We start from the raw sequence: 144,179 nt of genomic DNA, 5'->3' as shown, positions 1-144,179 counted from the left end.
ATGCAGTGTGCCAGGAGCCGCCTCCTGGTCTTTAATACATAATGCATAGGGCTAACCCCCGGGTCTTCCTACTATACATAATATCATGCAGTGTGCCAGGAGCCGCCTCCTGGTCTTTCATACATAATGCCTAGCGCTAATCCCCGTGTCTTCCTACTATACATAATATCATACAGTGTGCCAGAAACTGCCTCCTGGTCTTTCATACATAATGCCTAGGGCTAACCCCTGGGTCTTCCTACTATACATAATATCATGCAGTGTGCCAGGAGCCGCCTCCTGGTCTTTCATACATAATGCCTAGGGCTAACCCCTAGGTCTTCCTATTATACATAATATCATGCAGTGTGTCAGGAGCCACCTCCTGGTCTTTCATACATAATGCCTAGGGCTAGCCCCCAGGTCTTCGTACTATACATAAACTAAATGGGTCGGCATTGTGGTAGTAGACCCATACAACCAGTGAGGACACTCACCTCGCACTGCTGAAGACTAGCTGAACACTTCTGGCTGCTAACCGGCAACTCTTGAACTGCTGATCCTTCGGCTCCCCGAACTATCAATACCCAAAATAACACTTAGACTACAATACCCTCAAAAGTCAAACTAGGTCAAACTTAATCAAAGTCAACTTTGGTCAAAGTCAACATCCAGTTGACTTCACTCGCCGAGTTGGTCCACCAACTCGTCGAGTCCCTATTCTTTCAAAATGATACAACCCCCCGACTCTACTCGTCGAGTCTAGCAAGAACTCGACGAGTTCACCTTCAACCATAACATCGGTACCATCTTCAGTCGACTCACCGAGTTCATCCTTGAACTCGTCGAATTCATCTTTATCATATGAATGTGTCCAGTCTATGACTCGCCGGGTTCTATGAACAACTCGTCGAGTCCGTCTTCATGGGTTGGGAGATTGCCTTGGACTCCCCGATTTCATCCTTGAACTCGTCGAGTACGATGATCTTCAAGTCCATAATGAACCCAACTGGCTGAGTCCTCTACCAGCTCAACACACACCCGCTATCAAAAGGGTTTTGGGCAAGAAAACGGCTTGACTCGCCGAGTCCTAAGAGCAACTCGTCGAGTCCACCTAAGTCCAAATCTATTCAGATAATTTCAGTCGGGCACAAAGCATCCAGGACCTAGATCTAACCTTCTAGGGTTGAAATAATACGTAAAGCCTCTGCCTTTACATCCATGTATGGCCCTTTTTGCTCAAAAGGCCATAACAACCTCTTAAACCTTGCGTGGAGAGTTCTAATGGCATAAAGTTTGCACCTTTATGCCCTAACCACTCTTAGGGACCCCAGATCTGAAAGGATCTTTGCTTGGGACATCCTTGTCCCATAGATCAAGCTCCGTGGACCAAAACTCTCATAAAGTGGACATAAATAGATCTAAGAAGCTATAAGTCAAGCTAAAGACTTGATTACCAGAAAATGTTGGAAATGAGATGGTGTTGTTGGATCTACAAGGTCCTCCTTGAACCTTCCATCTCCTTCTTCTTCTTCTGGCCTCCAAGAACACCAAAATACTCAAGAATGGCTCACACACTCACCAAATGATCTAGGGTTTCGTGGGTTAAGTTCTTGACAATGGGGGTAGGGAATGGAACCAAGAGGAGGAGAATAAGATGCTTAAATAGGGTGCCAAGTCCCGAATTTAGGGTTTCCCAAACCCTGACCAAATCGTCGAGTCGGTCCTCCGACTCGTTGAGTAGGTCACTTAACCCACGACCCGGAACGCGCTCCTACTCATCGAGTCACCCCACCTACTCGACGAGTCTCCTTCTGATTTTTTAGGTTTTCCTTTCCTTTCTAGGTCTTCTGAATTCGGGGTGTTACAACTCTCCCCCACTTAAACTAGACTTTGTCCTCGAAGTCCGTTACGGCCCACTACTCCGCAACCTCTCATGACATTCCTAATCGCCGCATACCTTGCCTGATCGGTCCAATCCTCGAAGGACCGCTTTTGTTGGCTTTCCGTCCAGTCTTCCTGAGCGAAATGGTATACCTCGAAGGTATCTTTATGAGAACCACCGAATCACTACAAACCTTGAGTACATCGCCCTTAACCAATCGACAATCCTGCCGGTACACTATGAGTACTTACGCCGGACATCCAAGGGGTTCACCCCTTTTTCCAGCGCGGTCACAGGCCTTCCCAAGGCAACTTCCCTAAGCAATAATCTTCTCTATCTCTGAGTAGAACCAACCCTGTGCTATACTAAATCTCCAGTCACTCCCAGTGCTGGTTCCTTCACTGTCAACTACTGAATGCTTCCTCTTATCACGCCTCAATGCTGAACGCCCAACCCAGCGAATGGATCAGATAATCCTTCGAGTAAAAGATTCGTTCCTGCAACGGTTAGACTCAGACGAGAGCTGTGCAACAGAATCAAATCCTTACCTCTGAGATTATTTAACGCTACTGTGAGAGGCGTCGCACCACTCGGTCAACCAACTGCTCCATACAAGAATTCCCTTATCGCTACCTCTACCCAAAAAACCCGCAATCTCTTATCCGCTTTCCGGATGAACCGAGACCACCCTGGTCCCAACTACTCTGCCGACTATCTAAAAATACCGGATCCTGCCTGGTTTCCAAACTTAATTATGTTGTGGCCTACTCACATCCATGTGGCCTGCCCTGACCTGGTTTAACCTATCTGAAATACCCCGCAAGCGAGATACACCCCTGATACATTCTTACTACTGAATCAGGACCGATGAATGCTACGGGCCACCCCGCAGTCTCACTCTACCATTATACTAACAGCTAACTGACGAGTGCCAAGGGCCACCCCGCAGTCTCACTCTACCATACCTCAATCTTACTGTAATAATGCTACGGGCCACACCGCAGTCTAACTATACCAATATACGAATGCTACGGTCCACACCGCATTCTTACAATGTTGTTACTCTATCTGCTAACTAGTGATCGCTACGGGCCACCCCATAGTCTTACAACACTCCTACACTATCTGCTAACCATTGCTACGGGCCACACCGCAGTCTTGCCACACTTCTCCCGCTATCTGGCCCCTGGTGAATGCTACGGCTAACCCGCAGTCTTCAACACTTCCCACGCTGTCTGGCTACTAGTGAACGCTACGGCCATCCCGCAGTCTTACAACACTTTCCACAATGTCTGGCTACTAGTGAACGCTACGGCCATCCAGCAGTCTTACAACACTTTCCACGCTGGCTACTAACCCGAACACCCCTATAACCGAGCATACAAGCACAATCTAGTACCCCAATTTGTACTCATGTCCTGACTAAAACTCCCAACCGATTCTTATGAAACCTACTATCGGACATCCCGAGAATGCGATCTCACCATTGGCAAGTTTTCCGACCTTCCAATTCACATTATCCTCAATTCATACAGCCGCCTGGGCCGTCTTTCTCCCTGACAAGAGAGTGAAACTTACCCCCATCTTCAAAACCGCTCCTGCTTCTGAGTACAAGATCGTTTCGCCCCCACTTAGCTTCTACTAAGTCTTTACGACACGCGAAAATCTGAGGATTTCCATTCCTTCCTCCCTTACACGATAGGCATGCTAACTACCAACGCCTTAATCTTGCTAGCGATCCGTCACTAGCCCACTCCAAAGGTCGCACAATCACTGAATACTAGATGAACGCTTCCTGAAATCCCGACACTAATGACCTCAAAAGCTTAACCTGATGTCCTTCCCAACCTTAAAGTCGAATTAGCCGATGCTCAGAGCAACTTCTTTAGCGATGGACTGCTTCTCTTGATGTTTCTAAAAGTTATCCCTAGCACAAGAACTGATCTTCGCCGAATCCTGAAGATGGTGGATAATCGTCCTGCTGAACCCTAACCGTAAGTTTTCTCATGATGCTCCGAAACTGATCTCGGCCGTAACCGAGATCACACTGAACCCTTCGAACCAGAAAAGGGAAATGACCTTACACTAGCTACTAATAATTCCTGGTATGCAATTGGCATATGACAATCCGAATACAAGGGAGAGATAACTCATACATACTATCACCTGAGACCGAGGTAAGAACAATCATAATACATATATAATCGAAAATAGCCAATGATACATACCTGCAACATTCTCTGCTACAATCCGGATCTCCCTCGTCTGTCACTGCAAGGCCCTACCCTCTCGCCCATCCGTAATCCTCAAGGTAGTCGGGGCAGACACACTCCCTGCTCCTCCCCTCATTGTCGGGCAGTCGACCTTCTTGTGGCCCACCTGATTGCATTGAAAACATAATGGGCTTGCCCCCTGTGGGCAGTCCCTGCTGACGTGACCATCACTGCCACACTTGTAGCAGCCTGAACCCCTGGAACGACAAACTCCCTCGTGCAGTTTCCCGCACGTGCTGCACTGGCTTCGGCCCTACCGACCTACCAATTGCTGATCTGAAGTCTTGGGTCTCTTCCTAGGACCCTCCAAAGTGTACATATGATCTGACCTCCTCTTTGAAATGTGCTCCAAATTGATCTCCCTCTCCCGCGCCTTGGAAATCATAGAGTCCAGGGTCGGGCATGCTGAGAAGCTGACATGCTCCCAAATATCAGCTCTCAACATGTCATGATAGCGGATTATCCGCATCTCCTCTTCTCCCGCATACTGAGGCACCAACAAGGCCCTCTCCCGGAACTTGGCGGTAATCTCCGCCACTGTCTCTGTCGTCTGCCTCATGTCGAGGAACTCCCTGGCTAGCTGCTGAAGCTCCACAGCCGGCGCAAACTCTGCCCTTAACCGGGCCACAAAGTCTGACCAAGTCATAGCTCAATGGCTGAGGCTCCCAGAGAGTCACCAACCGACTCCCACCAATCTCTGGCTCTGTTTCTTAAACATCCCGCAGCATAATAGACCTTCGACCCCTCGGGACATAAGCTAATTACTGAGCAGACTCCATGTCTGCAATCCATCTCCTAGCAACAATGGGGTCTTTCACCCCGTGGAAGTCTGGCGCACCACATCCCCTGAAGTCCTTGAAGTTTAATGTGTGTCCCCGTCAATCCTGATGCCATATCACTCCTGAACGCCCTGAGACGATCCTCCATCAACTCGCTAATCCCCTCCTTGATCGACCCGAAAATCACCACGGTCGCCTCAAGGATGCCTCTGGTGATCTCCGACGCGATAAACTCGCGTAGACTCTCATCAACTGGTTCAAATCCCGAACCTAAACCTGATCCCGATCCTGATCCTGATCCTCCTGCCCCGTTTCGCGTAATCATCACCATTCTGAACCGAAACACATAATCATCGGGGACGTACGTAACCTCAGGAGTTCTCACATACTACAAGTTCCCTGGTTCTATCTCGGCCCTCCTTGAATCAAGTACAGATCCTCTGCTTTCAGTAGTATGGGCCCCTACTACCTTCCACATCTATCCGTACTTTCCTCAAGAATTCCCTCGACTACACCAAGTCCCTTTCACTGCTACTAACACTGCTCCCAGTACTACTCTCATCCTAGTCTTGCCCTAGGGTATCCTCTAACTCGCTATCTGTCATCAGCTGCATAAGAAGTTCCTGTTATCTCCCCCTAACTAACTCGTGCAAACCATTACATATCACTGAGAATAGATCATTCTTCGAATGAGAGGTCCTACCCTACAACGGTTGGACTCAGACAAGAGCTACGGAATAGGGCTAGACCTAACCTTCTGAAATTAGTTAGTCCTAGCAATATGTAACTTAACATATTCGTTTACTAGTTAATTAGAGATAACTAGAACTCCTAATAGCACAAAGCAAGCAGCATTCGGGCATTAGGAAAACTAACCACATTCTCCAATCAAGATGTTCTATCCTCTAATCAGGAATCTGTACTAGCATGCAATTCATAAAGCTCATATAATCAGGCATAACCTAAACATGCTATCCTACCACTGACTAATCAATACTAGCATGCAGCTCAATTAATGCATATAACAGGCATACAAGGCATCCTTCCTAGATCCTTAGCCCTAAACTAGCATGCTGATCACATAATCATATCATAACATAAACTTGTATGGGTAATTTGGGAGAACTTACTTGAGCTCGGCCGATTGCACGCATCACACCCCTTTCTTTTCAAAGTTTCTTTCTCTTTTCAAAGTTGTGACAACCTGAAACTTCTTCCATTTCTGTTATACGAATTTCGTTAATAAAATTTGAATTTTATTAAGTTTCCGTCAAACTTCTTGGTTAGAAAATCATCTAGTTTTATATAATTAACAATTTTATATGAGTCGGAACCAAATCTTCACGAAATCTCGAAATTTTCCTTCGATCAAAACGTTGGTTTTCGGCATGACTGAGTTTACGGCCGTAAACCCGTGTACGGCCGTACACTCGTTTACGGCCAGCATTAGGTGGACCCCACCACCGACCACGAAAACCCCTATAAATACGAGGCCCTACCCCTCATTTACACTTTTCTGGCCGGACACTCTCTCCTTCTCTCTCTAAAATCTCGACCGTACACCCCAAAAACACCCTCATTCTTCCGAGAATCATCAAAAATCATCATTGGAAGTCATTTCGGAACATCTAGAACACGTTTTTCATCCAATCCATCAACCTTGTTCTTGAGTATACTGTCGTACACCCTTCAAATCTGCAAATCTTCATTGACCGTACACCGGTTCACGGCCATACATGCTTCAAACCTTCAAAGGCCGTAAACTCCCTTCACGGCCGTAAACCCCATTCACGGCCCTACACACTTCCTAAGTGGTGCTTTAGTCTGAAAACCCACTTTCCTCGATTCAATCAAGTCCCGGATTCTGTTAAGAATCACACGCTACAACTCGAGGGTCTTCATTCCAGTTCGTTGATTCAACGTTTGCACACAACTAACTGTGAGTTCATACCCCTATGTCTTTACTGTTTTCAACGTTTTTCAGGGGGGGGGGGGGGAAATACAAGCCAAACGTAAATGATTTTGTGAAACTTATACAAAAAGTATTTCGATAAACTTAAGACGGATGCAATTGATACAATCATACAATTTCTATACTTTTATAAAATATGTAGATATTTTATCCCTTTTGTATTATGCAGAGCATAAGGGAAGTTTTCATCATAATTACAGAGCTTTCAATGTAAAACATGAATTGATTACATGAACGAATATATAAACTATAATAAGTATAGTTTATGGAACAATTAACATATCAATGTACAAATCATAGATTTAATGCAACCAGACATATAAACTATATAATGTGTAGTTTATGAGATATATAGACAACAAGTTAAATTCAATGGATTCATTTTATTCTACATGTAATCGTTAGTATAGCATTTTATGAGTAAGCATTCTTCGCGTACTTATTTAAGTACTAACAAAAGCCCTGAGATTATAATCAGAGTCTCCTGGAGGGAGAACGTGAGTTTGTGTATAGATCTATACGGGATTGACAATCCCGCACCATAACTGCTAGCTACAGTTAAGCCGGCAGGCCTGGGTGACAAAGTCATTTCGATTCCTACACCTGAAGAACGTCGTTCAGGCAATTCAATGGTCAAGTATGGTTATAACAACTCATAAATTTGGTACTAAGAAAATACGATTAATGTATGAATGGTAATAACTTTAATTAGTTTTATTATAAAGTAATATAACTACTATACATATTACAGTTTTCAAAGCTTTCCGAACTTACTATACATACTGGCAATAATCAGTGTTTTTCGTGTAAAAAGAGGTTTCTTATTCAATCAAACAATGCACAACACATTCAATGAGATTCAGTAACAAAATACACATGTTAGAAAATAATGGCTTTTCTTGGAAGCATACAAATACATTTATTGATTCATTAACCGATTTTCCTCTCAAAAACATGCTTATGAACTCACCAGTTTTATGATGATACTCTTTCAAAACTACTTGTATTCTCAGGAAATCAATAGACAGGTACCTCCTGGAGTTCTGAGAAGACGGAGCGTATAGAGTCTCGCCTTTTACCTTTGTCATACTTTTGATGTCTATAAACATGAATCAAACCAATGTAAATATTTTACTTAATTAATGTAATGGTTGTGTTTACTTTGATTAATGTAATGCAATGGTTGTGATACAATACATGAATTCATCCACCCCCGAACGTTTTCGCCGTTCCGGTTTGGGGGTGTGACAGATTGGTATCAGAGCTCTTGTTTATAGTGAACTAAGTATACCGAACCTTACATGGTATACAGCTATAAACACTATGGGGTCGAAGTGCTCTGAATTAGAAGTATAATTTTAAAATGTAAGTATTTTATAAGAAGTATACAAGTATACATACGTACCAGAAACAATAATATAAGTAGAACAAAACAAAAGTATTTGGATGTTGGACACTGTAGTTAAACCTGGATAGTTTTGTAATCATGTCTAGGATCAATATAGCCTGATCAACTATAATTATTTGAGACATGACCAACATGTGTCTGGGAGTGATCATGGTGTTGCAGCAAGCCTAAAACTTACCAAGCTATATACATCAAGATATCGATAGAACAGAGCATACAACTTAAAATACTATAGGAGTATTTAGGCTAGAACCGAATAGAGTATAGAGATTCATTCCAAGTGTTGCTACTCATTTCTTCCTAGCGATAGTTTACTTACATTAGTAACCATTCTCTATTTATCGCTTAGTAGAACACTTTATCTATCAGGCTGAGATATATCTTGTTTCATATCTCTTGATTTAAGATCTAGGGGACTTACCATCCTCTTCTTCCTAATTATTTTTAGAAAAATATGCCTCCCAGAAAGAGACCCAACAGGAAGAACAACGACCCTCCGCCACCACCGCCTCCTCAGTTCGATCATGCCATGTTCCAGGCAGCAGTTACAGCCGCCGTGACTGCAGTAATGGCGCAAATAAACCCCGGTGGGGCCAGCGGATCCGGAGGTGGTACTCATCCCTAGAATCTCGGCGATCAGGGACATCAAAAGAAGTGTCCTATAAGGACTTCATGAACGCGAAACCCAAACCGTTCGACGTCAATGGAGGAGTCATTGCCTTAACCCAATGGTTCGAGAAGATCGAATCCATGTTCAAAATTTACGCTTGTTCGGAGGCAAACAAAGTGAAGTTCGCTGCTTGCACCTTCACCGATAGAGCACTGACCTGGTGGAATGGTCGATTCAAATCCCTAACCCTGCCAATAGCGAATGCCATGGGTTGGGAAAGCTTAAAAGAACTCATGCTGGTTGAGTACTGCCCAAGGGCCGAGATGCAGAAATTAGAGCACAAGCTCTGGAACCTGAAGATGAAGGGTTCTGACATTTCCGCTTACACAACTAGATTCTGCGATCTAGCTCTTCTATGTCCAGGAATGGTCACCCTGGAGAGCAAAAAGATAGAAAGATACATTTGGGGATTGACGCCCCCAACTCAATGGAATGTTTTGGCTGCTAAGCCTTCCACTTTTGACAGCGCCAGGTGTCTGGCGCAGACCCTGATAGATCACGGGGTTGATCTGGATGAAGTAACAACCGCTCCCGAACCACCAAAGGAGAGTAAAATTTTGGAACAAGCGTAAGGGTCAGTCTTCGCAGGAGCCCTCCAAGAAACAACAAACAGTGGCAGTCCACGCTGCTACTACTCCTGCTGCTGTTCCCACTACTCCAACAACTCCCAGCCGTTATGCTGGAAACCTACCTTTGTGCAACAAATTCAACTTCCATCATTTTGGAGTTTGTAGAGAAATACAATGCAACAAATGTGGCAGAAAGGGTCATACAACACTATTCTACAAGACACCGGCTCAACCGACCAACCAGGCCACTAAAGCAGGCGTGGGACAAGCCTATTATGATTGTGGGGAGGTTGGGCACTTCAAAAGAAATTGCCCCAAGGCAACAATAGGTGGTAACACAGGGAGGGTGTTGGCGATGGTCCAGGAGGATGCAGTTGCTGATCCCACAGTTGTTACGGGTACGTTCCTCCTTGACAACTCTTATGCATGCATTCTTTTCGATTCTGGTATGGAGAGGAGTTTTGTTAGTCATGCATTCAAACACCTACTCAAATGTAAATCCCAACCTTTAACCGAAACATTTATCATCGAGATGGCTAACGGAAAGAAAGAGAGCACTAACGACATATTCATAGGTTGTACCCTTACCTTAAACGATCATTCCTTCCCAATCGACCTTATGCCGGTTTCCATAAAAAGCTTTGATGTCATCATTGGTATGCATTGGTTGAGCCCCAATCGTGCCGATATCCTTTGTTATGAAAAAGCCATCCGTCTCAATCTTCCCTCTGGCGAAACTCTCATAGTTTACGGTGATAAACTCAGCTCAAACCTTCGTATCATTTCATGCATCCAAGCCTAGAAATATCTGCGAAAGGAGTGCCATGCATTCCTAGCTCATGTCGTTAACGAAAAGCAGGAAGTTAAGAACCTTGAAAGCATCCCTGAAGTCTGTAACTTTCCTGATGTCTTCCCCGAATATCTTCCAGGAATCCCTCACGAGCGCCAAGTCGAGTTCCATATCGACTTAATCATCGAAGCTACTCCTGTAGCTAAATCCCCATATTGTCTAGCGCCGGCAGAAATGCAAGAGTTATCCAGCCAGCTCAATGAGCTGCTCAGCAAAGGATTCATAAGACCAAGTTCCTCACCCTGGGGAGCCCCGTTCTTATTCATGAAAAAGAAAGATGGATCCTTTCGGATGTGCATTGATTATCGAGAACTGAACAAGCTTACCATCAAGAACCGTTATCCCTTACCTAGAATCGACGACCTCTTCGATCAACTTCAGGGAGCCAGTTACTTCTCAAAAATAGACCTAAGATCAGGGTACCATCAGTTGCGAGTTCATGAGAATGATGTTCCCAAGACAGCATTTTGAACTCATTATGGACACTACAAGTTTGTAGTAATGCCCTTTGGTCTAACCAACGCACCGGCGGTATTCATGGATCTGATAAATCGGGTGTGTTGCCCTTTTTTAGACAAATTTGTAATCGTGTTCATTGACGACATACTTGTCTACTCTCGGAGTGAGGAAGATCATAGACAACACTTGAGGCTAGTGTTAGAAACACTAAGGGCGGAGAAGCTCTATGCAAAGTTTTCAAAGTGTGAATTCTGGATCAGAAAAGTCACCTTCCTTGGTCACGTGGTTAGCGAGGAAGGCATACACGTGGACCCTTCCAAGATCAAAGCGATTGAGAATTGGTCAGCACCGAAGACGCCCACAGAAATCCGTCAATTCTTGGGTCTCGCTGGCTACTATCGCAGATTTATCCAAAAATTTTCTAGAATTGCGAAGTCTTTAACCACCCTGACTTAGAAGGGTGTAACCTTTAGTTGGGGAGAAAAGCAAGACTCTGCGTTTCAAACATTGAAGCAGGCCCTATGCAGCGCACATATCTTGTCTCTGCCCGAAGGGACGGAAGACTTCGTTATCTACTGTGATGCATCCAATCATGGCCTAGGCTGTGTGCTCATGCAGCGAGGAAAGGTTATTGCCTATGCCTCGAGACAGCTGAAAACGCACGAGGTCAATTACACAACTAACGATCTAGAGTTTGGAGCAGTGGTCTTTGCGTTAAAGATTTGGAGACATTATCTCTACGAAACCAAGTGCACTGTCTTCACCGACCATAAGAGCCTACAACATATCTTTGATCAGAAAGCGTTAAACATGAGATAGCGGCGATGGGTAGAGCTACTCAGTGATTACGAGTGCAAAATACGCTATCATCCCGACAAGGCCAATGTAGTAGCCGATGCCTTCAGCCGAAAAGAGTATTCGGGATGTATAGTGAAGGCACTGACTATGACCATCCATTCCCATCTATCCGCTCAAATCAAAGAGGCTCAGTTGGAAGCCTTGAAACCAGTAAACGTGTCGGACGAAGCCTTAAGTGGAATGGAAAAGAACTTATAGATCAAGGGAGACGGAGTTTACTATTTCATGAACCGGATCTGGACCCCGAAGTATGGTGGTTACAGGGAGGTTATCATGAATGAAGCTCACAAGACTAGATACTCCATTCACCCAGGTTCAGATAAGATGTATCTGGATCTCAAACAGCTCTATCGGTGGCCGAACCTGAAAGCATAGATCGCTACCTTCGTGGGCATGTACCTGACTTGCGCCAAGGTGAAGGTGGAATATCAAAAGCCCTCAGGTCTGCTTCAGCAGCCAGAAATACCTGAGTGGAAGTGGTAAAGGATTACAATGGATTTCATTACTAAGTTGCCCAAGTCTCCGAGTGGGCATGACGCCATCTGGGTAATTGTCGATCGACTAACTAAATCTGCCCACTTCCTATCAATCAAAGAAAACTTTAAAATGGAGAGACTGACACGAATATACATTCGAGAGATAGTTCGCCTTCATGGTGTGCCTGTATCCATTATCTCTGATCGGGATAGCAGGTTTACCTCGAGATTTTGGCAGTCACTGCAGACGGCTCTTGGAACTAAGTTGGATGTGAGCACAGCTTACCGTCCACAGACAGATGGGCAGAGTGAGAGAACCATTCAAACATTGGAAGATATGGTGAGAGCATGCGTCATCGACTTTGGCATGTCGTGGGACACTCACTTGCCCTTAGTCGAATTTTCCTACAACAATAGCTACCATACCAGCATCAAGGTTTCGCCGTTCGAAACCCTCTATGGTTGTAAGTGCAGATCCCCTCTGTGCTGGGCTGAGGTAGGTGACACGCAGCTAGTCAAGGGTCAAGTCCCCAATAGCACTCTCACAGGCCCAGAGATCATCCGAGAAACTACTAAAAAGATCGTATAAATCCGGGAAAGACTAAAAGCTTCAAGAGATAGACAAAAGAGCTACGCCGATAAGAGACGAAAACCCTTGGAGTTCCAGGTTGGTGACCGTGTTCTTCTGAAGGTCTCACCCTGGAAAGGCATGATACGCTTCGGAAAGCGTGGAAAGCTGAATCCGAGAAACATAGGACCATTCGAGATCCTCGCTAGGATCGGTCCCGTAGCATACAAACTTCGCCTACCACGAGAACTTAGCAACGTACATCCCGTCTTCCATGTGTCGAACCTAAAGAAGTGTATGTCCGATGAGATACTTGTGATACCCCTCGATGAGATCGAACTAGATGACAGCTTAAACTCCGTAGAGGAACCCGTAGAAACCATGGATCGGGAAGTCAAGCGAACGAAACAAAGTCATATCCCGATAATGAAGGTTCGTTGGAATGCCAAGCGGGGACCTGAATTCACTTGGGAGCGCAAAGATTCAACGAAACAAAAGTACCCTCATCTATTTCCGTGTAACATCCGGATTCCCAGGTATCCTATTTTAAGTATTTTATATTGAGTTTTAGAGGGGGGACTCGGCGAGTAGGCGCCCAGACTCGCCGAGTTGGATCGCGATGTGTTGTCCTGATTTAATGAAGGACTCGACGAGTCCATTTATGGACTCGGCGAGTCCACGCTGTATAATGTAACCCTAATTCCTCGGGTTTGGGACCTATTTAAGGACCCTTATAGCCACCATTTGCGGCTACCAGACCCTTGATAGAAACCCTAATAGTGCTTGAGCGTTTGAGAGAGAGAAGAAGCCATTATTGGACCTTTGTGGGTTGATTTTGCAAGAAGAAGTTGATTCCAGCTTAGAGGAGGCCAAGGAGGTTGCACATCTGTGGTTTTCAAGCAAAGGGCATCATCTTTGAGGTAGCATATCCATCCTCTTTCTGTTTTGTTAAAGAATCCATGGATCTAGGGTTTTCTATACCCTTTATTGGGATGATTTGTTGGAGATATGGTCCCTTATCATGTTTAGGCTTCAGATCTGGACCCATAGTGGTCCAGAGGACCTTATCCATCTTGCTTTATGATGAGATATGAAAGAAATGGACTTAGGATGTTGTATTTGGGGCTAAATCATCAAGTAGAGTCATTTGGACGTTGCATGAGTATCAAGTTCGAACCTTTACGTGTTTATTGAGCTTGGGAAAGTTAGATATATGGATTAGAGGAACAGATCTGACCTCAAAAGGTCATTTGAGTGTGAGCATGGAATGAACTCGCCGAGTCCATGAGCAGACTCGACGAGTCGAGTCGGGTTGCCCCGCGACTCGCGACCTATGACGACCCATGGAGTATAAGGTTGACTCAGCGAGTCAAGGGAGGACCAGGGGCGTAGAGGGCAGGCGTGTACTCGCCGAGTCGCCCTAGTGCACTCGGCGAGTCGGGTCAAAGTTGACCGTTGACTTTCGTTGACCTTAGGGTTCTGGTCAAGGCTGATTCAGGAGAGTTCAGGGAAGGGTAGAATGGCCTTCTACCCAGTCTGTAGAGATGAGATCATGAGAGAGTATTGATCGGGAATGTTATTTGAATAATAGGAGGAGGCTAAGTCGGGACGTTGAGCACGAGAGGTTATCCGACTTCATTGAGGTGAGTTTTCTCACTATACTGTACCTGGAAGGGTACCTAGGTGTGACCGGAAGGTCTTGTATGCTATGATGTATGTGCTATATGCGGTTATGTGATATGTATGTGTTATGTATGCTATGAATGATAAGGACCGGAAGGTCAAGATGATATGTATGTATGCGATATGTATGTTACGTATGGTAAGGACCGGAAGGTCGAGATGATATGGGTCGGAAGGTCAAGAGGGTACGGACCGGAAGGTCTACCGGAATTTGGGACGGAAGTCCCCTGAGACACATGGATCGGAAGATCCTACAGAGTTGTGGCCTGGAAAGGCGTATGTGGGCTATGTGGTATATTGGGGAACTCACTAAGCGTTTATGCTTACAGTTGTTGTGTGATGTGTTTCAGGTACTAGCGAGGATCACGGGAAGGCGCCGGCATGATCCGTACACACTTATGGAGTTTATGATATCGAGATCTTGGGACATGTTTTGTTATGTTATAGTGGACACATTATGTTTTTATGATTATCGTGGGAATGAATGAATGTTTTTAAATGAAAAATTGTTTTGAAAAAATTACGTTGTTACAAGTTGGTATCAGAGCGTTGGTTTGAGGGATTCGGGTGCATCTTCGGATGAATCTGAACTCAAACTGAGGAATTAAGGAAGTTTTTCATAAAATAAACAATTTTTCTAAAAGAGTAAAAGATTTTGAGAAAGGCAGAAGGAAGCAGTGTGTACGATCAGCCAGCGCCCGAACGGTGATTTCCCAAAATACCCTTACATTATGTGTTATGAGACATGTTATGATATGATATGCATGCTGGAGTTGGCTAGGTATTCATATTAGGACTAGAGTGGCCTGATTTTGTGATGCCTTAGCCTAGGAAGGATTTTGCTGCTATGTGATGCTTGAGAGCGAGTAGGTAGCAGTGAGGAGCTGATGAGAGGTCTACCGAAGGGTAGCCTATGCCAGTGAGATATAGAGTACTTGTGATTTGGGATCCAAGGAGGAGGACTTAGGGTGAATACTGATGCGGTGTGGACGGTAGTATAGGGTCCGTACTACTGAAGAAACCAGAGCAGTGCGCACTCTAAGTAAGAATCCATTGGGTACCAAGGAACAAGTAGGGTTGAGTTATCGAGTGCGAGTATGCTCGAGCGAGTCTCTGATATTCTTATGTTGTATTTCAGAGACATCATGGTTGGGACACGCCACAGACCTGAGTCGAGCGGCGTGAGTGACGAGGAGCTCCGTCAGATGATCCACGATGAGGTGGCGGTGGCGATCAGGGCCGAGATTCCGGAGATGTTTAGGTCTATCAAGACCACACTGCTTGAGACTTTCGATGAGCGGTACGCCGCGGTGACTGAGGTTGCTGCTGATGCAGCTACTGTAGCTGTGGCTGCTGCCAGACCTCAGGGAGGTGACTCGTTGTTGCTTCGAGAGTTCAGCAACATGAAGCCACCAGAGTTTGATGGGACGTAGGATCCGATCGCTGCGATGAGATGGATTGCTGATATCGAGGGATGCTTCTACACGTGTTCTTGTGCGGAGCATTTGAGGGTACGGTTCGCACTGAACCAGCTTCGCTTGGGAGCGAAGGACTGGTGGAAGTTCGTGACGGCGAGCTTCACTCTTGCAGAGATTTCAGCAGTGACCTGGGAGAGGTTCACCACCATGTTCAGAGACGAGTATGTTCCCCCGGTGGAGAGGGAACGGTTGGTACAGGAGTTCTTGACCCTCAAGCAGGGTACTGATCCGGTTACTGTGGTTACGAGGAAGTTTCATGAGAGGGCGGTGTTATGCCCTGAGCAGGTGTCTACTGAGCAGGCATGTATGAGCCGGTATTTGGGCGTTTTGAGGAGGGATATACGGGAGTTCATGTCGAACTCGACTTACCAGACATTTGCTGAGCTTCAGGCAAATGCCCGAAAGAGGGAGATTGAGTTGGAGACTCAGGCCAGGGAGGAGGCCGAGTCTCATAGGATAGATCGGCGACCGGCACAGTCTCAGCCGGCAGCCAAGCGGACCAAGTCCGCTGATACGAGATCTGGAGGCCAGAAGGGCCGCACTTGCGGAAAGTGCGGCAAGGGACATGATGGGGTCTGTCGATCGGGTGCTTGCTACAAATGTGGCAAGGAGGGGCATATCGCCAAGGATTGCCCCAAGAGATTTATGGTTTGCTTTCATTGCAACCAAACTGGCCATCGGAAGGCCGAGTCCCCGCAGTTACATCAGGGATCAGCACAGGGTTCTTCCCCTGCTGCTAGGGTTACCAAGGTTCAGCCAGTGAAGGCCGAGGCACCGAAGGCTCGTGGGAGAGCTTTCCAGTTGACAGCGGAGGAGGTCCATGCAGCGCCCGATGTTGTGGCTGGTATGTATTCCTTATTTGTTTATGTTACGTTGAGATATTGTGCTTATATGACGATATGTGTAGGTACTTTTCTTGTGAGTTTTGTACCTGCCTTAGTGTTATTTGACTCGGGTGCGAGTCGATCGTTTGTGTCGATAGCGTTTAGTCGGCACATCAGTAGCAGGTGAGAGGTGTTGAGTCGACCTCTGCGAGTTTCCATAGCTGACGAGCGAGCGGTGTATGCTACGGAGGTGATTAGAGGATGTGTACTCGAGATCTTCGGTGTTGAGTTCCCGATAGATCTGGTCCCGTTAGCGATGGGGGACGTGTGTGTCATAGTGGGCATGGATTGGTTGAGCCGATTTGGGGTTGTGATAGACTGCAAGCGACAGTTGGTGATGATACGAGACCCCAGTGGGGGAGTACCTACGGTGTACGGCGAGGGTACCCGATGTGGGTCAGCGTTCTGTTCGGCTGCAAGAGCGAGACAGAGTTTACAGCAGGGCTGCAGCGGTTTTGTAGCCTATGTGTTGGACACACGAGAGGCCGCTGGGAGGCCGAGTTCGGTGGATGACGTTCTGATAGTGCGCGAGTTCCCGGATGTTTTTCCCAAGGAGCTGTCGGGGGTGCCTCCAGAGAGGCAGGTAGAGTTCCGCATTGATTTGGTTCCGGGGGCAGCACCTATCGCCAAGGCGCCTTATCACCTTGCGCCGCCAGAGATGCTGGAGTTATCCTCGCAGCTTCAAGAGCTGCTGGGGAAGGGGTTTATTCGACCGACTAGCTCGCCATGGGGAGCGCCGATCCTTTTTGTCAAGAAAAAGGATGGTTCACACCGGATGTGTATTGATTACCGGGAGTTGAACAACCTGACGGTCAAGAACCGTTATCCATTACCGAGGATCGACGATTTGTTCGATCAGTTGCAGGGAGCGTCTTGGTTCTCCAAGATTGATCTGACGTCTGGATATCATCAGATGAGAGTGCGTGATGAGGATATCCAGAAGACAGCGTTCAGGACTCGTTATGGGCATTACGAGTTCGTGGTGATGCCTTTCGGGCTCACCAATGCACCAGCAGCGTTCATGGATCTCATGAACAGGGTGTGTAGACCGATGTTGGATCGTTCGGTGATCGTGTTCATCGACGATATGTTGGTGTATTCGAGAACTAGAGAGCAGCACGAGGAGCATCTAAGAGAGATTCTCGAGGTATTGACGACGGAGAGGCTTTATGCCAAATTCTCCAAGTGCGAGTTCTGGTTACGGGAGGTCCAGTTCTTGGGACATCTCGTCAACCAGGATGGGATTTTGGTCGATCCAGCCAAGGTTGAGGCGGTTATGAGTTGGGAGGTGCCGAGATCTCCCACCGAGATCAGGAGTTTTCTAGGACTGGCCGGCTACTATCGGAGATTTATCAGGGATTTCTCCAAGATTGTCGTGCCTCTCACCAGGTTGACCCGGAAGGGTGTTGCTTTTTCATGGGGTCCGGAGCAGCAGACCTTGTTTGAGACACTTCGCCAGAAGTTATGCGAAGCCCCTGTGTTAGCCCTCCCGGAAGGGATGGAGGATTTTTCGGTGTATTGTGACGCATCGATATCGGGGTTGGGTGTTGTGCTTATGCAGAGAGGGCATGTGATAGCGTATGCATCGAGGCAGTTGAAGCCTCATGAGACGAGGTATCCCACCCACGATCTGGAGTTGGGGGCCGTGGTGTTCGCCCTCAAGATCTGGCGTCACTATTTGTATGGGGTTCGGTGTACCATATACACGGACCACAAGAGCTTGAGGTATTTGATGGATCAGCCCAATCTGAACATGCGTCAGAGAAGATGGTTGGATGTGGTAAAGGATTATGATTGTGAGATCCTGTACCACCCGGGCAAAGCTAATGTGGTAGCCGATGCGCTGAGCCGTAGGGTGGAGAGTGCCCCGATTCGAGGCACTTGTATGAGGTTGTCAGTGATGACCCCGGTGTTGGACACCATTCGGGAGGCCCAGGCAGAGGTCGTGATACCAGAGAACCGCAAGAGGGAGCGGGTGATCGGGCAGGTGTCCGAGTTCGTGACGGATAGTCGAGGGCTGATGACCTTTCAGGGTCGGATCTGGGTGTCGTATGCAGGTGGGGTACCATTCTGATGGAGGAGGCGCATAGATCGAGGTTCTCGATCCATCCCGGGGCCACGAAGATGTATTTGGACCTGAAGAAAGATTATTGGTGGCCCTGTATGAAGAGGGATGTCACGTGGTTTATTGAGAGGTGCTTGACCTGTCGCAAGGTTAAGGCCGAGCACCAGCGTCCGCATGGCAAGTTGCAGCCGCTTGAGGTTCCCCAGTGGAAGTGGGAACAGATTTCCATGGATTTCATCACCAAATTGCCAAGGACCGCAAGGGGTGTTGATGCATTTTGGGTGATCGTCGACCGGCTGATGAAGAGCGCGCATTTCCTTGCTATCAGTGAGGGCTCTTCTGCTGAGAAGTTGGTTGAGTTGTATGTGAGAGAGGTGGTATCGCGTCATGGAGTTCCGATCTCGATTGTGTCTGATCGAGATGTACGTTTCACTTCCAGGTTCTGGAAGAAGTTCCACGAGGAGTTGGGTACGAGATTGCATTTCAGTACCGCCTACCACCCACATACGGACGGGCAGAGTGAGTGGACGATTCAGACGCTCGAGGACATGCTTCGAGCATGTGTGTTGGACTTCGGAGGAAGTTGGGACACGTATCTACCATTGGCTGAATTTTCCTACAACAACAGCCACCATTCTAGTATTGGTATGCCTCCTTTCGAGTTGTTGTATGGGAGGAGGTGTCAGACTCCCATTTGTTGGGGAGAGGTAGGGCAGCGTGTGATGGGTAGCACTGAGATAGTGCTTCAGACGACAGAGCAGATACAGCAGGTTAGACAGAGGTTACTGACAGCTCAGAGTCGTCAGAAGAGTTATGCGGATCGGCGACGATCCGAGCTGGAGTTCCAGGTGGAAGACTTCGTACTCCTGAAAGTATCTCCTTGGAAAGGAGTGATCCGATTCAGGAAGAGGGGCAAGCTGGGGCCCCGGTACATCGGTCCATTCAGGGTGACCGCGAGGGTGGGCAAGGTAGCATATCGGTTAGAGCTACCTGCGGAGTTGAGCCAGATTCATGATACCTTCCACGTGTCCCAGTTGAGGAAGTGTATAGCCGATGAGTCGGCGATGGTACCACTGGAGGATATTCAGGTGGATGCGAGCCTGAATTATGCGGAGAGGCCAATCGCGATCCGGGATCGGAAGATCAAGGTTCTGAGGAACAAGGAGGTGTCACTGGTGCAGGTCCAGTGGCAACATCGGAAAGGGTCCGAGCTGACCTGGGAGCCGGAGTTGGAGATGCGGGAGCAGCATCCGGAGTTGTTTGTCGAGCAGGACTTCGAGGGCGAAGTCTGATCCTAGTGGGGGAGAATTGTAGCATCCGGATTCCCAGGTATCCTATTTTAAGTATTTTATATTGAGTTTTAGAGGGGGGACTCGGCGAGTAGGCGCCCAGACTCGCCGAGTTGGATCGCGATGTGTTGGCCTGATTTAATGAAGGACTCGGCGAGTCCACGCTGTTTAATGTAACCCTAATTCCTCGGGTTTGGGACCTATTTAAGGACCCTTATAGCCACCATTTGCGGCTACCAGACCCTTGAGAGAAACCCTAATAGTGCTTGAGCGTTTGAGAGAGAGAAGAAGCCATTATTGGACCTTTGTGGGTTGATTTTGCAAGAAGAAGTTGATTCCAGCTTAGAGGAGGCCAAGGAGGTTGCACATCTGTGGTTTTCAAGCAAAGGGCATCATCTTTGAGGTAGCATATCGATCCTCTTTCTGTTTTGTTAAAGAATCCATGGATCTAGAGTTTTCTATACCCTTTATTGGGATGATTTGTTGGAGATATGGTCCCTTATCATGTTTAGGCTTCAGATCTGGACCCATAGTGGTCTAGAGGACCTTATCCATCTTGCTTTATGATGAGATATGAAAGAAATGGACTTAGGATGTTGTATTTGGGGCTAAATCATCAAGTAGAGTCATTTGGACGTTGCATGAGTATCAAGTTCGAACCTTTACGTGTTTATTGAGCTTGGGAAAGTTAGATATATGGATTAGAGGAACAGATCTGACCTCAGAAGGTCATTTGAGTGTGAGCATGGAATGAACTCGCCGAGTCCATGAGCAGACTCGACGAGTCGAGTCGGGTTGCCCCGCGACTCGCGACCTATGACGACCCATGGAGTATAAGGTTGACTCAGCGAGTCAAGGGAGGACCAGGGGCGTAGAGGGCAGGCGTGTACTCGCCGAGTCGCCCTAGTGCACTCGGCGAGTCGGGTCAAAGTTGACCGTTGACTTTCGTTGACCTTAGGGTTCTGGTCAAGGCTGATTCAGGAGAGTTCAGGGAAGGGTAGAATGGCCTTCTACCCAGTCTGTAGAGCTGAGATCATGAGAGAGTATTGATCGGGAATGTTATTTGAATAATAGGAGGAGGCTAAGTCGGGACGTTGAGCACGAGAGGTTATCCGACTTCATTGAGGTGAGTTTTCTCACTATACTGTACCTGGAAGGGTACCTATGTGTGACCGGAAGGTCTTGTATGCTATGATGTATGTGCTATATGCGGTTATGTGATATGTATGTGTTATGTATGCTATGAATGATAAGGACCGGAAGGTCAAGATGATATGTATGTATGTGCTATGTATGTTACGTATGGTAAGGACCGGAAGGTCGAGATGATATGGGCCGGAAGGTCAAGAGGGTATGGACCGGAAGGTCTACCGGAATTTGGGACGGAAGTCCCCTGAGACACATGGATCGGAAGATCCTATAGAGTTGTGGCCTGGAAAGGCGTATGTGGGCTATGTGGTATATTGGGGAACTCACTAAGCGTTTATGCTTACAGTTGTTGTGTGATGTGTTTCACGTACTAACTAGGATCGCGGGAAGGCACCGGCATGATCCGTACACACTTATGGAGTTTATGATATCGAGATCTTGGGACATGTTTTGTTATGTTACAGTGGACACATTATGTTTTTATGATTATCGTGGGAATGAATGAATGTTTTTAAATGAAAAATTGTTTTGAAAAAATTACGTTGTTACATTCCGAGTCCATGATTTGTATTCGGTGTTTGAATTTCGGGATGAAATTCCCTCTAACGGGGTGATGATGTGACAACCCAAAACTTTTTCCGTTTCTGTTATACGATTTCCGTTAATAAAATTTGAATTTTATTAAGTTTCCCTCAAACTTCTTGGTTTAGAAAATCATCTAGTTTTATATAATTAAAAATTTTATATGAGTCGGAACCAAAACTTCACGAAATCTCGAAATTTTCCTTCGATCAAAACGCCGGTTTTCGGCCTGACTGAGTTTACGGTCGTAAACCCGTGTACGGCCGTACACTCGTTTACGGCCAGCATCGGGTGGACCCCACCACCGACCACGAAAACCCCTATAAATACGAGGCCCTACCCCTCATTTACACTTTTCTGGCCGGACACTCTCTCCTTCTCTCTCTAAAATCTCGACCGTACACCCCAAAAACACCCTCATTCTTCCGAGAATCATCAAAAATCATCATTGGAAGTCATTTCGGAACATCTACAAACATGTTTTTCATCGAATCTAGCAACTTTGTTCTTGAGTGTATGGCCGTACACCCTTCAAATCTGCAAATCTTCATTGACCGTACACCGGTTCACGGCCGTACATGCTTCAAACCTTCAAAGGCCGTAAACCCTTCGAGAGGCAGTTCACAGCCGTAAACTCCCTTCACGGCCGTAAACCCCATTCACGGCCCTACACACTTCCTAAGTGGTGCTTTAGTCTGAAAACCCACTTTCCTCGATTCAATCAAGTCCCGGATTCTGTTAAGTGTCACACGCTACAACTCGAGGGTCTTCATTCCAGTTCGTTGATTCAACGTTTGCACACAACTAACTGTGAGTTCATACCCCTATGTCTTTACTGTTTTCAACGTTTTTCAGGGGGGAATACAATCCAAAAGTAAATGATTTTGTGAAACTTATACAAAAAGGATTTCGATAAACTTAAGACGGATGCAATTGATACAATCATACAATTTCTATACTTTTATAAAATATGTAGATATTTTATCTCTTTTGTATTATGCAGAGCATAAGGGAAGTTTTCATCATAATTACAGAGCTTTCAATGTAAAACATGAATTGATTACATGAATGAATATATAAACTATAATAAGTATAGTTTATGGAACAATTAACATATCAATGTACAAATCTTAGATTCAATGCAACCAGACATATAAACTATATAATGTGTAGTTTATGAGATATATAGACAGCAAGTTAAATTCAATGGATTCATTTTATTCTACATGTAATCATTAGTATAGCATTTTTTGAGTAAGCATTCTTCGCGTACTTATTTAAGTACTAACAAAAGCCCTGAGATTATAACCAGAGTCTCCTGGAGGGAGAATGTGAGTTTGTGTATAGATCCATACGGGATTGACAATCCTGCACCATAACTGCTAGCTACAGTTCAGAGCTTTCCGAACTTACTATACATACTGGCAATAATCAGGGTTTTTCATGTAAAAAGAGGTTTCTTATTCAATCAAACAATGCACAACACATTCAATGAGATTCAGTAACAAAATACACATGTTAGAAAATAATGGATTTTCTTGGAAGCATACAAATACATTTATCAATTCATTAACCGGTTTTCCTCTCAAAAACATGCTTATGAACTCACCAGCTTTATGATGATACTCTTTCAAAACTACTTGTATTCTCAGGAAATCAATAGACAGGTACCTCCTGGAGTTTTGAGAAGACGGAGCGTATAGAGTCTCGTCTTTTACCTTTGTCATACTTTTGATATCTATAAACATGAATCAAACCGATGTAAATATTTTACTTAATTAATGTACTGGTTGTGTTTACTTTAATTACTGTAATGCAATGGTTGTGATACTATACATGAAGTCATCCACCCCCGAACGTTTCCGCCGTTCCGGTTTGGGGGTATGACAAAAGTCCTTTCAAAGTTCTTTTATAAAAATGATTTCCCTTTTGAAAATTTTCATACCAAGTCCCCAGTTTGAGTCCAGACACGCCCGAGAGTGTGCCTGAATCCCTCAAACCAAGGCTCTGATACCAACTTGAAACATCCCAAAATTCAAGGCCAAAAATTTCATTTTTAATATAAGAAAACTTTTAATAACGTTGTTCCAGACATTGAAAACATTTCATTTAAAACCAATATCAGAGTCAAATCCCAAAGATCACATAATGCGGAATAACATGGGTGAATGCGCTGCGATCATCCCGAGCTCCTTTTTCTTGAAACTGAAGATACTTGAAACCAAAACTATAAACCGTAAGCACGAAGCTTAGTGAGTTCCCCAAATACCACATACCATACATATCAACTGGGCCATACATGCCATACATACTGTGAGCCATACATAAAAAACATATCCATAATCAAGTAAGGTGCTATGTGCCAAACATAGTCTTGTTGTTATGCTACGGCCCACACATAGTCTTTCTTGTCAAGCCTGGGGCGACTCCTTGGGTCTTACAGACAAGTGCCAAGGGCCACCCCCTAGTCTTTCATGCAAGCATCAAGAAGACAACTAGCATACATACTACTTTACTTGGCTAATCAGCATACAGTGTGCCAGGAGCCACCTCCTGGTCTTTCATTCATAATAGCATACAGTGTACCAGGATCCACCTCCTGGTCTTTCATACATAATGCCTAGGGCTAACCTATGGGTCTTCCTACTATACATAATATCATGCAGTGTGCCAGGAGCCGCCTCCTGGTCTTTCATACATAATTCCTAGGGCTAACCCCCGGGTCTTCCTACTATACATAATATCATGCAGTGTGCCAAGAGCCGCCTCCTGGTCTTTCATACATAATGCCTAGGGCTAACCCCCGGGTCTTCCTACTATACATAATATCATGCAGTGTGCCAGGAGCCGCCTCCTGGTCTTTCATACATAATTCCTAGGGCTAGCCCCCGGGTCTTCCTACTATACATAAACTAAATGGGCCGGCATTGTGGTCGTAGACCCATACAACCAGTGAGGAGACTCACCTCGCACTGCTGAAGACTAGTTGAACACTTCTGGCTGCTAACCGGCAACTCCTGAACTGCTGATCCTACGGCTCCCCGAACTATCAATACCCAAAATAACACTTAGACTACAATACCCTCAAAAGTCAAACTAGGTCAAACTTGATCAAAGTCAACTTTGGTCAAAGTCAACATCCAATTGACTTGACTCGCCGAGTTGGTCGACCAACTCGTCAGGTCCTTATTCTTTCAAAATGATACAACCCCTACGACTCTACTCGTCGAGTCTAACAAGAACTCGACGAGTTCACCTTCAACCATAACATCGGGACCATCTTCAGCCGACTCGCCGAGTTCATCCTTGAACTCGTCGGGTTCATCTTCATCATATGAATGTGTCCAGTCTATGACTCGCCGAGTTCTATGAACAACTCGTCGAGTCCGTCTTCATGGGTTGGGAGATTTCCTTGGACTTGCCGAGTTCATCCTTGAACTCGTCGAGTACGATGATCTTCAAGTCCATAATGAACCCAACTGGCTGAGTCCTCTACCAGCTCAACACACACCCGCTATCAAAAGGGTTTTGGGCAAGAAAACGGCTTGACTCGCCGAGTCCTAAGAGCAACTCGTCGAGTCCTCCTAAGTCCAAATCTATTCAGACAATTTCAGTCGGGCACAAAGCATCCAGGACCTAGATCTAACCTTCTAGGGTTGAAATAATACGTAAAGCCTCTGCCTTTACATCCATGTATGGCCCTTTTTGCTCAAAAGGCCATAACAACCTCTTAAACCTTGTGTGGGGAGTTCTAATGGCATAAAGCTTGCACTTTTATGCCCTAACCACTCTTAGGGACCCCAGATCTGAAAGGATCTTTGCTTGGGACATCCTTGTCCCATAGATCAAGCTCCGTAGACCAAAACTCTCATAAAATGGACATAAATAGATCTAAGAAGCTATAAGTCAAGATAAAGACTTGATTACCAGAAAATGATGGAAATGAGATGGTGTTGTTGGATCTACAAGGTCCTCCTTGAACCTTCCATCTCCTTCTTCTTCTTCTGGCCTCCAAGAAAAATAACCGCTACTAATTACAGGCAATGCTAGTGGGGAGGCAAAGGGCACATACCTCGCACCCTTGACTGCAGGAGTTCCGATCTCTCCATTCTGACCTTTCAAAGTGGGGCCCCTCCCTGCTGGGATCAGGCTCTACCCTCTCGTCCAATGGTGATCCTCAAAATAGCCGGAGCGGATGCACTCACCGCTCCTCCCTGATCCTCAAACGGTCGACCTCCTTGTCACCCATCTGGTTGCAACAAATATAACGGGCTTGCCGCCTATGGTCAATCCCTGAAAACGTGACCAATCCTGCTACACCGGTAGCAACCCAGATCACTGAACAGAATCCGACAACGACTCACAGCAATCACGGTATACGCGGATTCCGCTCCATGTGGTACATCCATCTGAAGATCTCTCAAAGATTCATCGACGTGCTTAATGGCATCTGACAACCCTTGCTAACCCAGACAATAGCAGAAAACCGACCCGAGATCGAACTTATCACGATACCCAAGGGATACAATTACCCAATATCCACCGGAAGTGGCCGAAATAGCATATCCACAACATCCGAGGGAATCCTGACCACCTCCTCCTGTGATACCTCGACCACCCTAAGAACAAGATGAAACACCTCATTCCAATCCCAATGACAATCTAAACCCTTGGAACGAAAGTTCATCGCGCAGTTCTGCAACCGCTGCATTGGATCCGACCCTGCTGGCCTCTCAAATGCTGATCCCAACCTTTGGGTCTTCGCCCGAGGCCCTCCAATAAATTCACCTGACCTGAACCTCTCTCTTTGAGGTACTCCTAATCAATATTCCATCCTCGATTCTGCGATCCATACCATTTAGGGTCTCGCACCCTAACACCCTCATCGTTTCAATCGCCAGCGGCTGAACTACAGTAGCTGGAGCTACCTCTGCTCTAAGCTGGCTATAAACTATTTCCTAGACATAGTTTCAAATCCCAAAACACAATAAATCGCACAATCAACCCTTGCCGCCTGATACAAGAGATCCAAGGTGAACTCGAAATCCTGGAAATCCTTCCACTAACTGGCTCACCACCGGAGCTGGGACCAAACCCTGGTCCCAACCATGCGTACTCATCCTCGTTCTGCAAAGTAGCTATTCCCACGATCAAGGCATAACCAATAATTCTCCTTCTCATAAGCTTCTCAGATTCTCCAAGACTCTCGCTGATTCGAGTATGGATCCTGTGCTTTCTGTAGTACGGGCCCAATACTACCTTCCACACCTACCCATACTTTCCTCAGTAATCCTCCCAAATCCTCTAAGTCACTTACTCCACCGATATACTAAATGTTTGATAAACAGCACGACGATCTCTACCGTAGCACCTCCTAGGCTCCCCCTAGGTTCCCAACATCACTGAACTGCCCCACTAAGCTCACTGGAGCATATCCTAGGCTTTCCTAGGTTCCCAAACCCGCCCATTCCTCAGCTGCTGAAAGATTCCAAACAAATTCAACCAGCTACCTCATGAATATAGCCACATGCAACAGAGATCAGATAATCCTTCGAGTAAGAAACCCATCCTTAGAACGGTTGGAGTTAGACAAGAGCTGCGCAATAGGGTCAAGTCCATCACTTTGAGATTATCCGGCCTGTGTCCCATGTGACCTAGCATATTCACTTAGTAGCTAGCTCACATTGCTAGAAGTCCCATAAAGCACAAAGCAAGCAGCATTCGGACAACGAAAAACTAACCAACATATTCCAATCAAACAATTCTATATATACATACAATTCACAATCAGGCGACTCCTGTCACTAATCTCATCCTAGGCTCACCTTAGGGAAATCTCCGACCCACAAACTATCATAGAACATTCGGCCCACATGCCACAACCCATGTTGACCACATCCACCTTCGTTGTTGGCTGCCTTATGCATGAAAATTATACACAGAACAGGATCCAATAGACTGTCGAATAATAAACTCTACCCTAGGACCACAACCATATGAGGAACAGGAAATAAGGACAAATCAATTATTCTAAGGCTATAAGATCCTAACCGTATACAATTTTCAAAACATACACATTGCAGTTACAAATACCGATTATCATTCTCATTCCAGCATGACATCCAATATCCTCATGGTTAAAAGCACCATATATCAGGCCAACCTATTGCTGACTACTCAACTCTAGCATGCAAGTCTACCAGCTCATACAACATATACAGGCATCTCCCCTAGCCCTAACTAGCATGTGATTCACAGATTCATATTCAAATCATAACAGATAACAAATGTGGGTATTCTGGGGAAACTTACTTGAGTTCGGCTGCTTGCATGCACCACACCCTTTCTTGTCTTTAGAAAACCTTTTTCTTGAAAACATTTTCTTTTGAAAGTTTTTGCAAACTTTACAGATCCTCAGTTTGAGTTCAGACACACCCAAAGGTATTCCTGAATCCCTCAAACCAAGGCTCTGATACCAACTGGTAACGACCCAAAAATCAAGGGTAAAAATTTCATTTTTAATATAGCTAAAACATTGATACCATTTATTTCAAACAATTCAAATCATCATTAAGTAAGACATTTATCAGAGTTCATCCCAAAATCATTCACTGCAGAAATCATAGATGTGTGCACTGCGATCAATCCGAGCTCTTCCTTTCCAAATCGATGATACCTAAAACCAAAACTGTAAACCATAAGCATAAAGCTTAGTGAGTTCCCCAGAGCATACCCTACACAATCCACATAACCATATAATCCATATCAGCTATAACAGCTACAAAAACCATATCAATCACATATCCATATCAATCACATAGCCATACATATAAACATATACGGATGCCATGGGCTCGTCCCCAGGGTCTTACTCCAGGATGCCATGGGCTCCCCACATGGTCTTACACCTAAGTGCCACGGGCTTTCCCATGGTCTTTAATAGGAAATCCATGGGCTCTCTACGTGGTCTTACATCCGATTGCCATGGGTTGTCCCATGGTCTTTAGTAGGAAAGCCATGGGCTCTCCACATGGTCTTACATCCAGGTGTCATGGGCTCCCCCCCCCCCCCATGGTCTTCCATGCGAGTATCACAAAGACAACTGGCATACCACATACCACATAGTCAATAGCATATCACATAATCACTAGCATAATACATATACATGCATACCAGACATACCAGTACTGAATCTATAATAAACACTACAACTAACTGAATGGGTCGGCCTTGGTACCTTAGACCCGTTGGTATGGTGAGAAGACTCACCTCTCGAATGCTGAACTGATAAGCTGAAGTCAGACATATCCCACACGCTGCTCCTTCTCAACTATCCATAATCATCAGGTGATTAACTTGACACAAACCCATAAATACCCTCAGGTCAACCCTGGAAAAAGTCAAAGTCAACAGTCAAGGTCAACAGTCCATGTTGACCTCGACTCGTCGAGTATAGCCAGCCACTCGTCGAGTTCTTGCTGAACTTGTCAACTCGTCAAGTCACTTGAGTGACTCGTCGAGTTTCCTAATGTTTGCGGTCGTAAACCCTCAACCGCAAACCCCTGGCCGTAAATCCTTTGGCCGTAAACTCCTTGGCCGTAAACCTTTTGGCCGACTCGCCGAGTTGATTAAAGGACTTGGCGAGTCCCTTTAGCCCTTCTCGTTTTCGGTCCTATACAGTGGAAACCAAAGCTCCAAATCACAGATCCAACCACTTATGGTGTAGTTACCACGTAAAGTTGCAAACTTTACGTGTTATGCAAAGCATCCAAGGCTAGAAACACTTAATAAAAGCTTGACAAGGGACATAGAGCATGAAGGGGGCCAAGACTTGATAAAGTTGGCAACTTTAAGTCCCCAAAGGCCCTGAGATATCCAGATCTAAAGCCACATGCTCATAACAAGCTCAAATCCAATAATGATCCCAAACCATGCTAATAATGGCCATAACTTCCTTAGAAGGAAATCTAAGCAATGAAAAGCCAAGGTTTCGACTTTATACCTAAAAGTAGCTGCAACACTTGAGGAAATCCCGGATCTACTACCTTCCATTCAATATAACCTCTTCAAGCTTCAAGTTCCTTCCAAAAGAGAACTAAGAATCACTCTCCAAGCTCACACACACACTTAAAGAGAGAGGTAGGGCATGAACTAGGGTTTCTCTGGACAAAGGGGGAAATAAGGGAGGCTGCAAATGAGACATAAGTCCTTTAAGTAGGGTACCAAGCCCTAAAATTTAGGGTTTCCTTTACAGCGCCTACTCGCCGAGTCGGGGCCTTCCGACTCGTCGAGTAAGGTCGAAATCCCACGATCCTTTAAATGACTCTACTCGTCGAGTTAGGGCTCCCAACTCGTCGAGTCCCGAAACCAAGACCCTAAAAACTTGCATCCATTAAGCAATTCCTGGAACAAGTGTTACAGAGATATTGGAAACCAATGAATTTAGCAACCCTGTATATATATTTTGAAGTTTTTGAAAGAACTTGATTATTTCCCAAATGCATGCATTGCATATAGAATATTGTTAACTATTCCAGTAACGGTGGCATTTACAGAAAGGAGTTTCTCGAAATTGAAGTTTTTGAAATCTTACTTACGTTCCACAATAATCCAAGAAAGACTTAACGGTTTGGCAATGATATCTATCGATAAATAAATCTTAGAGAGTATAGACTACAAAGAGTTGATCAACCAATTTGCTATCAAGAATGCTAGGAGAGCTTCACGGGTTGTCGATTAGCTGTTACGATATGTAATTACTCATTAATATACTATGATTTTGCTATGTTTATTGCTATAAAAGTTTATTGTCGTTTAAAAAAAATCAGTTTATGTAATTTAATTCGTTACACGTTAATACCTAGAGTAAATTACACGAATGGTCCCTATGGTTTGGGGTAATTTGCACGTTTGGTCCCTAACTTATTTTTTTAACTCGTAAGGTCCCTATAGTTTGTTTTGTTGCGTGCTTGGTCCCTGTCTTACCTAAAAAGTCTATTTTTCCCTTGATTTTTTAATTTATTTAAATAAGATGGGGTAGGTAAGATAAGGTGAGGTGAGGTGGAAGTGGTGTTGAGGGTGTGTTTATTTAAATAAATTAAAAATTCAAGGGCAAAATAGTCTTTTTAGGTAAGACGTGGACCAAGTGCGCAACAAAAACAAACAATAAGGACCTTTCGAGTTAAAAAAATAAGTTAAGAACCAAACATGCAAATTACCTCAAACCATAGGGACCATTCGTGTAATTTACTCTAATACCTAATGGCCTTTTTCTCCACCTCATCCAGGGCATTTGAATCCTCAAGACCGACCCTGCTTATGAGGTGTAAATAGCCCCATATTAACGAGTTAGAAGGTTTCCTTACAAATATACTTGGTAATCCATTGACCCTTCAAAGTTTCATGTTTTCCTTTTTGAGGTCTTTTTGTTCTCATTTTGTTTTCTATGTGTGCTTGTATTTTCTTTATACAAATCTATATATGAAGTTGTAGGGAATTTATTTCATACAATTTGACATAACAAATAACATAATTGAAGCTAGTAAAATCTCTTAACTCTTGCCACCGATTCAATTACTGGAGATTTGCATCATTGAAGTTCATTTCATGAAATTTGTAGTATATCATGCAACCCTCTCTATTTTTTACAGTTCTAAATTGTTTTTTAATTTTCTTGTTGTTACAGTATGTTTATGGCTAATGTTCTCATTTCTCTCGAATATCATGTGAGTTTGGTTGTATGGATGGAGATGCATCAATGGCGTCTTCATCAAAACGTCATCTTCTTACATAATCTATAACAACATTGGGCCGATTAGGACGGCCGTAAGACTTCCCTAGTATGTATGTATGTGTGTGTATATATATATATATATATATATATATATATATATATATATATATATATATATATATATATATATATATATAAGAGAGGGGGGGGGGGGTCAATTGAGAAAAAAAAATTGAGAATGAGTGAATTAATATCAGTCACACATTTATTTTGCCGCAAAACACTTTGTCGTATTGACGAAAATAGGCAATGGATACACGTGTGTTTTCAAAGAAAACATGTTTCGTTAAACTATGCTAATAATTAACATAATATATACAAAAACATAGTTTTTTTTCTTTTATTTTTTATTTTTAAGAAGTTATTTTTATCGAAAAATAATCTTAAATATATATATCAATATTCATAAATTTTTAGTGTCTATAAATAGAAATTCATATTGATATAGTTTTAAGATAAACAAAATGTTGTTTTATAGTTTCAGCTATTGTTATTCATAAGTAAATAAAAATACATCAGATTTTTATTGTAATACATTCGTTATTCACTTATGAATAAAACTTATGCTTAATTTTTTTTTACAGTTTAAGTATCATTAATATATGAATATAACACGTAATAAATTTTTTTACCAAAAATATAATTTTTTGCATCATCTTTCGTCACATGTTATATTCATATATGAATATAACGTATATTAGCTTTTGTCACATGTTATATTCATATATGAATAAAACGTGTGTTAGTTTTCTTAATATGTTATATTCATATATAAATAAAACATTTTATCAGTTTGTCGTTATAGTTCATTTGTTATTCGTATATGAATAAGTAGTATGTTAATAAAAGACAAAGTGTTATGAAAATTCGAACTACTTATTCATATATGAATAACAAATGAACTGCAACAAAATTATGATAAATGTGTTATTCACATATGAATATAACTTGTGAGGAAAGTCAATACACGTTTTATTCACGGGAAATTGAGTAATCTAACCACTTTTTTGGTTGTTTTAAATTTGTTTTTTGTTTTGGCAAAATGACCACTTGGTCCGGAATGGGTTGTTCCGGACCCGATTTCAAATTCGGTTAAACGGATAGTAATTCCACCCGGTAATCTGGTTCTCCTATAAATACCATTTAACCCATTTTAGACTACACTTCGACATCCCTTGTTTCAGACTACACTTCGACATCCCATTCCGGACACCTCTACAACTCAAAATGTCTTCTGATAGCAGTGAAGAAATGCAGTTTTTATTTGTAAGTTTCAAATTTGTTTCTAATTGAATGCATTTAATTTTTATTATACGTTAAAAAATATTTAGTTTATGCAATTATATAGGTATTATAGGGTTTGCTGTGAATTTTAATCTTGTTAAAGAAATTATACGATTACATAGACTTACACGTCTATACTACATGATACATCGTAATTAAAAAAACCCTAATTTTTGCTAGTCCGGACGTCCAGATTCCGAAAATCAAGTCTGGAATACAATGAACTGGGTCCGAAATTTTGGTCTGGACTTTATGGTCCGGAATACCGTACCCGATTTTTGGATTCCGGAACATACATACAAAAATCCTAATTTCGGAATACAACAAAAAACCCTAATTCCGGAATACAATCAAAAACCCTAATTCCACTCTGGAACATACATACAAGAATCCCTAACTAATAATGCTTTTGATTGTAGCACGATAGAACATACACAACGATTGTTACTACAACCTGCAGACCTAAACTTGGGCGCAAATGTTGGATTAATGTCTAAGTCCATAACTATAATTGGTAAGACTTGACCCGACCCGGCATGATCCATTTGGGTTGCATGGCATCATGCATTTGGATAGACTATAATGAGAGAAATAACACTTAAGGTTGGTTAATATATTATAAGTTCTAATATATTAATAAGGTTATTTAATTAGTATTGATCAAGAATTAATTTGGAATTAATTAAGTGATCAAAAGGAGACTAATTAAATATATGGGTTGATTGTGTAAATCATTCATTCTTATATATGTGGGCTTATGATCCAAGATTTCTTATGTTGGACTAAGTCCATGGGGTGACCCATGGATACTCCATGGAGGTTAAAATCCATGGAGCATAAGGAATGGGTAAAGTTATGAGTTACATGGTGTAACCCTAATAGCCACCATATAAAAGAATCCCATGGCTCAAGAAATCGTCCACTAATGTGTAAATATGAGGGCTAGACGATTTCAAGGAGTGTTCCATTTCTCTCAAGTCATTCCATGTGCATTTGGTGTTGTGTGAACCATTTGAGGTGTCACACTTGGGGCACTAGGCACTCAAGCTTCAAGGAGACAAGCTACATCAAACAAAGGTATGTATTCTATCCATTTGATTACCCAAGTATCAAGTATTGTATGCTAGATAGGGTAATACCTTGGAAAGTTCATAATTGCATGTATAATAGAGAAAACATAGATCCAAGGTATATAGGGTTGCATGTACACTTAGGAGTGTTAGAATGCGCAAAAACCCATCAGTGGTATCAGAGCCAAGGCTTGTTTTCTTGTTATACTTGCAAAATTAGCTGAAAAATCGAATTGTATTAGTTTAAAAGTTATGCTAATTACTTGGAAAAAAATTTGATGTGAATTATCTTTGTTCATATGAGTTTATTAGATTAATAGAAAAGTTAATTGATTATGTGGTTTCAATCCATTTTAATCTAAGAGTTGATTCTAAAATGTGTTTTTGTAACTTGTCCTCAAGTTATATGAAAAGTCACATTTAAGTTTCATAAAACTCATAAAAAGTTGGCAATGGTTACAAAAATGAAGAGTCTTGTCCTCATTAAATGGTTTTATGACTCCATAACTTGTCCTCAAGTTATGGAGGTTCAAGAGTCACTTCATTAAATGATAAAATGTGTAACCTTAATTAGTTCCATAAGTTACAAAAATAAAGAAAAGTTACATTCTTTTATTAGTTTAAAGTCTTCCATAACTTGTCCTCAAGTTATGGAACTTGAAGAGTTTTTTTTTTTAATTAAAACTACTTTAAACACATAAGTTATGGAATTAATTAGTTTTGAATATTTTCAAAAATTGCCCTCAAGTTTTGGAATTTGTAAAGTTTTCCCCATGAATACTTTAATTCCAAGTTAGCCCTTAGAATTTTAAAAGTTAAAATTCAACCCTTATACTTTATAGTATTATAAGTTAATAATAAATATATGTATAAGAGCAAGTCAATTTTACCGTTAGTAGGCCTCATTCACGAAGCCGGTCTATAAGGGGGGTATAAGGTTACTGCCTATAAAATGGCAGTTTAATGGGTGTCCACTCTCACCCACCGCTTCCTTGACTGGTGGAGGGTCGTTAGCCGAACGGGTAGGACAAGGACTATAATTCTCCCTTCATTAAAAGTATTAATGATAAATACTAAGTAACTAAACTTTTTATAAATTCAATCTTAGTTACTTAGGAAAATGTGAATAAGGTGCTAATCCATTAAATTATACTTTGTACTTTGTTTAAGCTGTTAGTGGAGCGTGTGTGGTTAACCGGCACACTAACCTGGACTTAACAAGGTAGGCAAAGGGTAACTTAATGTTTATCATAGTATTGTTGGAGCGTGTGTGGTTAACCGACACATCGATTGAGGGGTAAATATTAAAGGTACCAAGTATATTTGCATGGTTACTTCACACCTTGTTTTGTGATCCTCGGCATCCCAGTCACAAAACCTGAAGGGCACACTCGAGATTGAAACATGCCATTGAAAAGTTCAATGAATCTCAAAAGAATCTAGGAGTTTCAAAACCAATTAAAACCTAATAATACATTTCGTTTATCTTGGTGGATATTGGTGAATCGTCATTCACCTACCTTCAAATATTTTATAGCTTGGATTACGGCATCCCTCTTCCAAGTTATAAAATAGTTTGTTGGGTCCTAGCCTTAATATATCATATTGGGTGTTATATTAAGGACTTAAATAAACTTTACGTGAATTTCTCCCATTGTTGATGTCTGGTTTAGACAACAATGATCTTCCCAAACCAAGCTTTCCTAATGAATATGACTTCCCGAGTTTGGCTCATGGAAGTCATACTTCTCTTCCTCCACCTCCTCCAATTATTCTCCCTAACCCACAAGTTCAAGGTCACTCAAGCCCTAATGGCAAGCAAGGTCTATGTGTGATCACATCTTAGAGATGAAGTCACATATTGACAAGCCGGGAGAGTTGGGTGTCAAAGTCTTGAGAAAGTTGGATGTTCAATCACTTTCTAAGTCACATAGTGAGTTCCTTTGGGACTACTATGAAACAGACTATGACATGAACCTTAATGATCATATCTATTTGCTTGGTGCTGCTGAATCAGCAATGATTTGGAACGATAGTAAAGCAAATTTGATTAGAAGATCAACTTCCCAAAAACTTTATGGACAGTGACAATGGTGACACTGGAAATCCAGAAAAAGCATTCTCTTCCCAATGGAAAGGGATTGACCATAGTCAACCCGGTTGACCAAATGGTAAAGAGAAAGGCTAAGTCTGAGATAGTCCCATTACCAAAGGGTCCATATGTTTATTTTGCCAAAGGAAGGGGCATTGATTGCAAAGCTGCCAAATTTACCTAAGGATGTTAAAGTCAATAAGTTTGACTCTACATCAGGTAGAGCCCATTATCTAACTCTGTTAAGTTCTATTTTGAGATCCTCATTACATGATGTGACTGGGTCACATGTTGATGTTTTAAGAATCAAAGAATAGAGAGAAATCTTAAAGGAAGTATATGTTGATTCTGATCGCGAAGGTGGATTTCGATCGCATCAGAATTTTGACCAGTTGCTTAAGAAGTTATGATATATTGCTAAGGAATAGATAACAACAATTTTCATGTGGATTGTAAGGATAAGTTTTTCCGCAAAGTTTTAAAATAAAAGAAAATTGTTTAATTTTATTTATTTGAAGTATCCTTACAATGGCATTTATGGAAAATTGTTGCTTATATGATTCCACTAACAGCAATATTGGAAAATGGATTTGATTCTTTCATTTGTGGTAGTGTCTAAATTTACCAAATCAGGAAAGTTCCTCATCACCCAAGTTTCAATTGGACCGAAACTTGGAATCATGCAAGTTGAATAGTATGATGAATAAGAACTTTCAAGCATTGGAAAATCAAGACTAATTACTTGTTCACATGGATGTGTGAGTCAAGTGAAGGACTAAAGGGATCGAGTACACATTCTTGTGCACTGGTCATGTCCACCACAAAGCTCGTTAAGAATATTTGATTTACTAAAGTTTAGTAAATATGGTTATACTTACAAGTTTAAGTATAATTCTGAAACATTGGAAAAGTCTCAATGTATGGCAGAACGAATGGGAATAATCAAATTAGGCAGAAAGATAAAAGTTTCTCAAATCTGAAAAGATGGGAGAGTACTTTAGTATCATGTTTGTGATCATCTTAATGATTTAGAAATCATATCACAATTAGTCCTCTAAAGGTCATCTTAGTGCATTCTTATGACTAAGAAGAGGAGTCATGAATTGTTGAAATGGTTAGATCAGGAAGATGAGTCATACTTCGTTCCAAAACAATTCTTAGAGTCATACTCCAAGATTGTAACTTGAGTGACATATCTTAAAGAAAGATTTAAAACACTTGTCAAATGTAAGAGTAAAAGTGTCCTACTCTTGTACATTTGAAATTGGTAAGTTGTGATGTTTTGGATAAAACAAAGACCAACTAAGGCCAATTGTGTGAAGTGTTTGAATTGATAAAGAATCCGCACTATCCCTTGAATATTTGACAAGAGAGTCTTATATGTCAAGAGGACAGTGGGAGTCTTAAAGGTCTTGAAAGTCTCAAGAACTAATCAAGAGTAAAACCTGAGGTTCTTCACTAGCACACGACTTGAGGTTTATAACCTATCGTGTTGACATACTTCTATTTTTGTGCCCATTCCAGTTAAAGTTGGTTTTGCATATGAGTTCTTAGAGTTCTCAATTGGTTGCATAACAACTTGGAAGCAATGGCAGGCCCTTGTACTGCCAGGTGGCAAGAAATTAAGATTTAATTCAGTCCATATGAGTTTGGATTTGTCACTAACCTTGTCTTGTGATTATGGTTTTGACAGATTCACATGGATAAGAACACATACACCATAAAATCTAAGGGTCATAAGGTTTCTCTCCGATTCATGAAAATGATGGTGAGGAAACACTTCCACCAAGTAGATTTGAAGCAGATGGCAAAAAGTCTAAACAATTGAGACTATGATTACGGCATCCCTTTTCATAGTTCTGAAATTGTTTAGACACACATACATGCTATCAAAGGAAAGGTGTATGATTTTGATAAAGTTTTATCAAAGCATCTCGTATCAGAAATCTAAACTTTGGTAAGAAAGTCAATAAAGTATTGATTTCTAGAAGTTCAGCTGATTTCTGAGTACATGTCAAAGCTAGTGGGAGCATAAGTGTTATGCTAATAATCATCATGTTAGTGGGAGCATGATAATTATTGTTAGTGTTGCAAGTTAGCAATGTTAATTATAGAAAACAAAAGTTTCAATTCGTGAGGCTGCAGGGATTGAAAAAGTTGTTTTGCTATAATTAAGGGAGAGGATATACTTCATTTCAGTTCTAAAGGCATAGATTGAGACCTTAATCATCTTTAGTCAAGAATATATATATGAATTTCATGTTGGATTGGTTCAACTTAAGGAAATTATATATATTGCGTTCTCAAAATTCGATTATGATTACGGCATCCCTCTTCATAGTCAAATTTTGAAAACATGGCAAATAAAAATATTGTAGCAAAAGACTGGTCTAGAATCATGTCTTTATGTGAGACATCATGAATCGTGTACCATTTGCTTTGGGTACAGGATCGATTGCATGTGCTATAATATTTGTCATTTCTAAATTTTTCCAAATGCCCAGAGGCATTAAGAAGGGAAAAGGTCTAGAATTGGATATGACTAAAATGATTAAGCAATTGTCGAGGACAATCTGAGGTTTACCAAAGATTGGTTGCTCAGGGACAGTTGGAAGTATAGTGCTAATTTTGGAAGGACCATATTGACATATTCTGAAAAGAGGCATCTCTTATTCAGAAGTGATAGTCAAAATGAGAATATGGAGTTGTCTCCATAGGTGGAAGTTATCTGTGTAAGATTAGAAAACTTAATGCAAGAAGCATGTCCAAAGCAATGTACTTTGAATATGAGACTTAGTTTCCATGGAGTTGATCTCCATTGGAATACCTTATAATGACTGTTGACAAGTCTTTGTGACTTTGTACATATTCATTACAGGAGGGTCAATGCATATAAGTTTAAAATCTAAACAGATTTCGATAAATGATAGGAATTTGAAATTCTCACATTTTTCGATAAGGATTTGGGAGTGTGAAATTAGAATCATTGAAATTATATTCAATTGGTTTATTTCACAAAGTAAGGATCATAGACAAACATAGAGTGCATACTTGGTGTATGGCAAAGCTATTGTTTAAGAAAAACATAGTGTACATGCTTGGAGCATGGGACAACTAGTGTTTTTAATTCAAGTATAAAGTTGATAAAACCGAAACAATGAATAATGAGTAATCAGTATGGTGATAAATAAAAGTGTTTATTTATATTCATAGGGTTTGATACCATATTTGATTCATTTATTCTTGTGTTTCACTTTGCATGTTTTGACTTCCAGAATAACTAAGTCGCTCCTCCTGAATGATTAAGTTATTCAAACCATCCACAGTCGGTCATATGTTGGAAGTAGATATGAATCAAGACTGTCATGGGTTGGTTTATAGAGGTCCAAGTTGGTGGACAAAGTCGTGCTACAACACTCATGAGTGCTCATAAGTTCTGAGTATTGGATTCAACCCGCGCTCATTTGAATCACTTCATGGATTTTATTACGAGTGATCATGAGACGATAATATCTTATATTCTTCAAACCTAGAGATATGAGTTGTTACTATGAGTTGGTTGTACATTGATTGCACGAAAACGCATTCGGTAACTCGATGTTATAAAACGTGCCTTTGTGTCTGATTCAACAAGTAGTAGAACAAGCCATATGAGTCGAAGTTTATCCATTCCTTTTACCTTCGGGATAAAAGCGATATCTGTGGGCCCCTCGATGATTTAAAGATGATACATGTGAGTGCTTGGCCAAGCCAGGACTGATTTGATTTGTTCAATCAGTCAGTCATCATGAATCGGAAATCGGGAAACAACAAATGAACAGAGAGAATGATTGATAATCCATGTCTCAGTCCATATGATATCTAGAATGGAGGAATATATGATCCCTTATCTAATGGACAAGTCATTGACAAAGGTCAGAGTTCATCGACAAGGTCAGAGTTCGACAGAAGCTTTTGAGAGCTACGATTGCTGATCGGTTCCTGAAGTCATACGCAATAATAGTTTTAGACTTATCCAAGTGGGAGACTGTTGGATTAATGTCTAAGTCCATAACTATAATTGGTAAGACTTGACCCGACCCGGCATGGTCCATTTGGGTTGCATGGCATCATGCATTTGGATAGACTATAATGAGAGAAATAACACTTAAGGTTGGTTAATATATTATAAGTTCTAATATATTAATAAGGTTATTTAATTAGTATTGATCAAGAATTAATTTGGAATTAATTAAGTGATCAAAAGGAGACTAATTAAATATATGGGTTGATTGTGTAAATCATTCATTCTTATATATGTGGGCTTGTGATCCAAGATTTCTTATGTTGGACTAAGTCCATGGGGTGACCCATGGATACTCCATGGAGGTTAAAATCCATGGAGCATAAGGACTGGGTAAAGTTATGAGTTACATGGTGTAACCCTAATAGCCACCATATAAAAGAATCCCATGGCTCAAGAAATCGTGCACTAATGTGTAAATATGAGGGCTAGACGATTTCAAGGAGTGTTCCATTTCTCTCAAGTCATTCCATGTGCATTTGGTGTTGTGTGAACCATTTGAGGTGTCACACTTGGGGCACTAGGCACTCAAGCTTCATGGAGACAAGCTACATCAAACAAAGGTATGTATTCTATCCATTTGATTACCCAAGTATCAAGTATTGTATGCTAGATAGGGTAATACCTTGGAAAGTTCATAATTGCATGTATAATAGAGAAAACATAGATCCAAGGTATATAGGGTTGCATGTACACTTAGGAGTGTTAGTATGCGCAAAAACCCATCAGCAAAATCATGGCGTGCTTACAAAACCAACCAGTTTGTGCGGCGATGTTTAGGCAATCATGTTTTGGTGATTACATGCATATACCGACGGGTGTCGAATGTCATCCTTTACTATGTCACTATCTTATGCAAGGAAGCTACTACTTTTGATCCAGTTGACCTAGAAGAGCTTCTATTTCCGGTTGGCGACTATCGGGTTTGGTTTTACAGGAAAGCATTTTGCTTGGTCACTGGCTTGCGGTTCGGGGATTATTTCCCTCCCAGTTCTGGTTTTGTAGCATTCAGAGAACGTGTGTTTACATTTGTGCCACATTCACGTTCGGTGAGTATGGATGACCTTACGAACGTGTTCAATAAATTACTTCATCAATTAAGCAATGAAGTCGTGGTAAGTACCTCCCCGCTGTATATGCTAGAGTAATGATTTTTGGGGAAATACCCACGACATCCAGTTATTAATGAACGTATGGCACTCGTCTCTAGTTTACAGGAGTTTAACAGGTATAACAGTTTTTTACCCACATTATATCAAAATGATACATATACTTATTAAGTGTAATTTTTTGACATAGGTACCCATGGGATTTCACTTACAAACAGCTGCGTACTGTGTTTGATAAGATTGAGGACCATTCGAACCCAAAGGCAACAAGAATCGGTAGTAGACACACATATACTCTGCAGAGATTTATCTATGCATTTAAGGTATGTACACTATGTTTAATAAGAGTTTCTAAACAACAAGTATTGTAACTTTATTAACTTGGTAAGTTGTTTGTCATCTTGATTTTGTAGATTTGGATCTTCGAGTTATTTCCCAACAATAGTATTGATGGTTCCCTTATACCGGGTGTTATCCCTCGGACAGTTGCATACCTTAGGATGAGTCGTTTGCATGCACCTGATTGTGACGTATTCTCGATGTTACTAGTGTATGTATTTTAGTTCACCTTATAATTTATAAGTTGATATGGCATAAATAACTTACGGTTAACCTTTATATATTCTTTTTTTATCCAGCATCCCCCCGACGAGTTGTTGCAGCCTACTGTGCAGGAGCATGTTTCTAGGTGGTGGATTAAGAGTGTCCAGTGGATAGATGTTGCATATTACGCTAATGTTTGAGTTATGGTTTTCTTTGTTAATGTTTTAAAACAATTGTCTTTCGAAGATGTAGCAAAAACAAGTTTATCCTTCCGAACAATATTTTGTAGAATATTATGATATCGTACAAACATCACTACGAGTTTTTTAAATCAGCAGTATCATATTGTTGGCTACCTTTTTGACTAGTATGTCTACTAAACATTATTTTTGTCACTTGACTTGGTCCTACTTGAAGATTCACTTTTTGTTGACTTTGCGGGAAACGAAGCGTCATAGTTTTGCTTGCGTGACCGATCCTTTGGTAACGACTACATTTTTTCTGAATCGGACCTTCACCTTGGGATGGGATATGGTTATGGTTTTTAGGTTGTCCGACTTGTCGTTTGTCCATCAATGGTGGCAAAACAACCATGACTTCATCTGGTTCTTTGTATTCAGCTAGAACTGGCACAGGAAACACAACCTCTACCTATGTTGAATGATATGTTTCCATTGTGAAGTACGATGACACCCATGCACTGCAGTGTTGATATCTCAGTTCCTTGAATACCGCCATAGCATGAGTACAAGGTATACCCGACAATTTCCATTTCCCACACGTGCAGTAATGACTTTCCAAGTTTACTATAACATTTTTCATTTGGTAAGTCACCTCATATCTGCTTTGATCAATCTGGTATACCCAAAAAAGCAGAGGAATAACTTAAGATGGGAATTATAGTTATGTAATGTATCCCTTTTACGATTTTTTTGAGCTAATCCGGGCAGTGGTAAAGGATCAGGCATACCCTAATGGGTGGGTTGTGTTTCTTCAGAATCGGAAAAATAATAAGGAAACTTTTCATGTTGTGCTTTTCGGGGTTGTGGTAAGGGATCAGTTTCCTCTTCTCCATCTTCATGATCATCCCCATCAAATTCAGTGTAACTCTGAAAATGTTCCACTGGCTCTCCATGTGGAACTAAATTACCATCATCAACCAACATCATTAGTTTTACCTCATCATTCGCATATTCATCAACATCAACAGTAAGGTCATCATGAACAACAACCTTACCTTTAGACCTATAATCACCCCCATGTATAGGGTCCTTGTAAGAAGGAACATGGTTGGTTGTCATAGGTAATAAGTTACAAATTTGGTTACTTCCAACACCGGAAGAACCATTTCCAGAACGATTTTCCCTGGGAAATCGATTAGTACCACTATCCATAACATTATTAACAACAAACAATTGTATTGTGTTGGGAGGCATAGTAGTAACAAAACTAAGAAAATATCTAACATCACTATCGTCAAGAATCTGCATAACTATATTTGATCCAGGACATTGAAAAGATAGACAAATTTGATTTGTATGTAACTTGGACTTGGAAGCAACCAACGTAACTAACCCAACGAAGTTGATATCATTGGTTATATCTACACCAAAGCATGTGTAATCCGAAGCAAATACTGCATACATCCGTCGATACGCTGCCATTGCCCTCCACTAGAATTTGGAACTTGGAAAAAACCCGTATGCGTACTCATTCCGGAACGTTTTTGGAATGTATCGAACACACAAATTTATTAAAAACACAAATGTATTGCATATTTGGAAGAAAAACATAGAAAACCCCTAATTTTATCTCTCCGGAACGCCACTCTGGAATGTACGACCGTTCGGACGTCAGTCCAGAATACATTTTCCAGTCCGGAAGGTACGAGTGTCAGATTCCAGACCTCATCACCACCAACCGACAACCACTCCGGAACAATATCATAAATACTCCGGAATATCGTATTCCGGAGCACACCTCCGGAACAAACATCGTGCTCCGTAATATGACATTTCGGATCAAGTGGTCATTTTTCTATAAAAAAATTGTTAGTTATTTTTATAAAAACTAGGTGGGGAACCCCCGCGTTGCGGGGGTCGGATGCGACAATTTTTTCCGTTGTTTGTTCTTTTTAAATGTTATTTGATCAACTATTTGTTTATAGTTTGAGTATTGTTATAGGGCAGTAATTTTGTTTCGTCATGGATAATTTTTTTGTTGTCGGATAAGCTATTTATCGAGATATATACTTCATGGGTTTATCATTTGGTTGACGGGATGGAACTGGAGAGCCGGATTCCACGGATCAAATACTTCATGGTTTTTTCCTCATTAAGTGTTGTTTAAGTATAACATTGGCTAGCTCAAAAAACATTTGATAAAATGACAACACACGTATCTGATAAAAGCAAAGTCACCACAACAAACCAAAAAAACAAAAAAGAATCAATTTGTTGATCAGTGTGTGTTACAGTATGCTAATAAGTTCAATCGTAGGCTTTGTTAGATTCCATAAGCACTGAGAAAAGAAAAGAAAAAAGACATATTAAAACTTTGAAAAACAAATAAATACAGTCAAGAAATGAAGCCCAATAATTTATCATACCACATTTTGAACATTTATAGTTTTTGTAGCTGCGTTCTTCCTCAAAAGTATACGATTGCTTTTCTACACATTAAGCAATGCCAAAGAGAATTGTAACATGCCATGTAATGGAAATGCATATATTAATTAGTAAAGATGATTGTTTATGTCATATTTTATTGAAATCTTATATTGTAATGTTGAACATAAGATGAATTTGATAATTGAAAGAAAGAAGCAAAACAAATGGTTGATTGTAAGTCGTACATGTCGTCTTTTGCTAAGACTATCGTAAACTTCAATAGCAAATTCTTTTGAATCTCTCATTCCTTCGAATGCAAAATATGTTGCTTGTATATATAAAGAAATTGTAAGTACATTGCTATTATGACTTAAGAGTTACATTGCTATTATATCCAAAAAGGAAATGTATTTACTTTTTTACCCAATATAGCAACGTACTTACATTTATTTACCAATAATAGTAATGTATTTTTTTTACCTATAATGGCAATGTATAAAAATATAGTATGATGCTTTGTATAGACTTTGTAAGCAGTTAATGAGTAAATCAACCTTGATATCACCTGATTACATAAAACAGCCTTGATATCACCTGATTTCACGATTTATGTAAATCTTGATAGCAGAAAACAAAGATAATATAACATGGAAATGTAAAAGATTCAATGAAAATACATCTTTAAAAATACTTTTTTTTTGCTTACATACCTGTCTTATTTTCCAGGACTTGACTAATTTACCCCTCAAGTGACAACATAAAAATTAAAGTACATTGCTAGTTAGTGTTTTTTTTTTTGAAAAAAATAAAATAAAACATATTTAAAAAAAAAGGGAAAAGCTGTTAATTGAAAATTGGCCCCCAGCATAGTAGTTCGACCTGCTCCCTTCAGAGTGCACATCTTAACCCATCATGTAGAAATTAATGAAGATGGATAATTTTGCTAAAACTTAAAACTTATCAGCTTCAGGGTCTTTTTTCATCGCCGAAGACACATTAATACATGTGGTAGCTATCTTTTTAAGAGATTCCTAATTTCCAAACAAATCATATTAATCGAAATATAAATTTGAATATAATTATTATATAACCGAAATTTATGTACCTTTCCAACGATAATAGGTAAAATTCCAATAGGATCAATACTGGCAATTGGCCCTTTTTCTCCAACATCATCAATATCATCTCTAAATCTTGTTATTCTAAAAACCAACATTCCAATTCTTCTAAAACCTGTAACAGACATTTCAACAAACATATAATGGGCATAGAATAAAGCTAATAAAATAATAGATACCATAGATTTGTAAAGGTTGTCACCCAAAATCATAACGCCAAACTCCAAATTAAAACCGGAGTTAGTACCCAAAATGAGCAGCGTTTAAAATAAGCCCAAATATCAAATAAAATTTCTAAGCCCGAACTTTTTCTTGGTTGATGTTAGAACAGAGAAGGTGAAAAGTGAAATCAAACAGCAAAAGAAACTGTAGAACAGGTGAAGATCTCGAAATTTTAAATCAAACCGGACAACAACGGTAGGTAAAGCTAAGAAAGAGCAGACAATTCCATGATAACATCATTCCTCTCAGCCATTCAACCAAATACTTGTTACACAAACACCAATACACAAAATATTTGTATGCAAAATCTAATGAAACAACCTGAATATCACACCCCCAAACTAAGAATGGCGGAAACGTCCGGGGGTGGAGGACTTCATGTATAGTATCACAACAACGAGTATAATAGTGCTCAAAGTAAATACAACCATAATAAATATAATTGAAAAGGTTACACCATAGTATATGTTTACATGTTTCAAAATCAATTACATTATGATGACAAAATGAACTGTTTGACGATTTAACGTCCCATCCTCAAGATGTTGTTGATTTCATGTTTCACTGATTTCCTGAGAATACAAGTAGTTTTGAAAAAGTGTCAACAATTAAGTTGGTGAGTTCATAAGAGTTTTATTTGAGAAAGAAGTCGTTTTCCTTGTAAAAGCGATAGAGTATGATTCCAAAAAATCCAATATTTTCTTTATTAAGTGTGAAATGAAAGCTCCTATATTATGCAATAATGTACCCTAGAAAGACTCGTAGATTCCTTCTATAATTACCCAGTGTATATAAGTTATATAAAATTTAAGTTAAACAAACCGTCGAATATAATGGGTCTGCCCTAGGTCCACAACCAAACAAGGAACAGGAAGTAAGGCGGGCCCACCAATTCTATGTCGATTACAACTCAATTTTATATAACTCTAACATGTACACTTAGCAATTATAGTTGAAAACTACCAATTCTAAATGATATGTAGTTTTAATACCATAAAACCATTTTGTGTAAACCCGATACTTTGTATTCGTACCCCGTTTATATGAAAACCTGGTACTTTGTAATGTACCCCTTTTTGTATAAACCCGGTACTTTGTATTCGTACCCCATTTATATGAAAACCCGATACTTTGTAATGTACCCCTTTTTGTATAAACCCAGTACTTTGTATTCGTACCCCATTTATATGAAAACCTGGTACTTTGTAATGTACCCCTTTTTGTATAAACCCGGTACTTTGTATTCGTACCTCATTTATATGAAAACCTGGTACTTTGTAATGTACCCCATTCTTATGAAATGAAAACCTTTTGTAATGAGTTTGTAATGTAAATGAAACATAAACTATACCTATTATAGTTTATCATAATGTTTGTAATGTATATGCAACCTAACTATACCTATTATAGTTTAGCATAATGTTTGTAATGTATATGCAACCTAACTATACCTATTATAGTTTAGCATATTTGTTTGTGGTGTATAATAGACTTAACTATACTTATTATAGTTTATTATAATTATTTGTAGTGGTAGTAACCCTTTGTATATGATTCATACCTTTAAACTAAGGTAAATAATATGTACTATCAGCAACATGTATTCAAATAATATTACACACCTTGCTCAGCAAGTTACAAGGTGTAAATACGATTGTTAACTATTTTATAGTTTTTAACTTTCCTGTTCATGTTATTGGAAAATTTATAGAAAAATCATCATAGGTCGAAATTCAGATCCGTAAACTCTGAGGGTTTAGAAAATGTGTCTATTTTATTCATAAATTTTATCATGATTTTTAGTGACTTTAACATGTGCAAAAATGTCCAACTTCACAGACTGGTCCGAAGTGGTTTCTGAAATGATAGGCTGTTTTGTAAAAATCACCATAAATTATAGAAACATTGTATGAACTTGTGCAAGTAGTCATTTTAAAGGTAGAAATCTGAACTATTTGCACCTTGTACAGTTTTGAAAACTAAAAAGTTTAAGATGTTCAAAACAGTCCGTGAATGGAACTAAACTTTCTTGATGAAAGCTGGAGTTTGAGTTTAAGTTATATTATGATGTTTTAACTTGTATTCCCCCCCTAAAACAGAAAGAAAACATAAAAATGTAGGGGTATGAACTCACCTTGAGTGATTTCAGTAGATGGATGATGAAGAAAAGAAGTGTTCAACTCAAGAACACTTGGGAGATGCTTGAAGATTCGAAGATCTAACAACAAATATGATGATATTTGTGTAAGGAACCCATGAATTGAGTGAAAGGATGTAAGATAATCAAGTGTAGGATGAAGTTACTTACCAAACTTGGAGGGAAAAAGCTCAAGAATAGCCTTCAAATTCGATTTTTAGAGAGAGGGAGTGAGAGAGAGAAATGGGTTTGATCCTTGGTGAAAGTGTGTAGAATGTGGGAGGTGGAGTAAAGATTTTCAGCCTTGATCATCCTCATATGCTGGAGAAAGAGGGTGGAAGGACTAATGATTGATTGAATAGTGATGAATAGTGACTGGGGATGGCCATGGAGTGTGTGTGTGGGATTGCTTGTGTCATAACCTAAAGATAAAGTCAACACTCCACCCATAAATCTTACCTACTAGATTTTATCCTTAGGCAATGATTTTCCCTAAAATGTGTTTAAATTATGATTATATAGTGTTTTATATGTCAAAATATGAGTTTGGGTGAAAATCCCATGTCAAAATCACGAAAAACGGGCTTAAAACAGTCGTGGTCGAAAACCGGGTGAAAGATGCATTTCAGCGAAGCCTCTCGGATTGGGGCCGAAGTTCGGTCCCCCAGCAGCAAGGACCGAAGGCGAACTGGTCAGGTAAGGGAGCGAAGGCGAAATGGGCCGAAAGGGGGTTCGGTCCGAAGGGACCTTCGGGTTCGGTTCAGCAGGTTTCGGGTTCGGTTCTAGCCAACTTCGGTCCTGAAGCATTTCGGTTCTAGGCAGTTCGGATCTAAGAGGGTTTGGTTCTAATAGAGAGGTTTCGGTTCTTTAAGGCTGTTTTTCATATAAACTTCCCGTTTTGAGTGGTTTTTCACCAAGTTAAGTGTCGGGATGCCCCAAATGATTATAAAAAGTTAGAAGAGATTTTGAGAGAGATTTGGGAGAGATTTGGGAGAGATTAAGATTGATAAAGAGAGATTGAAAGAGACTTTGTTTGTGACCTTTTTGAGTGTTTAGCTTCGCAACTCAAGGTTCGTAAACCCCGTTAAGCCATGTTTAAGGGTCTTACACACCCCCGAAGGGTATGCAATAGTGTTTTATCGTTTTGTTACCTCACTTATCCCGTTTAGGGTTTATTTCCAAGTGATAACTTCTTATTAAAATAGCGAGTTGTACAGTAGCTAACATATCATAAACCCTAATATACTAGGGTTAGATGAGTTGACCGGTTTGACTTATTGACTTTATTTGACTTTGACTAGCCTGAAAATTGACGGTTATCACACTGGAGGCCTTACTTTTGACTGATGCCGACTGTAGAGAAGCACCATATGACCCGAGCCGAAAGAGAAAAGTCAAACTTCTCCAGTTCCCAATCATGCACGCAGTGCCTTTTCTGGTCCTGAACAAAAAATTGACTACAACTTTTGAAGAACTTTGTAACCGACCAGAGAAGGTGGCATGAAATTAATTCCTATTGGCAAAAAAAAAGCAAATGGTGGTTAGTAACAGAAGAAGTCATTTTGGTGGCTGCTATATCTCATCATAGAAGATAGAATGGGAAGGAGAAGACTAAAATCAAAACTCAAAAGTCAACATTAATTTTAAAAAAAAAGAACACCTGCAAGACTGGTGCTTCAATGGCAGTGGAGAAGCTAAGATTCTGAAAACGCAACCAAGCAAAAACCGAACTCAAATTTCTTTTGTTGCATTATCCCAAAAGAATGTGCCTTATTTTTTTTTTCAAATGATACTGTAGGTAGTTACATAATTTTAACCGTTTGATTATAGATAATGGAAAGAACGCAAACTAACCATATCTCTTTTGCATTTTCATGCGAAGAGGACCGATTCTTTGCTGAATAGTGTACATGGTTCTTCCATATTCAGTTGCATACCATATCTCTGTTCCAAATACAGTACTGCAACATATTTAGCATTCGATTACGATATTTTATGTGACATCCCCTAATTTCTCGGCCAGAAAAGACCGATTTAATTTATGTTTTTTAAAATAAAATCAGAGTAATCCTTTTAAAAGATGTTGCGGAATTTGTTCCCAAAACAAAACATGATAAAAATTTATCAAAACCTTTCTTTAATAAAAAAAAAATTCATTTTATATCAAAACCTCGGGATGTCATGTTTCGATACAGATCAAAAGCATAAACAAGACATTATAAGCCTTACAACAGTTATTTACCACTACTGGCCTATAATCCAAAAATCACTCATCATCATCCGACTATGCTCGGGGTCCACTACCTGTAATATAAAAAGTTGAGTGGGCCAGGCTTGGGAGCCTGGTGAGCATATAGGGTTTTCAACCCACAATAAATAATAAATTTATTAAGTTCATCAATCGACAATAAATTTATTAATTTCATCAACCAAAAATAACCCTAATTACCCATTCTCGTTATCCTCACTTTACGTCCCTAAAACAACTATCACAAGGGACCTAGCCTAAGGATTTTCATTAGGGGTGAAAACATTGCTTCGGGGGTTCCTCAGCAATTTATGTCAAATAAGGCAACCATCGGGGTGACAACACTGCTTTCCTTAGCAATTAATGTCAAGTAAGACAACCAATGGGGTGACAACATTGCTTTCCTCAGCAATTTATGTCAAACAAGACAACCTGACATAAAACAACCAATAAGGTGACAACATTGCTTTCCTCAGCAATTTATGTCAAACAAGACAACCAATAGGGTGACAACATTGCTTTCCTCCGCAATTTATGTCAAATAAGACAAACATCGGGGTGACAACATTGCTTTCCCTCAGCAATTTATGTCAAATAGGCACGAAGTCACATCGTCGCCAAGGTTTATACAACAGGCACTAAGTCCATAGCTGCCAACGTACTACATCCATAGCTACCAACGTACATCTATACTGTACTTTTATCCCTCATTCTTTATCTACCCATGTTTTACCCAACATATTTGAAGATAAAATATATATACATTTTAAATCACTTTAAACATGTATAAAACATTCATTCAACATTCCTCTCAAATAAACAAACAACATATATACACATAACACGTATTTTATATAAAATACTTCATATTTATGTGTAAGATGAAAGTGACTATACACTCACTTGATTTAATGATAATCGGCCAGCACTTCGTTTCCTAAAACGATCGTTTCTAATAAAACCGGGAGTTTTATTGAGAAACCGGGCTCTGCGAGAGTTGGGCTTCAAAACCGAAAAGATAAATTTTTCCGGGTCTTCGGGCACTTCGGGGCGTGTTTCGGGTGTTAAAAATAATATCGGGGCTTTGGGGGAAGTGAAAGTAGCCAAAATATGAAATTTGGGGTGAAAAGGTGACAAAAATCCAAAAATACCCGGGAGGGTTCGCATGTTATTTATAGTGTGAGAGGGCTCGGATCCGAGGGCTGAGAAGGTTGCACGTAGTAGCAGATGCGAGGGTCGGCCGAGAAGGGTGAGTCTGCGAAGGCAGGTGGCAGCGAGGGAGAGAGACACGTATCCGAGGTCGGACGCGGGCACCTGTGCGAGGCATGTCGGACGCGCACTGGTCTGCGGTTCGGTCCAATCAGAAGGTGACAGGTGTGCGACACGTGGCAGATCCAGCTTCGGATGAGTCATGGATCGGACACGGGGCGCGCATGGAGCGAAGGTGACGTGGCCTATGCGAGATTCCTCGAAAATTGCACCCAAACCTTCTAAAATTCATAACTTTTGCATATGGGCTCCGTTTTTGACGTTCTTTATATGCACGCGTAGGTAACATTACACTCTACAACTTTCGTTTAGACTTCGTCGGCTAATTTTGATTTAATTTTTATATTATTATTTTTAACAGACCGGGACAGGAAATCCGTTAAAAATTCATAACTTCTTCATCCGACGTCCGTTTTCGTCTGTCTTTTTACCGTTGTACTACTATTGACGAGACCTTCGATTCTCGTTTAGGTTGTGTTGGCTAAAAATCACTCGATCTAAAATTCGAGTTTTTAGCTGTCTACTGCTAAGCTGAAACTTAGAAAAATCATAACTTCTTCATACAAAGTCAGATTTGGACGTTCTTTTTATACATACTCTCGGTTTAACGAACACTACGACTTTCGTTTAGATCACTAAGGCTAAAAAGTAGTTTCTCAAAAACTCACTTTTTACGTCATTCGGCACCGTGCCGGTTTTGTCGCGAAACTTCGACAGGTCATAACTTTTTCGTTATAACTTGGATTTCGGCATTCTTTATATATCCGTAATCCTTGTCACGACCACTACAACTTTCTTAATAGATATCGGCTTTATCTAATATTTATTTTCGACGCTTGTTTTTATTCTTAATTAATTAAATCCTAGTAATTAAGCATAAAACACATAATATTCACATAATTCCTTTTCATTTCTTCAAAATGAGTTTCAAAGGTTAACCTAGACTATTATGTCAATATTAATGCCTAGCCTAGAAACACGAGCGTTACAATTCTCTCCCCCTTAGGATGATTCCGTCCCCGGAATCACACATCAGCAAACAAATGCGGGTAGCGACTCATCATGTCACTCTCCGTTTCCCAGGTGAGATTTGGCCCATTCGTATGTTTCCAACGCACAAGCACTAAATCAACCATCTTGCTTCGCAACTTCTTAGTCTTACGGTCAACGATTGTCTCAGGTTCTTCAATTAACATCTTTTTTTCATCCAACCTTAATTCAGGGATTGGAATTATGTCGGGTACATCTCCCGTGGACTTCCTCAAATAACACACATGAAAGGTGTTATGAATACCCTCTAGTTCTTCTGGTAATTCTAGCTTGTAAGCTTGATTCCCAATCCTATGAAGAACTTTAAACGGTCCAATAAACCTTGGACTCAACTTTCCCGAACCACATAACATACCTATCTTAGTCGGACTCAATTTGATATGACCTCTAGGGTCAAAATAACAATCATCTTCTTAGTCATTACCGAAACGAAGGTAATGAAATACTCGAACAATAACGAAATCAATTTCTAGCTTCTTGGTAACCTTGTGACTTTCCTTGATCCAAGTACGAGTCCTTTGCTTCTGGTAGTATAGGCCTCTACTACCATTCACACCTACTCATACTCGTCCCAAGTATTGTCTCGCAGTTCTCCAAGTCACCATACAAGAATTTCACATAGTCATTCAATTCATTAGATGACAAAACCAGGGTTTATATTATTTCTTGAAATAATTACACAGAGGTTCGAGTTTACCCTATACTACGCCTCTAATAGGCTACACCACAAGTTACTAACTGCATTGCTACTTTATATCTTAGCTTTGGGAATATAAGGTCCTTACTCCTGAGTCCTTGTATTTCCATCTGCTTCATTAAGGATCATTTGGAATGCCTTTGGTTTTGGTTTTGGTGGAACATTGGGCCTTGCTGCCTCTTTCTTCTTTGGGCAGTCTTTCAGAATGTGCCCTTCCTCGTTACATCCATAACACATCCTCTTGTTGGACGGACACTCGTTGGCATAATGCCCAGTCTTCCCACACTTGTAGCAGGTCACCTCTTCGCTACATTTCCCGAAGTGCTTCTTTTTGCACTTCTCGCACCATTTTGCTTCGTCTTCTCCTCCTCCAGACTTCGAGAATTTTCTTTTCTCGTTGGACCCTGAAGTCCTTTCAAACCTTCTTTTCTCGCCAACTTCAATCTTGTTGGCGGCTCTTCCCTTAATCATATCTTCTACAGACTTGGCAGCCCAGATAGTCGCCTCCAAAGTAAGTGCTTGACGCACTGGCACTGCATACTCCCATAGAAGTCCCTTTGCGTACCTGTCTATTTTCGTCAGCTCATATAGGACAATACGCAAAGCAAACTCCATTTTGTCTGTGAAGTTATTGGTATATTCATCAATGGTCATACTTCCATTCTTCAACGTCAGGAATTGGTTTTCTAGCTCAAGCACATTTTGGGCCGAGCAGTACTTGCGCTTGAAGTGCACCAAGAACTCTGCCCAAGTCAGTTGCAGTGGCTCATTAGGGCTTAGGGTTTTCCCCAGAGTATTCCACCAACGAGCAGCGCTACCTCTGAACTGACGCACTACAAATGTGGTTTGCAACTTTCCTTGACAACCACATGTCATGAAAGCCAATTCCATTTCCGAGATCCAATCCATTACTCCGACGGGATCTTCCTTTCCAGTGAAGGTTGATGGCTTGCAAGTCATAAAGTCTTTATACTTGCACTCATTTCTCTCAACTCTATCCTCGTGGTTATTTCTCCCAACCACAAGCGGTTCACTATGACTAACAGATCTACTGTTGTTTCCTTCTTCAGATCGATCGTCATTTAATTCACGTTGTTCAACAGGAATTGAGGGTTCACTCCTGTTGTTCAGCAATATTTGCCTCATTTCCTCCCTTTGTTCAGCCATCATTGTCTGAATCATGGCTTGTACTCCAGCCATGGTGATGGGTTCTGGTGCAGCTCCTGCTATAGGCACCTGTTCCATCACTTGGGGTTGAGGTTGCTGATTTCTATTTACATTTCCAGCTCCACTTCGGGTTCTTGCCATTATGATCTATATGCCAAATTAGGTGAATTTAAACCTTTATCCACGACAGGTATTTAAATTCTCCTTATCACTCCGAAACGTTACATGTTAGTTCTAATATCGTAATCGTACGCTTAGAAACTTACACACATAAAGTTTCCAGATCCGGTCGGCAACAGACCATAGATCCGAACAAATAATATCATATATGGCAAACATATAGCATTTAGCACTTAAAAGCATTTTAGGCATCTTTCCTAAAATATACTAGTGCTCGTGTCTAAAATATGGTAGACACTCATCTCACAATCATCACTTAGCATTCTAAGTTTAAGTCTAGAAATCCTACAAATTCCTAGTTCGCTTAAACTAATGCTCTGATACCAACGGTGACATCCCCTAATTTCTCGGCCAGAAAAGACCGATTTAATTTATGCTTTTTAAAATAAAATCAGAGTAATCCTTTTAAAAGATGTTGCGGAATTTGTTCCCAAAACAAAACATGATAAAAATTTATCAAAACCTTTCTTTAAGAAATATATATTTTCATTTTATATCAAAACCTCGGGATGTCATGTTCCGATACAGATCAAAAGCATAAACAAGACATTATAAGCCTTACAACAGTTATTTACCACTACTGGCTTATAATCGAAAAATCATTCATCATCATCCGACTATGCTCGGGGTCCACTACCTGTAATATAAAAAGCTGAGTGGGCCAGGCTTGGGAGCCTGGTGAGCATATAGGGTTTTCAACCCACAATAAATAATAAATTTATTAAGTTCATCAATCGACAATAAATTTATTAATTTCATCAACCAAAAATAACCCTAATTACCCATTCCCGTTATCCTCACTTTACGTCCCTAAAACAACTATCACAAGGGACCTAGCCTAAGGATTTTCATTAGGGGTGAAAACATTGCTTCGGGGGTTCCTCAGCAATTTATGTCAAATAAGGCAACCATCGGGGTGACAACACTGCTTTCCTCAGCAATTTATGTCAAGTAAGACAACCAATGGGGTGACAACATTGCTTTCCTCAGCAATTTATGTCAAACAAGACAACCTGACATAAAACAACCAATAAGGTGACAACATTGCTTTCCTCAGCAATTTATGTCAAACAAGACAACCAATATGGTGACAACATTGCTTTCCTCCGCAATTTATGTCAAATAAGACAAACATCGGGGTGACAACATTGCTTTCCCTCAGCAATTTATGTCTAATAGGCACGAAGTCACATCGTCGCCAAGGTTTATACAACAGGCACTAAGTCCATAGCTGCCAACGTACTACATCCATAGCTACCAACGTACATCTATACTGTACTTTTATCCCTCATTCTTTATCTACCCATGTTTTACCCAACATATTTGAAGATAAAATATATATACATTTTAAATCACTTTAAACATGTATAAAACATTCATTCAACATTCCTCTCAAATAAACAAACAACATATATACACATAACACGTATTTTATATAAAATACTTCATATTTATGTGTAAGATGAAAGTGACTATACACTCACTTGATTTAATGATAATCGGCCAGCACTTCGTTTCCTAAAACGATCGTTTCTAATAAAACCGGGAGTTTTATTGAGAAACCGGGCTCTGCGAGAGTTGGGCTTCAAAACCGAAAAGATAAATTTTTCCGGGTCTTCGGGCACTTCGGGGCGTGTTTCGGGTGTTAAAAATAATATCGGGGCTTTGGGGGAAGTGAAAGTAGCCAAAATATGAAATTTGGGGTGAAAAGGTGACAAAAATCCAAAAATACCCGGGAGGGTTCGCATGTTATTTATAGTGTGAGAGGGCTCGGATCCGAGGGCTGAGAAGGTTGCACGTAGCAGCAGATGCGAGGGTCGGCCGAGAAGGGTGAGTCTGCGAAGGCAGGTGGCAGCGAGGGAGAGAGACACGTATCCGAGGTCGGACGCGGGCACCTGTGCGAGGCATGTCGGACGCGCACTGGTCTGCGGTTCGGTCCAATCAGAAGGTGACAGGTGTGCGACACGCGGCGGAGCCAGCTTCGGATGAGTCATGGATCGGACACGGGGCGCGCATGGAGCGAAGGTGACGTGGCCTATGCGAGATTCCTCGAAAATTGCACCCAAACCTTCTAAAATCCATAACTTTTGCATACGGGCTCCGTTTTTGACGTTCTTTATATGCACGCGTAGGCAAAATTACGTTCTACAACTTTCGTTTAGACTTCGTCGGCTAATTTTGACTTTAATATTTATTTTATTATTTTTAACAGACCGGGACAGGAAATCGGTTAAAAATTCATAACTTCTTCATCCGACGTCCGTTTTCGTCTGTCTTTTTACCGTTGTACTACTATTGACGAGACCTTCGATTCTCATTTAGGTTGTGTCGGCTAAAAATCACTCGATCTAAAATTCGAGTTTTTAGCTGTCTACTACTAAGCTGAAACTTAGAAAAATCATAACTTCCTCATACGAAGTCAGATTTGGACGTTCTTTTTTATACATACTCTCGGTTTAACGAACACTACGACTTTCGTTTAGATCACTAAGGCTAAAAAGTAGTTTCTCAAAAACTCACTTTTTACGTCATTCGGCATCGTGCCGGTTTTGTCGCGAAACTTCGACATGTCATAACTTCTTCGTTATAACTCGGATTTCGACATTCTTTATATATCTGTAATCCTTGTCACGACCACTACAAATTTCTTAATAGATATCGGCTTTATCTAATATTTATTTTCGACGCTCATTTTTATTCTTAATTAATTAAATCCTAGTAATTAAGCATAAAACACATAATTCTTTTTCATTTCTTCAAAATGAGTTTCAAAGGTTAACCTAGACTATTATGTCAATATTAATGCCTAGCCTAGAAGCACGAGCATTACTTTTTCAATCACTTATATACCAATAAAATGCCATGGAATCCAATAAACTGATATGAAATACGGATATGAAATGAGTCGGGCATTTCATCAAATACCTGGTGGCCATAACTTTATCCCCAACTGTAAACGTCTTAGTTTTATAAAAAAAGATTCACATTTAACAAAAATGAAAATGGTTAAAATCATCAACCTGTAATAACAAAACTGGAGGAGTACAGATAAATAGAAGATGATGAGAAGTAGAAACAACCCAGCTGAAAGCAAACCCAAACAGCGAAGAGACGTTGAACAAAAAGCAGTCGACATCAGTTGTTGTAGGTTTCATCATGCATTACAACAGAAAAAAAAACAAATAATCTGGTGTGAGAGATTCTGACAAACCTAAATTAAAAATCACATCTCTGTAGTCGTCTGGTCCAAAATCAAGCACAAATCGGAGAGAGTGAAGTCGTAACTCACAAACACATACCCAAATCAGTAATCAATGGCGGCAGCAGACGAAAATCGGTGAAGGAAGAACCAAAAAAGACCCAAAACACGACAGTGGAAAAACTAAACGGAAGAGGCGATCCTCGTTCCTTCTACTATGGCCATCGATTCAGCACACACACACATAAAGAAACGCACGTATGTAGCCTGGTGGACGTTTTCATCAGGAGGATAAAAACGAAACTGTAGAGAAGGATCCAGAAACGCTAAACAATATACATAACAAAATAAAGAGTAAACAAAAAAAAGAAACAAAGAGATTCGTAGAAGCATTGATGATTTGCCCTTTGAAGATGAACATGGTTCTGACGAAGCCGAGGTTAGGGTTCTGAGATCGGAGGGTTCTCCTGTGTGAATTCGATGATCCTAATCAGTTGCAGGAGAAGGAGCTACTAGGGAGAAATGTAGTATCCTATGGAAGGATGGATATATGCGATAAATCACCGATTCAAGACCGAGAAGTGAAGGACTGGTGACGTCGCTATACACTGGAGTCCGGAGCACAGATGGAATCCACAGCGACAGGTGGGGTCACGTCGGAGATCGCCGGTGGCTCAGCTTTTGGGGGTGAACGTGGAGGTGAATGTGATTGACACTTTTTGCCGATGGAGCGTCGATGGTTCCTGGATTTGGGAGAAAGGCGGGTGAAGAAGAGAGATAGAAGCAGACCTTAGTGGAGAAATGGAAGGATCTGGAAACTGATAGAGATAAGGTAAAGAAGAAATAGCAAAGGCAGACGCAACACGTGTCCATACAAAATATGGATATTGACATAAAATGACCTAAAAACGAATTTAAACATATATATATATATATATATATATATATATATATATATATATATATATATATATATATATATATATATATAACCATTTCTGTCAAAAAAAACCTAAGTTCACTATTTAATGAGTTGGTCATCTTTAATATATATATATATATATATATATATATATATATAAAAGAATGTTGTTTATAAGGATTAGATTAGTCAATTTTATTATTATTATTATTATTATTATTATTATTTTATGTATATACTATCTAAATCCGAATAATGATTCTTTTACTATTTAAAATTGTTGAATCATCATTATCCTATCTAACATTTATGAAATGTTAGTATACTGTTCTTAGCATCAAATTATCTAAACAGTATCGATGGTATGGGTTTGTAATTAAGAAGTACTCTGGTATGGCCATATGGGTTTGCAAGAAGTACTCTATGGAATGGGTTGAAATTTGAAAAGATAACTCACAACGTTTGTTTGTTTCAATCAAATTAAACACCTCTCTTTCTGTCTCTCCAAATCCCGTAACCATCCACCACCGGCCTTCAACCCACCGTCACCACCATCCTCGCTGCCACCATCGCCGGTCGACGCCAACTCAAACTATTCAAACAACCTCCGCTCCCTCCATCGCACCTACAAAACCCTAACCCCAGAACTGCTGCCACTTGACACTACCCTTCCTTACCACCTCCATCGACTTCTCCGCCACCTCAAACAACTCACCACCACCGGACAGCCACCACCATGACGGTATGCCTCTCGCTATTTGAGGTACAAATAACTTACATTAGCTCATGTTTCAGTTGATTGGTGCTTGGAAAGGAAAAACCCAGATATATGTGAAATCCAAAAGGTTAAAAGCATGTAAAATAAAATGTTAATTTTTTTAGAATTTCACAAAGATGTTTCTTGATATCAGCTCATTGTGGCCAGGTTTATATGCTGTTCTCCATTATAAACCTTTGCAGTTCAGATTTGGGTATCCAGTTTTGAACTTTCAACTTTGATCAGGTTTCTCGCTTGACCTTTTTTATGACTTTCACATGTTTAATAATATACCTGGTTTTGTAGGGAAACAAGCACTAAACCATATATTTGTTTCTTAATTTACTGATGATTTATCTTGATGTCAGACGGGAGGTTTGGTCCAACTGTTTAGGTTTTTTAATAAAACTTGGAGATTAAATCGTTATTTCTTTCTTTTTCTTGCAAAAATTTGATGAAGTGGCAAATACGTTTATGAGGGGGTAAAGCTTGACCAGATCCACAGTAATGGAGATGATGACAATGTTATTGGAAAAACCCAACATGTTAAACCAATATGTTGATCTAAACAACAGAATGGAGAATAATATTGAAAAAAGTGAACCATTTGATGTATAGTTTTCAGGTTCTTTTGCTCCTAGACCAAGCCTTATCTAATTGTTTTCTTAATTGTTGTTCTAAATAGTAAATGTTATTTGTTTTCTTAATAGTTTTCTTAAGTGAATCAGGAAATGTTATTTGTTGTTTTTGTCATTTTTTTTTCGTATAAATGTTTTTTCATTAGGTGAGCATTGATGTTATAGTCATTTCAAGAACTAAGAGCTACAAGAAGTTGAAGTGAAGCGTGTTACTATTTGAAATCAAGTCCTTTTATCAAATACATATGTGGAATGTTAGTTACAGAGTTTTTTTTTTTTTTTTTTTTTTTTTTTTTTCAACTTAAAATTTACAAAGCCCGGTTACTACTGGATCTTAACATTGCTTCTGATTGTGTTTCTTACAGGATATTTGAAACTTCCGTGTTCAACTTACAAATCCTGTTACTTCGCCTCTCCATTGATTCGGGGAGTAGTTTGTGGAGCTACTACTTCTTAATCTTTATAGATTAAAGATTTTAACATTTTGATTTACCCTTTTCTAAGATAACTCTTGAAACCATATTATCAAACACAAATGTTAAAATCGGTGTAGATTCTAAATAACTTTCTTTCACATTAAAGGTAAATTCCACTTGGGTGTAGAAGATGTTGCTGTATTTTTATATACTAAATGGACTGCCTGTTGCAATATTTGAAACTGATTCAAGTATAACTCCACATCTTCATGTTTAAAATCTCAAAAAAAAAAAAAAAAAAAAAAAAAAAAACAGAAAAAAGGTTTAAAGATACAAACAATTGTGACGGTGTTTATTTGCATAGATAATTATGTTCTAGAGCGATTCCTTTTTATTGGTTTGAAAATGAATCATTGCTTTTGGCATTGTACTTTTCAGTTTTTCTTCTTATTATGATAATTCTATTTTAGAAAATTTACCCAATCATATCGGTGATTAATTTTAATCATTTAATAATTCCATTTAGTTTTTACCTACATTTGGATCATTTCCTATGGTTGCCCTCCCTGCCTTTGCAAGTAATTTTGTATAATTTTCTTGCTGCTAATGTCCTAAATGATCTTTTGTGATAATACAGTTGTTTCTGTTAAAAGGTAATATAAATAAATTTGTTGATTATTTTCCAAATTTTTAGGAAATGATTTAAATATTCACAATGCTATATTTGGATAGATTTTATAAAGTAGAATGCTTTGATAGGAAAAAAAATGAAAGTAGAGTGACGTTTGGGTGAATTCTCAAAGTGGTAGATAGCTACATTTAGACCAAATGGTATACCAACGACGAGGGCCATCGTGGTATACGTGGCCACAAAAACGAGTCGTGCACACTACCCCGACCATTCGTGGTCGGGCGTGGTCGTTGTGGCTCGTGTTCTGGACAACGAACGCAAACGGCCAATCAGACCCTCTCTTTCGATTTGGAATGGATGTAGCCGTTGAACGACTATTTTTTTTTTTTAAATTAATTTAATTTTTTTTGATCGAACATTTTATATCTATAAATACCAAACTTTTAACCCTCATTTCTTACACCATTCATTTCTTTCTCTATACACAAAATACACACAACATTTTCACAACCATAAAAAATGGATCCCAACCAAAATAACCCTCAAATTTTAGAAATCGCAAACTCGATAACGCTTTTGCATTAGATACCACCCCTCGCTAATTGCTGACCATGGAATCACCTCAAGGTGGTTTTGTCAATTTGCTTCAAACCGGTTCTCATATCCAACAAACACCACTTTTCCAACAACAATACCAACTTTTCCCGACCTTTCAACAACAATTTCACCAATTTCAACAATTCCAACAACAATTCAATCCACAATCGTCACAACCACCACCTTCACAACCACAACAATCACAACCACCACTTTCACAACCACCTCATTCGCCGAATTTCATTTCGGAAACGCAACCTTCACCACCATCTTAACCAAAAAAGAAGAAAGGAAAAAAAACGGGCGCGACCCACTACTACCCAAGAAAGGATGGCATGGACAAAAGAAGAAGAAGAAAAACTAGCGGAGGCGTGGGTTTCGGCTTCCCAAGACCCAATTGAAGGACATAATCAAACCTTCAATTGTTTTTGGGAGAAAGTTCGAAGCTTGTTTTATGCGTTAAAGAGAAATGAATCTTGAAATCCCGATCAAATTAGGTCCAAGTGAAGCGATATTCGACTGAAATGAACATAATTTGGAGGAATTTACGACAACCTCCAAAACATACGCAAAAGCGGGTCAAACGATTTGATGTCTTCAAGGCGGCCTTGGACCAATTTGAAAAAAAACAACGCCAACCCGCAAAGCTTTTATGTATGTGAAAGTGTGGCTAAAATTGAAAGACGCTCCAAAATGGATACAACAAACAGAAGGAACTTCACAAACCTCTTCCGGTTCAAAGCATTCAAGAAACCCGGATGCAACTTCCCAACAATTGGACGGACGAACACACATCGACATCAACGATGATCCGCTCGATCATGAAAACGAGCAACCTCTTCGCCGGTCCGTTGGAAGAAGTAAAGCAAAAAAAGCGGGTTTGACTTCTACGAGATCTAGTGTTATGGATCATTTTGGAGACAAATTGACTGATATGTGCAAGTTCAAGAGAACAAGACCGAGATTATGAATTGGGTGGAAAAAAATGATTGAAGCGCAAACGTCATTTCAAGAGGCACAAACGACGTTTCAAACAAAAACCGATATGAAAATCTTGAAAATGAAAGCAGACGACCTCGAAGGCGAAGATTTGAAGTTTTTTCTCGCGATGAAAAAGTTCGTTCGAGCCCGACGTAGGAATAGGGGTAGTTTATTTTAGTTATGTTTGGTATTTTTAGTTTTTTTTTATTGTTATTTTTATTTTATTTTTTTTTAATTAATGTAATTTTTTTTAATGTAATGTGGTATTCTAATTTAATGAAAAAGTAGTATTAAAAAAGTTATATGTTTTTATGTATTTTTGAATTAAATTTAATTAAAAAAATAAGATGTAATGCAGTAATGGTGTGTTTAGTGGTAATTGTCTCATAGGTTTAATGGTGGTTAGTGGTGATGATGTGACATCACCACTATATAGTTAGTGGTGGGTATAACAGATGACTTGAGTTGAATTATCTCGTCGCAACGTGCGGGCAAAAAAAATCCTTGTTTATTTACTAATCATTATAATTTAAAATTGTACATTATCACAGTAGTATTTTAAAAAAATTAAAACTTTAAAAAACATATATAATGATTAGTAACTTAAATTGAAAATAAAATATTATAGTAGTTAGTGGTGGGTATAACGGATGACCTGAGTTTAATTATCTCATCGACGTGCGGGCAAAAAAATCCTTGTTTATTTACTAATCATTATAATTTAAAATTGTACATTATCACATTAGTATTTAAAAAAAGTTAAAACTTTAAAAAACATATATAACGATTAGTAACTTAAATTGAAAATAAAATATTATATAACAATTTATATTATTTCTAATACGATAAAAAAGATAAATATTTTTAATTTAAATAAAAACAAAACTTAACTATGTAAATGAATGCTATCTCAAAAAAATACCGAAACAGAGTTTGTGGAAGACATGGAGAAAATGGAGGGGAATTCTAGCAAAATAAATATGAAGATCATATAATACAAAAGATATCACTTTTTAACTTAACCAATACATATTTTGTTAATATTAATTATAAAAGAAATAATTGTATATAACTTAACTCATTAATCAAAGTTTTTTATATTGTACAAAGTATTAACTTAGAAAGAAACGGCATCTAATTTTATTAGATTAAATCATTACAAAATTGTATTGTATTGACCAATAAAATGGTTGAAATATTAAACATTTTTTATGCAGACTTACAATTTTTTTCTTGTAAAAAATCCGACTAATTTTTAGTAATATAACTATACCTACTAACTTGTGGGTTGGCCCAGGCCGGCCCAGGTGAGGATGTTTACGGGTCGACAAGGACCGTTCTTATCTAAAGTCTAAATGCAAGCGAATAGAAGCGAGTCAGCTAGGCTGGCGAGTGCATCAAAAAGCGCGTGGCGCGTAGCTAATGTCAGTAGTCAGAGAAACGTGAAAACAAAACAAATGCGTCACTTTCATAAAATGGGCCCACCCGTTTTATCTCGCGTTTATGTTAACCAGTCGTGGTCACCACGAGCACGATATCATCTCTTTCATCTCGTCAGCATACTGTAAATTATCCCGAGAAAATAACGAGTGACGAGATTTTAAAATATATAAAAAGTTTAGGGCAGTGAGCCGACTGACGTGACTGTCAACCCACCTTAATTTAATCATATTTCTGCTAAAGTCACCTTGCTTTTTGAACTTATTACGGGAATGCCACTTGATGGTATTTGTCGGTCAAACCAAACTCACTAATTTCAAAATTTGTCTTTTGTCTATTTTTATTTAATATCTGCTCGTGGTTAAATTTTTTTTATTTTTATTTTTTTTCAGATTAATATAAAAATTGACATACTTTAATGGAAATATAAATGATTTTTAACGATTTGACTAAAAATAAATCAATCTGAGTTCTATCTTGTTTTCACTAAACTAAATAGATCGTGTAAAATCATTTAACTGAAAATTGTATCTTAAATGATCAATCAAATTAAAAATCGTTAAAGTTACACTTATAGGTTTTTAACAAAGTGGTTTTATTTAGAAAAATATTAATTTCATTCAACAATTTTTTAAAATTAAATTCTACAATTTAAAAAAAAAATCATTTTGCTCGATTATTTGTTTTGCAAATAAACTTTCGGTGAACAGACAAAATAAAATATTTTAGATATTTGTAGTTTCTGGGTAAAGAAAAACTGGTTTAAAATGAAAAGTAGTCAAATTTATCGGGTTCTTTTTATAATCTATTTCACATGTTTCTTGTAAGACTTGCAGGTTATAAAATGATTTTTTTTTAATGTGTTGTGTATATATATATATATATATATATATATATATATATATATATATATATATATATATATATATGTGTGTGTGAGATCGGTTGAAAACTCATAGTTTCCTGAGAACTAAAAGTGGGGCATTAGATCAAAACTAATTCACTAAGGGTATGATCGTAATCTTACCAATCTCATTAAATGTTTAATTTTTTGTATTATTGGAAATATTAATAGAAATGTCTAAAAAATTGCATAATGAATCAAATTTCCGGATTTTTTTAAAAAATAGTATTTTTCAATTTTTTTTAAAAAGTGCAGATTTTTCAATTTTTTATAGAAAACATAAATTTATGAAAAAAAATTGAAAAAAATATTTTAAAAAAAAAACTACAATTTTTTTAAAAGCATTTAAAAATCAATAAAATTTAAAAAAAAACTGGAATATTAAAAAAATAATATAATTTTTTAATCAAAAAAATCAACATTTTAGGTACTTATATGCATATTTTTACAAATACATATATGCATATTTCATATACTATAATATTTGTAAGGAAATCATAAGAAAACTCATTTTATTTACTAATCTATAAACACAATAGAATAAGTATTGTATTCGATACAAAATAAAATATAAAAAACAAAAAAAATGCTACAAAATTTCAAAGCGTTTTCATATCTTCATGTCAATATTTCCATATTTTCTTCAATGTATCATTTTTCACCTCTTCAATATTCACCACAATTTCTTCCAAATCTATAAGAAAATTAAAAAAAATGATTGATGCAAAAACACTCACAAAAATACATATATGATTTACATGTGAATCACATGTAATTCATATGTGATTTACATGTGAATCACATGTAATTCATATGTGAACTACATGTGAATCACATGTAATTCATATGTGAATTACATATGAGTCACATGTAATTCATATGTGAATTACATGTGAATCACATGTAATTTATATGTGACTTATATGTGAATCACATGTAATTCATATGTGAATTACATGGGATTTACATGTGAATCACATGTGAATTACATGTGAATCGCACGTAATTACAACGTTGAACTTTTTATAAATTTAGATAAGTAAAAAAGAAACAACCATAGTTGTCCAAATTTAAGTGTTGAACTCATTAAGCCCATTAAGTAAAAAAAAACTGCCCATGAGTTGTATTAAGAAAGAAAATAGAGATCAAAGATTCAAATCTACTTTCAAAGTTATAAACCAATTTTAAATAAGATATTAGAATACAACATGACTCACCATAAGTTAACTTTTAGTAGAATCGTCCACTGTTACTCTCATCTAACAAAAATACCTTGTATAGTTAATTTGAAAGTTGAATGGAATATAATAAGTATCAAGTATCAAATAGTAGAATAAAAGACATTGTTTCCAAAACTTACTTGAAATGCCAATGTATTTCTCTAGTATGTGACAACCCGTAAATTTCTACCTTGTAAGTCAATCCAATCAACCAAAATTCAGACTCGTTTCTATTGCCTTTTAGCCTTGTTAAGGGTCATTCTAATGAGTTCTAAGCCTAGTACATTCAAGGATTGTGTGTGAGGATGTGTTAACTAAAGTTCATCGTGTTGCATTCGAGCCGGAAACTCCATCACAAGGAGTGTACGGCCGCAAACTAGAGTTTACGGCCGTAAACTCTTGGTAGTCGTGAACCCTTCCCTATATCATATACTTCCTTCATTATTTCTTCATTTATCACATCTTCAAGTCGAGAAAACTCATTCTCTCTCAAGTATCATCAAGAACACTTCCATTTCTCTTCAAATTTCTAAGTGATTCTTCAATTGTTTCTTGATATCCTTCTTGATCTTGTGAAACCCTTTGATTTCATCCATGAATTCAACTCTTTTGGGTTAGATCTTCAAGTCTTCATCTTTTCACCAAGAACACCAAGAACACACACACACATGTTCTTAGGCCGTAAACACCTTCAAGACTTCCATTAAGTAAGTATCCTTTCCATATACTTGTTATCCATTAGAAGCTCTTGTATCCTCATGAGACAAACACCCTATAAGCATGAATCAAGATCCAAAATGCATCATCTTCAAGTGTTTACGGCCGTAAACACTTCTTGTGGCCGTAAACTCCCATTGGCCGTGAACACATCTTTGTGTGGCCGTAAACTCCCTTTCACACAATAACATGTGATTGTAACACTTCATTACAAGTGTTTCCTAGTCCCTAAGGTTGTTTCCTTGCGTGTTAGTTGTTTTAAACGCTAATTACATGCCTATATATGCCATTATATGTCATTTAGGACTCGTTTATGTCTCGGGAATTCATTCGTGGAACTTCGCATCCTTACACGAATCTTCAATTAAATCACCCACATAAGGTGAGCTCATACAAGTTGAACACAATGATATTATGTAAATATTTACCTGTGATAACCATCACATTAAAGGATTTCTTATGCTTTTGTAAGAGATCAAATCTATTCAACAACTCTTTTAAAAAAAAGTTATTTTATTGTTTATAAAACTCCGTTTTAAAGTACAAGCATAACTCAGTAGATAATCGAGTCTTTTCTACAAATCAGGGACAGTTCAAAACAAATATACTAGTAAACTATAATAGGTATAGTTTACGGGTTCAGTACTTACTATAACTAGGACAGGGAGGAACATACTATAACAAGAAACGAGAAGGAACATACTATAACAAGAAACGGGAAGGAACATACTATAACAAGAACAGAAGAACAAATAATGATTCACGAACTTATAGTTTACACTCCCAGTAACCTAGGAAGGGAACGTATCATTAACTCATTGTTCTAAACAAACGATCATAATAAACATGGTATAATGTTATATATATATATGTAGATGCACCATATATATATATATATATATATATATATATATATATATATATATATATATATATGGTGCATCTACAAAGTGCCAGGATTTATATATATGGGGTACATCTACAAAGTACCAGACAATAATAAATAAAACACATTAATATATACAAAACTCACAACACTATCGACTAAGGCGTTTAGAGTACGAGATTTCATTACTTCTAGTAGTCTTCCTAACAAATAGAACAGCGCCACATAACTTCCTAGTAACATGAACATTCAGTTAGAAGGGGGCCTATAATGCTAACTTTATGATTCCTCGGTAGATACATCAGAGATATATATTAATCGAGTCTGACAGACTGTAGGATGTGTGCTTTCCGCTTCATTTCCTATTCCTTGTTTGGTTGTGGGCTTAGAGCAGATTTACCCAGTCTACTACCTATTCGACCTTAGCTATATATATATCCTGTATACACCAAGTAATCATAAGGAGTATCAGGTATGGGTCAGGTCGTAGCATACAAATTCAATATACCGTTTTCTAGTACAAAAACATACTTTTTAGATAGAACATTTAGTATACTAAACTAGAAACTTATAAGTAAAAGGTTTAATTCATTTTATTAAACCAGTATAACTTAAACGACCTTTAGTGGTTAATTTTATAATACCTTAGTTTATACATCAGGGTTATATATAATTAATATCCGATAGGTAGTTGGATGTGTGATTTCCGCCTTACTTCCTGTTCCTTGTTTGGTTGTGGGCTTAGGGCAGATTCACACAATTAACTATCCGTTTGATATTAGATTATATATAGCTAGCATAAACTAAGTGATTACAGAAGGAACTATTGTGGTTACCATTTTTATTAAAGGAAATATATGATTTTCTTAAAGAATGTTTTCATCAAATAAAGGAACTATTACAGTTAACTCAGTAAGTACCAAATGAATACACCATGGTTATATACAATGAAGATCTAACAAACAATGGGATGTGTGACTTTCTCCTCATTCCCTGTTCCTTGTTTGGTTGTGGGCTTAGGGCAGATTCACACAACTAATTGTCTGTTTGATCTGGATTGTATATAACTTGTATCCATTTAGTACTCATAGAAGGAATTGTAGAGTCATTTTTACTTTCATTCATCATATAAAAAAATATAGGATTTTCTGGAGGAACAGGCGAACTTTTTCTAAAGAACTTACTTTTCATCACTAAAATACTTATGAACTCACCAGCTTAAATGCTGATCTACGTTTTCAAAATAACTTGTATTCTCAGGAAACTAGTAGACAGGTACGCGCACTGGGATTCAGATTGGTATCAGAGCATTGTTCATAGTGAACTAAGTATATCAACTTATAAAAGATATACAACTATAAATACAATGGGGCCGAAGTGCTCTGAATAAAAGTATATTTTAAAATATAACAATATTCTTATAAAAATATACATACCTTAGATACATATATACATACTAGAACAAGTATCACAAGAAGAACAGAACAGAAGTATTTAAAGGTTGGACACTGCGGTCAAACCTGGACAGTTATGTAATCATATCTGGGATCAATATAGCCTTATACTCTATATTCATTTGAGATATGACCGACATGTGTTTGGGAGTGATGTGGTGTTGCAACAGTCTTAAAAATTACTTAACTCTATTCAAGGGATTTCTAGATCAAAACATAAAGTTAAAATACTATAGGAGTATTTTATGATACTATAAGACAACAACAAGTTTAAAACATACCAAGTTCATTATATTAAAATACTATAGGAGTATTTTAGGCACTATAAATAACTTATGTGAAATTTTAAAAGAACCTTCTAGTAGGTATATAATTCCGGAGTGTATACTCCCAAGGTTTTATATAATTGAGATTTTATAGACTTAGAATTTGTGATCTATGCTCTACCTCATGTTCGTTGTTTGGTTGTGGTTTTAGAGTGGGATCACTTATTCGAAGGTCTATTTAATCTTGAATTATATACAACTTGTATACATTACGCAATTATAGGAGGACCCGGTAAGGATCACCCCATAATGTTTCAATTATTCTCATAGATTCTTTAGACACTTCCATTCTCACACGACAAACCCAGATAGGTGTAACCACTCCATCATAGCAGTCAACAGAGGAGTCAAGGGGGAACAAAAAGAGATTCAAGAGGAGTTTTCCAAGGAGGGATCAGCCTAAGAAACTAAAACATCCTATGCGTCACACTAATAAATAATAACCTTAATTGACTTAGTGAACTAGTGAATACACTACTCACATTATGTGTTAGGATTATTTATTTTTCGTACAACTAGTAACAGGTAGTCAATTCACAGAGATTCATTCGAGGATAGCCATTTCTGATTCATAAAGTTTATTTTATATAGACTCCCATTATGAATTGTTTTCCAGAACCCTATGAAAGCCAGAACCAGATACACTCAGAACTAGGATAAGTTTGTCATTCAACTTTCGGCTTATAACCACTGCTATAGACTTATTTCCGTCTCATCTTTGTATTATTTTTAGCAAAAGATGCCTCGCGGTAGACCTATAAGGCATGTAGTAAATAGAACAACAGAGAATCCACCACCACAATTCGATCCTGCTGCTCTCCAAGCAGCGATAACAGCCGCAGTAACAGCTGCTCTAACTCACATCCGCGAAGGTGGTACCAGTGGAGCTGGTAGCGGTACCCACCTAGCTAACCCTGGAGTTACCCACGGACACCCATGGGAGTGTTCGTATAAGGACTTCATGAACTGCAAACCCAAATCCTTTAAAGGAAATGGGGGAGTCATTGCTCTGATGCGATGGTTCGAGAAAATAGATTCAGTCTTCGAAATCTGTCTATGCCTAGAAGGGAGCAAAGTGAAGTTTGCTGCCTGCACCTTCTCCGACAGAGCCCTAACATGGTGGAATAGCTATGTTAAGTCAGTGACCCTATCAGTGGCTAACTCGATAGGTTGGGAGAACCTAAAAGAGATGATGTTGGAAGAATACTGCCCAAGGGGCGAAGTTCAAAAGCTGGAACAAGAACTATGGGAGCACACCATGGTCGGCTCAGATATAGTGACCTACACTGACAGGTTTAGCGACCTGGCAGCACTATGGCCCAGGATGGTTACCCCGAAAAGTAAGAAGATAAAAAGGTACATCTGGGGTTTAACTATCCCGATTCAAGGGGACATACTGTCTTCTAACCCAACTACATTCGATAGTGCCAAACGCCTGGGCCAGCGACTCATTGACCATGGAGTCCGCCATGGCGTGGTAGTCTCCGTTCCCGATCCATCAAAGGGAGGGGACTATAAACAAAAGTTGGGGAACAAGAGGACGAAACGAACGACATAGGAACCCCCGCAGGAGCAACAAATGGTTACTGTGTACGCCGCCACAACACCTGCCACTCCAGCGTCTGCCATTGGATATGCTGGAACTCTCCCCAAGTGTGGTAAGTGTAACTACCACCACACTGGAGTATGTCGGGAAATGAAGTGCATGAACTGCCGTAGGAAGGGGCACACTGCCCCTTTCTGTAGGGCGTCGGCACAACCGATCTCCCAAGTCCCCGGAGTTGAAATGAACCAGGCCTGCTATGGCTATGGTGAGATTGGGCACTATGAGAGGGACTGCCCAATAACAAAGAACTCAGGCACGGATGGACGAATTCTGATGATCACCGCAGGAGAATCTACCCCGGAATCACCAGCGAGCAGCGATACGTCTTCGAAATAAAACAAGTACTTTAGAAATTTTATTTATATATAAGATTAAAACTTGGGAAAATTTAAAAGTAATTATAATAACTCACTCGTCTGAACAAGTCACAACATTCATAAGAGAACTAAAGATCCGTACAGGTGAACTATGATGGCTTAGTATGTACATCAGGGTTGTGCATAGCTAAGATTTTGTAGACTTAGAGTGAGTGATTCCGCCTCATTTCCTGTTCCTTGTTTGGTTGTGGATTTAGGGCAGAGTCACTCAGTCGACCGTCTTATTCGTCTTAATTATACATAACTTGTATATGCCAGGCGATCATAGAGGTACCGAGGAGGATCATAATAAAAAGTATCGACACTAGTTATCAAAGCACTTTCACAGTTAGTACTCGCTCATCGTGGTACGATTTATGGCAGTGGTTATATCAAAGAGAAAACTGAAAGCACTAGAAAGTCTACACCGAATGCATAGTAGAGCACACTAGAGATACATCATCGTATAGCAAACGTTTCTTTCAAATCGGCCTAACATTTGTCTCTGTAAAAAGTCTGTTTTCATCATTCGTCATGGATTGGCGTGGTCCTCACCATACCAAGTTCCTATGTTTCGAAAAACCCATCGCCTTAACCGACAAATTAATGAAACCCTCGTCATTCGTAACGACAACCCGACCTAGACCTCAGTATTGTCTCTTGTCTTCTAAACCCCGAAGTATTCATGCGAGGAGTACCTTGCCCTCCGAAACCTTGCCACCGTATACTCAGCAGACCTTCCCGAACTACCACTCGTCCAACATATCAAGTTCAAGCGCAGAGGCTAAAGACGAATACAACCCACCTATCACTATTAAGTGTATACGCGAGGGTGGTATATAATTATGATTATGCAGATCTAGTATGTGTGTTTCCGACCTATCTCTTGTTCCTTGTTTGGTTGTGGACTTGGGGCAGAATCACACATCCGACCGTCTTACTAAACTTAATTATATACGACTTGTATACACGAGGTAATGATAGATGGACCAGGTATGAATCTTATCAAGAGCGTAAGGGCAAAGTTGCCCAGGTCTACGAGTGGGTATTCTGCCATTCAGAGGAGCACAACCCCAGAAGTACTGTAACACCGTAAATTTTCAAACGGATTTTTCATTTTAAAAACGCATACTTTTCATAACATTTTGTATAAAAATATCGTTTATTCAAAACACAACTCCATTAATAATCCAGGATCCTCAAAACATAACTCTTTCTCTGGTGTGTACAATCAAGTCGATGCCGTCCCGCGATCATGAGAACCCTGAAACACATAGCACAAAACACGGTAAGCAAAAAGCTTAGTGAGTTCCCCAATATACCACATACAACACATAAGCCACTCGAGGCTATAACTCGGTATGACCCTCCGGTCAATGTGTCTCAGCGGGACCCTCCAGTCCCGTAGCTCGTTGGACCCTCCATTCCGGTCTAGCTCGTCGGACCCTCCGGTCCGGTCTAAATCGTTGGACCCTCCGGTCCGGTCTGATCGAGGACCCTCTGGCCTCATGAGTCGTTGGACCCTCTGGTCCGGTCTATATAATGTTGGATATAGTGTCTAAGTCCATAACTATATTTGGTATGTACTTGACCCGACCCGACATGGTCCATTTGGGTTGCACTTCACCCGAACAATTTGTGGATAATCGTTTGAGAATAGTATAAGTTATGATTTATTAATATATTATAAGTTCTAATATATTAATATAAAATCATATTATTTAATTAGTATTGATCTATAATTAATCTAGAATTAATTTAGAGATCAAAAGTATGACTAATTAAATATGGGCTCTTGTATTTATATAGTGTGGGCTAATGCTTATTTGGAATGGGCTAGACTTGCATGGAAAGTCCATGGATACTCCATGGAGCTTTAACCCATGGATCTCATGGAAATGAAAAGACATGGGTATTAGGGTTTACATGGATGTAACCCTAATTCACCACACTATATAAAGGAGGCTTTGGTTCTTGAAATCACACTAGTTGTGGTGAGTAAAGTAAGAGGGCCGATTTCAAGAAAGGTGATTACTATTCTCTCAAAATTCCAAGTTTGTGGTGATTTGTGATTTCCATTTGAGGCATCCACACTATTGTTGCTAGGCTCTAAAACTCCAAGAAATCAACTACAACTACAAGGTAAGTAACTCTACTAGCTTTATTTGATTCAAGTTCCCCATGCCATGCTAGATAGGATAAGAACCTTGGAAAAATAATTATTTGCATGTATCTTAGTCAAACATAGATCCAAGGTTTCTAGGGTTGCATGTACACCATAGGAGTGTTAGAATGCTCAAAGCCCATCAGTGGTATCAAAGCCTGGTTTGTTTATTTGATACTTGATGCAAAAAAAAAAAAAAAAAAAACTTGAAAATCGAAGTTTTGTTCAAAAGCTCGTATCAAAATTTCAAGTTTTGTATATGTACTTACGATTCTTGAAATTTTTGATATGAACATTCATAAACATATGAGTTTAGAAGATCATAGAAATTATGTGCTAATAATTGATTAGATTAATTCTTGATCTTTATGTGTTTTAATGGAGTCCATAACTAGTTCTTAAGTTATGGATAACCAAAAGTCACATTTATAAATAACCATTAAAAGAACACATAGGTTACAAAAAAATGAAGAGTCTTCATTTTTAATAACCATTAACTCATAAGTTATGAGAAATGAAAAGTTTTGAAAGTTTACAAAACTTGCCCTCAAGTTTTGGAACATGTAAAGTCATATTAAAAACTTTAGTTCCAACCCCTAGAATTTTAAAAGTTAAAATTCAACCCTTATACTTTATAATATTATAAGTTTAATAATATTTATATATATATAAGATCAAGTCGTCTTACCGCTAGTACGCCTCATTCACGAAGCCGGTCTATAAGGGGGGGTATAAGGTTGTTGCCTATAAAATGGCAACTTAATGGGTGTCCACTCTCACCCACCGCTTCCTTGATCGGTGGAGGGTCGTTAGCCGAACGGGTAGGACAAGGACTTATAAATTCTCATTAAAAGTATAATGATAATACTAAAGTAACTAAACTTTATTGAATTCCCAATCTTAGTTATTTTAGGAAAAAGTGAATAAGGTGCTAATCCATGAAATTACACTTTACACTTTGTTTAAGTCGTTAGTGGAGCGTGTGTGGTTAACCGGCACACTAACTTGAACTTAACAAGGTAGGTAAAGGGTGACTTAATGTTTATCATAGTATCGATGGAGCGTGTGTGGTTAACCGGCACATCGATTGAAGGGTAATACATTAAGGGTACCAAGTTATTTGCATGGTTACTTCACACCTTGTTTTGTGATCCTCGGCATCCCAGTCACAAAACTTGAAGGGCACACTCGAGATTGAAACATGCCATTGAAGAAAGTTCAATGAATCTCAAAGAATCTAGGAGTTTCTAAACCAATTAAAACCTAATTAAATATTTCGTTTTTCATGGTGGAAATTGGTGAATTGTCATTCACCTACCTTTAAATATCTTATAGCTTAGATTATGACATCCCTCTTCTAAGTTATAAAATATTGTGTTGGGTCCTAGCCTTAATATTACATTTGGGTGTTTTGTTAAGGACTATCTCTATATCTAATCTAATATATTCCCTCTTCTTTTTAGATGTCTTCCAATAACAATGCTTCTGGCTCAAACCCTACTAGCTCATTCTCTCTCATGAATCTTTGTGGGAGAGTCATCTTTGATGGGTCCAACTTTACAGATTGGATCAGAAACATCAGGATGGTCACTCGGTATGAGAACAAAGAATATGTTCTCGACAAGGAGTTGAAGGTACCCGAGCCAACTGCTACTCCTGAAGAGCTTGCTGAATATGAGGTACATGAAAGAGATGCTACAAAAGTGGCATGCATCATGATGGCCACCATGACAGTCGAGCTCCAAAAGTCCTATGAGGACTATTATCCTTTTGAGATGCACCAGGACTTGATGGACCGCTACCATCAAAGTGCTCGTCAAGAGCGATAAGAAATAATCTCCTCCATGATAACAACCCGAATGAAGGATGGTGAACCCATCACGGGCCACATGCAGAAAATGCAATGGTATGTGGACCGTTTACTAAAGCTGAATGTGAACTTCCCTGAGGAGTTAGCAATAGACATCATTTTGCACTCCTTGCCATCGTGTTATGATCAATTCCGCATGACATATCACATGAACAAGGAAGAAGTCACCCTCAGCAAACTTCAAGGACTCTTGAAGACCGCCGAAAGTGGTCTAAAGGGTAAGTCGGTTGTTACTACTCCTACTCCTACTCCAACTGCGGCCAATGTCTTGGCAATCGGGCATGGCAAAGGGAAGAAGAGAAAGAACGCTTCTAAGGGTACCAAGGGTAAGACCCTTGAAGGCTCCTCTTCAAGCAAAACCAAGAAAGGTTTTGTCACTCCTTCTGCTAACCCTAATGAGGCTGAATGCTTCTATTGCCATGAAAAGTCGCACTGGAAGCGAAACTGCCCAAAGTACCAGCAAGATTTGAAGGATGGGAAAGTAAAACCCAACCATGCAGGTATATACACTATATTGTCTAATAACTCACCTCATTCTAAGTCTTGGGTCCTTGATACAGGTTGTGGTATTCACATATGTTGTGATTTGCAGGGACTAAAAAGAAGTGAGAATGTGGAGCAGGGAAAGATAAACTTGATCATGGGAAACAGGAAAGCTTCACCTGTCACCAAGATAGGAGTTTATTCCTTAGTGCTAAATAGTGGGTTTACATTAGATTTGAATAAATGTTATTATTCGCCAGAAATGGCAAGAAATGTTATTTCCTTTCATGCATTGTATAAACAAGGTTTTACCTTTTATTTTGATAATAATAATGGTAGTATTGATGCTTTCTTTAATAATGTTCTTTATTTTAAAGCATTACCTTGTGATGGCGTGTATGAAACTGTATCTGTTGTAGATAATCTAGGAAATAATGTATTGTGTATTAACCCTTCCACTAGCTTAGATAAAGCATCCTTATGGCATTATCGTCTTGGACATGTAAGCAAGAAACGCATAGGCCAACTCGAAAAGGATGGAGTCTTGGAGTCATTTGACCTAAAGTCAGATGATAGTTGTGAATCTTGTTTGCTTGGTGAAATGACAAAGTCACCTTTTACTGGCACTTGTGCTAGGGGTGAAGGTTTGTTGGACCTCATACACACGGATGTGTGTGGACCCTTCAGAACCACCACAAGAGATGCTAATCGGTTCTATGTGACTTTTACTGATGATTTTAGTAGATATGGATATGTCTACCTAATCAAGCATAAGTCAGAAACCTTTGAGAAATTCAAAGAGTTTAAGCAAGAAGTGGAGAATCAGTTGGGCAGGAACATTAACATTCTTCGATCCGATCGTGGTGGTGAGTATCTTAGTACTGAGTTCCTTGACTATCTTAAGGAATGTAGGATTGTCTCACAATTGACACCTCCTAGGACACCACAGTTGAATGGTGTAGCTGAGAGGCGCAATCGGACCTTGTTGGACATGGTTCGTTCCATGATGAGTCGAGCTTCGCTACCAATCTCATTTTGGGGGTATGCCTTAGAGACTGCCGCCCATATCCTTAATCTAGTCCCTACAAAGAAGGTTGCCAAAACACCTCACGAGGTGTGGACTGGAAAAGTTCCCAATCTATACCACATCAAGATTTGGGGTTGCGAGGTTTTCGTGAGACGCGAGACTCACGATAAGCTCGAACCCCGAAGCGAAAGGTGTATTTTCATCGGCTACCCACATAAATCCTTTGGTTACATCTTCTACAGACCCAGTGATAATGTGGTCTTTGTAGCAAGAAGAGGATTCTTTCGAGAGAGAGAGAGAATTCATGAGCCAAGAAGACAGTGGGAGGCAAATTGACCTTGAGGAAATTCAAGAGTCAAGTGGTGAAGGAACCTCAAACCCTAGCCCTCAACCTGAGGAGGAAACTCCTGTTGAGCCGACTGAAGAATCTATACCTCTGAGGCGTTCCACCAGAGTTAGGAATGCACCTGAGCATTATTATGGTTTTCATATTACTGCAGAAGGTGAGACACTTATCAGTGATAACACACTGATAAATCTGGATGAGCCTAACAGCTACACGGAAGCCATGGCAGGCCCTGAGGCTGCTAAATGGAAAGAGGCTATGGATATCGAGATACAGTCCATGTATGACAATCAAGTTTGGAACTTGGTTGACAATGTACCTGATCGTAAGATAGTTGGGTGCAAATGGATCTTCAAGAAGAAGACCGACATGGATGGTAATGTACACACTTATAAGGCACGAGTGGTTGCAAAGGGTTATTATCAAACTCCGGGAGTTGATTATGATGAGATTTTTCACCAGTGGCCAAGATTAAGTCTATTAGGGTTCTGTTAGCCATTGCTGCATTTCATGATTATGAAATATGGCAAATGGATGTCAAAACCGCTTTCCTTAATGGAAAGTTGGCTGAAGATGTTTACATGGTTCAGCCAGAGGGTTTTGTCAGTACAGAGTACCCCAGTAGAGTGTGTAAGCTCGAGAAATCCATTTACGGATTAAAACAGGCACATCGCAGATGGAATCTTTGCTTTGATGAGAAAGTCAAAGAATTTGGCTTTTCAAGGAGTGAAGATGAATCTTGTGTCTATATCAAGGCTAGTGGGAGTATAGTCAGCTTTTTGGTACTGTATGTGGATGACATACTACTCATAGGAAATGACATCCCAACCCTGCAGGAAGTAAAGTCCTAGCTTGGGAAGTGTTTCGCTATGAAGGACCTTGGAGAAGCTGCCTATATCCTAGGGATAAGGATTTTGAGAAACAGGAGTAAAAGACTAATTGGACTTAGTCAAAGCACCTATGTGGACAAAGTGTTGAAAAGGTTCAACATGCATAACTCCAAGAAAGGAGAGTTACCCATCCAGAGTAACTCCAGATTGAGTAAGACACAAAGCCCTAGTACTGAGGCTGAGATAGCAGAAATGAGTCGAATACCTTATGCTTCAACTGTAGGATCGATTATGTATGCTATGACGTGTACTCGACCTGATGTAGCCTTTGCTTTGAGCATGGTTAGCAGGTATCAGGGGAACCCTGGCAAGGCACACTGGACTGCGGTAAAGAATATCCTCAAGTACCTACGGAGGACTAAGGACTGGGTCCTTACCCTCGGTGGCAGTGAGGACTTGAGAGTTGTAGGGTACAGTGATGCTAGCTTTCAGACTGACAGGGATAATTTCCACTCTCAGTCGGGCTGGGTCTTTACTCTAAAAGGAGGGGCAATTACTTGGAAAAGTTCCAAGTAGGAGACAGTGGCTGATTCCACTTGTGAATCAGAGTATATAGCAGCAAGCGAGGCAGCAAAGGAGGCTATATGGCTAAAGAACTTCATCGGAGACCTTGGAGTTGTACCAGCTATAAAGGAGCCAATGGAGATTTTCTGTGACAGTAATAGTGCGGTTGCCTTAGCCAAGGAACCAAGAGATCATGGGAGATCCAGACACATTGACAGAAAATATCACTTCATCAGACATCGAATAGAAGAAGGAATCCTCGTGGCAAAGAGGGTATCATCGGATGAGAACCCAACAGATCCCCTCACGAAGGGACTGACTCGGGTTAAGCATCTCCAGCATGCTCGGAGCATAGGGCTGAAGGATGACATTAGTTTTAGTAGTTAGATAATCTTGAAATTTGTAAAATGTAATTGACATTTGATGATAAATAAAAGCTGTTATTTATGAGTAAAGTGTTGCTATCTCTTTTCAATCGTTTACTATTATTTCTTTTTGCATGTTTTGACTTCCAGAATAATTATGTTATGGTTTATATCATATTATTCAAACTCTCCATAGTCGGTCATATGTTGGAAGTAGATATGAATCAAGACTGTCATGGGTTGGCTTGTAGAGGTCTAAGATGTTAGACAAAGCGGGGCTACAACACTCATGAGTGCTCATAAGTTCTGAGTATTGGATTCAACCCACGCTCACTTGTATCACTCCATGGAATTTATCTCGAGTGATCGTGAGACGGTAATATCATATAAGTCTTCAAACCTAGAGATATGATTTGTTGCCTATGAGTTGGTTATGCATTGATTGCACGAAAACGCATTGGTAACTCGATGTTATAAACCGTGCTTTTGTGTGTAATTCAACAAGTAGTAGAGCAAACATATGAGTCGAAGTTTATCTGTTCCTTCTAGAATTAGAAGCGATATCTGGGCCCCTCGATGATTTTGTTTTGACCTATGTACCGGGCCCGGTCAGAACTAAATTGATGTGTTCAGTTAAGTTCTATGTCAAACAAATCGGAAATCGGGAAACAAATGTTGGACAATAAGCAAGACCATGTTCCATGTATTTGTCCGGCTGATATCTAGAACAGAGGATTATATGATCACTTATCTAAAATGGCGCTTTATAGTTCAACAGAGTTTAAAGAGCTACGATTGCTGATCGGTTCCTGAAGTCATACTTGCAACTATAGTTATTAGACTTATCCAAGTGGGAGACTGTTGGATATAGTGTCTAAGTCCATAACTATATTTGGTATGTACTTGACCCGACCCGGCATGGTCCATTTGGGTTGCACTTCACCCGAACAATTTGTGGATAATCGTTTGAGAATAGTATAAGTTATGATTTATTAATATATTATAAGTCCTAATATATTAATATAAAATCATATTATTTAATTAGTATCGATCTATAATTAATCTAGAATTAATTTAGAGATCAAAAGTATGACTAATTAAATATGGGCTCTTGTATTTATATAGTGTGGGCTAATGCTTATTTGGAATGGGCTAGACTTGCATGGAAAGTCCATGGATACTCCATGGAGCTTTAACCCATGGATCTCATGGAAATGAAAAGACATATGTATTAGGGTTTACATGGATGTAACCCTAATTCACCACACTATATAAAAGAGGCTTTGGTTCTTGAAATCACACTAGTTGTGGTGAGTAAAGTAAGAGGGCCGATTTCAAGAAAGGTGATTACTATTCTCTCAAGATTCCAAGTTTGTGGTGATTTGTGATTTCCATTTGAGGCATCCACACTATTGGTGCTAGGCTCTAAAACTCCAAGCAATCAACTACAACTACAAGGTAAGTAACTCTACTAGCTTTATTTGATTCAAGTTCCCCATGCCATGCTAGATAGGATAAGAACCTTGGAAAAATACTTATTTGCATGTATCTTAGTCAAACATAGATCCAAGGTTTCTAGGGTTGCATGTACACCATAGGAGTGTTAGAATGCTCAAAACCCATCATATAACACATATCATACATATAACATAATGCACATAAATCTCAAACATACGCATACACATAAGACCCTCCGGTCTGCACATAGATACCACTCTAGGTAATGTATAGTGAGAAGACTCACCTCGTATGATGTCTAGTATACGCTCGTTCTTGATATCCCCGATCTAGCCTCCTCCTATCAAAATGATAATATCTCTTATCAATACTCTCTTTATGTTCTCTTCTCAAAAGAATGGGTAGAAGACCATTCCACCCCTCCATGGCCTCTCTTGAATCAGTTAGACCAAAACCCTAAGGTCAACGGAAGTCAACTCCAGTCAACGGTCCAACTATGACCAGACTCGTCGAGTGCACTCGGGTGACTCGGCGAGTCCATGCGTGTCCTCTGAATCCTCCTAAGGCCTTACTCGACTCGTCGAGTTAACCTTCCACTCGACGGTTTACCACTTATCACGAATCGTGGAGCAACCCGATTCGACTCGTCGAGTCCTCTCATGGACTCGGCAAGTTTCCTCCATGGCAATGCTCAATCGACCTTATGAGGTCAGATTTGTTTCTCTAACTTATAGATCTGACCTTCTCACACCCAAAAGTCACGTAAAGGTCCCATCTTTATGTTCATGCAGCACACATATGGCTCTATTTGATGAAATAACTATTAAAATGGTAACCTAGACAGAAAACTCTTATGAGACTGCATAAAGCTGGATGATTGGGACTCTCTGGACCTCTCAAGGTCCAGATCTAATGTCTATTCCTCAATGGGGCTCTATATGCTCCATATTCTAACTAAAGAAGGGGTAAAGATATTGAATTAGTGTCTAATCCTGTAACTATATTTGGTAAGTACTTGACCCGGTTGTGCATGGTCCTTTTGGGTTGCCTTCACCATAGCAACTTGACAGGGTGATTCATGAAGAGAGAGAATATATTATGATTTATTAATATATTATGAGAATAATATATTAAAGGAATAATCATATTATTTAATTAATATTAGTCATAGATTAATTAAGAATTAGTTTGGTGACTTAAAGAGATTAATTGAATATAGGGGACTGAACTGCAATTATTGGATAATTGAGTTATTGGGCTGGGGAACCCAATGGAGCAAGGGGTGAACGAAATTATGATGGGAGTCCATCATATTTTCGTCCATGGCCTTAATCCAGAAGGTTCCATGGGCTGCTTGGTGATTAAGTTGTCCATTAGGGTTTTGGCTGAAACCCTAGAAGCTCACAGTATAAATAGACCCCTTGGGTTGTGGAAATCGGCTACGCTTGCTTCCTTGGAACCCTAGGGCCGATTTCATACTTCTCTCCTCTCTCCAAATCATCCTCTTGCTAGTTGGTGTTTGTAAGCAATTAGAGGAGTGACAATTGTGACTCTAAGCTCCAAGACAAGAAGAATCAAGCAAGCTACAAGAGGTAATCATCTAGATCTGAGTTTCTTATGTCAAATTCGAATTGTATACACTAGATCTAGGGTTTGCAAGACTTGGATAAATTGCATGTTCAATAGAGAAACCTAGATCCAAGCATTAGGGTTTGCATGTGCACATAGGAAAGTTCTTATGGCTCAAACCCATCAGTGGTATCAGAGCCTTGATTGATTTCTATTGAATTGATGCCTTGTTTATTTGTTCAAGCTTTGAAAAATCGTTTTTTCTGCCCCCTGACTGACAGACTCGGCGAGTCCCATTGTGGACTCGACGAGTAGGATGAACTCGACGAGTCCATATAGGGACTCGACGAGTCGGAGCGTCTGTCAGAGTGATTTTCGGGATTTCTTGCTGTTTTGCTTAACGATTCTTACCTAAATCGTTTTGGTTTGATAAAATCCAAATTTTATCACCTATTTGACAATATCCTTAACAAAACAAAAGATAATTACCAATTGTTTAAATAATAATTTCCTTATTTGAATTAATTGTTGAATTATCTTGCAAGTAATATTGACTAGGTCAAATTTAGATAATCATTAAATTAATTGGTTAATTTATATTATTTGCTATTTGATCCTTTGTGTTTTGAAAAGTTCAAAACTTGTCCTCAAGTTTTGAAATTTAAATTTTGTGATTAAAAGTTTAATTTGAACTATTTAAATTTCAAACCTTAGAATTTTACAAGTTTTAAAATTCAACCTTATACTTTATAGTATTATAAGATTAATATATCTATATATATATATATATATATATATATATATATATATATATATATATATATATATATATATATATATATATATGTATAACTTAAATGCTAGTCTTACCGTTAGTAGGCCTCATTCACGAAGCCAATCTATAAGGGGGGTATAAGGTTATGGCCTATAAAATGGCCGTTTAATGGGTGTCCATTCTCACCCACCGCTTCCTTGATTGGTGGAGGGTCGTTAGCCGAACGAGTAGGATAGCGCAAACTTTCCTCATTTAAAAGTATAATGAATCTATATAAAGTAACTAAATGTTTTTACAAAATTCCCAATCTTAGTTACTTTAGGCAAAAGTGAATTTGATGCAATTCCATGAAATTACACTTTGTACCCTTGCTAAGATGTTAATGGAGCGTGTGTGGTTAACCGGCACATTAATTGGGTTCTAAGCAAAGGTGGCAAAGGGTGACTCATTGTTTGTCATAGTTCGATGGAGCGTGTGTGGTTAACCGACACATCGAGTAGGTGATTGTAACAATGAGGGCACCATGTACATTTGCATGGTTATTCACACCCGCTTTGTGATCCTCGGCATCCCAGTCACAAACTAGAGGGGCATATCGAGATTTAAACATGTCATTGAAAAGTTCAATGAATCTCAAAAGATCTAGGAGTTTTCCAATACGTTTAAAACTTAATCTCTTTTTCGCTTTTCATTATGGAGAATTAGTGAATCGACATTCACTTGCCTTCAAATTATTTACTTGTTAGATTACGACATCCCTTTTCTAATTTGTGAATAATGTTGTTGGTTCCTAGCCCTAATTTCTCATTTGGGTGATTAATTGGGGAAATTCGTTTCTAATCAACTTTGTTCTTTTTCCTTTTCAGATGTCGAACGCAAACAACAACACTTCTGGTTCAAACTCCTCTGGTTCGTTCTCACTCATGAACTTGTGTGGCAAAGTGATCTTTGATGGGACCAATTTCAGTAATTGGATCCGCAACATTCGCATGGTCACTCGCTACGAGGACAAAGAATATGTCCTCGATGAGAAGCTAAAGGAGATTGACATCGACACTGCTACCGCCGAAGAGATCGTGGCCTATGAGGCCCACGAGCGTGATGTCACGAAAGTCCATTGCATCATGCTAGAGACTATGACTGCAGAACTCCAGAAGTCATATGAGGACAAGTACCCCTATGAGATGCATCAGGATCTGCTGGAACGCTACCACCAGAGCGCTAGGAAAGAAAGGCACGAGATCAGCACTTCGATGATCACTACCAAAATGGGTAATGGAGAGTCCCTTACCGCTCATCTGCAAAAGATGCAGAGATATGTCGATCGCCTGCTGAAGTTAAATGTGAACTTTGATGAAGAGCTGGCAATTGATATCATCCTTCATTCCTTGCCTTCCTGCTATAGCCAGTTCCGCATGACCTACCACATGAATAAGGAAGAGGTCTCTTTGAGCAAGCTTCAGGGCTTGTTGAGGACTGCTGAGAGCAACCTCAAAGACAAATCTGTTGAATCAACTCCAACTCCCGCTACTGCCCCTGTCTTGGCAATAGGGCAAGGGAAAGGTAAGAAGAGAAAGGCTCCCTCAAGGGGCCACCACAAGGGAAAGTCCCAAGATGGCACCTCTTCTAGTGGAACCAAAGTTGGTTCTGCTAAACCCAACTCAAACCCAAAGGAGGCAAAGTGCCACTACTGCCACAAGATAGGAAGAGAAGCTGCCCAGAATATCTGCCCAGAATATCTGCAGGCCATCAAGGAGGCATTGGAAGAGAAGCTTGGAAGAGAAGCTGCCCAGAATATCTGCAGGCCATCAAGGATGGGAAGATCAAGCCATATTTCGTAGGTATTTACACAATTAAATCTAATGGTTTATCACATGCTACTTCTTGGGTTCTTGATATAGGATGTGGTTTTCACATATGTTCTGATTTGCAGGGACTAAGAAGAAATAGGGATGTGGAGCATGGAAGGATGAATCTGATCATGGGAAACTGAAGAACGTCGCCTGTCACCAAGATTGGAGTATATTCCTTAGTGCTTAGTAATGGATTAGATTTAGATTTAAACAATTGTTGCTATTCGCCAGATAAGGCAAGAAACATCATTTCATTTCATGGTTTATATAGACAAGGTTTTAGATATTATTTTGATAATGAAAAGGGTTCTATTTGTGCTTATCTTAATAATGTTTTATATTTTGAAGCATTGCCTTGTAATGGAATATATGAAACTGTGATGGTTGTAGATAACTTAGGAAATGATATGTTGTGTGTGGATTCTTCTAATAGTATGGATAAAGCATGCTTGTGGCATTGTCGTCTTGGACATGTCAACAAGAAACGCATAGCCCAACTCCAAAAGGATGGAGTGTTGGAGTCATTCGACCTTAGGGACGATGACGTGTGCGAGTCTTGTTTACTTGGAAAGATGACCAAGTCACCCTTCACTGGCACTTGTGCGAGGGGTGAGGGTTTATTGGATCTCATACATACAGATGTATATGGACCCTTTAGATCCACCACAAGGGATGCAAACCGTTTCTATGTGACTTTTACAGATGATTATAGCAGATATGGGTATATGTACTTAATCAAACACAAGTCAGAAACCTTTGAAAAGTTCAAAGAGTTCAAGCAAGAAGTGGAGAATCAGTTGGGAAGGAAAGTCAAGATGCTTCGATCTGATCGAGGTGGAGAGTACCTAAGTCTTAAATTCCACGACTATCTCAAGGAATGTGGAATTGTTTCGCAATTGACGCCACCTAGGACACCACAGTTGAATGGTGTGGCTGAGAGGCGTAATCGAACCTTGCTAGACATGGTTCGTTCCATGATGAGTTGTGCTTCACTACCTATCTCATTCTGGGGGTATGCCTTAGAGATTGCCGCCATATCCTTAACTTAGTCCCTACGAAGAAGGTTTCTAAAACACCTCACGAAATGTGGACAGGGAAGGCTCACTCGTTGGCACATGTCAAGGTTTGGGGTTCGAGGTTTTCGTAAGATGAGAGACTCACGATAAGCTTGAACCTCGCAGTGAGCGATGTATTTTCATCGGCTACCCGCAGAAATCCTTTGGATATCTCTTTTACAGACCGAGTGACAATGTTGTCTTCGTTGCGAGGAGAGGGGTTTTCCGAGAGCGAGAACTCATAAGACAATGAGACAGTGGGAGGAAAATTGATCTTGAAGAGCTTCAAGAGTCGAACGATGAAGGAACCTCTAATACTGGCGCCCAACCCGAGGAGGAAACTCCGGTTGAACCGATTGACGGGTCCTTACCTCTTAGACGTTCCGAAAGGGTTAATGTTCCACCCCAGTTTTATGGTTTTCATATTACTACAGAAGGGGATACGTTCATTAGTGATAGTACACTAGTAAATCTGGACGAACCTAACAGCTATAAGAAAGCCATAGCAGGCCCGGAGTCTGCGAAATGGAAAGAGGCTATGGACAGCGAGATTCAGTCCATGTATGACAACCAAGTTTGGAATTTTGTTGACAATGTACCAGGTCGTAAGACGGTCGGGTGCAAGTGGATCTTCAAGAAGAAGACTGGCGTGGATGGAAATGTGCACACTTATAAGGAGCGATTGGTTGCGAAGGGTTTCACTCAAACTCCTGGAGTTGACTACGATGAAACCTTCTCACCAGTTGCGAAGATAAAGTCTATCAGGGTGATGCTGGCCATTGCTGCATTTCATGACTATGAAATATGGCAAATGGATGTCAAAACCGCTTTCCTTAATGGGAAGTTGGATGAGGATGTTTACATGGCTCAGCCAGAGGGTTTTGTCAATGCAAAGCATCCCAATAGAGTGTGTAAGCTTGAGAAGTCCATTTATGGACTTAAGCAAGCGTCTCGCAAATGGAATCTTTGTTTTGATGAGAAGGTCAAAGAGTTTGGTTTTCTGCGAAGCGAGGATGAATCATGTGTATATGTCAAAGCCAATGGGAGTATAGTAAGCTTCCTCGTATTGTATGTCGACGACATACTGCTCATAGGAAACGACATCCCGACACTGCAGGAGGTTAAGTCCTGGCTCGGGAAGTGCTTCGCTATGAAGGACCTCGGAGAGGCTTCCTATATTTTCGGAATTAGGATAGTGAGAAACAAAAGTAAGAGACTAATAGGACTTAGTCAGAATACTTACCTGGACAAGGTAGTAAAACGTTTTAGTATGGAGAATTCAAAGAAAGGGGAATTACCAATCCAAAGTAATGCCAAGTTGAGTAAGACTCAAAGTCCGAATACTGAAGTCGAGATAGCAGAGATGAGCCGAGTACCTTACGCTTCCGCAGTTGGCTCGATCATGTATGCTATGACTTGTACTCGCCCTGATGTGGCCTTCGCTTTCAGCATGGTCAGCAGATATCAAGGGAACCCTGGCAAAGCACATTGGATCGCAGTCAATAATATTCTTAAGTACCTTCGGAGGACCAAGGAATGGTTTCTAGTCCTCGGTGGGAGTGATGACTTAAAGGTGCGAGGGTACAGTGACTCCAGTTTTCAAACCGACAGAGACAACTACCGTTCACAGTCGGGCTGGGTCTTTACCCTTAATGGAGGAGCAGTGACTTGGAAAAGTTCCAAACAGGAGACCGTAGTTGATTCAACGTGCGAATCAGAGTATATAGCGGCAAGCGAAGCGTCAAAGGAGGCAATATGGTTGAAGAACTTCATTGGAGACCTTGGAGTTGTGCCAGCCATAAAGGAGCCCATGGAGATTTTCTGTGATAATGAAGGAGCGGTTTCCTTGACCAAGGAACCAAGAGATCACGGTAGATCTCGACATATCGACAGAAAATATCACTTTATTCGACATCGGGTGGAAGAGGGACTCCTCGTAGTGAAGAGGGTATCGTCAGAGGATAACCCAGCAGATCCTCTTACGAAGGGACTGAGCAGGTTTAAGCACTTGCAGCACGCTGAGAGCATCGGGCTGAAGGACGATATTAGTTTAGATTAGATAGTTTAGAAATATGTAATAGATAAATTGTAATTAACATTCAATGATTAAATAAAAGAGTATTATTTATTAGTAATGTTACTGTCTTATGTTAATCATTTACCTATTGTTTCATTTTTGCATGTTTTGACTTCCTGAATAATTAAATTATTTGATAATAATCGAATTATTCGAACGGTCCATAGTCGTTCATATGTTGGAAGTAGATATGAATGAAGACTGTCATGAATTGGTGTGTAGATTGTCTAAAATGTATTAGACATAGCAATAGTTTGCTACAACGTTCATGAGTGCTTATGAACTTGATTTGAGCATTGGAATAAATCCACACTTGCTGGAATCGCTTCATGGAATTCATCACGAGTGATCACAAGACGGTAATATCATATGGTCTTAAAACCTAGATATATGGTTTGTTGTTTGATAATTGGTTGTGCATTGATAATGTGTAAACGCATCAGTAACTTGATGTTATAAAACGCATTGTTGTGTATGACTTGATTAGTGGATAGTAAATGCATATAAGTCGAAGTTTATCTGTTCCTTTTATCCTAAGAGGGTAAAAGCGATATCAGGGCCCCTCGATGATTTGATTTGACTTATGTGCCGGGCCCGGTCATGTCACACCCCCAAACCAGAACGGCGGAAACGTTCGGGGGCGGAGGACTTCAGGTAAGTATCACAACACATGCAGTATAGTAATCAAAGTACAAACAACAACTGCATTAATAAGTATAAGTTTTACATAAGTGTTTAAACATTACATATTCAAACACTAAAGTAGGTACAATAGAAGACAAGAATCGCGGTATGGTACTAGGTAGTCTTCTCAAAAGCTTCGGGAGTGTACCTGTCTACTGGATTTCTGAGAATACAAGTTATTTGGAAAGAGTAGATCAGCATTTAAGCTGGTGAGTTCATAAGTATTTTAGTTCTGTTAAGTATACTCTAAGTTCTTTGGAAAAGTTCACTGGTTCCTCCAGAAAATCCTATATTTCCTGAGGTGATAGGCTGATAACCTCAATAGTTTCCCTCTGTAATTACTTAGTTTATACTGATTATATATAACCCAATATCGAATGGACAGTTAAATGGGTGTATCTGCCCTAAGCCCACAACCAAACAAGGAACAGGAAGTAAGGCGGAAGTCACACATTTCACTGTCAATCGGATATTACTTATGTATAACTCTGATGTAAAAACTAAGGAATTATAGAATTAACCACTAAAGGTCCTTTATGTTATACTAGTTGACTAAGTTCCAATTATTAAAGTAGTTTAATTCTATAAACCGTTTCATTTGTAAAAGTGGTTTAATCCCATAAACCGTTTCATTTGTAAAAGTGGTTTAATCCCATAAACCGTTTCATTTGTAAAAGTAGTTTAATCCCATAAACCGTTTCATTTGTAAAGTCGTTTAATCCCATAAACCGTTTCATTTGTAAAGTGGTTTAATCCCATAAACCGTTTCATTTGTGAAAGTATTCTTAGTTATATCCGTTCTACAGTAAAACCTTAGTATTAATCCTGGAAAATATTATATTATCCATAATACTGCCTTGTGGTTTTAAATGTTCCAAAACCAGAAGTACAAGTATATTTACCATACTTGATTTCATGATACGTAGTTTTTACTGTAAGTAAAAACTAACAGAAGGTATATTTGGTCAGGATGTAATTATCTTTTCTTACTGTTTTAAGAGAAGTGTATTACTTAGTAATTTACTCGTTGTTTTATCCATGTAAGTTCTATTAACCATACTGATATGACTGATATGCCTGCTGCGACGTTCTTCAGGCGTCGGAAACGATATGATATTTGACACCCTAGGCCTGCCGGCCAAACTGTAGCGAACAGTAAAGGTGCGGGATTGTCATTCCCATATAGATCTATACACAAATTCACGCTCTCCCTACAAGAGATTTTGGTTAATAAGTCAGGACTTAAGGTCGTACTTAGATAAGTACACCATGAAGAGTCTCACAAATTTATTGTTTCAACGAGATTTACGATGTATTATTACCCCGTGATTGCTAACCCTGGTACTCTGTATTGTACCTTTGTTAATGCAAACCCGGTATGATGTATTATTACCCCGTGATTTCTAACCGTGGTACGTTGTATTTGTACCTTTGTTAATGCAAACCCGGTATGATGTATTATTACCCCGTGATTGCTAACCCTAGTACGTTGTATTTGTACCTTTGTTAATGCAAACCCGGTATGGTGTATTATTACTTCTTTAATATGTTGTTCATATATTAAAGGTTCTTGAGTTGAACAACTCCCTTTCTTGTTCTCGAACTTTCGTTTCAGGATATTAGGCTGAAGGTTCAAAGTGTCCTTACAAGTAGGTGCTCGTTGCTGTACTTGGCCATCACCACGATCGGGGTTACCGATAGCATTACTACTAACATTTGCATTGTTAGCATTAAGGTGTGCCATGACAGCTGCTACAGCTGCTGTGACCGCAGCTTGAAACGTAGCCGCATCTATTTGAAGGATTTGTGTTTTACCGGTGGGTTGGTTACATTCCTTCGGAGGCATGATTCTATTTCATGATAAGAAAATGAGCTCGTGAGCGACTATCGTTGTCTCTAGATGTATTCTAACCATTTGTATCTATGTATAAATCTTTCGTTTTGTTATATTGTTCTCAATGATTCGACCTGCATCCCCATGATGCAGTCCTGGTAAGGTACATAAATAAGTTTATAGAATGGTTATGAACCGAGTATCATCCGAACTAAGTTACCTTCGATTGGTGGATATCGTTTTCCAACTTTCAAAAATATTCGAAAACAATTCATAACAGTGTTTACATAAAATAGACTTATGAATTTGAGAAGTAATCACTATCAATTAAGATTTCGTGATCTGATTTATTGTTATTAGCCGTGACAGGAAAAGAGGATACGCTCAAAATCTAATGTGAGTGGTATAGATACTAACTCACTAGGTTGAATCGATTTACTAGTTATTACTTAGATGAAAAGGTGCTCAAACACTTCACATGAATCACACGTGGTTTTCCTCTGTTCTCAGTTCTATTCTGGGTTGTAACGATTTGTTTCCTCCTGGTATCTATAGGGTGTCCTTCTCCTCTGTAGGTATATTGAATTCCCGAGCTGTCTTACTTCCGATTCTGACACTGATCCCCATTACTTCGTAATGAAGATTTTGAATCTCGGAAGTTCATGCGAATCTCTCATTGGTGTCCTTAATAGGGTAAGGGCAGTAAATGTTTTCTATAGTTTATTTACCTATCATCTGTTTCTTTCTCGGAATTCTCTTAATGAAATTTTGTTGGATCCTACTTGACTCTTCTATTGATTGCTGGAGTAAATACGTTTATCTAAGGGGTTTACACGAGAATGGGAATGTCTAAAGAATCTATGAGAAAATTTAAATTTTTATGAAGGTGATTCTTTCTGGTCCTTCTATAATCACATGGTGTGTACCGATTATATATAATCCAGATCAAATAGACCTTTGAATAAGTAATCCTACTCTAAAACCACATCCAAACAAGGAAAAGGAAGTAGAGTGAAAATCACATATTCTAAGTCTATAAAATCTCGGCTATATATAACCTTAACGTATCCACTTAGTAATTATAGACTTATCAGAAAAGATCTTTTTAACATTTCCCCAAAGGTATGTAAAATACCTCCATGTTATTTTAGTTATGAGTTTGATTCTTGGACTTCTAGATATAAGAACTTGACAAGTTTTCAATTTTCTTGTTATAGCATCCTAAAATATGCCCATATGCCCTGTTATTCCAGCACCGACCACGCCATACTTAGGAAACCTCCCACACTGCAGCAAGTGAAACTACCATCATCATGGAGTTTGCCGAGAGCTGCATTGCAACAGATGCTACATAAAGGGGCATAACGCCCGCATCTGTAGAACTCCGGTTGAGTTCATCACTTCAACTACCAATGTTGGAACCATTCCCATATGTCACCTTTGTGGTGAAATAGGACATTACAAGAGGGACTGTCCAACAGAGAAGAACGACGGGAGAGCAGGAGGAGTTTGACCCCAATACATGGGAAAGCATCAAAGCACCCTGCTATATTTTGGTACGCTTCCAAACCCCGATAACTATCTATAATTATGATTACTCTCCCGTTCAAATTAAATCACAACAATTATATAAAATGTGAAACCCTAACAGGTAAGCTATGATGACTTAGTGTATACGTAAGGGTCATTTATAATTAAGATTTGTAAACTTAGAGTGAGTAATCCCGCCTCATTTCCTGTTCCTTGTTTGGTTGTGGATTTAGGACAGGGTTGCTCAGTCAAAGGTCTTACCAATCTTAATTATACATGACTTGTATACACCAAGCGATTATAGAGAGACCTAGTAAGGATCGTTTCATGAAAGTTCATAATTTCAAATTATCAGAACCCTCGTATTGGTAGTACCCGCCAATTTCGAATCAAAAAGGGGTCCGTAGCGATAATAACAGAATAAAACCAGAAGCAATGAAAACTTAGGTACATAGGATATCATCCTATAAATCATTCCTCCCATAACAACTTAATATCTATTTCGTCGAGAAAATTCCGACATCCTTATTCGACATGGTTTGGCCTGGCCCTTACCATGTGAAAATTCTTATCCTGTATAAGAGAACTTTTTCCTTAATCAGCCGTAAGATGAAATTCTTCCAATCCATAACGCAAAACCCTTAGGTTGTCTCTCATCTCAAAACTTCAGAAGTACCCATGCGAAGGGTACCACGCCATTCTAGCCTACTCAGTAGACAGGAAACTTCAAACGAAAAGCACCGAAGTAGTCTTAGAAGTCAGTAACTACCGAGGTACCCCAATAGATCTCATAGGAAAATCATTGTACCGCAGGTCAAGTTCAAGAATAGAGACTAAGAACTCATTAAGTTAATCTATCGCTGCTAAGTGTATACACGAGAGTGGTATATAATTTAGACTTAACAAGATTAAGGATGTGTAATTCCGCCCTATCTCTTGTTCCTTGTTTGGTTGTGGACCTGGGGCAGAGTCACCCATCCGAACGTTTTGTGAAATCTAAATTATATACGACTTGTATACACGAGGTGATGGTGGATGAGCCAAGTATGAGTCTGATCATGAACTTCGGAGCAAAAGCCTTCATCATATATTCTACCAGGAGGAATTCAACGTGAGACCACGACAATGGGTCGAGCTACTAAATGACTACGAATTCAAAATTCGTTATCATCTCGACAAAGCCAATATAATAGCTGACACCCTAAGTCGGAAAGAGTACCCAGGTCATAGAGCCAATAATTGACTATGATAACCCATTCAAATCTGTCCACACAAAGTAAGGAGGCTCAACAAGAAGCCTTGAAACCTGAAAATGTGGCAAGTAGAGAAGATAACTAGAACGTATGAGTACACGGTATTCCAATATCTGTTATCTTCGCTGAGATAATAGAATCATCTCCTATTTCATGCAGTCACTTAAAAATCTCTGGGAACTAGAGTAGTCATGAGCCTATGTGATCAACTATGGTAAAGAATGGGATACCCATTTACCAATTAGTCGAGTCCTTTATCCCGCTAGCATTCAAGTTGCTCCATTCAAAACCTTCTGCGGTCACAAGTGCAGATCCTATCTGCACTGGACTAAATTAGGTAATACGCAACTAGCTAGAGATCCAAATTTCCACACAACACCTTCGCTGATCTGGAATTCATCCGAGAAACTACCAAAAACAAAATACGAATCAGGAAGCGACATAAAGCTTCCAGAGTTAATCAGAGAAGCTACGGCTTTGATAAAAGAAAACCCTTGGAATTCCAGGTTGATGACCTTGTCATATGAAGGTCTCACCCCGGAAGGACAAGATACGCTTGAGAAAGCGTGGAATACAAAATTCAAGGTACATAGGACCATTTGAGATTCTTACCAGAATCGGTCTTATACTTATAAACTTAAACTACCACATAAACTTAATAACATTCATCCCATCTTTCACATATCTAATCTAAGGAGGTGTCTATCTGATGAAACACTTGTTATTTCACTCGATGAAATCAAGTTAAATAAAATTCTACACTTTGTAGAAGAACCAATGGAAACCATGGATAGGGAAATCAAAAGAACCAAGCAAAGTCTTATCCTGTTAGTGAAGGTTCACTGGATTACAAACCGGGGACCTGAATTCACTTGGGAAAGGGAAGATTAGAGCTAGTCCATGAGTATCACTTTAGACTTAATTTCGGGACGAAATCCCTCTAACGGGGGGATAATGTAACACCAGTCAAATTTAGGTCAAAAATAAATTGATTAATAATCGTAATTGGGATGAACAAAGTGGTAGAGATTGTAACAAGGTTTCCAAAAATATAAAGAACACTGAAATCCGAGTTATAACGAAGAAGTTATGACCAATCGAAAATCCGCGACAAAACCGGCAAAACACTGTTCAGTGTAAAAAGTGAATTTTCGATAAAAGGCTTTTTAGCCTTAAAAATATAAATGAAAGTTGTAGAATATGTTAAACCGAGAACGTTCATAAAAAGAACGTAAAAATCCGACTTCGTATGAGGAAGTTATGATTTTTCTAAGTTTCGGTTTAGCAGTAGACAGCTAAAAATTCGAAATATAAATCGATCGATATTTAGCCGACACAACTTAAACGAGAATCAAAGGTCTCGTCAAAAGTAGTACAACGGTAAAAAGACAGACGAAGACGGACGTCGGATGAAGAAGTTATGAATTTTTAACGGATTTCCTGTTCCGGTCTGTTAAAAATAATAATATTAAAAATAAAGTCAAAATTAGCCGACGAAGTCTAAACGAAAGTCGTAGAGTATAATTTTACCTACGCGTGCATATAAAGAACGGCAAAAAATGGAGCTCGTATGCGAAAGTTATGAATTTCGCAAGTTTTTGGCACGAAAATGAAGAAATGTTGAAAACCGAGAATTTTCGCATGGACCCTCTTTCGCTACGTCACCGTCGCATGTGAGGCTTCCACGGGTCTGCTACGTGGCATCTTCTGATTGGACCGCAGATGCGCGTGTCACCTGTTGATTGGTCCGAAGTCGTCATAGGCGCTCCTGATTGGACCGAGGCAGATGCGCGTGTCACCTGCTGATTGGTGCTAAGATTTTAAGGATTACCAAATACTTCCAAAATGACTTAAAGCCATGTTAAATCTTTAAAGTCATGTAAACTCCGTTAAATTCTTTGAAAAAGGTTTTATAAACTATTTCAAATTATAAATACCAAAATCATGTTTATATATGTATAAATATATAAATAAGATTTGAAGGGCTTAGGACTAATGAATTATCTTATTTCCTTTTCCTTGTTTGGATGTGGAATTAAGGTTGTGTTATTTGTCCGAAGGTAGTTTCCTTCTTATTTGTCCGAAGCCTAAATTTGACTGGTGTCACAGGTCAGGACTGAATTGATGTGTTCAATTAAGTTCTATGTCAAATGAATCTGAGATCGAGAAACAAACTGATGGACAATGAGTATGAATGTGTTCCATGTGATTGTCCGCACGATATCTAGAATAGAGGATCATACGATCCCTTATCTAAAGGACAGGTTACTGATAAGATCAGAGTTCGACAACATCTTTGAGAGCTACGATTGCTAATCGGATTAGGCTTGAATTTGTAGTTACTAGAATTATCCAAGTGGGAGACTATTGGATTAGTGTCTAAGCCCGTAACTATATTTGGTAAGTACTTGACCCGGTTGTGCATGGTCCTTTTGGGTTGCCTTCACCATAGCAACTTGACAGGGTGATTCATTAAGAGAGAGAAGATATTATGATTTATTAATATATCATGCGAATAATATATTAAAGGAATAATCATATTATTTAATTAATATTAGTCATAGATTAATTAAGAATTAATTTGGTGACTTAAAGAGATTAATTGAATATAGGGGACTGAACTGCAATTATTGGATAATTGAGTTATTGGGCTGGGGAACCCAATGGAGAAAGGGGTGAACGAAATTATGATGGGAGTCCATCATATTTTCGTCCATGGCCTTAATCCAGAAGGTTCCATGGGCTGCTTGGTGATTAAGTTGTCCATTAGGGTTTTGGCTGAAACCCTAGAAGCTTAGAGTATAAATAGACCCCTTGGGTTGTGGAAATCGGCTACGCTTGCTTCCTTGGAACCCTAGGGCCGATTTCATACTTCTCTCCTCTCTCCAAATCATCCTCTTGCGTGTTGGTGTTTGTAAGCCATTAGAGGAGTTACAATTGTGATTCTAAGCTCCAAGACAAGAAGAATCAAGCAAGCTACAAGAGGTAATCATCTAGATCTGAGTTTCTTATGTCAAATTCGAATTGTATACACTAGATCCAGGGTTTGCAAGACTTGGATAAATTACATGTTCAATAGAGAAACCTAGATCCAAGCATTAGGGTTTGCATGTGCATATAGGAAAGTTCTTATGGCTCAAACCCATCAAAAGAAACCCTAGATTCATGAGATCTATTAACCATATGAAAAAAGGTAGAGATTTATACCTTAAACAACAGTTTTGAATGGAATAGAAGTAGATCTGAGCCCCTACAACAATCTAGCTTGAACACTCTCCTTCTTCCTTGCAAGAATGCACCCAAAATGATGAAAATTAGCTCCCTCTTTCTCTCTATGCTCTCTGGATCGATTAGGGTCTCTCAAGGGAAGTGTAGCCGCAGATGAAGGCCATAAGGGCCTTTAAATAGGTCACAAACCCAAACAATTAGGGTTTTCCTCAGCAGCGCTGACTCGGCGAGTCAGATACCCGACTCGTCGAGTCCATTCATTAAACACGTCACCAAAACGCGACTCTACTCGACGCGTTAAGGCACCAACTCGTCGAGTCACTCCTCATATCTCGAAATGAATACTCAAAATATTATCCCTAGAAATCCGGATGTTACAATTCTCCCCCACTTGAATTAGATTTCGCCCTCGAAATCGCTCCTCAACCACATAGATAGAAACCAAACACCCGAAAAGCACCACTGAAAGGATCTCATACCAAAACGATATCTTACTCCATGGATACCTGAACCCAAACGAGAACTCCTAAATTCGGAACAAAACCGACCCCTCTGCCTCTATGATACCCCTTCCGACTTTTCAAGTCTGGAACTCTAGTGGTCTGGTCCGCCGCCAGACCGTCTACTCAAGATATCATCACGTTATTCGCTCCTCGAATAACAGACCCCGATAACTCACTGCCCCTCTGATTCTCACAAGATAAGCCCAACAATCGGCTACCGATCACCCATGCCAGACATACCAAACGATCCCAAACACACTTCCATAGACGAAAGGGTCACATGCTACCAGAGACCCATCCACTGGATTGCTGTCAGAATCCGTCTGAACATTGAACTCTCAACACCCTGTCCTCAGACACAAGAAGATAATCAAGCTCGCTCAGAAGTTTCCTATGACATCTAAAATCATATGCCCCAAAGCATCTCACAGACTTCCTTCTCATAACAACTATCTCGGCCCAATGTGACACACCAGACACAACGCTCGCTTTACCCCAAGCGATTACTATAATCCCAACTAAAATCGTCTCACCCTCGACCTCTGTCGACAACTACCCATTAGTCTCATGCGTCTCGCGGTCTTTCCCACACCAACGAACCGACCCACCCAGTTCCATGACACCAGATGAAAACAATACCCCTTCCAAAAGAAATCCATCTCTAAATCCGAAATCTCAATCCATTTACTCGATACACCACAAGAATCAAACTCAACTCGAGAGTCTGGCCCGACGCGAATTTGGAACCACCCGTCCCAACAAAGCACCCAACTCATGACTCATGACTCGCAACCCACTCGTACATCACTTCTCCGATCCCTTCCAATTACGGTGTCCACAACCTAACTCAGGATATAATGATTCCCGACCATTATGGAGACCTCCGCCTCTTTCCTGATCTGACCACTAGGCTCTCGGATACTCAATGCAATAAGGCTACTCAAGCCTACTCAATGCAGTAAGGCTACTCAAGCCTAAGAACTGTCCTGAGTCATGCTCTGACTAACGAACAACGTAGTTTCTCGCAGCACCACGACACCCTTTCACCGACTAGTGAGTACTACGGCTCCCTACAGTATCACAACACCCTCTCTGACTAGTGAGTACTACGGCTCCCCGCAGTATCACAACACCTTCTCACTGACTAGTGAGTACTACGGATCCCCACAGTACCACAACACCTTCTCACTGACTAGTGAGTACTACGGCTCCCCGCAATATCACCACACCCTCTCACTGACTAGTGAGTACTACGGCTCCCCGCAGTATCACCACACCCTTTCTTGCTGCAATCCACATTCTTAAATAATCTCACTTGTTGTCACTAGCCGAAGGGCTCCCACTAGAATCATAGATACTTGATACTCCACTTACTATCTCGTAATTCAAGCCTCAAAATGACCCGATAATCAGGGCATCATGCTCGGATACCTCGCTACACCATCACCGAACCTCACGAAGTCTTTCCTCACCCACCGATCTCCTGTATACAGTATCATACCCTGATACCGCACATCATCCTTTCAAAGTCTCGCAACTGATCTACCTCTCGCACCACTCGTAACTCCGAAATATTCCAACTCTCAATTGAAACACGGAGGAGTCTTCAGCGACTCAGAACACGTAGACGACAATCCGAAACTTCCTCCTCTATTGCTCAAAACTCATGCAAGAATACTCATAACGACCCTGAAGTTGGTTGCCCAATCAACTTCTTCCCTTCCCACACTGCATATAATAGCCCATACCTTGATCCAGAAATTCTCAACCGCCGAACTAACCTTACAAGCCAACCACCTCGAATTCACAATTATAACCTTGAAGGATTCCTAACCACCACAAGGTCTCCGACCAACGTCCAATTGCCGTGGAGACACTCATCCTTTCTCAAACACGTACCACATGCACTATCTCGCTCTGCACCTCGCCTTGACCACCAATAACCTGGGTCTCAGGAATCCGCACCGCAGATCTCTATATCCAGTTCTCTAACCGCTCTTGAACAAATCTCTGATCTCCTCAAAAAGTACCCGGTTCTCCCCCACTCAGGGTTCGAACCATCACCAATTAGTTCACCAACAATCTATCCCACAGACTGTTTTTACCAGTAACATCGCACCTACTCTTGGAAGGTGATACGCAAGGCTCGATGATCTCCCCGATGGAGATCAAGCAATTCCAAATACCCCGAATCTCAGATGAAATCCTCAGAAACTTCTCATCATGACTACCTCTGGTCATTCAGAATCTCGTACCAGCCCACTACCGGACATCTCAACTGTCCAGTAGTAACCCTGACGCTCAGTCTGAAAATAATGAACTAACATACTCCTCATCCTCGACTCCTCAACCAACGTCCCATCACGTGAATTATCATAAGAGCAGAGACCTCATTTTCACACTCGATACCCATCATAGACAATAAGAGCCACCGCTCCGATATACTCCTCTTGATCGTCCGTTGCTGCAACTAACACATGCTCTACTATGCTCAAATAGGGTGTATCCTGGTCCTTGACCATCTCAGTCCCCACTGACAACCTGCTCATGCTATATCCTTACCTCGCGGTAGACGTACTGCCCAGATACTCCGATGAAAGATCGTAACCAAAGCTACCCCACAGGGCTCACCCCCAACCTCGGAAACCGAAAATCTCAATACCTCTCGTGTTTCCCACAAGAACAGAAATAGCACCTCTCAGGTCATAGAAAATGGCATCTCCACTATCGGCCGGTCGCTCAGCCCAGACCGTATTCTCCCATAACGCACCATCCCTACTCATCCCTGAGTCTTGCGACTCCAACTGGCATCTCACCAACAATCCCTTGGAGCTAACTCGATTTCCCTTTCAAGGGATGCTCCACTAAAACTCGTTCATCATGGCCCTCTGGCCCCATATTCTTTCACATCTGATCTCAGTCTAGACAATCACCACAGAATAACCGGTAAAACCAGAAACACTAACCGCCACGTGTCCTGGTACTCAAACCACGTGACCACCTCTCGATCTGCTATGAATCATGGTACCCGAACCATGTTACCTCCTCTTAATCCGCTACGAATCATGGTACTCGAACCATGTTCTCTCTTCTCAATCCACCTCAAATCATGGTACTCGAACCATGATATCACCTCTCGATCTGCTACAAATCATGGTACCCGAACCATGACATCACCTCTCGATCTGCTACAAATCATGATACTCGAACCATGACATCACCTCTCGATCTGCTACAAATCATGGTACTCGAACCATGACATCACCTCTCGATCTGCTACAAATCATGGTACTCGAACCATGACATCACCTCTCGATCTGCTACAAATCATGGTACTCGAACCATGACATCACCTCTCGATCTGCTACTTAGATCCTCCGGAATACTCCCTGCATCGAGTATGGGTCCTCTGCTTTCAGTAGTACGGGCCCATACTACCTGCCACATCTACCCATACTCTCTACACGGACCATCCCAGAGTCCCTAAGTACCTATTCAACCTTCGCAATCACCAGTCCCGACATGTGTGCTCGCTTCCCAGCGAAATGCTCTACTCTGTCAGCGTACTGATCTGACTAAGGTCACTTCCTAAGTTCTCACACTTCTCCGCCATCAGCTGCTGAGAAACTCCTTATGGTCCCAGTCATCTACCTCCTGAATATCGTCACATTCACTTGGTAGCTGACTCCCATCATCGGGAGTTCCACAAAGCACGAAGCAAGCAGCATTCGGGCATCGAATAAACACGCAAAACCCACTCTAGGTGATAACTCCACTTTCTCTACTCATACTCAAAAGATACCATCGAACTCAGCAACTCTACCCCTCGCGGGTAGCTAACTACTCTCTCAGTAGGTTCCACAAATGCTCATCTAGGTATCTATCCTAGATTACTCCTCTACTCAAATCCCTCTCTAAAAGGATTCCTGATGGATACTCTTACTCAGCACATACTCGAAAGCTCATCACAGATAACAACAACTCCTAGGCTAAGGCATCACAAATCAGGCCACTCTAGTCCTAAAATATGAAATACCTAGCCTATCTCTAGCATGCATAATACCTCATAACATATCTCATAATACAAAGTAAGGGTATTTTGGGAAATCACCGTTCGGGCTCTGGCTGATTGTACACACTGCTCTTCCTCGTTTTCTCTTAGAAACTCTTGTTCACTCTAGGAAAATCATTTCTTTGAAATTTTTTCTCAAATCCTCAGTTTGAGTCCAGATTTACCCGAAGGTGCATCAGAGTCCCTCAAACCAAGGCTCTGATACCAACTTGTAACACCGTAAATTTTCAAACGAATTTTTCATTTTAAAAACGCATACTTTTCATAACATTTTGTATAAAAATCTCGTTTATTCAAAACACAACTCCATTAATAATCCAGGATCCTCAAAACATAACTCTTTCTCTGGTGTGTACAATCAAGCCGATGCCGTCCCACGATCCTGAGAAACCTGAAACACATAGCACATAACACGGTAAGCACAAAGCTTAGTGAGTTCCCCAATATACCACATACAGCACATAAGCCACTCGAGGCTATAACTCGGTATGACCCTCCGGTCAATGTGTCTCAGCGGGACCCTCCAGTCCCGTAGCTCGTTGGACCCTCCGGTCCGGTCTAGCTCGTTGGACCCTCCGGTCCGGTCTAAATCGTTGGACCCTCCGGTCCGGTCTAATCGAGGATCCTCTGGCCTCATGAATCGTTGGACCCTCTGGTTCGGTCTATATAACACATATCATACATATAACAAAATGTACATAAATCTCAAACATACGCATACACATAAGACCCTCCGGTCTGCACATAAATACCACTCTAGGTGATGTATAGTGATAAGACTCACCTCGTATGATGTCTAGTATATGCTCGGTCTTGATATCCCCGATCTAGCCTCCTCCTATCAAAATGATAATATCTCTTATCAATACTCTCTTTATGTTCTCATTTGAAAAGAATGGGTAGAAGACCATTCCACCCCTCCATGACCTCTCTTGAATCGGTTAGACCAAAACCCTAAGGTCAACGGAAGTCAACTCCAGTCAACGGTCCAAGTTTGACTAGACTCGTCGAGTGCACTCGGGTGACTCGGTGAGTCCATGCGTGTCCTCTGAATCCTCCTAAGGCCTTACTCGACTCGTCGAGTTAACCTTTCACTCGACGGGTTACCACTGATCACAAATCATTGAGCAACCCGATTCGACTCGTCGAGTCCTCTCATGGACTCGGCGAGTTTCCTCCATGGCAATGCTCAATCGATCTTCTGAGGTCAGATCTGTTTCTCTAACTTATAGATCTGACCTTCTCACACCCGAAAGTCATGTAAAGGTCCCATCTTTATGTTCATGCATCACACATATGGCTCTATTTGATGAAATAACTCTTAAAATGGTAACCTAGACTCAAAACTCTTATGGGACTGCATAAAGCTGGATGATTGGGACTCTCTGGACCTCTTAAGGTCCGGATCTAATGTCTATTCCTCAATGGGACTCCATATGCTCCATATTCCAACTAAAGAAGGGGTAAAGAAACCCTATATTCATGAGATCTACTAACCATACGAAAACAGGTAGAGATTTATACCTTAAACAACAGTTTTGAATGGAATAGAAGTAGATATGAGCCCCTCCAACAATCTAGCTTGAACACTCTCCTTCTTCCTTGCAAGAATGCACCCAAAATGATGAAAATTAGCTACCTCTTTCTCTCTATGCTCTCTGGATCGATTAGGGTCTCTCAAGGGAAGTGTAGCTGCAGATGAAGGCTATAAGGGCCTTTAAATAGGTCACAAACCCGGACAATTAGGGTTTTCCTCAGCAGCACTGACTCGGCGAGTCAGATACCCGACTCGTCGAGTCCATTCATTAAACATGTCACCAAAACGCGACTCTACTCGACGAGTTAAGGCACCAACTCGTCGAGTCACTCCTCATATCTCGAAATGAATACTCAAAATATTATCCCTGGAAATCCGGATGTTACAAGTACTGCTCAGAAAGCTAATTTCGGGACGAAATTCCATCTAACGGGGGGATGATGTGACAACCCGTAACTTCTACCTTGTAAGTCAATCCAATCAACCAAAAGTCAGACTCGTTTCTATTGCCTTTTAGCCTTGTTAAGGGTCATTCTAATGAGTTCTAAGCCTAGTACACTCAAGGATTGTGTGTTAGGATGTGTTAACTAAAGTTCATCATGTTGCATTTGAGCCGGAAACTCCATCACAAGGAGTTTACGGCCACAAACTAGAGTTTACGGCCGTAAACTCTTGGCAGCTGTGAACCTTTCCGTATATCATATACTTCCTTCATTATTTCTTCATTTATCACATCTTCAAGTCGAGAAAACTCATTCTCTCTCAAGTATGATCAAGAACACTTCCATTTCTCTTCAAATTTGCAAGTGATTCTTCAATTGTTTCTTGATATCCTTCTTGATCTTGTGAAACCCTTTGATTTCATCCATGAATTCAACTCTTTTGGGTTAGATCTTCAAGTCTTCATCTTTTCACCAAGAACACCAAGAACACACACACATGTTCTTGGGCCGTAAACACCTTCAAGACGTTCATTAAGTAAGTATCATTTCCATATACTTGTTATACATTAGAAGCTCTTGTATCCTCATGAGACAAACACCCTATAAGCATGAATCAAGATCCAAAATGCATCATCTTCAAGTGTTTACGGCTGTAAACACTTCTTGTGGCCGTAAACTCCCCTTGGCCATGAACACATCTTTGTGTGGCCGTAAACTCCCTTTCACACAATCACATTGTAACGTCCCAATTTTCAAGTCCATAAATTTCTCTTAGATTAACTGACTCATAAAAACATTCATAAGAAAATACTGTGAAAACACATCATCTCATAAAACAATGTATCATGTCTGAAAACCCAAGTCATAAAATAATAACATATCAGAGTACAATCCCAGAAAACTCCATGCGGAAATCATATGTGTGTGATGCGCTGCTACACTGCCGGCTCCTTCCCCTTAGACGAAGAGGTACCTGAAACCAAAACTAAAATTGTAAGCACAAAGCTTAGTGAGTTCCCCCATCATACCACATACCATACAGACATATCGCATACATACTGCTGGGCAATTATGGGGTGCCCGACCTACCCAGTACAGCCATTCTGGGGTGCCTACCTACCCGTGTCAAGCCATTCTGGGGTGCTGACCTACCCATGTCAAGCCATTCTGGGGTGCTGACCTACCCTTCGGTCCTATCAACCGAACCTCGGGGACTATTCCACCCCCTACTGCTACTATCACATATATCATAACGTAAACATGTTGTCAGACGTTTCTGGGGTGTCCGACCTACCCTTCGGTCCTAACAACCGGACTTGAGGACTATTCCCTCCCTACTACCACTATCACATATAACATATCATGCCAACATATAATCATATCATCACATATTGTCAGACATATCTGGGGTGTCTGACCTACCCTTCCGGTCCTAACAACTGGACTCTACTACTGTCACATATACATATCATGCTAGCATATAACAAATCAGGTAGTAGCAAACATAGCAAACATAGACAATTATCACGAAGACAATCATCTATAACAACTCCTACTGGTGGGCAGGCATTGTGGCCGTAGACCCACCACTACTGGAAGGTAACTCACCTCGTGCAAGTAGCTGCTGATAATCTGTGCGGGAAACCTCTGTCTGCTGCCGCTCCGGAAATCCTCCGGCTACAATCCCCACAAAATACTTAATCAGAGTCTGATATCTACTCTTAGGGTAAAATGACCATTTTACCCCCAACCAAGTCCAAGTCAAAGTCAAAGTCAACTTCCAGTTGACCCGACTCGCCGAGTTGGGCCGTCAACTCGTCGAGTCCCTATCTCTTCAACTGTCCTCATCCACGATTCTACTCGTCGAGTTTATCGACGACTCGACGATTTCCTCTTCGATATGAACATCAAATTAACCTTCATCCGACTCGCCGAGTTGTATGAACACTCGTCGAGTTCACCTTCATCAGATGAACAAGTTCTGACCTTGACTCGCCGAGTTGTATGAACAACTCGTCGAGTTCATCTTCAATCATAAGGAGATTGCCTTGGACTCGCCAAGTCTGTTCTAGCACTCGTCGAGTCCCATGAACTCCAGGTCTAAAATTAAGTCCAATGCGTTGGGTCACTCTTTCTGTCCTGCTACAACCCTTCTAACACCCAACTGAGTCCTTTTGACCCTCAACAGACATGGGACTCAAAGCCTTGGACCCGTCGAGTCCCAAGAACGGACTCGCCGAGTCGATAACATCCACACCCTAGATCCTCGACTTCTGATGTACAACACTTGACCAAATGATAGATCCAAGCCCCTAAGCTCGATCTAGCACGTAAAGTTACAAACTTTACGTGCATGCATGGGACTTTTGATCCAAAAAGGCTCTAAAATGGCTCTAGTGTTGCATGGGGCCTTCCTTGGGTGCAAAAGCAACCCAAATCTGCCTTGTGACCCCTTTAAAGACCTGATTCCAAAGCCTCAACCCCCAACCATGTTTGCAATCATGGTTGGTTACCAAAAATGTCTTATAAAAGCCCTAAATCTCCCCAAAAAGGGATTTATCAAATGAAAGAGCAAGGTACAGACTTTATACCTCTCAAAGATTGCAAATGATGAACCAAACTCGAATCCTTCAGTTCCCTCTTGATCGTTCTATGCTCTTCCTTCTTCCTTGTGAACAAAACCACCAAAATCACTCAAAAGCCTTAGATCTTGCACCAAAACACTTAGGGTTTGCTATGGAGGGTTTCTGGGAGCATAAAGGGGCGATGGAGGCTGCATAAGGTTGTTTAAATAGGGTGCAAACCCTCAGATTAGGGTTTTGTCCAGTCAGAGCCTACTCGTCGAGTCCGGGACCCGACTCGACGAGTCCATCACTTAAATCCCGTGCCTCATCCCGCTTCTACTCAGCGAGTTGGTCCTTCAACTCGCCGAGTCCAAGCCCAAAAATGCAAAATACTTAAATAAAAATACATACCAAGAACCAGGTGCTACAAATCTCCCCCACTTATTTTAGACTTCGTCCTCGAAGTCTGCTGCTCGATCCTGGAATAGCTCTGGGTAATGCTCCATCATCTCATCAATCAACTCCCAAGTCCACTCCGAGCCCTTCCGGTGCTGCCATTGCACCTTAACTAGTTCCACCTTTTTGTTCCTCAGATCCTTCGACTTCCGGTCGAGGATCGCCACTGGCCGCTCAATTTAATTCAGGCTGTCATCGACCTGAATATCCTCTAAGGGTACCACTGCTGAGTCGTCCACCAAGCACTTCCGCAACTGAGAGACGTGGAAAGTGTTGTGGATCTGGCTGAGTTCGGCTGGCAGATCCAACCTATATGCCACCTTGCCCACCCGGGCTATAAACCTGAAGGGTCCAATATACTTGGGACCCAACTTGCCCCGTTTCCTGAATCGGATGACGCCCTTCCATGGCGACAACTTCAGAAGAACCATATCCCCGACCTGAAACTCCAGGTCCGATCGGCGCTTGTCGGCATAACTTTTCTGCCGACTCTGAGCAGTCTGAAGTCTGCTCCGAACCTGCTGAATTCTTTCTGTCGTCTTGAGCACCACTTCGGTGCTCCCCATGACCCTCTGACCAACCTCACCCCAACATATCGGGGTTCTGCACTTCCTCCCGTATAACATCTCGAAGGGAGGACGGTCAATACTCGCATGATAGCTATTATTATACGAGAACTCCGCCAACGGAAGGTAGGTATCCCAGCTACCTCCAAAGTCTAAAACACATGCCCGCAGCATATCCTCTAATGTCTGGATGGTCCGCTCGCTCTGACCATCCGTCTGCGGGTGAAAGGCGGTGCTAAAATGCAGACGAGTACCCAGTTCGTTATGAAACTTCTTCCAAAACCTGGAAGTGAACCGCACATCCCTGTCTGAAATCACCGATACTGGCACCCCGTGTCGTGCCACTACCTCCCTGATATAGATATCGGCCAACCTTTCGGCCGAAATACTTTCCTGAATCGGGATAAAATGGGCGCTCTTGGTCAATCGATCGACGATGACCCAAATCGAATCCACTCCTCGCGCGGTCCTAGGAAGCTTTGTGATAAAATCCATCGTAATGTCTTCCCATTTCCACAGCGGGATATCCAACGGCTGCATCTTGCCGTGTGGCCTCTGGTGCTCGGCCTTGACCTTCCTGCAGGTCAAGCACCGCTCCACATACCATGCTACGTCCCGCTTCAAGCAGGGCCACCAATAATCAGGACGAAGATCTGTATACATCTTCGTCGCTCCGGGATGGATAGAAAATCTGGATTTGTTTGCCTCCTCCATCAGGATCTGGCACACGCCTCCATGATCCGGGACCCGACTCGACGATTCCATCACTTAAATCCCACGCCTCATCCTGCTTCTACTCGGCGAGTTGGTCCTTCAACTCGCCAAGTCCAAGGCCAAAAATGCAAAATACTTAAATAAAAATACATACCAAGAACCAGGTGCTACACACATGTGATTGTAACACTTCATTACAAGTATTTCCTAGTCCCTAAGGTTGTTTCCTTGCATGTTAGTTGTTTTAAACGCTAATTACATGCCTATATATGCCATTACATGTCATTTAGGACTCGTTTGTGTCTTGGGAATTCATTCGTGGAACTTCTCATCCTTACGCGAATCTTCAATTGAATCACCCATATAAGGTGAGTTCATACCCCTATAATCAATCTTTTAAATGTTTTTAAATGCTTTTAAGGGGGGGGGGGGGAATACAAGTTGAACACAATGATATTGTGTAAATATTTACCTATGATAACCATCACATTAAAGGATTTCTTATGCTTTTGTAAGTGATCAAATCTATTCAACAACTCTTTTAAAAAGATGTTAGTTTATTGTTCATGAAACTCCGTTTTAAAGTACAAGCATAACTCAGTAGATAATCGGGTCTTTTCTACAAATCAGGGACAGTTCAAAACAAACATACTAGTAAACTATAATAGGTATAGTTTACGGGTTCAGTACTTACTATAACTAGGACATGGAGGAACATACTATAACAAGAAACGGGAAGGAACATACTATAACAAGAAACGGGAAGGAACATACTATAACAAGAACATAAGAACAAATCATGATTCACGAACTTATACTTTACACTCCCAGTAACCTAGGAAGGGAACTTATCATTAACTCATTGTTCTAAACAAAAGATCATAATAAACATGGTATAAGGTTATATATATATATATATATATATATATATATATATATATATATATATATATATATATGGTGCATCTACAAAGTGCCAGGATTTATATATATGGGTTACATCTACAAAGTACCAGAGTTATATATGGGGTACATCTACAAAGTACCGGATTTTATTTATAAAGGGTACATCTACAAAGCACCAGACAATAATAAATAAAACACATTAATATATACAAAACTCACAACAGTATCGACTAAGGCGTTTAGAGTACGAGATTTCATTACTTCTAGTAGTCTTCCTAACAAATAGAACAATGCCACGTAACTTCCTAGTAACATGAACATTCAGTTAGAAGGGGGCCTATAATGCTAACTTTATGATTCCTCGGTAGATACATCAGGGATATATATTAATCAGGTCCGACAGACAGTAGGATGTGTGCTTTCCGCTTCATTTCCTGTTCCTTGTTTGGTTGTGGGCTTAGAGCAGATTTTACCCAGTCTACTACCTATTCGACCTTAGCTATATATATATCCTGTATACACCAAGTAATCATAAGGAGTATCAGGTATGGGTCAGGTCGTAACATACAAATTCAATATACCGTTTTCTAGTACAAAAACATACTTTTCAGATAGAACATTTAGTATACTAAACTAGAAACTTATAAGTAAAAGGTTTAATTCATTTTATTAAACCAGTATAACTTAAAGGACCTTTAGTGGTTAATTCTATAATACCTTAGTTTATACATCAGGGTTATATATAATTAATATCCGATAAGTAGTTGGATGTGTGCTTTCCGCCTTACTTCCTGTTCCTTGTTTGGTTGTGGGCTTAGGGCAGATTCACACAATTAACTATCCGTTCGATATTAAATTATATATAGCTAGTATAAACTAAGTGATTATAGAAGGAACTATTGTGGTTACCATTTTTACTAAAGGAAATATATGATTTTCTTAAAGAATGTTTTCATCAAATAAAGGAACTATTACAGTTAACTCTGTAAGTACCAAATGAATACACCATGGTTATATACAATGAAGATCTAACAAACAATGGGATGTGTGACTTCCGCCTCATTCCCTGTTCCTTGTTTAGTTGTGGGCTTAGGGCAGATTCACACAACCAATTGTATCTTTGATCTGGATTGTATATAACTTGTATCCATTTAGTACTCATAGAAGGAATTGTAGAGTCATTTTTACTTTCATTCATCATATCAGAAAATATAGGATTTTCTAGAGGAACAGGCGAACTTTTTCTAAAGAACTTACTTTTCATCACTAAAATACTTATGAACTCACCAGCTTAAATGCTGATCTACGCTTTCCAAATAACTTGTATTCTCATGAAACTAGAAGACAGGTACGCGCGCTGGGATTCAGAAGATGGAGTATAGTAGCTTCATGTCTTGTTTTGTTATTTACTTTGGAAGTCAATCTTTTATGAATCACGTACCTTGTAAACACTTTAATATTAATGCAATGGTTGGTTGTTACTTTGATTACTATGATGCATGTGTTGTGATACTAAACATGACGTCCTCCGCCCCCAAACGTTTCTGTTGTTTCGGTTTGGGGGTGTGACATAGTAGGATCAGGTATTCCAACATTGTTTGTTGTTTGATTACTAGAACTCCAATTCTCTCTGAAAGATTTCAAACTTAAGCCTGTAACTCTAACTATTTAAAAGGATCGTAAAAAAATGGCCAGTTAAATTATTATTCTAAATAGATAGAAATATAAACAAACAAGTCATTCATTATTCATATTTATGTTTACAAATACGAAACTAGATCACCGAGATAGCTTCCATTCCAATAAACATATCATTTTGTAGGAACAAGCAACTGGAAGGTGGCATACAATACATTGAATGGGATGTTGTTTTTCGTAGTCATCTATCTCAACCAATTCATAATGTGGACCTTGTTGTCACCATTGGTGGTGATGGAACCCTTCTATGTGCAAGTCATTTCTTGAATGATTCAATTCCATTACTTGGATTAAACTCTGACCCTAATCAACCACAAGAGGTTAGTGTGTAAATGCTATAATAACAATGTAATTTCTTGAATTATTATTTTGCTTATTGTTTTATTGATTTGGGAAACTATTAGGTGGAAGAACTCGGTGATGAATTTGATGCAACAAGAAGCATTGGTTTTCTTTGTGCAACAACTATCAAAAACTTTGAACAGGTAGATTACATTTGAGTAAACACACAAAAAAAAGATTACATGTGATATATTCTTCCATCATGTAGATGCTAAATAACATTTTGGAGAATGGAATGACTCCTACTAAGCTATCAAGAATGGCTATTAAAGTGAACTCAGAGCTACTTCCACTATATGCTCTTAATGATGTTTTGATAGCTCAAAAATAACAAGAAATTCGTTCAATAAAATATGAGAGAAGATGATTAACCGGTGTATAGAGGAGAGAATGAATGTAAATCGTCTGGTATCTACCCAAAAACGAATTAGCAACGAGCCGGTGAGCAGAGGAGCGAGGCTGCGATGGTATTTGAACTTGCAATACTACAAGTGTGTTTGGATATCACTACTCCAATATTTGATTATATCTATGGATCAGAGCCTCGTTGGCATCGACGGGAAACTTAAGACGAGATCGAGATATCAGTCCGAGATGCTTACGGAATTTTGATGGAGTCATGTCGGAGAATCGAGTGACACCATGGACCGCCGACGGATCAAGCTTCTGGTGACGCTTTGCGAGGCGGAGGTTAGTTTTGAAGACGGTGAACCTGTAATCGTCTTCTGGTTTGGAATGTAGAGGGGGAATGGCATCGATCGGAGGATATGGAAGCGGTTGGACGCGAGGAAGACGATACATACAGTACGTATATTTAGGGAAATTTTCGTTGATATTTATCATATGTGTTTGAGTTTGATCTTCAATAGAGATAGATTCTAATAAGACGTGAGTACTCCGTCGATCCCCAATCGAACATTTTAGGTCTCCGACGATCATTGCTGCAATCGAAGATGATCAAGAACGAGATCGATCTCTTCGATTGTTGATTTGTCTTTGATGATTTGGAGATTAATAACAGTTGATTGGTAGTAGTTGATGATTACAGAGATAAGATGAAGAGGACGACGTGAAAGAGGGGAGAGAGAGAGAGAGAGAGAGAGAGAGAAAGAGAGATAGAGAGAGAGAGAGGTAAATGAGAGATTTAATCCGGGAAATCAAAAGTAATTATTTAATCTCTAAAGTGCCCCTGATTCATTTCAGTTTCATACCCCCGGGTCTTTTCTTTTTCCAATATTTACAAAAATACCACAAAACACCTCAACCGTCTATTATTTTGATCCTTCCTCTCTCTCTCTTTCTTTTTTCTCTCTCTCTCTCTCTCTCTCTATATATATATATATATATATATATATATATATATATATATATATAAACCTTTATCATCTTAAAACAGAAACATCGTCACATACCAAACATCTTATAAAGCATTTTCCGTGACATAAATATATATATATATATATATATATATATATATATATATATATATATATATATATATATATATATATATATATATATATATATATATATATATATGTGAAAATCAATAGAAAATGCATAAAGGTTTGGAAACCCTAAATTATTTTTTAAATCTTCCAATCTTACCATATATATGCAAATCAATAGAAAATGCATAAAGGAAACGAAAAGAGCCATAACTGGAACATATAGATAATCACTTCAATGTTCTTCCTACTACCAAAACAAACCCAAGTCTGCTATAGACTATAATTCCACAATCCATCAATTCATGGAAACGTACCCAGAAGCCATGATATACCATAACAGAACATGACGATTGGTTGTCACGATCATTGAACTCCAATTATACAGCCCAAAACCTTTGAAGCATCCTCACCCATTGATGATGAACGAGAACAACCAACGATCGAGAATACACTGACAACAAACCGATAATACGAAGTTTTCCGCTGAACTAAACTCATGCAGGACTACATATACCCAACCCTAAAGTTGATTGACATATCAACCACTAATTATCTTAGACTATATGTAGCTCATGACCTAGACATCATCGAACCCGAAAGAACCACAGACTACAACGAGCTCCATGGCCAAAAACTTCCAGCTGCAAAAATGACTCGTGCATTCCTGAGCTCATACAACAAAGGTTAACTTGCTTTACACCTCGTCTTAACCACATCTTGAACTAAAGCCTCGCATATCCGGACCGTAAATCCTTGCAACCCATTCTTCTGAAACCGGGAACTCAAATAGATTGATGATCTTTCAAATAGCATGCCCAATTCTCCCCACTTGGGTTCAAATTATCACCAACTGACGTTGCAGACAAACCCCACTCAAATCTACTCAGCCAGATACATACCATCCCTGACTCTTGGAATGTATAACACAATGCAAGACAATGTCCCAGGTAAAGACCCAACAACTCAAGGACATTTCGAATATTAGATGGAGACCTCGGAAACTTCCTAGACCTAACCACCTCTTTCATCAAGAAACCCATGCAAATGCACGGGCAATAACTCTAATAGCCCATTCATAGAATCGATTCTCTATCTACGAACAATTGGACTACCACAAACTTTGCCTTTAATTCCCTGACCTTCACTCCATCGTGAGAAGCAATCATGCAACATGAGGCATCATCCTCATAGTCGAGACACAACAAAAGTTGTCATTCTCGATTCACTTTTCCTGATCATTTGGAAAAACCTGCCAGAACACACTCTAACTGAACTCAAGCAAAGCATATCCCTATTCCTCATCTAGTACAATCTCCATGAAAATGACTCTCTTTCCACACATGAAAAATTGGAAGAATAGAATCCTCGCCAAAGAAAATGACATCATAATCCAGCGGTCGATCACTCAATCTCAAGACTGCAATCCTCAAGCTACTCATCCCAACCGCTCCCTCATTAAGTTCCATGAATCAAACTGACACTACCTCAAGTAGGGCCCCAAGACCTCGAAATCAACTACTCATCTAGGTCTGCACCATTCAACCCCAATTGACATAGCCACCAAGGCCCAAACAATCACCCGACACATCTACTTCTCGGACAGCCATAACCGAAAAGCTGATAATACCCAAAATGTTGCAACAGATTCATGGTGCCAAACCATGTTCCTACCCTCAAACAACTCCTTAGAATTTTTGGGAATTTCCTTGATTTGAGTACGAATCCTGTGATTCTATTAATACGGGCCCAATACTACCTTCCACACATATCTGTACTTTCCTTAAAATCATCCCGAATCCTCTAAGTCACTTCCTCATAATGATACCATCCCAAAATCTGATAAACATCACATCACTCGCACTAAAGCGCTTCCTAGGCTCTCCTAGGACTACCACCTCACCATGTCATCAACTGCTGAACGACCTCTACTAATGTCAATTAACAACTTTGTTGGGTATTAGATATTGCGTCATTGGGCTTTTAAAATAGTCTTTTGTATTATCGAGTTGGACCTGTCCACTAGTATTTATTTCTAGGGTTAGAGTATTTAAGATGCATGCATGCATCATATTTTTGTTAACTTTGATATTTACGCTGTAACCCTAATCACGTCTCTACAATAGCAATTCTTCATAGAGTTCTTCTGAGGCGTGACACTTAATCATTCAATATTCTTTGAATCATCGTTGTGTTCTTGCTTTTACTTGTTTTGAATCTAAAAGATCTTTAAGGATTTTAATCCTAACAATTGGTATCAGAGCGGGAGACTGTGTAATCTATACGCATCTCTTCTGTTTACAAAGTTTTAGGGTTCCGTTAATATAGGATATGGTTCCATCGTCCTCATTGTCATCTTGACGACATAAAGTGATCTTGATATTACCCTATAAACTGTCTTAGTTTACACATTTGATTCTCTACAGGTATCAAAGAAAATATCATCATGCAGCACGACGATTATCACATCAACTCCATTAATATCTTAAGCAATATTGGATCAACAACAAGGATCCCGATTCTCTATCCTCATGAATATGAAGTATGGACGCTTCATTTTGAAGATTATGTTCTCGGTTCAGATGATAATGGCTATTTAATTTGGGAAGCCATTACTCTCGGTCCATTTGTTCACACAGAAACCAAAAGAGTTATCAAAACTCAAAAGGAATACAACCAGTTGCTCCTTGATGTGAAGGATGTTCCTCAGGACGAGAAAGAGAAACTACTCAGGAACGTCAAAGCAATGAGGCTCATTAGATTCGCTTTGCAGGCCGATACTTTTCATCTAGTTAGTTCGTGTGATACTGCGAAAGCCATCTGGGATAGGCTCAAGGAACTTTACTCCACTGACGCAGATCTTGATCATTCTACACAAACACTCCTGCTTTCGGAGTTTGGTGCTTTCTCACAAAAGCCAGAAGAAAATCTAAGCCAAACATTTTATCGCTACAATCATCTTATTAGCAAGATGATGAAACATGGTATTAGACGTGAGGTGATCGATCCCAAGTGGGGAGAATTGGGCATGTGCTAGAATTCAAAAACCAAACGTTTGAAGAATTTCTTGCAGAAAAGGGAGTCTCACATAAATTTTCTGCTCCTTACAATCCACAACAGAACGGTGTAGTAGAAAGGCGAAACCGATATTTGTGCAAAGCTGCACGAACTATGTTCACATTCGCATGTCTGCCTCTATATTTCTGGGTGGATGCAATTGCGACTGCTTGTTTCACCCAAAATAGATCTATCCTGAATAAGCAATTCTCTATTACTCCTTATGAAATCTTAAATAATCGTAAACTTAATGTTAAGTTTTTCCATGTATTTGGTTCCAGGTGTTTTATCTTCAATTCCAAGGAACAACGAAACAAATTCGATGCGAAAGCTGACGAGGGTATATTTTTGGGATATTCGCTGACCTCCAAGGCATATAGGGTTCTCAACAAACGATCAAAGAAGATCGAAGAAACCTACTATGTTACGTTCGATGACAACTACTTGAAGAGGATTCAATCGAATGAGAGTCAATCGAAGGAAATCTTTCCTAAGCCAAGTCCAGCCACTGTTCCACTCTCCAATCTATATGAGGAATTCATGCTACTCCTTGATGAGCCAGAGAAGGCTATCACATATGAAGCGAAAGCAACTGGCAATAAAGTAGATGAATTGAAAAAGATAATTGATGACGCTGCGAAATACATGCACAATCAGCCATCAACTGCTAAAGTACCTCAAGACACGAGCACTACATTCCACGAGGAGAATTCTGACTCCAATGCACGTCCTCAGGGGGAGCAACCTACACCACAAGATACGAACATTGCATCGCATGGGGAGCGTACACTTCGTTTCTTTCTTTTGACCCACCCTTTGATACAAATGACTCACCTCCCACAATGTATCTCGAACCTCCATTCACAGGAGATACTTCAATTCCTGAAGAAGAGGATCACTCGTCATTCGAGGGGGAGAATAAGGATGTGAATGACGATTCGGACGTTCAATCAGAATTCGAAGAAGTAAATGTTGAATTGGATCCATATTATGATCCAAACTATCATCCACTAACCAAATGGACCAGAGATCACCCCAAAACCCAAGTAATCGGTGAATATTCTGCAGGAGTCCTTACGGGATCTCTCAACAAAAAGCGAAATAAACTGCATTATTCTCTAAAGTAGAATTTTGTATGTTTAACTCATTCGTTTCCAAGGTAAAACCCAAAACGGTCAATGTTGCTCTTGATATTTCTGATTGGGTGCAAGCGATGCAAGACAAACTCAACGAGTTTGAACGAAACAAAGTTTGGAGGCTAATTCCAACTCCACCAGATGCATCGGTTGTAGGTTTAAAGTGGGTGTTTTGCAACAAAATAGATAAAGAAGGGAATGTTATAAGAAACAAGGTGACACTCGTGGTTAAGGGGTATTGTCAGGAAGAAGGCATCGACTACGAAGAAACCTTTGCACCTATTGCAAGGTTGGAATCTGTTCGCATCTTCTTGGCATACGCAGTACACAAGAACTTCGAGGTATTTCAAATGGATGTTAAATGTGCTTTCTTGAACGGAGAGTTAGAAGAGATTGCATACGTGGAACAACCACCTGGTTTCGTAAACGAGAAGTATCCTAATCACTGCTACATCTTAGACAAGGCAGTCTATGGTCTGAAGCAAGCTCCAAGAGCCTGGTATGAAACTCTCACTCGCTTCCTTAAAATGTCCAAATTTAAATAAGGTTCGGTTGACCCAACCTTCTTTCACAAGAAAGAGGGTGACCACTTGAATATCGTCCAAATTTATGTTAATGACATCATTTTCGATTCTACAAATCCCAGCTTAACAGCTGAATTCCGAAAGTTGATGGAAACTAAATTTGAGATGAGCTCCATGGGTCCAATTAACTTTTTCCTTGGATTGAATATAAGACAGGGACCAGAAGGTATTTTCATAAATTAGGAAGCATATACGAAGACCTTACTAGCTAAGTTTGGCATGGTGGGAGACTCTAAAGTGAAGGTTCCAATGGCATTCATAATGAAACTGACACCATCTCTGGAAAAACCAGCTGCTGATATGACCATTTATCGTCAAATGATAGGATCATTGATGTATTTAACAACTAGTAGACCAAATATTATGTTTTCCGCTTGTTATTGTGTTAGGTTCAAAGCAAATCCTCGCGAACCTCATTTGGTGGCCATCAAGAATATCTTCAGATACTTGAAACGAACCGCATCACTTGGCATATGGCACCCTGCAAAATCAGGCTTCTTCGTACAAGCATGTTCGGATGCTGACCTTGGGGGATGTGGATTAGATAGAAAAAGCACAACTGGGGATGCCAATTTCTCGATGGCAAACTTGTCAGTTGGCAATCCAAGAAGCAAACGTGTGTGTCCTTGTCAACAGCTGAAGCTGAATATATAGTTGCTGCCTCATGTACATCTCAAGTCATTTGGATTCAAAGTTAGCTTCGTGACTATGGCTTAAGCATGAAACGAATCCCACTATATTGTGACTATGAAAGTGTCATTCACATTTGTCACAACCCAATGCAACACTCAAAGACGAAACATATAGCACTGAGATATCATTTCATCAAGGATCACGTAGAAGACGACAATGTTGAAATTCATTTCGTGAGATCCTCTGATCAGTTGGCCGACATATTCACAAAATCCTTTCCTGAAACAACCTTCAATAGAATTCTTCAAGGCCTAGGAATGATGGAAGTTGAATCTGTTCCAAAACCACTTTCGCATACATAATGATTATATTGCGAATCTGTGTGAACGTTCGCAGTAGTTCGTAGTCCATTGTTCATTCGCAGTCTACTTTAACACTGCGAATCGGTGCGAACGCTTGCAATGGTTCGCAGTCAACTATTCATCGGTGGTTCATATTTTCAATATCCTTTTGTACTTTATGTGTATTATTTCTTATCCTTCTTTCATCTCTCAATGTTTTCTATTTTTATTTCTTTTTCAGAAAATCTCAAAATACAAAAATATTTTGTTTGTGTTTATTTTTATTTCTTTTATTTTCACAAATTTCAAAAACACCAAAAATATCTTAAGAAGATCATGGAGGCACTAATTCGTATCATATCTCAATTCGTGTGATAGGGCAGGTATAAGTTTCTTTATCTATGTATTAGCTAAGTGTCCCTAGAAGCATGATGTTGTATGTTGTCTAAAGTCTCAATTGACTCGATGTGAAGCCTTAATAAATTGATTCTACCAATCGTTTCTTCCCAATCAGGCTTTTAAATTCACATTAGTCATGAGATACCTTACTCTTCTCACTTTGAGTTAAGAATTATCTGCTCAGTCACTTTCGTATAGCAGAGGTACATTCGCTTCTCTGGAACCACCTTCATACTTCTTCATTGCCTTCATACTCATAAATGTAACCCTTGAGACTCTCAGCTATACCACTGAGGTTTATGGTTGCACAACATTTATGTTAATGATCTTAGATTCGTTCACCACGAACTGAGTGAAACCCCAAATCCAACACACTTACATGAATTGAAGGTGAACAATTAAATGTTCTAGATTTTCACCATGGAATTAACGAAAGCCACTTTTGTGGTCTGTACCAAGGAAACTCTTTTTCTTTTGCGAGATCTTTATGAAGTGTTCTGGTTCCAAATCACTTCTTCCCATAAGATCCAATTTTATTTTTTTTAGATTTCAAAGTTTAATCTTGTCACTAAAATAATTCCAAACCTACTCGTTCAACCGACTACACTGGTCACATGAGTACTTCATCCAACATTCGTACTTCATCCAACATTCGTACTTATATCAAGTTCGTTGTTTGGTTGGAGAGTTAGCCACCCATTAAGCCTAGTTAAAAGATGAGTTTCAATGTTTCTTATCAAACACTTGATCGTATTTCAACGGGGAACCACACAGATACTTCTTAGTCTCTCTTGACTTTGAAGGAAGAGATCTTTGCCCGGGATCAACAGTTTTGTGTCTTTATTGAGACATCACAAAATCCCACATAAAAGTGTTGTTTTATTTCCTTATCTTTGACACTCTTGCACGAAGATCCTAATGATTTTCAAAAAGTCTGGTCCATGGTACTTATGTTTATTTTCAAGTTCGCAGTTCAATCAATGAAGTCAGTTTCCTAGCAAGACAAATGAAATCACTCTCAACTGCGAAGGGGCAATGCTGACGCGGATTGTCGATAAGAATTCAAATGGGCGCGTGAAAGTTTTAAATCGACACCTACTTTACCGCCGCATGACGTATGGGTATGACATCTACAGTTGTTAAGTAGCGCTTTTTCAGGCGACGTTCCAGTAACCGATGTATTCTCTCTCTCCAGATATCTCTCACAAATCAAACGGTATAAAAGGATTTTGACGACTCTTTATTCATTACCACTCACGAAATCCTATCAAAATCTCCGACGATCAAAGCACTCCTGTTCATCTTCTTCTTTATCAAGCTTCAACAATGGTGGGTTCATCTGAAAACATCTCTGCTCAAGATCAAACTGCACACTCTTCCCTTCTGGAAGTCAAACAACATCAGAACTTGGTGACTAATCTTGACCCGGTCAAATACGATAGCTTCATGATTCCTATGATTGAATGCCTCAAGTATTCGCCACTCACAATCGCACTATCCAGAATGGAGAATGTTCCGTTCTCAATCCTGTCTAAGGCTTACTCATCAGCAAACTACATTAAGGAAGAACAGAGGATCACATTTTAGATCCACGACCGTAAGACTTCAATCACTAAATCTCGATTCTGTTCTCTGCTACAGCTTCCTCAAACTGATGACATGATCAACCCTGAGTCGGTCACCAGTGCCGCTCTTCTCGAAATGTTCTATCAAATGGGTTACAAAGAAACCCTAACCGCCGTTTCAAAGTTCAGGAAACCCAATCTGCCTCCTCAGTGGAATGGTCTCTTTACCTTACTGTTCAAGGGTTTTTATGAAAGGGTAACTGGATCAGATTGTGCAAGCAAGCTATTCATGGCGATCTCTATGGTCTCTACACGGGTTCGAATGTTGACTATGGCTCTGTTCTTTGGGCTCAAGTGGTTCAGAGCACACTCTCCAGCACACATCACAGTGAAATCTCCTGTGCACGTTTTTGGACCCTTATTGTCCACCGGTCCATTGACAAGCTCAATATCCCACTGATGCAAGACACGTTAATGGAATCATTCTCTACCTTTCATACTACTGGGATTATCGTTTCAGATTCTTCTAAGTTTTCTTTCATTGGTTCAATCCCAGAAGTAATGTTTCGATATGTTCCTGCTTCTAGCAAAATTTTGGAGGGGTACAGGAAATTAACTCCATCCGGGCCTCGTATTTTAACTGAAGAAATGCAAGCTATCATAGCTGAGGCTGACAAAACCAAAAAGGGGGGGCAAAAAGATTCAAAGAAGGGAGAGAAGAAAACCACTGATAAGGAAGGCCTATCTGCAACTTCTGCTGCTGCTCCCAAAAGGCGAAAGCAGTCAGCTCGCAAGCGAAAGACCCCCACTCCAAGTGCAAGAGAAGATTCGGAGTCTGAGACTCAGTCAGACATTCGCATCGAGGAGGATAATCCCGTTCGCAACGACGATGATAACGTTCGCAACGAGGATGACAACGTTCGCAACACAGAAGAGACATCAAATCCTGAAGTAACTCAAACTTTTAATGATTTTGTTCCTTCTCCACCTCCTTCACCAAAAACCACTTCTATCCCAATTACCATTGCACAATGCCCTCCACGAGTCTCTTAACAAAAACAAACTAGCATTCCTCTTTCTACCCCACCGTTCACTGATTCTACAGTTCCACCTACTACCTCTACCACACCTCTTGTTTCGGTCAACGTATCTGATACAGGGGCTAAAACTTTAGGTTTCTCAACCCATGTTTCACCTGCTATTTCCCCTCTTAACTGAGTTGACCCGGATATGATCTTTGATGATGCTGAAGACGAAGATCTTGGGGAATTCACTTACAGTCCTTTCTAAATACGGACTCAGAGTGAAGATGATGTGCCTGTTTCGAAAGGGCAACTTTAGTCCCTACATGAAAAGATTTATCAACTACTTCTTGCTTCCTAGGCTTCGTCTTCTGACGCATACTCTAAAGCAGCAGTTAAGTCTCTCTTTGACAGAATCACGAAGGAGCATTCTGCCAATGCGGAAAAGATGAATAAAGCAGTTGCTGATTCTGCTGAAGTTTGCAAGACTACGACCGAAAAAGTCGATAAACTAATTGCTGACACTACTACCTTCATGGAGAATTTCCAAACCACCTTCAACTCAAACACCACGGCAGCCAATGAAGCTCTAAAGAGTCTAGGTTCTCTCTTCAAATATGAGAAGACGAAATTGCAAGAGATTCGTATTGGTCTGAAAACTGACCATGAAGCATTTCAAACCTCCATCTCTTCTCAAATTTCCAGGCTTCAAGACGATCTGGCAAAGGAGAGTAACTTCAAGGACTCTCTTGCCCTCAAGACGGAAGAAGTAAAGGTGTTAAGTGTTAAACTGGACACTTCAAAGAAATAAGTCAATGATTTGTTTTCTGAGAGAGCCGTCATGTGAAGCTGTACTACAGATGTTACCGACATTCTCTCAGATATCATTGAGACCATGGACTCCATGATCACAATTACAATGCACAAGCATCTTGCAGAGAAGTTAAGGCCAGTCTTCGCAATGCTTCACAGGCTAGAAGGTGTTTCGGATAAAAGCTTTAATCAGAAACAAGGGGGAGAAGGTGTGTCTGGTGGGTAAAGAAAAGAATAACCCAAAGCTCCAGTTAAACCTGTTGTCAAGCAAGAACCTAAGGGCAAAGAAAAATTGTTCAGTGAAGAGCCCATCGTTGATAACAGTGAAGACGAAGAGGAGTTGGATGAAAACGAGCTTAAAAGGTGAAAGGCTCGTGAAGACGAACTGGATGAGCACCAGCGGATCATCCGAGAGGCTGAAGAAAAGGAAAGAGCTGAGAAAGAGGCTCAGACTACTCTTGAAAGCAAAAAGCTCTTATTTCCCAAGTGGACCTTGAAGCGAATCCAGCGTGATGCTGTTGATTTACCAAGCCAGTATTGCTTAGAGCCATTTGTGTTGTTTGATCTTCAAAACACACGAGACTCGCAACTGGATCTACCAATCACTCCAAAAGCCTTCAGGTTCCGTTCTTTTGTGAAAGTGGCGAACGCTCCATCCACTGATAGCGGGGCTGATCATATGTTGTTCTCTTTTTATCTGAAGCATATGAAGCCGCAATATGAAACATGGTATTTGAGCAAAATAGCTGTTGTGAAAGTCACAGGACCAATCAAGACTGTCAGCTTTCCGAACGCGAAGTTCAAAGTGGCAAGAGGTTCAGCCAGCTAGTGCTACGAATTCACACTCGCAGACTTACCTTGTCTTAACCCCAATGACTGGTCCGTTCTTTACAACATGTTGCTGAAAGACAAAGAAAAATACAGACATGTCATGTCTCGTCTCAAGCTAATGATAAAGTCTTACATTCAAGAGATTGGGGAAATGGATATTGAGGTTGTTGTTGTGTTGCGAAAGAAGCCTTCTGCTGTTCGTAAGGAATATCCTAAGGACTTCGAAAAGATGAAGCTGGGGAAGATTTACAGTGGAGAATGGTTCGTGGTCTATTCAGCTAGAGAACGAACTGGTGCAGACTTTCGTAAAGGATGCTTCTTACTTTCTGATAAGCACTTATATACTACATCCTTTCTTGAGTATATTTTGGATTTGGTGAGTAAATACAAAGGCAACAGTAAGGATGACCTCAAGTGCTTCTCTGATATGGTCTTGTGGTATATTGAGATTCGCCAGGACATTTTTGGAATCATTCCAAAAGTTTATGAAGTACAGAAGCGAATCCAAGCCTAATGGTTTCGTGCCTCAATTGACGCAAAGGGGGAGATTGTTGGGTATTAGATGTTGCGTCATTGGGCTTTTAATTTAGTCTTTTGTTTTATCGAGTTGGGCCTGTCCACTTGTATTTATTTCTAGGGTTAAAGTATTTAAGATGCATGCATGCATCATATTTTTGTTAACTTTGATATTTACGTTGTAACCCTAATCACGCCTCTATAGTAGCAATTCTTCATAGAGTTCTTCTGAGGCGTGGCACTTAATCATTCAGTATTCTTTGAATCATCGTTGTGTTCTTGCTTTTACTTGTTTTGAATCTAAAAGATCTTTAAGGATTATAATCCTAACATACTTCATGATTACCACCTCAACCCTACAACGGTTAGACTCAAACGAGAGCTGCACAATAAGGCCGAGTCAACCACTCTAATATTATTTAACCCTCATTGTATGTAACTTAACATATTCATGCGATAACTAACTTACATCAATATGAGCCTTACAAAGCACAAAACAAGAAACATTCGAGCATCTAGCACTAAAAGCATCACATAAACAGGCAGTCCTACCTCGGAAGCTCCTGAAGATCTCTAATCACTAGCATGCATCCCTACTAGCTCACACAACAGGCATAAATGCATCTCTCCTAATCAGGCATCCTACCATGCAACATTGAGCAGATCCTTATCCCTAATCTAGCATGCAATTCTCATATACTCACATCAAACATCAATCATATAACACGCATGGGTATTTTGGAAATACTTACTTGAGCTTGGATGATTGCACGCATTGCACCTCTTTTCATTTTTTAAAAAATAAACTTTCTTAGAAAATCAATTTCTTTTAGAAATTTTTTACCAAATCCTCAGTTTGAGTTCAAGCAGACCCGAGAGTATGGTAAATCCCTCAAACCAAGGCTCTGATACCAACTTGTAACACCCCAAATTACAACCCAAAATTTTCTATTAAAACTTTAAGTATTTATTTAATTCACAACTGCAAGATCTTAAGACATTTATCAGAGTACCATTAAAAGTTATCAAGTACATAAGTCCCCAATTGATACGATGCAATTGAGCCGTGCCCCTCCTTTAATATATGAAAACCTGAAATATGTAAACCAAAAATAGTAAGCACAAATCTTAGTGAGTTCCCCAAAATACCACACACAACACAACACAAATAAACAACTATGGGTTATCAGCAACCCTGGGGACTATCAGCAACTACTATGGGTTAACAGCATGCCTGGTGGGTTATCGGCAACCCTAGAGACTATCAGCAGTCCCAGTCACATATAAATAACAAAACACAATAATAACATCTAGACCCAACTAGTCATTACAGATACAAATATTCTACCACTCAGGCTCATACAAGAGTCACAAAGACAGCTAGCATCCCCCGTACATAATTTAGTGAGCCGACATTGGTGCATTCGACTCACGAGCACCGGGAGAAGACTCACCTGAATTGAAGAACTCTAAAACACTACGATATGATCCCTTTTATGCATTCCTTGCACCTGCGAATCCAATAACAGCAGAACCAAATGAAATCTTAATTAATAACCCAAAACCCTCAACTTTGACCTAAGGTCAAACTTGGTAAAAAAGTCAACGCTCAACGAAAGTCAAAGTCAACAAGTCAAACTTCAAGCTGAGTACGACCAATGTACTCAGCTCGTACGCAGGCGTACTCACCATCCAGGGACGTGATTTAACGCCCGTAGATTTGGGCTAGTCAATTTAGAGACAATAAGCATTAAAAATGACTTTTTGATAGAAGATTATTTAAGATAAATAATCTTAACAAAAGTTATACTATATGTCACAAGGATTTCATACATATAAAGAACGTGGAAATCCGACTTATAACGAAGAAGTTACGACTCGTTGAAGTTTTACGGATAAACCGACACGGCTTAGCGTATCGTAAAAAGTAAATTTTTGAGAAATTACTTTTTAACGCCCGCAGATTCGGGTTAGTCAATTTAGAGACAATAAGCATTAAAAATGACTTTTTGATAGAAGATTATTTAAGACAAATAATCTTAAAAAAAGTTATAGAATATGTCACAAGGATTTCATACATATAAAGAACGTTGAAATCCGACTTATAACGAAGAAGTTACGACTCGTTGAAGTTTTACGGATAAACTCGCACGGCTCTACGTATCGTAAAAAGTAAATTTTTGAGAAATTACTTTTTAGCCTTAGAAATATAAACGAAAGTCATAGCAGCCGTTAAACCGAGAGCATGCATATAGAAAACGTCAAAATCTGACTTCATTTGAGGAAGTTATAATTTTTCCAAGATTTAGCGTAGTAGTGTACAGCTCGGAAACCGAATTTTAGATCGGTCAATTTTTAGCCAAATAATCTAAATAAGAAATGAATATATCGTTAATAGGAGTTCAACAATAAAAAGACAGCCGAAAACGGAGCTCTTATGCGAAAGATATGGATGAAACTTAGTCCCTACTCTTCGAGCGCGGCGAATTCGATACAGATTTGTAAATCTGAGATAGAATGAGAATTAGCCGATGGAGTCTAAATGAAAGTTGCAGCAGTCGTAAATACCAACACGTGGATATAAATAACGTCAAGAATAGAGTTCGTATGTTAAAGATATGTACGAAACTTAGTCCCTACTCTTCGAGCGCGATAAATTCTATACAGTTTTGTAAATCTGAGTTAGAATGAGAATTAGCCGACGGGGTCTAAATGAAATTTGTAGTACTCATAAATACCAATGCGTGGATATAAAGACGTAATGGAGCCCGTACATGGAAGATACAGACGAAACTCAGGGCCCACTCCATGATCAAACCCCTATAAATAGAGGATGAATTCTTCATATTTCCTTACTCCATTCCTCTAAACTCTCTCTAGAATCCTTCTTTATTTCTTGTTCAATTTCTCCTAGTTTTAGGGTGCGATAGAGAAGCTCTGAATCGTCAAAAAGCCGATGAAAGAAGTTTTTAGAGTCGGAGTTCTAATCACGTAGTTTCCCGGTTTTCGTTAAAAGCCCGGTAAGTTAAGCTACACTATTATGTTTCCCGTGTAACTTATATTTATAGTCATAATTCATTATTATGAACCTATAAATAATATTTATCAGTGATTCAACATCATTATAATGATTGATCTACTTACGGGGATGATGTATAGGCTGTGATTTAGTGAGGTGTTTAAAGTGGGATTTCCAAACAATATACTTCGTATACGAAACGTACCCTACCTCCGATATGATCCTACTTGGTTGTTCCTTACTTGATAGATAGAGAAGTAGACTTTGAGTTAATGATGAATCTATACTAATAATTAGTCGAAAAAAATATTAGACTAAAACTTGTCAATAATAATGCTAGGTTGCGTCAAAGGAAAAGACAATTGCTAGAAGCTAAGCGCTGCCCAAATTTCAAGTCGTCACTTTAACAAGTGAGTGCATAGTCCATTTCATTAACATGATTTTAAGACAATTATTAATAAAATTATTAAATATATGTTGAAAGTTTATATGTGAGTTATATGCTTATTATCTGGAAATATGTGTTATATGTATATTTGATGATATGTGTTTTGCGAACTAGACATGGTTCTATATGTGTTGAGATATATTTACATGATAATAATAATAATAGAAGTATTATAAATGAGATGATAAATGTATGTTAATACTTAATACTCTATATAAAATATTACACTGAATTAGGATAGTGTTGCCAAAACAGAGTTAGGTGCTGTTTGTTTTTCTGAAGCCAAAATATCTGCAGTCTGCGGACCATATCTGCAAGCCTCTGGAGCAGAAGAGGTGGACCAAACGTCTGCAGTCTGCAATAAGAAGACTGTTTGTTTTTTAATGTCTGCAGGCTGCTAAAATAAACTGAATTTTAAATAAAATTATTTTACAAATTTAAAATGATTTTTCAACACCAAAATTTTAATAATTACAGTCATACAACACTGAAAATAAAATTCATGCAACTAAATTAGTCATACAATAAAAAAATTGGTTTTACAATAACAATTTCATTTAAAACAATTCGATCTATATTGTGCATCAACTGCTCATCAATTTCATCCTGTAACTGAGTCATATATTCACGGTGTGCTGCAGTACCATGTATTGGAATCCCGTCTTCATCATCATCAACGACCACATTGTTATTTCGAAACAAGACATTGGGTTTATCGTATCGTGCGAAATACTCATCACTCAGTCCTTCTCTCCTTATAAAATTATGAAGCGCGAAACATGCCATAGCAATGTTTCTTTGTGTAACAAACAAGAATGGTGCCATCCTCTTCAATATAGGGAAGCGTGCTTTCAAAACACCAAAAGCACGCTCAATGACATTCCGAAGTTTTGCATGTCCATGGTTATATTTTTCTTTATTTGTCAATGCACATATTTGACGAAAATCTCCAATCCAATACCTCACATTACGATAAGGGGCCATAAATCCTCGAGTGTGTGCATACGCGTCATCACAAAGATAATATTTGTCTGTAAAAAATGAAAAACACTAATCAATTTTCAAACTAAGATAAAAATATTAAAAAAAAACAAAAACTTACCTGTAAGGTCATATTTTGTTGGTTTGGGCTTGGCATTCATCTGTATGAGTCTTGTTAGTCTTTGTCTTCGTGTTTATAGGGTTTACGGTTGGTTGAACCGAAAACAGGGTTTTCGATTTAATTGGTGTTTGCGGCTGCAAGGTTGTTTGCGGTCATGAACTGTTTACGGTTCATGTTCCCAATATATATGTGTCAGTCTTGTCAGAATGTACGACGATTGTATGTGTGTGTGTCCATTGTACCAGACGTTTAAGGTTCAATATAAATGTGTGTAATTTGGATCATTCTTGCTTCTACTCCTTCTTGTTCTCATTGATTGTAGCTTGTTCTTGTGTTTGATCACTAGTTGGTTCCAGATTTGGGGACTTACAATTGGTATCAGAGCCATACTAGTGTCAAAACTGTTCAAGTTGTGTTTTCGGTTGGAGTATTCTTTATTTTCATGAGTGTTCAAGCTTGGTTACTGAGTTTCTGCTGTTGATTGTGATTTCAAGGCCAAAGGGATTGAAGATCTGCTCGAAATCAGCTGTTTTCATCAAATTCTGGGTGTTTTCGGCTGTAAACTGTTCATCAGTTTTCGGCTGTAAACTTGTTTTTGGCTGTAAACTCCTTGTGTTTAAGGCTGTAAACTATTTTCGACTGTAAACATGTTGTTTTCGATTGTAAACCCTTGTTTTCGACTGTAAACCGCTCTTTGACTGTAAACTGCTTTGACCGTGAATTGTTTTCGGCTGCAAACTCGTGTACGGCCGTAAAACCTTTTTGGCCGTAAATCCTCTCTGGCTGTAAATCGTGTTCTCAACTGTGAACCTCTTTTCGGTTGACTTTCGAGGTTTCAAGTCAAAGAGCATTTTTGGTAAACAATGAGTTCCGCAAACATTCCGGTGAATGAAGTTTCATGCTCTCAATCTTGTGAAACTACTATTAAATTTCTTCGAGATCAAATCTATTTATTAAAAAGAGAAAATGAGGACCTTAAATATGAAGGATATACACTTAGGAAAGGTCAAAAACCCTTAAAAGCTCAACTATACGCCAAAATCAAGGACTTTAGAACACTTCAAGAAGAATATAGCAACAAATGTGCGAATTATACCTATGTTAAGAAACAACTTGCTAACTTGACTACCGAACTTGATGCATTAAAAGCAAAATATAAGGATGTTGAATTCAACTTTAAGAAATTTGATGTGTTAAGTGAGGTAGTTGCATCCATGATTGAAAAACAATTAACTTTTAAAGATAATCAAAACAAGGGTCTAGGGTATCATAGTGTGCCACCTCCTTTCAATGATAACTATAACCCACCCCTTGAGACCAACGAGGAAGAGACACCTACTCAGTGTGGCCAAATCCTTGTACCAGCTTCAGTTAAGACTAAACAATCTGGCCCAACTGAGGGTGTTGAGATGAAAGATTCTAATGATTCTACTTCTTGTGTAGGTAAAGTAGCGGAAGATGAGAATAAGGAGAACACTATTGAACAAACAAATGACTCCTTGAACTCTGAATCTGTTGCTTCTAACTCAGTTACTTCTGACAAACCTGCTATTGGCAAGTACAGGCCACCAAAACAAGTGAAACAGACGGCCTGCTGTAAGTGTGCTTGTGGGAACAATCAAAGACAAGGCAATGCCACGCCACCAGGGGCAGGAAGAAACAACTCCTACGTAAAGAAGCAGACTTGCTTCCACTATGGAACACCTGGACACATTGCCTGAAATTGTTCAAATCGTGCATACGTTCCCTACTACGCACAAGGCTGGCAGAACGCACAAAGAGGGAGATCCTCCAAAAGAAACCCTTCCAGGTCACAATCGCGCAATGGTGACTGGAACGCGTAAAAGGCCAATAATCAAATTTCCAGGAACAAGAAAGGAATTCCGGCCAAGAAGCCAAGGTCAAGAGACGCTCTAGTGAAGCCAAGATCGGTTAAATCAAAGTCATCTCGGCAGCCGACTTCAAGTTCAAAATCAAGTGCCGAGGCACCCATCCGCTCGAACAAGAAATGGGTTAAACCCAACTACAAATGGGTACCAAAGGTTCAATTTCCCCAATATTCTAATGATTCTAATATTTCTTCATCTTCTGTTTGTGATAAGCAGGATATGTCATGGGAGAGAGTACCTTGCACAGTGAGAAAGGTCAACCCAGTTTCAGAATGGACTGGGTTCCAAAGACTACTTAATCCCGCACTCTGTGCTGGAGCAGCTATGGAGGAATATCATCAAACTTCGGTTTGTTGATAGTAGCTGTTCCAAGCACATGGTAGGGGACATCTCTTAACTGTACAACACTCAGAACTTTAAGTGAGAGTATGTGTCCTTTGCGGGAAAGGAAGAAAAGGAGAGGATCACAAATGGGGTTTGTGCTTAATGATATGAAGAATTTTTGGATATGTTCCGATATTGAAACACAGCTAAGGCTGAATTCGTTGCTGCTTGCGTCTTCAATTGCTGACTTTCGGTTTGAATTCTTCTCAATACTCCTGAGTTTATCTTAAATTGATTCGTTTTGAAGACTAATTTTTTGTTTTAGGTTAGTTTAAATTTTTGCATTTAATTTCCTTTCTCTCCTATGCACAAATTATGGGGGAGAAATAAAAACAAAACAAAAATCATAAAATACAAAAATCCAAAAATATGTTCTAATGGAGGTTGTCTGCAGGTAATTAGTTAGGAAGTGAGATTAACCAAGTGATAACAGGCAATTTTGATTTGCGTAAGGTACCAACGCTGAACTGTCTAGGCTCTGTGTTCAATGCGCTGGTAGGCATGAAAGATTTAAATGGACCACAGACTAGGCATAGATTGACATTTAAAAGGATTTGACAAGTATTGACTTATATAGTTCCGTTTGGTCTGACAATACGACGCTCGGGTAGATTGAGCAGTGAGATATACATGGGAATCTGTGGGCTACACTAAAGTAATTTGTATCTAGAACTGTGGCGTAACTTTTCCTCGATGTATGGATGCATATCCTTAATTCCGGTACTGATAGGGCGACTGGGGAATTCTGATAAAGTAGGTCTGTAGAAGGTTATTTTCTTGCTTTCTTTCTGTCAGTCATATGTTGCCTCCTCTACGTGTTTGGAAGAGATCTGACCTGGACTGCAACATATGCATCTCTATTTCTATGCATCTCCTTCTATATGTAATTCTTTTTGTCTGTTAGTCATATGTTGTCTCCTTTGCGTGATAAGTTTTTATCCGACCTGGAACAAAGCATATGCAACATTCTATTTCTCAATCCCTCTAATTCAGTTAGTCATATGTTAATGCCTCTGCGTGATTGGAAGATATCCGACCTGGGAATAAGACATATGCATTTCTAAAATCTATCTTCTTCCTTAATAATTGTCTGCTCATCTAAAGTAAGGAGTATTTTGGAAGTCCTTGATTACCGGGGTATATCAGGAAGCAGGAAACACATTCTAGTACATCTACAATTGAACATTTAATAGGTTGTCTGTAGATCTCGTTGCTAAATTTAGGTGGACAACAATATCATTGGTCGTCGTCAGCTAAATGGTCTCTCTAGGAGTATTATTTAGGTATATAGGTTCATAAATCTTGTCACTTGTAGCATGTCCAAATTCGTCACAATCTTTCTTGTTTAAGTGGACCACAATACCGGCGATTGACCAGATCTACTCATGAAGGTGGAGGTACTGAAAAACAGATTAAGGATGTCTTGAAACTTTGATCCCAAAATCAAAAAAAAAATATTAGCAATGATGAAGAGAAATTAGTGTTATTTTATTATTTTATTATTTTTTATTTTTATTTTATTTTCTAAAAAAATTTAAAAATTTAAAAAAATGTTAGTTTGAATTTAATTTTTAGATTTTATTTTAATTTTAATTTTTAAGTCTTTCAAAATGTTTTATTTTTGATTGAATTGGATGTATCGGGTTTAGATTTGAGGCTATTGGGTTTGCAGCCCATGGGTTTTGGGCTGGATATAGTATTGGGTATAAAAGGTTCAGTTCGCAGCTGAAAACCCTTCACCCTCATTTTTTCATTTTCGCCCGCAAACCCTTCTCAGTTTCTCTCAACTGTTCTTCGATCTCATCTCCGATTCATCATCGATATGTGTTTTTCATCTGAAATTGATCCTTGATTCTTGTAGGTACATCATAGGAGACCTTCACTATGCTGAAATTAACTTGAAACGATCGTGTTTTGAAGGATTTTGAAGCCAAATTGTTTTTCGTCATCGGAAATATGAATCGTTTACGGCTGTTGGACCGTTTACGGATGTTGAACCATTTACGGCTGCAACTCTGCTTATGGCTGTAAAACCGTTTACGACCATAAACTCATTTCCAACCGTAAACTTGTTTTTAGCCATAAACTTGTTTTTCATCCAAATAAAATTAAATTGAATCCTAATCAACTTTAATTGAGAAAATTCAACTTTAATTGATTAAATCATTAGTTTTCTCACTTGGCTCGCTTGGTGCAGAGCAAATGGCAGACTTGAAACTTTCCAATAACCACAACATTGTTGCTTTCTTGATTGATCCTCCAGCAGCACACCAAGAATTTAGGTCTATGATTCATGGACTTAAGAGATGCTGTCTTGCACATGCTTTCCAGTCAAATCCTGTAATTTATCAAGATTTAGTCAGACAGTTTTGGAACAAAGCTTCAGTCAATAAAGGAGGAGAAGATGGTGAAGACACAGTTGAATAGATTCTTGAAAAGATGGGTTATGAAGGAGTATTCCCACCCACAATAAAGAAGCTGTTTCCACCATACTAGCGTTTCCTTGCTTACTCATTCGTGATTTGCATCTCCGGCAGGAAATCTGGTGCTCATGAGATTTCCTTACTGAATACTGGTGCTATTGTTGCTCTTGCCATGGATCTTGAATTCAACTTTTCAAGATTTGTATTGAACGAAATGAAGAGAAATTTAGAAGGAAAGAGGAAGGATAAGTTCTTGATGTATCCAAGATTTCTCCAAATGATCTTTGACAACAAATACCTAGACTTGGAAAGAAGTGGTGAGACTATGGATTTAAAACCTCTGGGTGTGAACACTTTTGGTCTTATGAAGCAAAATCGTAAGGGAAAGTTTGTGTTTCAAGGAAAGTACTCACTGGGGAAGTTTGGCCAGTTTGCGGAGATCAGTGAAGCATCCGAATCAGAAAGCTCCTCAGACAATGAATATGATGTTATTACCGTTTCTGAGCATGAATAAGACGATGTTCCTCCCGTTGCTATTGTTGCCTAGGAACATGTACCGATGACTGATGTGGAGGTGAATGATGATGATGATGCAAGTGATGATGATGAAGGTGAAGATGTGATGAATCTTGGGGAAAATGTACTTGACTTTGATGATGATGATGATGAATTATTCTTCGACTTTGAGCAGGATGATAATTTCCGGCCAAGTTATGAGGAACTCAATACGTTCTTTGATAATGTCCATGATGTTGTACAAACTACAACGGAAACTGAGGGAGTTAGTAGTGCTCTCAAGGTGACGCCTCCAACTTTTGATCGGATGGCCGACACTTCAGCTAATCTGGATAAAACTACAAGGATTCATCCCCTTATAGTTGTTACTCCAGTCACTTTGCCATCTGAAAGTGATCTTATTATGACACAAGCCTCCCAGCCTCCATTCAAAAAGAGTAGAGCCGATCCAAGGCTGGGAGTGCTGATCAGGGAACAAGCACCGCCAGCCCAACAATCTTCTGCAACTGCTGCACCAACCCAACCAACCCAGGAAGACAGCCAAGTTTTGAAAGAAGAACCAAGTGTTGTTCGATCTTCTTATGAAGCTGGGAGCTCTTCAGCTCCTCGGGGTTCCTCTCCACCACAACCTGCGCATGATGCTGCCTCCGAGAGGCTTGCCAGGTTTTTGGCCCAACAAGATTCAGACCCTTCACCCCGAGGCAAAGGGATATCTATAGGTGAAGGAAGTTCAAGGGGAGCGGACCCATCAATTTCTGAGCTCAATGAGGAAATTGGTGTTCTGAATCAAAAACTCATTGAAAAGGACGTTTTGATTGGAAATCTCGACATTCGAGTTTCCGAGCTTGAGGAAGAAAATTCGCTAAAATCAAAACAAATTCCTGCTCTACAGCTCAACCTTGGAGCCTTGACCGATGGTTACTACGACCTGAAGAACAAACTGATAGCAGAATTTGGCGACAAATTCAAAACAACTGTCGAAGAACCAAGTGTAGTCGTGACTTCTCAAAGTGCCCCCAATACATCTCAACCAGATCTGCTTGATAATTCTTCACCAGTCAGAACCACAAGAATTGTTGACCGATTTGAGAACGAACCTGCTCAAGCCAATCCATAAGTTATTCTCAAACGAGCTCAGAAACAAGTATCTTCACAAAGGAAGGGGAAGTGGCTCTTCATGAAAAATTCAGATCAAAATTTTCGTGGAGACCAGCCCCAACTGATTGTGACTGAGCTCGGAAAGAAGCGATTTAGAGATAAGTATGGTGACCGATCAGGAATTCTAATGTTGGGTTTTCATGACAAATTAAATTGCTGGTTGGTAAAGCGCAAGAGCGGAAACGTGGAGTATTACAGGCACAAAAATGACTTTTCTTCTTGGACGAATGTGGACCTCACTGAACTTGCCGATGCTCCATTTTCAAACCCAGCTAATGATCCACGAGGAACGAATTTCAAACTATTCTTAGAAAATAAAGTAAAGAGGAAATTCGATGGAATGAAGACAGCCGAATCCTTCGTGAAAAGAGCCAAAGATGTTTTTGACCCTAAGACCAACAAGAGCTTCAAGATCGTGATGTGGCCTCCTACAAAGTAGATGACATAGATTCCTATTGTTAAGCATTTTTGTGATGGATCTCTGGACAATATGGAATACTGGGTTTTTGATGAAGCCACAGCCTCTGCTGTCATCAAATTCCCGGATGGTGTCTTTCGTATCGTTGATAAGAAGGATTTGCTACAGTTTGGTGAACGGGATGTTCACACTTTGGCTCTTCATCGAATCATATGAAAGCATGAGATTCTAGAGGCTGCTGCTAAAGAATTTACAAGCATGATCGCGGAGATTATTGAAAAGAAGATGTGGCTAGGAGCGATGGGAAGGTGTGACGTGCTGGTCATTGAGAAAGACTGAATTCATGTTAGCCTCAAACCAGGGGGAGACTGTAAGGTCATATTTTGTTGGTTTGGGCAACACATTCATCTGTATGAGTCTTGTTAGTCTTTGTCTTGGTGTTTATAGGGTTTGCGGTTGGGTGAACCGAAAACAGGGGTTTTCGGTTCAATTGGTGTTTGCGGCTGCAACGTTGTTTGCGGCCGTGAACTATTTACGGTTCATGTTCCGTATATATATGTGTCATTATTGTAAGAATGTACGACGGTTGTATGTGTGTGTGTCCATTGTACCAGACTTTTGCGGTTAAATAGAAACGTGTGCAATTTGGATCATTCTTGCTTCTACTCCTTCTTGTTCTCATTGATTATTGCTTGTTCTTGTGTTTGATCACTAGTTGGTTCCAGATTTGGGGACTTACAATCTGGTGGTGGAAACGGGAATGATGCTTGTGGATCGGCTACTGCTTCTGATAATATTCTAGAGTCATGTGCTACCCCTTCCCACCCGGCCATCACAAATGTAAAAATCATATTGAAGTCACAAATTGCCAATACGTTTTGGTAGCAATATCCCTTTCCCCTACTTCTATATAAGTATTGTTTCTTAGCAGGGACAACAGCATGTATCAAAGTGCCATCAAGTGCACCAACCGCCCCTTTGAAAACCCGTCGTAGCCTCCTATTATGTCCTGGAATGTTTGGATTCAGATTAAAAGAAGTTGGTACTGTAACATCTTGTGCAAAAAGCATCATTTTTTCCAACACTTCATAAAAAAATTTATGAATTGTTTGCTTCGAGTGTTGAAATCTCCGCTTGATAATCCCGTAACGTTGACTATGGCCGATCATCATAAAAAAACATAGCCATCATTTCCTCAACCGATACATGTTTGCTGTCCTTTAATGAGTAATTTGCTCTAAAATGAGCACACAATCGTACAAAAGAGTCACGGGACATGAGTGGTACTTCAACACATTGTAAACGATTACGATGTAATAACTCCAATGTGTATTCATGTCCCGTCATTTCCGAATCATTATCCCGCAATCGTTTCACACCCCTCTTCCAAAAATAACGGATGTACAGGTACATAAGAATTACGAGAAGTAACTTTTGATCGTGATCCATTATGAACCTAAAATCAACAAAGTAGAACTTTAAAAAACATTACATTAATCATATTTCAAGTAGCAAAAAAACATTACATAAACCATATTTCAAGTAGCAAATAAACATTACATTAATCATATTTCAAGTAGCAAGAAAACATTAGATAAACCATATTTCAAGTAGCAAAATAACAAAAAATAGTTCCAATAAAGGCAGAAAGACCTAACAAAATAGTTCCAACAAAGGCAAAAAGACCTAACAAATAGTTTTAACACAAGAAAAATCATCGGACAATCTTTCCGTCCTTCAATTCTCCTAAACTTGTACCCGTCATATCAAGCCATCCTCATAATATCGCGGAAACATCAGGCAAATGCATCCACATCTCTCTCATGTTCATGGTCCCTCCAAAAATATGATATGCAACAAAGCGTAAAGGATCTGTAGGGCCTAACTGAAGCACCTCTAACTTCTCTAAACATTGAGGAATTGTATACCCTTTAGTCAAACTTTGTAGAGCTTTTTTTCATTTCAAATGCTAAATCGTCAGCAGTAATAGAAGTTCCATCAGGTGAAGAAGCAGACGGTGAGGCACTAGGAGCTGTAGGAGTTGAGGGTTTATCCCATTTGTTGGGGTTACCGGATGGTGAAGAAGCAGAAGGTGGTGGCTCACTAGCATGATGGGAAGTGTCATCACCATCATCATCTATTGCAAGAAAAAGGGTGGCGGTAATTTGAAGTGGTGGAACACGACAAGAAGATGCTCCAGCTACAGATGATGATTGGGTTGAGTAACTCCTAAAATTACCAGTAGCACGATTTCCATCAAAGAAACCTGCACAAAGATCTGGAAAAGGCAGTGGAATTGTTCTCAATGAAGCAGCCTTCGTATGCCCCTAAACCTAAATGTAACAAAAAATAGTATAAGAATATTTGGCAACTTCAAAAATAAATGTTTATTATATATATATATATATATATATATATATATATATATATATATATATATATATATATATATATATATATATATATATATATATTAATGTATATGTACCTTCTTAAAATCATCCCACTCCTCGGCTGTTAAGTTAAAAGTGTTTGTTTGAGAATTGTATATATTACCAGTTTTGTTTTTTAAATATACTCATCCTGTGTATTTGGCTTTCAGATTGTCATATGCGTTTTTCATTTGTTTTTTTACTCAAATTAACACCAAATTTTTTAAGAACTCTTCCAAGCCTTATCCATGAATCTTTCTGCACACTCAATCCTTTTCTACCAACACTCTTTACTTCTTCAATACAAGTATCCAATAAGCAATTTAAATGCTCATTGGTCCATTGTTGTTTTTCTGTCATTTCTAATAACCAATATATCATAGACAAATAAGATTTCATAAGGTATTGTAGCATTCACAAATTCACAAATATCACTACTAGAAAACAGCCCTTTAATGACGCGCAAACAATGACAAGCGCTGATAGAGGACACACATTTGTGCGTGCCCTAAAAAATAATGTCACTTTTGCAAAATTTGAAGGATAGAGGAAACACATTTGTGCGTGCCCTAAAATTAGTGTCAGAAAAGAAAAAAAGGAAATGCGGATGGCGCCTTTCATAAAATGTGTGTCGTCTAAGTGTGTCGCTTTATAATTTTTTAATGAAACACGCGTTTTAAGGCAGGATTTCACCCGCCTATTGGATCCCAAAAATTAAAACCCCCCACCACTTCTAATTAGCAAGAAAAAGCCCTAGGGCCTTCGTCTTCATAGCATAATTGCTCTTGCTTTCATGATCAAATGCCTCGCAACGACGATGATAACCATCATCGTCTCGGCGGAGTCACCCCAACCTCCATTTTCATGCGACCCTTCAGCACCTACACCGCTATATCCCTTCTTCAACGTCAAATTACCGATTCCTAACCGCGCTCACGACGTCGTTTCACGACTTACTTTAGACGAGAAAGTTTTGCAGTTGGTTCACGGAGCGCCGGTGATTCCTCGCCTTGGGATCTCCGCTTACGAGTGGTGGTCGGAGGCATTGCACAACATTTCTACACACGAAAAGGTGTGAGATTTAACGGAACGATCACCTCCTGTACAAAGTTCCCTCAAGTCATCCTCACAGCTGTTTCTTTTGATTCACATCTCTGGTATCGAATTGGTCAGGTCAGTCTTCCATTCCTATTGATGATCTAGGTTTTCATTTTCTTTCGATTTCATGTTCATTTATAGTTATCAATCAAAAATTAAGCAACATTCTGTTCCATTTTGGTTTAGATCGATAGTTCACTACAATTCTCTGAGACAAATTGTGAGCGAACCTAGGGTTTTTGTTTATCATACTCCAACGACACAAATCAACACCTCCCGTAAAACCCATTCTCAATCGATGCCTTACAGTAAGAGAAAGAAAACTTTCACTGCTTGAAGATGTACGCCATTCATCTCTTTCTCTCTCTCTCTCTCTCTCTCTCTCTCTCTCTCTCTCTCTCTCTCTCTCTTTACACACATATAATCTCATTCCTTGATTGAAGATTAATCAATTTCTACTTTAAACCCAATCCATCTTTATCCCTTCATTTTTCTTCCTAATCGAATAAAATCAGCCCCAAATCTTTCCTTAAATTCATTATGTTTCAAAGGGTTTACGCACATTCTCGCAAAGCTTTAAGCTTAAATTCATCATGTTTCAGTGAAGAAATCTCCTCAAAGAGACTCCTCCACCCCCCCCCCATTCACAGATAATTCAGCAGAAGCAGAAATTCTGTTTTTTTATGCATATCCAATACAGCTAGGATCAAAACGAGATGAAAGCATCCAAGCTACATTCTGATACCAAAGTTCCTCTGATCAGTCCTTATGATACCTCCCCTGTCCAATATTTATCATAAAAATGTGGTACCTCAATGGGATCCCTGTGATTGTGTAGCAATTTAACCATGTATTAATTAAACAGTAACTACAAGAAAACAATGTATAACTTGGTCATATTTTGTTAAGACTCTTTACTTCTTTTCACTGACTGCATACCTATTGATTAATGTATCTTTCATCTGTTTTCTGTTGTTGCATTTAGGGTATTTTGACTATTTTCTAAGTAATATCAATTCCATCATCCAAAACAACAATGGTGAAGATCATGTAGTGGATCAGAAGACAATATCAAATTGGGCTAGAAAGGTTAATCTATTTCACATCAGGTTAAAGGAATGAAGAATACAAAGTTCCTTATACGATATCTAATTGTGATTTTGACCTTCCTTTGCACCTCTGTATGTTATTTTGAATATGTAGGCTTTTCAATTGCATACAAAATTGTTGCAGATGATGTTGGAGTTAGTCACTCAAGCAAAGGCACCATTCTGTCAACATTCTATTACGGGTATGATTTTCAATTGAATTATCTTTTTTTTTGGAAATCTGATTATGATCATGTTTTCAATTTCAGGGTAAAGAATTTGATGTAGATTCATTCAAGAAAATGTTAAGAGATTATTTCAGGGTAAAGAATTTTATGTACATTCTATTACGTGTATGCTTTTCAATTGAATTCTCTTTCTTTACTCTTTTTGGAACCTCAGTAAGATCAAACAGAACCCACCCCATGAAATCATCCTTCACAAACGGGATATTGTTTTTGCTTCTAGTTTGTACATTACTGGTTTGTAGTAGACTTACACGCTTGGTCAAAAGTAAGGCTACATTCACACTGTCAACTTACTAATTCTTTTCTTTTTCTATTTGATGTAATTAAAGAGAACATGATTCTTTGATGGTTGCTGGTTTTTTTTAAATAATAATAATAACATGCAGTGATGTCATTCATATGCTGCATGTATGTAATGCAGGTATATTTACCATCATGATGATATCATCTATAGAACCTTTAGAGTGGACATGATGATATCATCTTCTATTTATCCATGCTTGGGCTAATTTTGGCCAGTATAGTTTAAGCTGTGGATAGGTGCTTGGATCCTACATTATTGATTTTTCATACATTCTCACTGTCATTTATTTCTATTATTACAACATTATACTTTAGATCTTTTTTCTTAATAAAACAAATCTATTTATAAGCATTGTCATGACATTCTACTTCCATATTTTTCTTGTTAGGACATTGTATTTTTATAAATCTATCCAATATATGGATGGTATGACTTGCTGCATTAATGGGTAGGTTTTTGCTACATTCTACTTCCATATTTTTCTTTTTTCATTCTCTTATCTATTTTATAATTCTTAATTCTTGGGTGGTGCTTATGTAGATATTTTCCTTATCTCTCTCTTAGGTTTCTAATAATAATAGTTGATGAACTTCTGGTCTTCAGCCTAAATAGAAAGTTGTCTTCTGCTGCCAGGTTATACTTTCTACCTAAAAATCTATTATGTTAGCTTTGTGTTTGGGTAGATTTTTCACTGTTACAATGTTGTAATCGGAAGAAACGTAAGTACTAAGTAGGATGTTGTAATAAACTAATAACTGATAGTACATTTGCACTAACTAGATTTGCTTCTAATATTATGCCATGGTTCCATATGTCATTTATAATTGCAGGCTTAACTTGTTTCTGTTGTTCGTACAAAAGTGGACACATCATCTGGACAAATGGAAGCAGGTTTATAGCTGGCTTCTAAGGTTCAACACACGAAACATTGTTTAATTTTGTTTTCTGAGATAATGTTAAGGCGTGGTGTTCATGATAGATACTATTTGCAGATATTGACAAGTGGTATGATTAGTGGCGATCAGTTGGCAGTCAAACGGATATTTGTATTAATTTCACAACCCCTTGAGGACTTTAAAGATCTTTATTATCCATCATTTGATGAATGGGTTTCATGTTAGGTACAAACCTTTTCCTCCAATCATATTTATCTTATTATAGGGGCTTTGTTTCTACTATATGCCAATATGCTTTCCTGAGATTCTAGTTCTTTTGGGTTCTACTTGGTGGATGTAGGTTTTTTCATACTACATCTTTATGGTTAAGGTTAAACTTATGGATGCAGGTTTTTTCATACTACATCTTTATGGAGGATATATTGTATAGCCATGCAATCTCAGTTCTATCATAGGTAAATAAATGGAAGATACATTGCTATTTCACCAAATTATCCCTTTATTATATATTTATGTTGTCTTTATGTCCAATTCAGCTGTGTATTCTTCTAATTGTCTTTACCGAAGCAACTACAATTAGCATTGTCATTTCTCATCATTGGATATAAGTGCATTAAAGAAGCATCAAATGATACCTGCTTGTCTAAACCTGTTAATTATGTTCAATCTCTAGTTGTGATGCCGAAAAAGCATGTTAATGGTGAGTCTCAACTATTCTTTTTCCTTCTATATTTATTTGTGAAGGTGAACACATTGAGAGGACTCACCTTAAAAGGAGCTCCAAAATCTTCTAAAGTGTATGGAGGGCAGTTTATGGGACAGGTATGAATATCTCCATGCTGTCAAAGCTTAGGCACCTGTGCTCTCTAGGTTCACTTTCAATTTTTTACATCATTAAATCAATTTCCATAACACTAAATCATTAATCAGTTCTAATGTTGTTCTTTTACAATGTTGTTCTTTTACAGGTGGTTGGAATTAGATCTAAAGTTGGTTGCTGATATAGGAATAGTGGGTTCTCCAAATGCAGGAAAAAGCATGTTTTTAAGTGTTATTAGTGTTGACATGTAGTGTTGTTTGACATGTAATGTTAGGTAACTTGTTTGACATGTGATATTTTTTTTAAATGAATTATCGTTCTTATGTATGGTATTTTATTTTGTATTATGATAATTTCAATCTGTTGTTTAATTTGAAAATTAGTAACTCTATCAAAAATATATATTTTTTTAAAACATTTAAAATTATGATACGCAAATACGTCTCTTCTTCATTTATGACAAGGGCTTTAATGATACGCAATTCTTGTCCTAAACGCGCGTTGTAAGGTTACGACACATAAATGCGTGTTGTCTTCCTTTATGACAGGGGCTTACTTGTTACGCATTGTATGTCGTAAATGAGCGTCATAAATGCATGTCGTAACTGTGCGTCGTAAATGTGTGTCGTAAATAGACGACACGCAAAAGCATGTCGTATTTCGTTATGACAGGGCCTTCCTTGACACGCATTTGCATGTTGTCTGAGCGTTTTATGACACGCATTGCACGTCGTAAAAGGTTGTTTTTCTAGTAGTGTATGATTTCATAAGGTATTGCATATCATACACAAAAACAGTCAACAACTAACATCATTCACAAATATGATTTCATAAGGTATTGTAACATTGACAACTATTCAACAACAACTTTAAGCACATTCAACAACAATTTTAAGCACAAATTAACAACAATTTGAGACATTAAAGAGTATTTTTAGCAAGGAATCACAACATTCACATCATTATTTCATTATTCTAAAACCAAATAACAATTTTCAGCACATTCAACAACAATTTTCAGCACATTCAACAGCAATTTGAAACAATAAAGAGTATTTTCAGCAAGAATCACAACTTTCACAGCAATATTTCATATTTCCAGCACAAATTTTCATATTTTAATCAAGAAAAAAACTTGATTTCATCAATGTTATAGATTTTTAGCAACATCCAACAAGAAACTTATGCAAGAAAGGAAAAGGAATCAACAAATTTCAGAAAAAACAAGCATTTTCAGCAACATCTAACATCAAATTTAAGAAAAAACAACCATCTTCAGCAAAAGGAATCAAGAAATTTGACTAGATTATAGACTTTTCAGCAAGAATAAACACCAATTCCATGTGAGATTTGAAAAAAAAAAAAACAGTGCATACCTTCGATAGCTACCAAGTCCGACATCCGAGAGAAAGAATTAGCGTAATGCTGAAGTCCGGCGTTCTCGTCGGCATTATGGTCGGCGTTCTGGTCGGCGGAGAGCGTTGGTGGAGTGCGGCAGGGAGATCGGTGGTGGAGCGAGGGTTGAGGTGTCGATGGTGAAGATGGGTTCGTTCAAGGAGTCGACTGGAATAGAAGTAGCGGCGTTTTTTTAGGTCAAAAGCCCGCAAATGTGAGAAGTGGGTGGTCCATGTCTGTGTGGTGAATAGCTTATGCATAAGTTTTTAGATCTTAGCCCTTCGAAAAAAACAAACACTCTGCAGGTATAAAAGTCTGCACGTTGTCTGTGCGGCACAGACAAAAGTGGTGCTGCAGATCTTTAAAAAAAACAAACGACTCATTAGTATTGAAAGTTGATTATAAGCATTATAGGTTTGCTTAGTGATGAAATAAGACTTAAAAGAGATGCTTAGTTCAATTACGTTTGGATATTAGGTAGTATATTATTAAGGGTACATGTGTGATCGGAATAGAGAGTAGAAACTATGTTTGAGGAGATTGATGATCGATGGAGTATGTCCTGCATGCAAAAGTACTTTCTATGTACCAAGTCTTTTTCAAAGCTCTGTATTTTAGGTGCTGCTTATGCCAGGGTATTATTATGTTATGGGGTATGAGTCCTACTCATACTAGGGTACTATAATGTACCAGAAGTACTATCATGTACAAAGTCCTTTTTTATGACACTATCGTGTGTCGTGGTACGGGAGCGTACGGGAGTACTTTATTAGTATTTCCCTATACTTTTTCTTTTGATGAGCTTTGTGTGTCAGCATTTCCTTTCACGAAGTAATTGAGGAAACTTCGTAGTCTGCCTAATAGAGTGTGTCAGTAATAGACCACTACTAGGTATGTCTGATGTTGTATTGCCGGATAGGGTGAGTCTGGGGGTAAAATACCTCACGGTGCCAGACCACTGCTAGGCACAATTATCTAGATAACCACCCTTGACTGAATTTTCTTGGTGTTTTTACGAACGAAGGTTCGTGGTGAAACTTATTCCATTCCCCTCATTTGATGTATTTACTGATCCTCATTTGCTGCCAGGGAATTTCCGAAGCAACGTCTTTAGTTTGTGGTTCGTATCGATCCTTTAGGATATATCTTGTAAGATCGTTATATATGATCTATACGTGGGAATCGACGGGATGGGATAAATTTTTTTAGGGATATGATATATCTGTGTTAATGATAATAGTTGGATTTGCAGGTTTGAGATATACATTATTATCACATTGTTGGATTGAAATCCCTATGTACTCACCAGGTTTCCCAACCTGACCCACTCAGTTTATTATATCACGGGTAGCTATACGAAAGATACATTCTTCTGAGAGATTCTAGGAGTATTAAGCCACTAGTTTAATTACTGTAAGGCTTGTAATATTTCATTATGCTTATGTTTATGTATTAACGATGACATCCCAATGTTTTAATATAAATAAAATACTTTTCTTTGGAAATGCTTTGATAATACATTTATCATATTTTTGGGAACAAATTCCGCAACCTTATTCTTAAAAAAGGATACTCTGATTGTTAAATAAGCATAAACAAATTGGTATTTTCTGACCGTGAAAATGGGGATGTCACACGGGACTCCTCACGAGTACGCACAACTTTCCCGAAGGTACGCCCAACGTATTCGGCCAAAAGGCAGTTTTCCATTAAGTGTTTAATCTCTTAAGCCCTTTTATCCAACACTTAGATCTAGTCCCACAACATCATTCTAAGTCATAAAGTTTCCACATTTATGAATTTCCATGTCTAGAAAAGGTCCAAAAGCCCAAACCTTAACTTATTAATCCATT

At 39.5% G+C, this 144,179-nt stretch overlaps 2 protein-coding genes and 2 long non-coding RNA genes across 4 annotated transcripts; 2 read left to right on the top strand and 2 right to left on the bottom strand.

The window, feature by feature from the left end:
* Positions 1 to 49,282: 49,282 nt before the first annotated feature.
* Positions 49,283 to 49,870, bottom strand: LOC145114677 (uncharacterized). The gene is made up of 3 exons (XR_013711140.1): positions 49,771 to 49,870; positions 49,577 to 49,618; positions 49,283 to 49,429 (listed from the first exon to the last, which is right to left on the bottom strand). It is a non-coding gene; the product is annotated as an uncharacterized LOC145114677 (long non-coding RNA).
* A 9,070-nt stretch (positions 49,871 to 58,940) lies between these two features.
* On the top strand, positions 58,941 to 60,716 carry LOC145112763 (uncharacterized). Its single transcript, XR_013710648.1, has 3 exons — positions 58,941 to 59,493; positions 59,574 to 60,297; positions 60,409 to 60,716. It is a non-coding gene; the product is annotated as an uncharacterized LOC145112763 (long non-coding RNA).
* Positions 60,717 to 62,672: 1,956 nt separating this feature from the next.
* On the top strand, positions 62,673 to 110,674 carry LOC145111090 (putative NADH kinase). The gene is made up of 4 exons (XM_079047390.1): positions 62,673 to 62,803; positions 110,126 to 110,321; positions 110,406 to 110,486; positions 110,552 to 110,674. Exons 1-4 carry the CDS (start codon positions 62,673 to 62,675, stop codon positions 110,672 to 110,674), a joined length of 531 nt encoding a protein of 176 aa, XP_078903516.1.
* Positions 110,675 to 126,668: 15,994 nt separating this feature from the next.
* On the bottom strand, positions 126,669 to 127,297 carry LOC145111089 (uncharacterized). The gene is made up of 2 exons (XM_079047389.1): positions 127,258 to 127,297; positions 126,669 to 127,186 (listed from the first exon to the last, which is right to left on the bottom strand). The coding sequence occupies exons 1-2, from the start codon at positions 127,295 to 127,297 to the stop codon at positions 126,669 to 126,671; spliced, it is 558 nt and encodes a 185-aa protein (XP_078903515.1).
* Between the last annotated feature and the right edge of the window lie 16,882 nt (positions 127,298 to 144,179).

This window comes from Lactuca virosa, chromosome 5 (genome assembly GCF_052849685.1).
Source record: "Lactuca virosa cultivar CGN04683 chromosome 5, Lactuca_virosa_CGN04683_v6, whole genome shotgun sequence".
In the NCBI taxonomy this organism is placed as follows: domain Eukaryota; kingdom Viridiplantae; phylum Streptophyta; class Magnoliopsida; order Asterales; family Asteraceae; genus Lactuca; species Lactuca virosa.
The sequence above is the reverse complement of the archived record's forward strand: the minus strand, read 5'-3'. Positions and strand labels throughout refer to the sequence as shown.

Coding starts and splice junctions, on each gene's coding strand:
- LOC145111090 (XM_079047390.1), top strand. CDS start 62,673: ATGATTGAAGCGCAAACGTCATTTCAAGAGGCACAAACGACGTTTCAA. Junction 62,804..110,125: donor TTTTTTCTCGCGATGAAAAA/GTTCGTTCGAGC, acceptor ATCATTTTGTAG/GAACAAGCAACTGGAAGGTG. Junction 110,322..110,405: donor ACCCTAATCAACCACAAGAG/GTTAGTGTGTAA, acceptor GGAAACTATTAG/GTGGAAGAACTCGGTGATGA.
- LOC145111089 (XM_079047389.1), bottom strand. CDS start 127,297: ATGAATGCCAAGCCCAAACCAACAAAATATGACCTTACAG. Junction 127,187..127,257: donor AACAAAATATGACCTTACAG/GTAAGTTTTTGT, acceptor CATTTTTTACAG/ACAAATATTATCTTTGTGAT.